We start from the raw sequence: 122,518 nt of genomic DNA, 5'->3' as shown, positions 1-122,518 counted from the left end.
TGGCCACTCAGCAAAGTGAAATGAAGCAGCGTAAATTTAATTAATGGCAGAATCTGGCTCAGTGTCGAGAGAGGGACACAAAGAGAATGAGCATGAAAACAAATTTTTCAGTGAGTTTATTAACCCCAAGGTTAGACACTGGTGCCAAGGTTAGATCCCAGACAATAAACCCCACAGGGCCTTGTCACTGCTCTGGGGCTGGGACACAGTGCTGCTGGGAGCTCTGGGGTGCCCCATGCCTTCCCCAGGCTGACCCTGCTCCAGGTGGTCAGAAGAGCGAGTTAGGGTAAGAAAGGGCTGGTTTTGTTTGGTTTTTAAAGACAGAAATACAACAAAGTGCTTTTCTTGTACACTTTGTTTTGCTTTTTTCGAGGAAACAAAACAAACAAGACTCATCCACAGCTAGGGTAAGTGACTAACTGACTAACTTACTGACTGACTGAATGAATGAATGAATGAATGAATGAAGGCAAACCTGCTACATCCTCCTTGCCATGGAATTTCAGCTCCAGGAACCTCCTGCCTCCTCCCGTAGAGCTGCTTCAGGGAAAGAAAGTGCAATAACTAACATAATTATACAGCAATTACATTGCATCATATAATTCCATGACTTACATAAAGTGATTTCTCGAGTAACATCACAGCTACACAGGCTGTGCTCGTGGGAGAAGGTGCCGGATCCTTTTCCAAGTAGTGTTGCTCATGCTTGGCCAGGCCCTCAGTCCCAGGTAGCATTTTTGGGATGTGGTCCTGCACTGGGGCCTGCATTGGTCTGGCTGTGCTCAGCTCTCCTCACCTCTCCCTCTGCCTGAGAGCTGTAGCAGCCCGAGCCCCTGCTTGGCTCCACTGCACCCCTTGGTGGGGGACGGGGTTGTGATGGAAAAAACCCTGGGAAAAAATCAGGAACTTTTGATTGCACAAGGAAGCAAAAGCATTGTTTTCCTCCTTTATTGAACTTTGGCAAATAATATGTGTGTGTGGGTTTTACATCAATAGCTATAAATAAAACTTTGAAAGCAATGTAATACTTGTCATTGAGATAAAGGACATCTATTGGCACAAATCAGTGAGTAAAAACCCTTTAATGATAAAATAACATTCACTCTTTAGCTACTTATTTGTCTGAAAAACTCAGCTTACACTCAGTTCAACATACCACCTTCCACAAAGTTAAAAAATGACATAAAATGACATAATAAAATAGACCTTAAATTTCATAATACAAGTACCTTGGCAAATTCCAGCCAGCTGGAGCAGCTTGTGCCAGCCCCGCTGTGCCCCTGCCACGGCCTCACATACCCCTTGTTGCCTCTGGACTGAGGAAGGCAGGTGTACTCGGCGCCTGGGTTACAACTGCGTGTCGGTGAGGAGTGGTGGCGTCTGCCAGCAGGGCTCTGCCGGAACATCCCGCTCTGCTTATTGCGGAAGAACGTGGAAAGCTTTCTGGAAGATTAACCACTGTTACAATCATCAACTGTCTTACAAAAACCCCTTTTCAAAGTTCTTGTGTCTGTTACTGTCTTTGGCAGAGAAATCAGGAAAGAAAATAACCCGACTATACTACACAGCTTTCGTTATTATCACAACCTACCGAGTAAGGCCAAATAAAAACGTCTCCTTGCACTAATGAGAGCACATCTCTAATATACCCTTAATGACAGACGATATCAACACTCAGGGGCCTCCTCAGGAGACTGCCCCTGCCCCCTGCCCAGGCCTCCTTTTCCGCGCAGAGTACAGGGTACGGAGCAGTTGGTTTGGCTTTATGTCCAGTACGGTCTGGCATCAGGGGGACATCGGGGCTCCGAAGCTGGACCCGGAGAGAAAACATAACCCATCCTTAAACGGGGGGCTCAGGTGTGAATCTGGACAAATCAAAGGGGGATAAAGCACCTGAACAGACCTGGCCCCAGGGCAGGGGTGGGCAGGGGGCTGCCGGAGTCAGGGCTGCCTGGGGGCAGGAGCAGCACAGGACACAGCCGGAGTGCTCGGATGGACACCCGTCCGCCGGGCCAGGTGACACGCGAGCTGCTGAGCCCAGCTCGGGTGTCCCGCCCGTGCTGGCACAGCAGCTGCGATGGCTGGGCCGGGCAGGAGCGCAGGTGAGGCCAGGGGTGGGCCCTGAGCACCCACCGTGGCCGGTCCTGCTGTGCCCAGGGGCCGCCATAAAGCCAAAGGATCTCCTGACCCTGGGGAAAAACGCACAGCAGCTCCGTGAGGAGCAGGACGTGTACTGCCGGGGGACTGAAGGAATCGAATCGCTGGGAGAAGCTGCCAGCTGGCCAAACTTCTCCTCAAATGGCAATTTCATTGGAATTGAATTTGGGTCAGTTTAACACAGGGACAGACCAGAGATGCTCTGGACACCCGCCCTGAGCAGCGCTGAGCTGCGCGGGGCGAAACGGGGCGTGATTTCACAGCGTCAATGCAAACACAACTGCGCCACGCCACGACTGCGAACAGCTACCGGCCTCCATGCATAAATAAATACCACCAACCCAAAGACCTCGTCCCAAACCCAAAGGAAGAAGTTGCCATTAAGAACCACGATGCATCACACTGCTAAGGGTTTGCCTCATGCATAAACATGGCAGCGCTGATTGGCAGTTGCTAATTATAATACTACACCGTCACACAGGACAATCAGCTCTTCAGACCAAGTAGCACGAATGTAGAAAATAATTTTTTTCTTTTTTTTTTTTTTTTTTTTTTTTCCAACAGAGCAAATGAACACAGATTGTTTCTTCAGCAAAATATGAAACTGTAAACTTTGGGCTCATTCTGCAACTTTTCCCCAGTCCATAATAACAAAAAAGAAGCAATGGGAAGAAAGACTGATGTACATTTTTAAGCGCACCTTCTCCGTCTAGTACAAAAGCACAACCTAAAACATATAAAGCTTCTTCTTCTGTTTTTTTTTTTCTTTTAAATCACAGTTACCAAAAAGAAACAGTGAATAATTTATTACATACGCTATAATAACATTACGCTAAACAGCTATTCTCTATGAGGTATATCTGAGAAAATTCGGTAAGGGATTGCACGGTCTGCGTTGCCAACATGCCCAGTTCGTAATAAAGCTTTGGAACCATGGAGAAAGAGACATCAGGGACGGGGAGGAGGAGGAGGAGGAGGAAAAAGAGGAGGAGAGCCTTTGGTATTATCAGGAGTCTGTTCTTTGCAGGGCTGCATTGCAAAGCACCACAGTACAAAAGCCCACCAGGTACGATTCGGCGGCCCAGTCGAAGCTGAGGTATTCACAGGAAGAATAAAAAAAAGCACAGAGAGGTCTAGACTGGCAAAATCGTTGCTTTGGTTCAAGCAAGGCACTCGTCCCGTGGTAACATCACTCTTTGCAAGTGAAGCAGGAGTCGGGGGGGCCGCAGGGACCCTGCCAGCTCTGGGGACTGTCTGCGTCCGAGGGCACAGGGACCATCGGCTCCCCCCGCCCAGAAGGCATCCTGAGAAGTATTATAGCTTTGTATTGAAGGAACACAGAGACAGAGAGAAAAGCACACTTGTCAAGTCCTACCGTTTCCAACACAGACTTAAACCCCCAAAGAAATACAAAATGAAAGGCAACACTTAATTAGAGCGGAGCGTTTGTGTTGAGCTGTCGGTAACCTCTGTGAATCCAAGGGCACAGGCTCCTCAGGGAAAGGCCCGGGCCCTGCAGCAGCTGTCCCAGCCCGGGCTGGGGCTCTGGGGAGCGAGCAGCGCCCAGGGCTGGATTCGGCTCCTCAGAGCACTGCTTCACTCCCATAAACAGCAGAAAACAGGCTCAAAACCCAACGCCAAAGGGCACCGCTAATTCCCCAACCAAACGACTTGGAAGTAATCACTCAGGAACGTGATGCTAATGGAGCTTAATGTAGCCTCACTTCATTGCTAACTTGAGAAAAGTAATTAATTGATTTTTATCTGAAAACGGCAATTGTAAACAACAACCAAAGGTGAGGAGAGGGAGCAGCTCCTGGATCTGTGCACGAACCCCTCCCCTGCCCGGGGCTCTGCGGCCCCACACCAGCCCTGGGCTCTGCTCAAGCACGAGAATAATAATAATTAGCAATGCTAATTGCTGCTACAAACGCACCCCATAGCGGCCCGGGCAGCGCCTGCAGAGCCGTTCCCCAGGGAATCTGCGGATGGACAAAGCCCGGCGTCACCTCCAGCTCCGCACAACCGCTCCGCCGGCGGGACCTGGAGCGGGAACGGCCCCGCGGCTCCAGGCGGTGTGGCTGGCAGGAAGGAGAAAGGAACACAGAAAAGGGCATCACCAGAACTGGCAGCTTCCGGGGCAGCGTTTCTTTGGGAATCTGGGCTCTGCTGGACGTTTCTGGGTGTAGGAGAGAACAGTGGGAGTTATCAGAGAGCACAAGCAGAATGCAGACCGCACAGAGAAAGAAATCTTTGGTATCTTTGGTATCATCAACACGATTAAAATTACAAATGGAAAAGTCAGTGAGGTAGCCTCTTTGGTTCTCACTAGAAATAGAAAGTTTTTTTTGTTTTTTTTTTTCTTTTTTCCTTTTTTTTTTCCTTTTTCTTTTTTTTTTTTCCACACACAGAAGTTCATTCTTGGAAGCAGCTAGTTTAAGGGTTTCTCTCTTTTTGCTTGGCATGAATTATTTTCCCCCCAGCTTAAGTTTTAAGAAGCCACAAAGTTCAGGCGAAGTATCCCAGTGTCTTTTTTTTTTCCTAATTTTCTGAACGCACAGTTTTAGGTTGAATATTCATTGCTTCTCCTTAAAGTTCGCTCTGCTGTTCTTACAGGAAATCAGATGTAGTGCTTTACAGATAACTCTAATTAAAAAATAAAAACTCTACAAGGGCATCTCTGGGTGACAATTAATAAATTAAATAAATAAGTTATATTATGAAGGCTTCATGTGCCATAATAAAGGTATGTCACACTTTCTAATCAGGAGGGAAGAGATTAACTTAAATAATTTAAACGTTGATAATTAAAAGAAGGAATTAAAACTAGGCTTCTGTTTTATGGAACGAGTTGCTCTTCCCCTGTCCGACAGAACCTGGCTGCTCTACAAAGCAATACCAACTCTGAAGGGTATTTACTAACAGGCTTCACATCCCCGATGCGCTACAACAGTCCTATGGATAAATAAGCAAAGTTACTCCCAAATGAACTCACAAATGGCTGAACTAAATAGATACAAATAGCTAACATCAGAGCCTGACCCCCCCATCCACGTTCAGGCAAAACTCCCACTGAATTCAAAAACTAAACCGAAACACAATGGGATTCAGACTGAACAGCGATCTCAGGACCTGCCCTAAGACTAAATTAAATAAATTACATTGTTGATAGATAATATATTGGGTTAAAACCCACAGGTGTCTGGAAAAAAATAAAACCATTTTAAACTTTGCCTTCTTAAAAAATTTAAATAAAAATTCCCCATAATAAATATAAAGGAGACCAAGTAGAAAGTTTCCCCATCTCACAAAAATACTTGGGAGCTGTGACTAGCGAGGGAAGCGCTGGCCGTGTCCGAAGCCAGCACACTCCTTGCAATCCGGGGTGGTTCCCGTGCCTTCCTTGGGGAGAGGAGAGGAGAGGAGAGGAGAGCCCTGCCCTCCCGCGGGCGGAGCGAGCTTTGCTGGCCGAGTCCTTCGCAGGTCTTTGGGTTCAGCTGTAGGTAAGAGAGATCCACAATAAAGCTTTGCAACCGAAGTCAGTGAGCATATTCTTTGTTCCTGCACGGGACATCCGGCAATATCCAAGGTTTCTTGAAAGTTGAATTCATCTTGGCTGTGCCCAAGGTCGTGACTCCAAGTTCCTGGTCCAGAAGGTGCTGGGATACTCTCTGTACACACGAGTCTTTCACAGCACAATAAATAAAGCAACAAGTTACATTACACAGCTCTATAGATTCATCAATGCAGGGCCTAGAGGTGGAACAACTGTTGGGATTTGGTGTGGCGTGGGCAGAGCAAGCACAGCCTCTGCCCACATGGACGAGTGTCTCCACCACAGTCTTTGGCTCCGACGCTCCTCGTCTGAGGGAGCTGCTACATAAAAGCCTACGGGAGTGGACAGTGAAATGGAAGACGTCACACAGGCCATGAAGAGATGCAGGGATAAAAAATGCAGCAGGATTTTCGGGTGAAGATGGACTGTGACTGTTGACAGGTTTGAGGCCCCAGTCCAGAGAAGCCTCGTGTGTGTTGCTACTCTGTAATGTTGCATAACAAACACTTCCACAATTTGGAGAGAATTTCACTGAGGAGAAATCTGTAAGGAATTCAGTGCCTGATCTAAACTCCCTTTGCTGGGGCTATTGGATGAGCTCTGAGCAGGAGCAAAAAGCCCAGCTCTTTGCTCCCAGGCTTCACCAGAAGCTGTGGGCAGCTCCCCTCCGCGTCTGGGGAAGGTGGGAGGCAGAGCCGTGGCAATCTGGATGTCCCTCAGGCGAGTGTCCCTCAGGTGAGGTGAGCCTCAGTGAGGTGTCCCACGTGCTCAGAGGATGCCTGGGGCTCATTCCCTGCGGGATACAATGCACTTCCCTGCCCTCTCACTGCAGGAAGGGGAGGTAAGGAAGGAGCACTGGGGTTTTCACTGATCCCATGTCATCCCCTGCCACTGCAGATTGCAGGGGGACACTTCCAGCACGAGACAGCTCTCCTGAGGGCAATGCCGAGTTCAAAATGCACCAGGGGCTGGTTTGATGGACACTTAGGTGGGAATGAAAGTGAAATTTCAGCTGGGCCCTGCTCCACAGCCTGCTGGCTCCAAACTCTGCACTCAAATATCTGGCATTTGGGTGAGGAGCCCTCAGGACACATCAACACAGATTGGGACCATTTTTAGCAACTTTATTCCATGTCTGGCTACAAGGATTCTCCAAATCTCTTTGGAATCTGCCAAAGGATCCTTTGATCCCCAGAGCAGGCACATGCTGTCAATTCAGTTGTGAGGATCCTGAATTTGCTTTCCAGAAACTTTTCCTGTCCTGAGCAGATGAGGCTTCTTGGTTTTTTTTCTATTTTGAGTGCAGTCATTGGAAAGTGACAGCAGCAGTTCTGTGAAGCAGTTAAAATGAAGCCCTTGTTTAAAGGCAGAGAGGAGCAAGATGCGCTCCGGCTCTGAGGATAAATTTGGACATATCATGATCTGGATCATCAAGACCTGGACCAAACAATGCTACAAGGCTAATATGTCAGAAGGAAGCCTTGAACTGCCCCACAAACTGCTGAATACTTGGGTTTGGTTCAGGTGGAGGATTGGAGCTGGGCTGTGGTGCTGCTCAGCACTCACAGTGACAGAGATGGGAACACACATATTGCAAGTTTTATCCCTGGGGAGGAGAAAGAAGGGTGGAGGTCACTCCACTGATGTCACACGCAGGAGGGTGGCTGTTCACAGCTCCAGACACACAGGAGACCAACACACAGGTCACAGCCATCCCACAAGTGTTTCCTGGAGGGAGGAGATGCACTGGGGTAGTATCCCAACATCCAGCACTTGGAGTCCATGCAGCTCTCAGAGAGATGCCGTGTGGGGCAGAAACAGGGAAAACACAAATAAACCCACCCTTCTGGTTGCACAAAGACTCACGAGTGGTTACCTGTCCAGAGAACAGTTGGGACTATGTGCATTAGTCGTGCAAGAGGAGAAACAAACTGAAACACAAGTAGTGAGAATCCTCATCTTTGGTATTGTAGCTGTTGAGGTTTTGGTTGCTATGTTCCTTGTTCTTTTGAAAAAACTGCATAGGCACAAATTAAAGACAATCTTCAACTTTAAGATGACTTGAGTTGTCAAATGAAGCAGCAATTGTACTGGCTTTGCTTTGTTCTCATTCTTGTCAACCCTTTCTTTGAGATCTGCTTCCGAAAATGTCCAAGATGTCTGTAGAACACAGTGTGGGACTTGTTTGCTTCCTGACATGCTTCCTTGTTTTTTTTTTAATTTTTATCTTTCAATGGAACAGTTTGTTGCAGAAGAAGTAGGTGCAGAAAACGTTTCTTTGGTTTCGATTAAGTAGTACATAAAAAAGTCTCAAGTGTCTCTGCCGGCCGCCCAGGCCGGTCACCAGCCAGCGGCCGTTGCGCCGCCGCCAGGGCGGCTCCGCTGCACGGAGCTGGAGAGAGGGCTCGGAGCTTGCCAGGCTTCCCCAGCGCCAGCCAACCACCCGCACCAGCGACGACAAAGAGAAATGGCAAGTTATAAACATCTTTGGCTTGCAGAAATCCTGTCTCTTTGGTGTGCTGTGTTCCTGCCGGCTCGGGGAGCTGGCAGGGAAAAGGAACTTAGGGATGAGATAGAGCTAAACGCGGCACATCTGAAATGGTCAGTGGCATCTGAAGGGCTTGTTTCTGTTTCTTTTCCTGCTTGAAAGTACCATAAAATACTGATAAAATGAACAAAAATACACTGAACGCTGAAAAGGTTTCGGTAACAGCCGTTGCCGAGGAGAAACCAGATTCCCAGAAACTAAAAAGGATGTAATAATGCAAATTAATCTAAGTCTTCCAAAACATTGTGTTTGCTCCATGAACTGTAGCACTTCCATCGACCTCCTGAGTGTGCATTAGGTACAAACACAGAGCTTGTGGGGAACTGCCAGCTGTGCTTGAGGCTCGTGCCGTCTCCGCGGTGTTCCCGGGATGTCAGGCTGCAGCTGGCACAGCCGCCCTGGGCAGCCCAGGGCCGGACCGTGGATTAGCTACCGGCTTTGTGCTTGATACTTTGAGCTCAAGAGAACTGAACTTTTCTGATCCAAGAACAAGCTGATTAAATTAAACTAAAAAAACAACCAAAAAAACCTTAAATCTGATTTTTTTCCCCTAAAACACTTAACAAAAAACCGTGCCTGAGTTTAAAAACAGGGTCTTGGGTTTTTAGTATCCGACTTTGTGCTCCGTTGTCTTGTGGCCGCAGGGTGGTGTGGCCAGCACACGGCAGGCGCCGGGCACGGGAGGCTGCCGGGCTGGCAGCGGCTCCCGCCGGCCACGGAAACCCGGGGCTCAGGAGAAACCTGCCTCAAGAACGACTCCCCTACGTTTCAGACCTGCTTCGCCTGTCCTGAGCATAGTAATGTGTGGAGAGAGGTTAATGTGGAGCCTGCGCCTGCTAAGACTGACGAGAAGCCGTAGGAATGTCCTCGGGAACAGCTGGGCTGGGCTTGGTTGCGGGGGGGATTGTGCTTTAGTCTCCAGCGAGGGGCCCTGCTGCGAAGCCGCTCTCTCCGCGCTGTGCCGGCCGTGCCGCGCCCCTCACGCCTTGGTGCAGGTGCTGGGGGCCGAGGAGGAGCCCCCGGAGCTCAGGTCGTCCTGCCACTTCTCCAGGCTGCGCCGGCGGGCGTTCATGAAGAAGTTGCTGACGGTGGTGAGCTCCAGGCCCAGCTGCTGGGAGATGGTGATCTGCATTTCTTTGGAGGGACGCTTGTTCTCCTTGAAGATGGCGAAAAGCGTTCGGCGCTGGAGGTCCGTGAAAACCAGGCGGGATTTCTTCTGGGAGTTGTTCCGCTCTTTGCTGGGCTCTTGCTCTTTGCGTTTGCAGGCTGGGAGGGGGTGGCAGAGACAGAGAGAAAGCGTCAGGGTGGTGCCTACAGACCCCGCCAGCCACCCCGATGGCAGGCACTGTCACATGGCAGGGGCAAGTGTCACCGGCTGAGCCAGCACCACTCTGGCACACGGGACCGGAGGGCTCCCAAAGGAAGCCAGGGGGCTGCAGTGCTTTTACATCCCCAATACCCCTCAACAGCCAGGAATTACAGCTGTACGTAAGTTTTGTCCCTTTAAACAGCCCAAAGCAAACCCCAGTCAAAGCTCCGGTAGCAGCAACTTTGTGTGAGCACCATGGGGAAAAAGCACCATGGGCCTCCTTGGCCTCCCAGGGCAGGCACTGGCTCACCTGGCCCTGCCCTGCTCCTCCCCTGCCGCCTGACTCCTGCAGTGCCACCACCCCAGGGCACCGCTCCCATCGCCCGTCCCCCTTCCCGCGGCATGTCCCGAGGGTGAAGCCAGGCAGAAGCACCCGTCAGAGCTCAGGTCACACAGGGCAGCAGTGCTGGACCATCGCTGAGCGATGCTAATGGATCCTAAAACCCATTCGTATTAATAGCTGCTCTGTATTTATTAGCAGAGAGAGAACAGCAAGTGCTGAAACCAATACCGCTGCCGGAGCACACCCACACTTAAAAATAGCCTGCCCAGGCCGTCTGCACCGGGCACAGAGAGAAAATCCATATGTTGACATGGTTAGGTAATGTGCTGGGACAAAATGAGCCCAGAGAATTGATAAGCGGGCGGGTTTTAAGCAGCCCTGTTAAATAATTCTGCAGGTCTGGAATGTGAAATGAAGCTGGCCCAAAAGTAAAAGTCAGACTGTGGAAATGTCTGTAATTAACCCAGTCAGGGCTGTACCTGTGTGGAACCTGGCTCAGCCACTGTGGCACTGACTGCCTCCTTCTGTGCAGGGACAGGACCTCACAGCATTTCTGCAGGAAACTGGAGTATTTTCTTGGAGTGCCTGACCCTGACCCCTCTCAGCTGCCAAATTCCAGTGGCTGCAGCAGAGCTGCCTCTGGAAGGGAAGTGAAGATCAGACCTCACAATACTCCAAAGCACAAAAGAAGGATGGTCCTGAGAGTCGGGCTGAAACCCAGACAGAGGCTGTGGTGAACATTCCCAGCACAGCCCTCCCGGAGCAGTGGCACCAGCACAGGGCTCCGGCTGGGAGCCACGGCAGCAGGAAGCAGCAGGGATGCTCCCGCCTGGACACACCAGGGGCATCAAGGTGAGCCTGCACCTGTGCCCCAACGGCCAGAATCGCCTCTCCGAGGCCATTATCCCAGAGGCAGCAGGAGGGAAGAATTCGGGCTCTCGGACCGCACCTCTGACACTGCACAGATAACATCCAACCGCCTGTCTGAGCTGAAAATGCACAGATAACATCCAACTGCCTGCCTGAGCTGAAAAAGCACAGATAACATCCAACTGCCTGTCTGAGCTGAAAAAGCTGACGTTAAGCTGGGTTTACTTGGCCACAGGTCCAGAAGCCACGCGGCGATGTCCCCGGTGCTGGGGACATGATGAGCACCAGCATCTTTGCTGCAGCTTCTAATCGGTTCCGGGACACTGGGACGAGTGGAGTGTTTCCTACCATCACTAATTTATGTCCTGAGATACTCTGCGTTTTACAGTTATTGGTATCTGATAATAAATAATGCAGAGGCGTGTGCTTTTTGATGCATTCAGTAAATACTTTCCTCGAACTGTTGAGTTTGCTCTTGAAAAGGCCCCACAAAGGCAAACGCTGCACCTGACGTGCAGCTCTCAGCAGAGAAAAATGGGGTGAGCGCTCTAATAAAATCAAGTGATTTTCCGGGAAGAAAGATAAAGGTTTTAACAGCAGAGGGAAGGGAAGAGACCATCTGGATTCTAAGCACAATTTGATTTATTAGCTGTGGTTAAACCTGAACATACCCTGTGAAAGAAAATGGACAACCAGCAAGAACTGAAAGCCATAACTGTGGAAAAAAATATACATAAAAATATAAAATAAAAGATTTTTCTTCTGCATTGGATTAAAGATGCTCTTCAACAGAAACAATACAGGAATTGCTCAGAATTGGGATCAGTGCTGCCTCCCGTAGTGTGGACTAAAGTGGTGCCCCACGACTTGAAGGGCATTAAGAGAGTGCAGGGACCTGACACTGCACTGTGACACCCCGAGTATCATCATACTGAATTTCCCTACTAATAGCTCATTTGTCTGACTTTCCATTTTCTTCCCCACAAGAGAGGAACCTAGCCAGGCCCAGCATTCCAAACAGCCAGAAATCCTGAGAACTGTCTAGAAGCTCTAGTGCTCAGCTCAATCCCAGCCAGTGAGCCCTCAGGCATGGGGCAGGGATGCTCCAGGGCATCCCACAGCTCCTGCACTTCTCCAGGAGGGAGACAGAGATGAGGACACAAAGGTCACCAGCATCAGAAGGAGGAAGAGGCCCGGGAGGGGTCCCAGGGGCCAGAGCAGTGCCCGAGCAGCCCCGGGAGAAGCGGAGCCACTTGCTGGGATACTGGAAATATCACCACAGCTCCTGTGCCTCTCTGGTTCTGGGTGTTTTAAACCAACAAAAGTGGCTCTGCAGCCACGAAACAAAGAGCAGGTGCTAAGAAGGAGCCGAGCAGAGACCGATATCCCCTTAACCCAGCAGTGTGTCCTCAGTCTCCATTGTTCGAAGGACAGGCCGTGGATACGGATCTCGCCTGTGTGGTTTGTGTGGGTGCAAAGTCACCCAAACCCAGTCATCTGCCTGATGGAACTAAAACTGCTCCTCTATTCCATTTTGGAGAGGACTCAATGTGGGGGAAATGTAATTACTCTGGTAATACTGAACACAATGAAATGACCATCAAAGCATTCTCTAAAGATTTAAAATGTTTTTCTTTTGCTGTGATTCACTTAAAGCAACCCCTTGTATACCCCTGTTACTACAATCTCTTAAAAACTAGGCCTCAGAAATCAATTTGATTACCTCTCTGAATTAAGTATGCACGAATGGGAGCGATTGAGATCAATACAAATTAGGTTAAGTACTCCGCTGTGTACAAAATCATTATGGAACAAGGAGCAATCAGAATGAAGATGCAAATAATCACATTGTCGGGGTGGACAGCCAGTGCTGCTCATCCCAGCTGCTGCACCAAACACACCAAACTCCTAATGTTTGAAACCCTAGGAATGCCCTTGGTGGCATTTAGCCAGAAAACAGATTGGATGTGTAGCACAAAGTTAATTCTGTTCTTCCAGAGAAGATCTGCTTGCTCATCCATTGTAATGGTGAGGCGTTCCCTGTTTGGAGATCCAGGGATTCCTGCAATGCTCCGACAAAGAAGTTGTCAGCCTGGCTGTTTCCAGCCAGGAAGGTGTTCTCTTGGTACCCCCCCTGATTTTTCCCTCTCAACACGAAGGAGAAGAAGGTGTGTGGGAAGCTCTCCAAGGAAGACCTCCTCTGCTCTTCCTTCACCTCCTGCAGCCCAGTGCTGCTTGCCAAAGCTTAATGCCTCGGCACAGGCCCCGTGCTCCCATCCCATTATGAGGGGATGAGAACTGCTGGAAAATCACCGCTGCTCATAAATATGTTCCCTGCTTACTGAGAGATATTTTGGTCTTGGAGACAATTTGCGTTTTGGGAACCTGCCAGCCTCTATCACTTGTCTAATAATTCCTCTGAGCAGCATTTACCAGTGGTTTGAGTCCCTTTTTTCACAATGGAGCAGTTTGATTTTATATCTCAAAACCTCCAAACAACCCCAAAACACTCCAATTTCTTTTTTGATTGCATTTCTCTCTGCCATCAGCAAGTTGTCTGGCTGATGTTATCACCAAAGCCATTTGAGATTAGTCTGTTTGGTATGATTTCTGTGTGCAAACCCCTCTATAAATCAGAGAGCCTTTTATGTAAAAGTCTGCAAGATTGATAGAGCTGGATACATAATCTTTTACCTTGGAAAAAGAGATGTATTATCTGTTCCGTTGGATATAGTGCTTTCCCTGCATATTCATTGCCCAGGTATGATGGGCTTTTTCCAGAGAAGACAGGAGACAAGATGGGAGCCTTAAATACAAACAGATTGCTATCAGAGGGGAGGGAGTGTTCTTCTTCGCTGTGTCTAGTGGGGATAAGATGAGAAGCAAAGGGTTTAAAAGACAAAAAGTGAGATTAAGGCCAGTCATTAAGGGCTTTTTTGTACCTGTAAGCCCTGGAAGAGATAGCTTAGGTAAAAAATCCCCCTCTGGAGATCCTGAAGGAAGGGGCAGACTATCAGGACAAGTGATGTCTGCAGTCCCTTTCAGCCCTGCTTTCTCGCTGAGATCCATTCTCTGCACACCTGCAGAGCCCCGTTTGCACTCTGAAGGCGGCTCCAGGGGAGCTGCTCTGATGAGGAGTCTGCTGCCTTTAGTGCTCGGAGGCTCGGCATAGCCGTGTTGGTACTGCAGGAAGCTTGTCATCTCCCCGTAATGGCTAATTGGAAGGGAAGGAAAAGCTCTTGCAGCTGCTGGATGGCAGCAACATCCAGGACAAGGTTTTGTGAATAACAGCAGGGAGGAGCACCAAGGATGAGCACCCGGGGCCACACTGCAGAGCAAAAGCACTCCTACAGAGTGTGGGAAGAACCGACACCAGTTACTGGAAAAGAATCCTTTTGGCAAAAATGTTCTCCCCTTTGTGCGTTCCTCGCCACTAATAAATTGTGGCAATTTTCAGCTGCAGAGGGATACTTGGGTTTGGGATATTTCAGTTCAAGCAGTGATGGGCAAGAGATACAGGGGAGAAAAAGAGATGCTGGGAGAAAAGAAATCTTACAAGGAAATAGTGAAGAACAGTTTCAGAATGAGTAACACATGATGACCAATCAATTGCTTCTTTTAAAAAGTAGGGGGGGAAATACAGAAATGCATTTAATCTAAAATGTACTCAGAATTAACTTCATCAAATCATCAAGAAACTGATAAAACTCCTTTGCTTTGCAAAACCAGGATTCAGATTTCTGTGTGGCAGAAACGCCTTCAGAAATGATGTGGGACAAAGAGCTGGGGCAGGGTATTCTTTTGGAAAGCTGGTACATGAGAAACATAATTTATCAGCCAGCATCACAATTTACTGCATGGATTGTTCAAACACAACCACTAATCTATAGCTGAAGAGAGCACCAATATTTCAAGCCACTAAGCACCTTTCAAAGAACCTTTACATACCTGTATATTTAGTTCAACGTTAAGAAATAGCTTTATAAATACATAACGTGCCCGATACAGATGTTATCATGCCTTAATTTTTAGCTGGGGATGCAGACAACAAAATAGTCTCAAAACCCAGGGAAGAAACGTTTGGTAGGGCACAAAGAGGCAGAGGATGGGCGGACAACTGTGCACAGCCCACTCCTCACTGCGAGACCCCTCTCCTTGGCCTGGAGCACTTGGGGGGGCAGGGGCTCAGCCCTGGGATGTGCCACTGCCACCGCCCACTCCTGGTACTGCCGCGCACGGCTCGCCGGGCCCGGGCCAGGCAGAGCCCGCGGCCGCCGCCTGCCCCGCGGTCTCGTCTCCTGCTCCCGCCCTGCTCCCTTCCCTCCGTCCCTGCGCTCGTCCCTCTCCGCCGCTCTCCGTGGTACTGACAGGTCAGAGCAGAGCGGGGATCGGGCAGCTCTGCACAAATGAGCCCGCGATGGCGTTTTGGTACCAGAGTGTTTAATCATCAGTAAGGCGATCCGGCACCGCAGAAGGCAAACAGGCGGCGGAGCGCTCTGCTGACCCCGCGGAAATTTAGGGATTGTCGGTCGGGTCCGCCGGGGCTTTCCCGAAACCTTCCCGCGGCGGGAGGGAGGGTCCGGAGCCCCGAGTCCCCCGTCCCGAGGGCAGCCCCGCTCTCCCGGCGAGAAGCGGCAGGAGCGGGGGCCCCAGCCCGTTTCGGGGACGAGGTCCCGCGCTGATGCTGCCGCCGGGGGTGGTTTTGCGGCAAAGGCGTCAGTCCGACCCTCCCAAAGCCCCCGCCGCGCCCCGGGGGCAGCGCGGCGTTCCCGGGAGGGCACTCGCCGCTTCCCCGGCTGCAGCCGCAGCCAGACACGGGCACGGGGACCCCAAAAGGGTGTTCTGTCCCCGGAGCCCCAGAGCGCCCACGGAACTGCCCGTGCACAGCGCGTCCTGCCCGCAACCTTCCCGCACAGAACCCCCCAGCACCGCCCCCTGACAGAGGAGTCCTAAAGGCCCCCAGGAAAAGACAATAAGCACACAAATAATACGATTAAATTAGATTAGGCTAGAATAGGATAGACAATACTATATATCTTCTATAATAAGAAAAAATACTAAGCACACCCACGTTGCTACTGCTCCCACAAGGAGAGAAGGATTTCCCTTCAAGGGCAGCAGATTTGCACCCCACTTGGGAAAAATTTCCAGGGGAATGGGGCAAATAGCTGGTGGGTATTTTTTGTTTTTAAAAACCTGAAATACTTGTGGCTTTTCCCCCGTGCTCAGAGGGATTTAAGCAAGCGAGTAAAGGGGGAGAAGGAAGCACTGAGGCAAAGGGGCCGCATATTCACACGTGGTAATAAAAGGAAATTAAAATAATTGATTTCCTGAAGGGAAAGGTAATTTGCAAAGGTCTTTCCCGCTCCATGGGGAGTCCACGGCCACTCAGCACCTCAGCTCTCTCCAAACTTTACTCCTGGATGCAGAGGCATTCAGGGGGCCTGGTAAAGCAGAGATCCAGAATTATACAGGCATAACTCTGCATGCAGCTGTGATTTCTGATTTTCTGCTCTATATGCAGGGCTCCACGGGGAACCCCCACCCGGGACCAGTGCTGGGAAGGAAAAGCACCAGCCACATTACTGGAAATGAGCCGGCTCAGGTTCCAGATCAATGAAAACTGGGTCCACGCGTTGATGCTCCTGTTGCCAGCATTAATGCTCTTTTAATCTTCTAAACATTATCTACATCGATTTCCCTCTCGATACACGTTTGTTTGTGAAGGCGACATCACCGCGTGCCAGGCAAAAAACTCAAACCCCTTCTGTCCTTCTGACGCCCCTGTCAGACCCCGGCACCTTCATTTGGTGGCAAACAGAGAAAAGCCGGATGCCCGCGGGTGCTGGAAGGGACGAGACGAGTTTGCAGTCGGCGTTAGAGCCGAGCAGGGGATCAGCGTCCCTCTCCCGAAAGGCAGCACAGGCGGGACTGCCCCGCAGCTCGGGAAAGCCCGAGCACTCCCCACGGGGATTCTGGAGACCCCAGGCCGTGGGTGTTTAACCCGCAGCACCTCTGGTTAGAGGTCGGGCAGGGATTAAGGCCATCAATCATCCACGGCTCCTCTTCGCCCTGCTCCGTCGCATCCCAGCCTCTCCCGGCAGCTGCCCCTCGTGCGGGAACTCTCTGTGCCCATTTCCTTACCGCAGAGACCCCCGTGTCCCCTCAGACCCCTCCGGGTATGCCGGCAGAGCGGGCAGCCCTGGGAACAGCCCGCTCTGTGCCTGCCCACTGGGAAACGATCTACCCGCGTCGTGCTCAGCTGAAATAAAAGGGCGGACTCGGTGGCACAGATATCCCAGGATTTTCATCGCTGTCAGAGCAGAGCACCCCGGCCCCTGGCCCCCGCCCCATGCTGCGGTTGGTCCCACGCGTGTCTGCCCGTGCCACAGCCCCCCGTGTCCTTCTGCACCCACGTCCACGGCCGCGTGGTTTCCGGGGAGCGGGAAGGCAGCCCCGGCCGCGCTCCACGGCGGGGCCCGGCCCGCACTCGCGCGGGACCTGCCGGGGGGCGACCTCCGGGCTCCCACCGCGCCGCGGGCGCACCCCTCAGGGCCTCACGGCAGGGACAGCTCTCGCTGGGTCTGTCCCGCTCACCTCCGGTGCGGGCGCTGCCAGGGGGTCGGTACCGGGGGTCGGTCCCGGGGGTCGGTCCCGGGGGTCGGTACCGGGGGTCGCTGCCCGCCGCCCCCCCCGCGGCCCCCGCAGAACAATGGGGGCTGCGGCGCTCCGCGGCCGCGCCAGGGGGCGCCCGCGCGCCCTCCGCGGACAATGCGGCCGGGCCGGGGCCGGGGCCGCGGGGGCTGCGCGGGGTCCGGCCCCCGCCCGCTCCCACCGGCCCCGCCTGTCCCGGGACGCGGGTTCCCCGCCCGGCCCCTCCCGGTGCGCCCGGCAGCTCCGGCGCCCGCAGGAGGGATGCTCACGGGGAGCGCGGTGCGGTGCGGAATGCGCACCTTCAGCACCCGGCCCTGGAGAGCAGCCCCGGCCCCGCCGCCCGGCCGTGGCAGCGGAGCGCGCCCCTCCGCCGGCCCCGAGCCCCGCACAGCCTCACCGGACAGAGCCGGGGTGCGCGGTGTCGGCGCTGCGGGAGGCGGGGACCGGCTAGCTCCGCACAGCCCCGCGGTTCACGGCGGAGCGGGGAAGCGGCCGGGCCGGGCCGGGCCGGGCCGGGCGGGCGGAGGACGCACTGCGGGGCCGTCCGGTCGGCGCTGCGCTCCGAGGGTCGCGCTCCGCTCCCCGCGCGGCACCGGCTTGCACCTACCTGCTAGCCGCAGGGCAGACATCCTCTGGAACTCCGGCTCCTGCAGCCACTTCCACATCCTGCGGAACGTCTCCCGGCCGGACTTGAGTTTACTCCAGGGCTTGGGGTTCCGCAGCAAGTCCGAGAGGGTCCCCTGGGAGCGGCACAGCACACGTTGGGCGAAGATGGCCTGCGGGATGCTGTAGCGCTTCAGCTCCGCCGTGATCCTTTGTGCCACCTCCTTGGTGTTGATCTCCTCCAGCTGCCCCGCGCCGCTCCCCTGCGGGCCGGCGGCGGGGGGCGGCCGCTCCCGGCCGGCGGGCAGCGCGGGGCCGTGCGGCGGCGGCGGCCCGGGGGGCGCGGGGTGGTGCGCGCCGTTCAGGGGCGGCAGCATGGCCGGGGGCGTCCCCAGCCCCCGGGGCAGGTGCTGCTCCCCCCGCGCCAGCATTGCCGCGTGCGCCTCGAAGTTGGGGCTCAGCATCTTGTCGTGGCCAGGCGGCCCGTAGCCGTGCAGGCCCTGCTGGGAGCCAGGGAGCGGGCCCAGCCCGTTGCCCAGCGGCGAGAGGCTCTGCCCCACGGCCGGCACCTCCTTGTAGGGCCCGTAGAGGCTGTTGACGGCCGGCAGCCCGCGCTCGTCCCGCATGAGCGCGAAGCCGCCGCCGGCGCTGCCCGGCAGGCGCTGGTGGTGGTGGTGGTGGTGGTGGGCGTGCGGGTGGGCATGCGGGTGGTGGAACTTGTCGGAGACGGCGGAGATGGGCGGCAGGGGCTGGAGCGGCGTCAGCGTGGTGTAGGTGCCGCTCATGCCCATGCCGGGCGGCGAGGCCTCGCAGGGCACGCTCATGGCGTGGTGCAGCGGGATGGAGAGCTCGGGCCGGTACTCGGCGGCGCCGTCCAGCAGCGAGGCCATGCTGGGCACCATGGCGGGCCGGGCGGCGGGGGGCAGCTCCTGGTGCGGCGGCGGCGGCGGCGGCGGCGGCGGCGGCGGCGGGGGGGGCGGCACTCGGAGCGGCCCCGCGCTGCGGCCGCCGTGGTGAGGGCTGGGGCTGCCCATCATCTCCGGTTCGTGCCCCGCCGCCCCGTGCAGGCTGCCCAGCGGCTCCATCGCCAGCTCGGGGTTCATGGCGCACGCACCCGGTTCCCCGCCCAGGCACCGCCGGCCGCCGCGCCCGCTTCTCATCCGCTCATCGGGGCGGCGGCCGCCGCGGCCCGGGGCCGCCCGCCCCGCGGGCAGCGGCGGCTCAGCCGGGCCCGCCGCGCCGGCCCCGCGCCATGTCCTCGCCTCACCGCCGCCGCCGCCGTCTGCGGGCGGCGGGAGCTGTCCGGGGCCGCCCCGCCCCGGCCGCGCCCGCGGGGCCGGGCTTACGCCGCGGGCGGGCGGCCGTGAGGGCGTGAGGGCGGCGGGGAAGGGCGGGAAAGGCGGGCGCGCGGGAGCATTGGCGGGCTGAGGGGCGGGGGCGGGGCCTCCGTGAGGGGACGTGAGGGGACGGCGCGGCCGTTAAAGACTCCGCCGCCTTTGTAGCGTGCGGGGCCGCCGGGAGCATCCCGGGATCGGCCCGGAACCGGCCTCGGTTAGCGGCCGGGGCTCCTCCCGTGCCGCCGCCACGGGGATCCGCGGTGCTGGCCGCGCGGCGGCCGCACGGCTCTTCTCCCGGCAGGCGACTCCGCAAGCCCCGGTCCCGCAGCCGGCGGCTCCAGGGGCCCCGCTGCACACAGCCGGCCCTGCTGCCTCCTTGTCCGCTGCTGCAAACCAAGGTACAGCGCTGCTCTGTGCTGTTGGTCACTGGCTATTAGTTGCCCCAAGTGCGGCTGAACGGGGGCTGGTTAATAAGGTGTGATGGACGTACCTCACCCGCGGGGGGACGGTGGTCCCAGGAGCCCGCCGTCCCCGTGCCACCCCGCTGGCACATGGCTGCGGGCTCCCGCTCCCGGTGCACACACGGACAGGCGTTCTCCCCTCTTGCCGGGGAAGGGCCGGTTCCCCGGGCCGCCCCTCGGACCCCGCGGCTGGCAGGGGCGGTGCACAGCCCCGCAGGGCGCACGGCGTGGGGCCGGCACCGCGGCTCTGCGGGCAGGGGCAGGGCGGATGGAGGCGGACGGGGACGGGCGGCCGGGAGAGCAGCCGAGCAGGGGCGGGCGCGGTCCCAGTGGGCTCAGGGCCCGAGGGGACAGCATACCCTCGCATGGAGCTGGCAGGAGGCGACTTGCCTGCTGTGGCACAGCCCATGCAGGGCACCCGTGCCAGGGCACTGGGTCGGGCCGTGCCCGCTGCGCGCAGCTGTGCAGTTCACTAGTTCTCCCTGCTCCTTTGATCAGTAGCAGTAAAAGCAGCCGTGTCCTTGAGTTTTGTGTCTTCCTTATCTCGTCCCTGATAACCGTCTCCGTATTTGTGAAAGTCCCACCTCCACTGGGTCTTTCCAGTAACTAAAAGAGGGAACTGGGGAGAAATGTCATCTTTTGGACCCTCGATCATCAGGCCACTCTCCAGAGCACCTGGTATCTCCTAGCAAACAGGTTGTGTATGACAGCACCCAGTTTCCCTACAGATTGGATCCCAAAGGATAATGATCCATTTCTTTCCATGCTGCTATCACAGTGTCTCTGGAGCTCACGGTGTTTTCTGAGCTGCTTTTTGGCACTAATCAGGCGGGTATAAAGTGAAGTTCCCCCAACCCCAGCTACTCCTCCCACTGCCAGCTTGTGGTGAAGAAGGAAAAAGAAAGGAAGACAGAAAAGAAAGCCCTGGCGTGAGGTGCCTTTGTTCAGGGTAACTTATGCGTGAAATCTTTTTGTCCTTCCTAAAGGAAGGCAAAAGTTGCAGTTGATCTGGGGAAAAAAGAGGCGAGTGCAGCGCTCCTGAGATGGAGGTGCCTCTGTGGGCAGGCGGGAGGAGGGTGGGTGGGCAGACCCTGATGGGAATCTGGCGCAGCAGATGTGCTGGTGTCTGTGTCTTCCCTTTTCCTCCCTTTTCCTCCCTTTTCCTCCCTTTTCCTCTTGCCTTGCCTTCTCCTTCTCCAACAAATTCCTCAGGCCTTTGACTTTTCCTTTCCAAACCTGCACCTGACGGCTGCAATCCCTGAGGATGTTTTGTTACACTGTAGTGTCTAATTCTGGTGTCTTTCCAAATTCGCGTCACAATCCTCCTGGGAATCAAGGTGTAAATATCCACGCGTGGTGCAGTTGTACCCGAAGGTCCAATCTGATGGGGCTGTGCCTGCCCTCAGAGGCAGGAGGGTGCTGGGTGTCCTCTGTGACCCAGGCAGGACAAGGTGCAGCCGAGCTGGCAGCTGGGCACGGTGGGCAGGAGCAGTGCCAGGAGCTGCTGCTGCTTCCAGCCCAGCGAGCTTGGGCTGCCCAGCGGGACAGCGTTCCCTGCCTGCATGGCTGCCTTTGCCAGAGGCTTTCCCTCTGCTCTTGGGGGAGGGAGGAGGGGGGTTCTTTGTTAGCCTTCCTTCTCCTGTCTGCCTGCAGCCGGGCCTCCCCGTGCCACAGCCAGGTGCCCTTGCTCCCCACAGAGAGGCAGCAGTGTCCAGGGATGGCGGGGTGGGACAAACCTGGGGGTTGACCTGGCCCAGCTGAGCTTTCTCGCCCAGCATCCTTCTGGTTTGGGCTGTGACTCCCCTGGGAATATGAAATTTAGTTCCTCTCATCTTTTGTTCTCTGGGGTTCGTCTCTGTAGTGTCCTGCAGCAGGTCCACCTGGCACTTGACCCAAACCACGCAGGAAGGGGTGACTCCAGGGTGACACCTCAGTGCAGGACACGGCACAGGCACGGGGAGTTCTCCTCTAAAGAAGCTGTCACCAGCTGGCCAGGGCCTGCAGATGTCATTTTCACCTGCTTGTAAACAAACATTGCAAGTGTTTTCTTTGGCATTTTGAAACTGCTCTCACAAGCCCATTCAGAGGGAGCAGCTTCATCCCCTCAGGACACCTTTCCAGGGATGGAGGCAGAGCTGGACATGGGGTGTGGGGTTCAACCCACGCTGGCCACTGGCACCCTGCAGCCCCAGCACCAATGGCCAGCAGAGCCTTCCTCACATTTACCAGTGCAAGAAGAAGGAAAGGGATTTTCCTATCCCATCCCCATACCCGAACTGGGTTATAGGACTATAAATCCCTGCCTCTCTGCCAGGATGGTCTCAAGGATAAGTATGTGAGCTGTAGTGGGTATTAGTGGTGGGAGGCACACAGACAGCACAAACAGAGGATCTGGCATGGCTCTGCTCCTGTGCCTGCCAGCCTGAGGGACTCTATCCTGGGAGTTCATGTGAACTCCTAAAAACACACGGCAGAATTCCTGCCAGGAGCCGCTGAGGACACTCTGCAGTGCTGGAGCAAGCAGCAGGTCACCTGCAACGAGTAACAGCAGTGGGCTGTAAGATGTTCCTGGGGATGTAATTCACCTTAATGAGCAAATACCCTGAGCCAATCAGTGCCCACATTCCCACACTTTTTATCTCCATGTATTTCACAGGAGTGCAGAATTTGGTCCATCACACCAAGCTTGTTGCACTGAGTAATGAAATATAGGGAGCATTAAGCAACAATTTTGGCAACTCCTCTGGTGAAGTTTTCCAGTAAAACCTATCAGTGGCCCTGAGCAGTTCGGGAAATAATAATAAGGAAGAAGCAGAAGCAGTGGAGTTTTACAGACTCCCAAAGCACAAGAAACCATTTTATTTAAAAACAATGCATTAAATACCAGGTTATGGCACATGAGTCAATGCTGCAGGCACATCACACCACGGGATCACACTGAGAGCTCCTGAGCCCCAGTGCTCACGACGGCGACGCGGCACGGTCACGAGGGGAGCCAGGGCACGAAGGGCTGTGCAGGCACGCTCCAGCCCCAGGCTGGGGACACACACTGCCCGGTCCCGGGCTGGGGACACACACAGCCCGGTCCCAGCCCTCAGGCCAGGTCCCGAGGCTCTCTGTGGCCGTGAGGCTGGAGCAGCTCTGCTTGCAGCGTCCTTCCCACCGCTCACCTGAGAAGTGCCCTGGCCCGTTATGAACGTCAGCCATTGAAAAATAAACAGTGCTTTTAGTATGGCCCTTACTAATGAAACCTTTATTACAATTATGGCGTTTTTTTCTTTTTTTATTTTTTTTATCGAAAACAACTCCATCAGGCATTGAACTGTAGAGCCATTGAAATAAAGACACATTCATTTACAGAAAACCTGCTTTTTCCTATTTGCCTTGGTTTTGCAGCCTCCATTCACAGTTAGTTCTGCTTCACAAACTCTTGCTTTTTGGCTTAGTCTTACAATTAAACCTGGTAGCCAAATGCCTGTTTTCACATGCCTTGCTACCATTCACCGAGGAGATGCAAGCAACAAAAATAGAGACCCAAGATGTATAAAAGACGAGAGGAAACATGTATTCCCAATCCTATGTACACCCCCAGCACCTTGGCACCCATCCTGTTGGCAAAGGGGCTGGAGAGGGGAGGGCAGCCCCCTGCACCTTGTAAATAACAATTAAATAAATAATAAAGAGACTTGCTTATTAATGCAAAGGCATTCCTGCTGGAGAGAGGCAGCCCCAAAGAGCCTCTCCTCCTCAGCCACTGTCTTCTCCATCCCCTGCCATCCTCACCTTTCCCTCAGACCCCACCTGGCAAAACAAAAGCCGTGCACTTTGAGATGGTTTTCCACCTTGCATGAGCTTGGGAGAAAGAATATTGATACTAAGAAGCAATTTACTTCGGGCTGTGCTGTGCCATCGATCACGGGGCAGAACTCCCATTAAAATCAATGATTCTGAAATGTTCAATGTGGGTCTGGAGCATCGATGGGGAGTTTTGCTTTAAAAATCAATGATGTAATATGGCGCTCTGTCAATAATTTTTCTGTATTCCCATTTCCAAATATTTGCAGTCAGTTTTGTGCTTCCTTCTCTGCATTTGGTGCCTCTTTGTGCTTTTGGAAAGTTCTGGTGGTGATGCCAGGGCTGTGCCCAGGGCTGGCAGGGGGTTGTACCCCTCTCCACGACCATGGGAGGTTCCAGAAACTGTATGGAGCACACTGCTCCCTGCTTTCATGCCAATATAATGATAATAGTTCTCATTTCTTTAATTTGCTGATGAGAAATGATGGGTCCCCACAGGAAATTGGCAAAAGGTCTCTTGATAAAAATATCTGGCATTCAGACAAGCCAAGAAGGGTCACTTGGGGTTCAGGGTGACCCTTCTGCCCTGGCAGGCTCTTTGCCATTAGGATTAGGGTTGCTGGGCCCTGCTTTACCATGGACCCCAGTGACCAGCACAGCTGCTGTACGGCTCCATCGGAAACAATATCAGAAATTATTAATTCCTGCGCTTCATTAAAGACCAGTGCAGAGCTCTTCTTTTCCTGTGCAATTTCTAGGCTGGGGATAAACAGTCTGTGTGCTCCAGCACATGAAGAAGGGTCCCTGCAGGCTTTGGTGGGACTGGTGCCGCCCAGCCGCTGCCAGCCCCACAGCTCCCAGAGGCTGTGATCCCACAGCCCTTTCTGGCACTGGGGGGACCCAGTCCTTGCCTGGGGACATGGCACTGGGACATCACCCTGCACCTCTGTGACTCCATGAGCACAGGCACTCGAGCTGGACCCTGATGAGCAAATGTGAGGAGCACAGGACTGGCCAGAGCCCCAGGAACAGTGGCTGGGGCAGCTCTGGACATGGGGCAGCAAGGGTGTGGTTCAAGCCCCATCACAGCCCTAAACAGCCTTTGGAAAATCAAAGCTGGGAAATGTGGGATAATTCAAATGAAGGAGAAAGCCACCAGGTCCTTCTCCACCCAGGGGCATGGGGGAGAACCATCCTGGCTGGGGGAGCCAGTGGAGCTGCGGTGCCACGGTGGGCACCAGGACATGCCTGGGGCTGCTCAGCTTGGGTGTTGTGGTTAAATACTTGCCAGCATACTCATAAGAAACCCAGTCATTTCCCAGGCTCCTTTATCCTGAGACATAATGGCCAACACTTCCCAACTGTAAGCGACCCTATTGTTTGTCCTGTCCCCAAACAGTTGGACTTCCTGTGGTGCCAAGGAAGCATCTGCCCTGTCTGCCTTGGAGTGCTGTTGGTGATGGGAAAATGGGCACACTGCTCCAGCCATCTGACTGGTGAGTTAGAGACATAAATGGGGAAATTTGGTCATGGCATTTCCTCTTCCCTGCACTCCAGCTCTGCTCACTTCCCTGCAAAAACTGGTTTTAAAAATCACAGCACCTGGCTTCCATGTTTGCCCATCCTGCCAGTCCCTGCCCAAGCAGAGGGATGGGGTTTGGGGCTTTCTCACCAAATATGTCTCCAGAGAAGCCTAATTCCATGTATTGTGGTGGTTCAACTTTAAAATCAAATGACACAATAGTATCAGATGGATGGGAATGAGCATGCCTCCATCTGTCTACTCTGGACTAGGATCTGTCCCGAAAGGAATTAAAACATTGAAGTATCCCAAGAGTGATATAAACACCTAGCTAAGGTATGAGCCACTTTGTGACCTTCTTCTTGTTATTCTTTAAAAAATGTAAAATTCAGTAAATACGAAAATACCCAAGCGGTGGAAATCAGGATCCACACTGAGGAACTTGCGTGTGACGATGCGCTGCAATTCCAAGTGGCTTCCTCCATCGGCCACGGCAACGCTGAGCTATTGAGAGCAACAGATACAAAAGAAGCAAAACCTTTCAAAAGTAGCATTTCTAGCTCTAATGGGAAGGAACAATAAAATTATTTAGGGTGTTTAGTAGAATGCTAAAATATGAACAGATATTAAAACATACTGAGTGGCTTATCTAGAAATGCAAAATGTTTCAACTTTGCAGCTGCACAAATCGCATCCACAGAATATGATAAAAGCTTCTGCACCGCTAAATATGCCGAAACCCTTGGATGAGCAGTAGCTAAAAAGCATCTTTAAATTATGGAAAAGATTCTAGGGTGGGTTTGTTGCCTGTTTAGAATTCTATCTGAAGAATGTTTAATTTGGTTTTGGGCACTTTTTTAGACAATTGTTTGGCACTTCAAGATTTAGGTTCTTAGGCACAATGCGACAAGGTGAGCTTGGCCAGTCCTTCACCGTGCATCCTGTAGAGCAGCTGGAACTCTGCAGGCAGCTGGTGGGACTCCTGCCACTTGGTGGTGAACTTGGTTCCCTTCTTGTCATAGTAGTGGTACGGGAGGTCCTCCCGCGTGTTGGGGTCGAAGGCGAAGGGCCAGAAGCCGTACAGGTGGATCTCGTCACATATGGCCGAAGCCAGGGTGTACATGAGGATGCCTGTGCTCAGCCGCTTCGGGGACAGGTGCTTGTTCCGCCAGTACCTGGGAAGACAAGAAGGAGAGTCAGAATCAATCTGCCCAGAAATAACTGAAGGCTGCTCTGAAGCAACCACAATGCTTCAGTGGCTCTGACAAGAAGTGGTCCTGACTAGCCAGACTGTGCCTCCCACATCAGGCATGAGGGGAACAATCAATTAAGAGATGTATTTGTACAAAGAGATGTACATGGCCACTTAAATGCAAGGCAAGCCCACCCACCTGTTAACGTGCTGCATGATATTTCCTGGCCAAGCCAGCTGGACCTTTAGCTGCCCTCTGTGCTCAACAAAGAAGTCAACCAGTGTTCTCGTGACTGTTGCTGATGTGTGGAAGAAAAAGGCAGGGATCCAAAGAATGGCCCCATCGAGCTTTTTCAAACTTAAAAAGAAGTTGTTGCGATCCTGAATGGTCAAGAGGTTGTTGTAATACTTCTCCAGGATGCTGGGGTTGAAGGTGGTAAGGTTGGTTTTCCTTCCAACATCTTTCTGGAAAGCCTCAGTTGGAGCAAAATTGCACCGAAAGACAAAATCCGATTTATCAATTTCCTGCCCACACTGGCTCCCGGTCAGGATTCCGCTGTTGCCGACCACAGCACAGATGTTGTAGTGCTTGTTCAGGATGGGAGACACGTCAGGAAGCAGAGACTTGAAGTTATTGCTGATGGAGAAAACATACTTATGGCTGGAATAATCGTAGTGCATCAGCTGCCCGATCCGAACACTGCTCTTGGTCAGAGAAAAGTTTTTGATGACGTCGACATGCTGAAGGATTTCTTGCCTAAAACAAGAGCAAAATAACAGAAACCATGGAGTTCTAATTCCCTTTTTTTTTGCAGTTGGTTTGTTTTCTGTCTAGACTTATATTTTTCCTTTTTGAATTTAAAGTGTACTGAAGTAGTTTCCTGAGCAACGTGGTGCAATGGCTTTTAAATCAATATAAATAGATGGGAATGAGGGAGCTGGCTCCTCACCTTGAGCTCCACTTGGATTTACCAGCTGGTCCCCATGGATGCCAGCTCAGGCTGTGTCTGTGCCTCTTGGAATAGTGTCAGGATTAAAATATGGGATTGGCTGCTTAGGACAAGGGGTGCAGCTCCCACTACACCCCCCACAGTCCCCCAGCTGCGGGGTGTGCACTGCACCACCCTGTCTGGGCTGTGGCACAGGGTGAGGACAGCTTTCTGCTGGGGCTGTGTGTGCCTTTCATTCCTGGTGCAGCCACAAGGCCAATATTTATATATATATATATATGTTTATGTTTTCATTAACAAGCTTCCAATCACAAAACCAAGCGGCCGTCGCTGTCTCCATCTATGCAAATACAGCTCCTTAATTCATATTTGGACAAGCACAGCAGCACTTTTAGGAGGGTTATTAGGGATACTTACAAAGCAAACAAAACCAATCCTGCTTGGGAATTTCCCTTGCAGGGCATAAAATTAGAAACTGAATAGGACTTTATTTACTTATGTTTATGGAAAACAAACAACCATTCCTCCAGCTCACATCCTCCAATGTCTGAGCAATAATGGAGTCCCACTGGGTGCCCTAATTATGGGTTCTGGCTGACGGACAAGTGCAAAGGCAGCTGCTGAGGCATCAGCTAAAATCAGCAGAGGGGTCGCACAGGAACAAGCTTATGGAGCTGCTGGTGCCAGGGATGGAGTAACACTGAGGGTGGCCACGGTCACACAGCCTGGGAGGTCCTGGGGAAAAGATCGGACTAAGTGCCACCTCTTCTCTGTAGCCCACGGCTCCTGAGGGCAGCGTGTGGCAGCACTGGAAGGGAATTACTTGTCCTGCTGTCCTTGGACAGTGGCCTGAAGGGAGGAGAAAAGCCCAAACCCTGCACTGAGAGGTGCAGCAGCTCCATCCTGCCTGGCCACAGAGCCAGATTCCTTCTCCCCAGGTGGCACATGTGAGCAGAGCCACGAGGCAGTCCCTAAACCAGCAGGCATTTGTCAGGACAAAATTACAGTCCAAGATGGCAGTAGCTGTCTTAAATGGCTGCACGGTTTTATTTTCTTTTATAGAAATGCTAAATATATGTAATCAGCAAATAGATGTATGTATAAGGAGTACAAAGCTCTGTGCCTGCCCCTGCAGCCGGAGCGGAGCTGGAGGCAGGAGCAGCACTGCACTTGCTCAGAACTGCCAGCAGCTGGGAAGTTTCTCTGCGTGTCTTTGGCCTCCATGAACACAGCCTTTCATGGCTGTTACAGGCCGAAGTGTTTCCACTCTTAAACCACAGTTATTTATCCTGGAGTAAGGACAATTCCACTTGCACACCAGGAAACTGGGTCACGTTCTAGTACAATAATGTGTGTTGCAGCCTGGTGTCCTGCTCTGAAATAATCAAATCTTTCGGGACAGCTGCAACTGTCTGGGGAAAAGCTCTGATTCCGCCTTTGTCTCTTGCCGCTGGCAAATTCCTCGCAGCTCAGAGTGCTCAGCAGAGTGCTGCATTCCCTTAACTGCCGGTGGGAAGGGGCACAGCCGGGGCCGTGCCCAGGTGCTTGCTCACCTCTGGTGGGCGAAGGCGCTCCGGTTGAAGACCCACTTGGAGGGCTTGTCCTGCAGCTCTTGGCCCAGGGAGTTGGTGATGGGGACGAACGAGGGGTCCAGGAATTTCAGTGCAAACTGAGACCTGGAGATGGGCACAGACACCAAAACATGCACACGCATGGAGACACATGGAGACACAGAGACAGCCATGTTCACACATGGGGACATCCATGCATACACATGGAGACACAGAGACAGCAACTTACTCACATGGGGACACCTGTGCACACACATGGAGACACCCGTGGACAGACATGGGGACACCTGTGCACACACATGGAGACACCCGTGGACAGACATGGGGACACCTGTGCACACACATGGAGACACCCGTGGACAGACATGGGGACACCCGTGCACAGACATGGGGACACCCGTGCACACACATGGGGACACCCGTGCACAGACATGGAGACACCCGTGCACAGACATGGGGACACCCGTGCACAGACATGGGGACACCCGTGCACACACATGGGGACACCCGTGCACACATATGGAGACACCCACGCACACACATGGGGACACCCACGCACACACATGGGGACACCCACACACACACATGGGGACACCCACACACACACATGGGGACACCCGTGCACACACATGGAGACACCCACGCACACACATGGAGACACCCACGCACACACATGGGGACACCCGTGCACACACATGGAGACACCCACGCACACACATGGAGACACCCGTGCACACATATGGAGACACCCACGCACACACATGGTGACACATGGAGACATCCATGCAGCACACGAGTCCACCCACGCAGACACAGAGATACCCACGCAAGCACACAACACACATGCACACACAGACCACACGCAGACAGCCCACACACCCCACGGGCCCCCACACTGCCCGCACAGACCCGCAGCCCGTTACCGGCCGTGCCCGACCCGTCCCCGCGGCCGCCGCCATCAGCACCACGGAGAGCGGCGGGCGCCGCCGCCGGGGATGCGGCCGCGCCGGTGCCCCCCGCCCGCCTCCCCGCACCCCGGGCCATGCCGTTGCCGCTCCCGGCGCTCTCCGGCCCCGCTCCCCCGTTCCCCTCGCTGCCCGGCCGGCCGGGCCCGGGCCCGCCATGGCGGGCCGCGCCTCACCGGAATCCCGCGTGGAACATGTACATGCGGGGCCCGGCGGCGCCGGCGGCGCGGGGCGCCCCGAAGATGTTGTCCTTCTTGAGCGAGACGTAGCTGATGAGGGACAGGATGAGCAGCGCCACGCTGAGCATGACGAGCCCCAGCACGCTGGCCACCCGCACCATCTTGCAGCTCCGCATGCCGGAGGCGGCCCCGCGGCTGGGCGGGTGCGGGGCGGCCGCGCCGCTACATTGGGGGCGGCGGCGGGGCCGGGGCCGGGCCGGCTCCGCCGCGCTCGCAGGAAAATGGAGGGACGGGGCGGTGAAATGGCAGCCGGGAGCGCCCGCACGGCCCCGCAGGGACCCCCGCTGCCGCGGCAGTCACGGCGGGACGGCCTCGGGCACAGCCCAGCGCCCCCGTGACCCCCGACAGCACCGGCGAGCCCCCGACACCCCCGTGCTTCCCTCCCGATAGGCCCAGCGAGCCCCCGTGAAGGCCCTGTGCCATCCCCCAGCCCCAGCGTGCTCACCAACAGAGCCAGGTTTCCCCTCAACGTCCCCAGTGTGCCCTCAAAAGCCCCAGTGCCACACAGAAAGCCCCAGTGCCCCCCAACAGCCCGGGGGTCTCCGCAGCAGCAGTTCCCTCCCCAGTGTGCCCACCCTGACATCCTCAGTGTTCTCCCAGCAACCCTAAGGTGCCCAGACCACCCTTCCCACTGCCCTGGGGTGCCCAAGTGACCCCCCAAAAGCCTTGTGTGTCCCAGTCTGGCAGCCACAGGGACCCCCCCCGACCCCATGGAGCCCCCAGATATGCATGAAGGCTGAGCACGGCTCAGCCATGGGGGCCTGTGCCTCTGCTGGGGGACCCATGTCTGGGTGGGTGCACAGCATCCCCAGCTCCCATTTCCCTGTGACACCGTAGATCCCAGGTGGCCTATACGGAGCAGTGGGAGCCTGTGCTGGGCAGTGCAGGCTCTGTGCCGGCTCAGAAAACCCCTTGCTCTTTAAAAGCCTGGTGTCTGGAGCACGGGTCACTAAACTGCCCGCTAAACCACAGAGCAAATCCCATGTGAACTCTGAGAGAGCCTTTTGCACTCCCAGGGATGTCTCTCATGAACACGACCCCTGCATGCTGCATCACACTCAGTGTTTCTTCAAACTCCATTTTTCCCCTCACAAAGCCCCCCCCAGCCCACTCTGCCTCCAAGCCCCAGGTTCACTGAAGTGCCTCATAAATAATAGATCCTGTCTTTGTAGCCCCGTCCTTGCTCTGGGCTATTTCCTCCTGCTCTCCATGCACGGAGCTCTCTTTGAAGAGCAGGAACATGAGGAGCTTGCAGGGCTGGGGCTTGCATCAGTGTGGTTCTTCCGCCTGCAGTGGGAGTTCGGCCAGAGTACGGCCTGAGGTCTATATCCGACTGCTGCGGGATGCCTGTGGCTTTGGTGGAGCGAGAGAAAAGGCTGGGAATGCAGGAAATAGCAGTGGTTTGATACAGGACATAGGCATTTTTTTGTGGCTGTCACCTGATGTCTGCTATTGTCCACCCAGTGCATGGTGTCCCCAGCTTCAACATGGTTAGTGTTGTCTCAGTGAAATCCAAGGCTTTCCCGGATAAACCAGCTGCAAACTTTAGCTTTAAATATTTTAGAAATCAGTTCTGTAACATTTAATATTGTCTTCTGTAGTTTCTGACCTTGAGTCTTGGGGGTAGGAATAAACCCCAGAGTGAGACTGTGCAGCCCTGGTGTCACAATCCTGTCCACTATCCTGGCTTTTCTCTTACAGGAGAGTTCACAGCCGCTGGACTGGGAAAGACCATGCAGTTCCAAGCCCCTGCCACAGGCAACTTCCACAGGACCAGGTTGCTCCAATCCCCATCCAACATGGCCAACAAGAGAAGCAGCACTACTGCGGTGTCACCATTTTTGGGGACAGCTCAGCTGGAGCAGCCTGGAGCTGGAGCAGGGACAGTGATGGCACTCTGGTCCTGTGTTTGGACCCGTTTTTCCTCTGATTCTGCCCATGCAAAAGCGATCTGGGAGGACCTTGGGAAGGTGTTTTGCTAAGAAATGTTTAAACCCTGCCGAGTGCTGCAACCTCTCCCCTGACCCTCAGTGAGCCCCAGCCCCACCAACAAGTTGCAGTTGAAACAAAGGCAGTTCTTGCTTCAGATTCTTCAGAGATAGCAATATGTCAGGAGCCCCTGGAGAGGCTGAAAGTAAATGAATCAGTGCTAGAAAGTGAAGGATATCATCCGTGCTGAATGGTGAAAAGGAGTCCTGAACAGTATCTTCATTGATTTTCCTGTAATTGACACAGAGCTCGGCTCGCCGGAGGCTGCGGCAGGAGCGGGGAGGCCCAGGTACCGCTCCCGCCTCAATTAGGCAGCTCAGGGCTGGGGCCAGCTCCAAAGGAGCCAGCGGGTCACAGGGTGCTCTGCAAGCAGCCTTGAGGACAAGGGGAAGTTTGGAAGGACATGTCCCAGGCTGTCAGCAGCTCCCCACCAGTCCTGGCATAGCCCCAGGTGCACCAAGCCCTCAGCTGGTGAGAAACACCGGCCCTAAAGTCAGGAAAATCCAGCAGTGGCAGCGGCAGGAAATCTGGTTAGCTGGGATCGGAGGCTCTCCAAGGAGAAATTGCCTCGTGTGTGAAACCTCTCAGCTGGGCAGTGGGACAGACCCCGCTCTCTGGGCACCCATGGACACCCTGTCCTGGGGCAGAGTCCCCGGGCAGCAGGGGTGGCACTGCAGGAGGGATGGGTTCCATCGAGGAGAAGCATGGCTGCACCACACAAGAGGAACCAGGAGCATCGATCACTTCACAGCCCAGCAGAGGAGCCACCTGTCAGGTTGGGCATGTGCTTAGGAAAGTTTCCCAGTTTTGACTTATTCATGCAAAAGGTACACGGTCTTTATAACAGCACAGGAAACTTGTGCTTTGAAGATTTGCCCCCGCTGAAATCCACTTTTTCCAGGCTATCTTTGCAATTTCCCTCCCTCCTTTGAAGCTGCTGTTTGGGGTCTCCAAGCATAAGGGGGTCTCGGTCTGCCTCACAGCGCTCCAAGTGGTTTTAAAGTCTCTTTAAAAACAGGTGCTTGTCAGCCTGCTGGGGTGTGAAGGTCCATGAATTTATTACCACGAGCCTTCTCCCTCCTCGGCTGCGTTTAGCAGCCGCGGCTGCTGGATTACAGCAGCTCCGCTGGGACTGCAAAGGTATTCCCGGGGAAGGGTGTGAGGAGCGAGCTCCTGCGGCTCCTGGGTCATCCCGCTGGGCTAAGGAACCCTCACATCCCGGCCCTTAAGGCAGTGGGAGCAGCCACGCGGGCAGGAGCCAGCGGCAAACGGGGGGCACAGGGGGACACTGGCGCCCGTGCGTGGGGCCAGACGGGACCCCAGTGAGGGCTGGGCAGGATGCAGCCTGGAACCAGGTGGGATCCCAATGAACCCATGCGCGACCAGGTACGACCGTAGAGGGACCCTGGCAGGAGCCAGGCGGGATCCAGGCGGGACCCGGGCGGAACCCCGGCCGTCCCCCGGCGGGACGTCGTCCGCCTGAGCCCCGCGGTTTCCCTGAGTCACTCCCTGCCCGGAGCGCCGCGTTCCTGCTGATGCAGCGCCGGGGTCACTAAATGCTTTGTTGAACGCCTGCCCGCGTGTGCCTAAGTGCTTTCAGCCTGGGTGGCTGCTGAATCGGGTTTCCTGGGACAATTATTTTGAACATAAGTACCCAAAGTCTGCTCGAGTCCTTTTCTAAGTGCTTACATTATTTTGTTTTAAAAACCTGGCATTGCATCCTTATCCCTGTGGTCGGAGCCATCGTAGAGATGTACTTATTTTAATTATATTTGGAAAAACGCTTGCTGGGCACAACGGGCATGTCTCTTCTCCTGACTCTAAACCGTGCAGCGATTTCTCTCAGCCTGTGAGCTCTCACCCTTCTGGCAGTGCCAGGAGCCCACCAGGCCCCAGGCATGGGATCACATCCCATCAGGAATCTTTGGGAATTCAGTCCCAAGCCTCAGTGGGAAACAGTGAGAATAATCCTGGTGTGCCCATGAGGAGTGATTGGGGTGTGTGTTGCTACCTCTTGCACCCACTGCTGCTCTTAGTGCAGGACCAGGGTTAGTTAAGCCAGGCCTGGCAAGGATGGCAGCTGAAGGAGGTTCCTGGGGGCTCAGGAGAACATGGCTGTCCCTGGAACAGGGAAATTGCCAGTTCCCCAGTTATTATTCACTCCTCATCTAGTTAAACCACCGGGAATTTACTAAAGGCTTCAGGATTTAAGCTCATAATTTCTTTCAATAGTTTATTGCATTTTAAAACCATCCCACCACCTGGTTCGTTGCACTGCACTAATGTCTCCTGTGATAATTGCTTCACCTCCTTCCCAAGGAAGCTGGAGAGATCCCAGAGTGGGGAGCCTGTTCCAGAGTCTCCTCTTTGTAGTGGAGAGAGAGGTGATGAGCCCAGCCGTGTGCCCAGCATGGCAGGGTTGGAGGGCACACGGGGATGCGCGGCACCCCGGGGATGCGCGGCACCCCGGGGATGCGCGGCACTGCAGGGACTCATGGCGCTGCTGCTCGCCCAAGCTGCTGCCATGACCCCCGTGGGCTGGCACACGGCCGGATCCCTCGGGATGTGCCTGCCTGTCTGTGGCAGCCGGCCTCAGCAAGGACGGCCAGCCCACTGTGGAAAATCCTAATGAAAGAGCTAAAGCTGGGAAGAGTGCGGAGCGATTAGTGGTGTGCATGCAGCTGAGCTTCCTGCAGATTACTTGTCTTTAGGCCTAATCCTCCGCGCTGGAAAAAATCCCAAATCTCTTCATTTTTTTATGGAGTGATTATCATAGACTGCGGAATGATTGTGTAAAAATTAATCCTGGGGGATGAGATCAGGTTTGGAGCTGCAGTGTGGTGCTGGCCAGAAGCTGGTAAACAAACCTTTCCTGGAGTGAGGGCATTAAGCTCCAGTGGCTCCCTTGTTTTCCCTGCTCTTTATCCAGAGCTACAGCTGGGTGCAGGAGCAGCGCATCACGGGGTGGCCAGGGATGCCCAGAGGCCCAGGTCCCAAAAGGCTTTCCAGGGCTTCCCTGAGGTGGGAGGGAGACTGTGGAGCAGGCAGGGGGCTTTGGCAGGACAGATGGGGACCCACCAGCAGCGGGACCATGCTGGCACCCCCGGCTCCAGGCGGTCATCCATCCTCAGGGCTCGGGTTCAAGAAGGTGCTTAAGCCTAGCATTAGGAGAGCACGCCATCCCCATCCCGCTGCCAAGTGTGATGGATCTGCAACTATTCTGAAGCCATCCATGAATATTGCATGTGGATCCACTTATTGGAGCCTCGCCTCCCCTGCATGGCTGCCTGGGCCTGGTTTAATGTTGGGCTGTCAGGAAATGCAAGCCAGGGAGGAATAATTGGGGATCAGCCCTTTTGGTGCCAGCAGGCGAAGCTGGGGGGGAGAGTCAGGGAGTGAGCCGGGGGCGCTGCCAGGGATGGGGCTCTGGGATGATTTAAATCCCTGCCTCAGGTGTTTGATCCCTGCAAGCGAACAGCACATGGCTTTGGGGGAGCTGCCTGCTGGCAGAGCCCTGGGCAGGAGCAAAGGGACAGGGATCACTTGCTCAGCCCTGTCTGAAGCCACTGGAGGGAGAGGTGACAGTGACTTGGAGTCCTGCTTGCAAACTTCTGCCGTGTTTCTCAAACCCAAAAGTAGAGCCAGGGCACCCAGCACCTGCTGGTGTGGTGGCAGAGCGCTGCTGGCGTGCACACGGGATGAACAAGGTCAGAACTGCGCGTGGAAAAGCAGCCCGAGAGGGGGCTCTGCAGTGATTCACTCAGTCAGGAGTTGGACATTAGGCCTGGGTTAATTTTATGCATTAATCAACAAGAGAGGGAACGTTTTACTTTTACTGGATGGCCGGCGTCCCTCCCATTTACACCGCACGGCTCCATTGATTTCATTAGGATCTGCCAGGCAGGAATGAGAACGGAACTTGGCCCCCTTAATTAAGACGACTGTTACTAAAGGCAGAATGATGGAAAATAATTAACCCTGTAAAAAAGCCACACGATGCTGAGAAGGAGAAATACATAATTTAGGAATCAGGAGGCCATTATGCAATATTAATTGCAGACAGCATGTCTGAACAGCACGACACACGGTGAGTCGTGCCGCTCCTCACAGAGCTGCTGGAGAGGCCAATTTGGCTCTGATGTCCAACCAAGAGCCCCAAAGTTGCATCTCTGGAAGAAATGTCCTCCATGGTGGTGTCTGGGTGCATTTTGGGGGCCCAGGGTGTGCTCAGGAGAGCCAGCAGGGAGCTGCTGTCTCCACTCCCAGAGCTCCACAAATACACTGCTTCTGCTGGTGGAAGCTCAACCAATTTCATTAATTAAAGTTCTAATTGTGCTAAGAGAGCTTTGACCTCCTAGGAGGACCCTTGCCCTTCTTTGCCAAGAAAATTGGATTATTTCTTCTAGTGCTGATTGTGAGAGCCTTCTCTGCTGCTAAAATATTCTCTGTACTTCCTAATCAAATGACTTTAAAAGGCCAAACACAGAACTTTCAACAGCAATAGCAAACACACCCATTTATTAAAACAGACACAAGAAACAGAAATTCCATAGGCAATTTCTGGAGAAGGCTATAAATGGAAGCAAAGGGAAGGCCCACTTGTCCCTGGTGACACTTTGGGGGTTGGATACTGGGCTGTGAAGCTCCTCTCGGCAGAAAAGGAACCAGAGCAATGCCCTGGAGATTGGGATGTCCGTCACCCCAGGGCTGGGATAGCAGCAGGAACAGCTGGACAATTTCAGGATGAGGACACTGCCACAGCTGCATGGCTCTCTTATTTATTTCACCACAGTGAAACTTCTTTACCCCATTGGTTCCAATAGTCTGCTCTCAGAGGCAACTCCATAATCATGGAAGGGAAAGATGGTGGTGAAAAATCAATTAATGTTCATTTCCTATATCATTGTCATGAATGGCAAAGCCAGTAAGAGCCCTCTTGTTTAACTGTTTTAGGAGAAAATGGTTTTCCAGGGGTCTAGGCTCCCAGCTGCCTCCTGCTCGCAGGGAAATGGTGGAGGTTGTGCGCAGTGCAGGGGTGCACATAAACCAGGAAGAAAATCCTGTGGCTCCAGATCTTTCTCTGTTTTGCCAACACACCAGAACACATTTTATTTTTATTTATCTCTTATATTTTGATATCTCACATTCTTAATTCAGCCTTAGGGTTCTCCTTCTTGGTCCCCATTGCAGAAGAGGCCTAAAGCTGTCTGGACCCAGCAGCAGGTGGAACTGTGATACACAACCATTAAAAAAGTGTCAGCGATAAGTCATGACAATGAACTAACATGGTAATGAGATTGCTTCCAGGAAAACAACTTAGAAATCTCCTCTTCCAGGTCCTCCTGCTGCTGCTGCCATCACGTGCCCAGATGTGTCAGGTCCATCGGGGTGGTGCAGAGTGCGGGCAGGAGGAGGCCCAGCTCCCTCAGGTGTGCACACCTGGGCAGTAGAGCAGACAGGGTCATGCCAAGCTCCCCCAGCAGAGCTCAGCGCTCCCATCAGCAGCACACGCGGCCTCTGTCCTTCAGCCCCCTCTCCTTACACACTAAATCAAGGAATTATTTCCTAACTGACTGTAATTTTATTTTGTAGCTCTCGCTAATGAGCTCTTTGTGTAATGCATCATAAATTACTTACAGCAAGATTTTTCTTTTACTTAGAATGGGTAAAAAATCGGCGTTGGCTCCAGCCTGTGCCCGCTGTGCCCACACCGTACTGGATTTTTCCAGCCAATGCTCAGCTACACTCAAGCCCTAATTTTGCAGATAAACAGCTTCTATTTCATTAAATGAGCTCTGCACAGAATGTTTATCTTAGTTATTTCCAGAAAATTAATTCATAGGGCTTAATCTGTTTAGCATCTGATTAATGGGATTTTTAATCACCCATAATAATGATAATAACAGGCTTAAAGTAATAACCCCGGCAAAGGTGTGTATTTGTCTTTGCTCTGCCCATTGTCCTGACAGCCATCAGTGCCGCACAATAACTCCAGATATTTGGCATTGTTCCTTTCAGATCTATTGATCAGGTGGGAAAACCAGGCCTATTTTGAATCCGTCTCATTTAACAATGTTTGTAAAAGCACCTGTTATCAGAGAGGGAGTTTGGGAGGCAGCGCTGGCAGCTCCTGGAGCCAAACTGCATCCAAACTGCTCCCTGCTGGGACACAAATGCCATTAAGTCCTGTCTCTGATAATTAAACACCTGCTGCATGACACCTAAAATCAGACTTGTTACCAGACATGGCAAGGGGCACAGCAGGGATGTGTTGGAGCAAGGATTTAGTGGGACAGTGACCATGCTGTGGCAGAGACGTTTGGGTCTGAAGTGTTTCATGGCGGGTGTATGAATTCCATTTTTGATCCCAGGGCCACATCCCCCACTGTCAGCCTCGGGGTCCCACCTGGCCGTGAACAGAGCAGCTGAGACAGCTCTCTGCAGATGAGGGCAAGGCTCACCCTCCTCCTGTCGGGATTTATTCCCAACTCCTTTCTGGGCTGCTGCAGAGTGGCAGTGGCTGGCCTTGCAGGCCGCTGTCCTGGCTGGGACACCCTTTGCCTTTTTGAGGGGAGAAACTCCTTTTCTGCCTCGCAGAGACACGAAGATGACTGGTTTTGGCTCTGGCAGGTGAGCAGGAGGTCAGGGCACAGGCTGCAGCACTTCCCTGGGAGGGATCAATACCCAGCCAGCCGTGCTCCCGCTCTGAACAGGGAGGAGCAGGGACAGGCATGTGCTGGGGGAGGCAAAAGGCATCCTCTGCCTCTCCCTGGGCTCCTTCCCTCTCCCTGAAATTGGAAAGAAATGGATCGATCTTTGACTCTTTTCGGGGTGAGGGGAAATTGCAGAATGAAGATTACTTGAAAGAATGAGATGGATGGGAGTAACTGGAGCTCATCCTCCACGGGAGAGGAAAATGCAGCACAAATGATGATGTTAGCCATCCATCCGTGGGTCAGGGCCTTTATTCTGAGGTCCATCATGGGAGGACTGGAGCACGGCACCAGAGTGGGCTCCGCTGGTGCAGGAACATGCGCAGCCATATTAACCCATTGCTCCCAGCTGCACAGCAGGTCCCCCAGTGCTGTGCCCTGCTGGGGCTCCCAGGGGTCCCGGGAAGGAGAGGACATCCACACCGGGCTGTGGTGAGAGGCTTGGAGCAACCTAGGCTAGGGAAAGATGGCCCTGCCCGTGGCAGGGGGTGGCACTGACCCCCTTTTACACTAGGCTTTAAGACCCCTTCCAAATCAAGCCATTCTGGGATTCTGTGGTTTCCCATGCCTGGGAATCCTCCTCCACACCAGAGGCAAAGCCCCGGGGCATCTCCAGGCCCAGAGGTGAGTCACAGCCCTTTCCCCTGCTTTTTCCCATGAGAATTCTCTTTTGCCCACGGGAGGCAGGTCTGTGTATTCCTGACAGAAGCATTCCCAGCCGTGCCACAGACGGGTGTCCCCATCACCGTGTCACTCTCCAGACTCGGAGCTCTTTGAGGCGGTGCTGGGGCCGGGGGATTTCCCGGGGGAGCGAACACCCGTTCCTAGGCGCAGGCCAGATCCTGCCACTGCTCCTGCGGCTCCTGAGGAGGGGAGGGATGAGCTCTCCCTGGCACGGCAGTTATAAATTCCCAGCAGAGCAGGTTCCAGGCTGATTGCCTTTCCTGACGGAGTCTCTCTGTAAATGAGGCTTTTCACAGATGACAGATAGAGCTGCTCCTGCGGAGCATAAATCCTGGCAGCCCAAAGTGCCGCCACAGCCTGTTTAACAGCCTGCTTCCCCCAGCCCCGAGTTCAGCTCCTCGGGATGACACAGCGCTCTGGTGGCAATTCCTCATCAATTAGCCCTGTCGGCACCGCTGGGCCCCGCCGCCGCTCCGCTGAGCCGGGCACTGACCCTGCTCCGAGATAAACTTCCTCCAAGGATGGGCTTCCCTCCACTGCTGCGGGCTGCAAGCCATTCCCCTTGTCTGCCGGCTTCTCCGGGACATCCTCCTCCCCCTCGTCCTCTCTCTCCTTGCAGGCTCTCCCATGTGCCGTTTATCCCTGTTCCTGACCTCTGGAGCAGATGGCACTGCGGGGTCACGGAGCTCCCCGGGATGTTGGGGCTGAGCAGAGGGTCTGTGCTGCAGATTCCAACCAGGGCGCCCATGGCAGGAGCACAGGGGTGCCCCAGTGCAGGAGCTGGCACAGGGATGCTCAGCACAGGGATGTCCCAGTGCAGGAATTGGCACAGGGATGCTCAGCACAGGAATGTCCCAGTGCAGGAATTGGCACAGGGATGCTCAGCACAGGGATGTCCCAGTGCAGGAATTGGCACAGGGATGCTCAGCACAGGGATGTCCCAGTGCAGGAATTGGCACAGGGATGCTCAGCACAGGGATGTCCCAGTGCAGGAATTGGCACAGGGATGCTCAGCACAGGGATGTCCCAGTGCAGGAGCTGGCACAGGGATGCTCAGCACAGGGATGTCCCAGTGCAGGAATTGGCACAGGGATGCTCAGCACAGGGATGTCCCAGTGCAGGAGCTGGCACAGGGATGCTCAGCACAGGGATGTCCCAGTGCAGGAATTGGCACAGGGATGCTCAGCACAGGAATGTCCCAGTGCAGGAATTGGCACAGGGATGCTCAGCACAGGGATGTCCCGGTGCAGGAGCTGGCACAGGGATGCTCAGCACAGGGATGTCCCAGTGCAGGAATTGGCACAGGGATGCTCAGCACAGGGATGTCCCGGTGCAGGAGCTGGCACAGGGATGCTCAGCACAGGGATGTCCCGGTGCAGGAGCTGGCACAGGGATGTTCAGCACAGGGATGTCCCAGTGCAGGAATTGGCACAGGGATGCTCAGCACAGGGATGTCCCGGTGCAGGAATTGGCACAGGGATGCTCAGCACAGGGATGTCCCAGTGCAGGAGCTGGCACAGGGATGCTCAGCACAGGGATGTCCCAGTGCAGGAATTGGCACAGGGATGTCCCAGTGCAGGAGCTGGCGCAGGGATGCTCAGCACAGGGATGTCCCAGTGCAGGAATTGGCACAGGGATGTCCCAGTGCAGGAATTGGCACAGGGATGTCCCAGTGCAGGAATTGGCACAGGGATGTCCCAGTGCAGGAATTGGCACAGGGATGCTCAGCACAGGGATGTTCAGGTGCAGGAGCTGGCACAGGGATGTCCCAGAGCAGGAATTGGCACAGGGATGTCCCAGTGCAGGAGCTGGCGCAGGGATGCTCAGCACAGGGATGTCCCGGTGCAGGAATGCTCCATGCTGTGCCCTGTGCCAGACTCACAGCAGGGAGCACCAGCAGTGCCAGGGAAGGACACAGGGCCCATCCCTGGTGGTATAAAGGCCTGTCACTTCCTGCGATGGACGCAGCTGTGCTGATTTACCCTGTGCCACACAGGCTGGATCAGGAGGCAGCTCCCTGCAGCCTCTCCCTTTAACCACAAACCCCAGCTCAGCTGGAGCCTCTCTCACGCCGATGCCGATCTGGTATGGCACTGCTGAAGCATCATGTGGAGGAATCAGATTTGCCAGGCACCCAGGGTACTTCTTCCTGGAGGAACTCAAAGTTTGCAAAGGAACACAAACATTTAGGCTATCCTGTCCCTTTCCCAAGGCAGCTGTTCCTGTTGGAGAGCCATCGGCATTCCGGCCGAGGCGGGAGCCGCAGCCTGGTGCTCATTACTCTGCTCCCAGATGAACAGTAAGTCTCTGGAACAGTACTTACAGCCTGTAATAATATTACTGCTCGCTCTGCTACATGGTCCCTCAGTCATTTTTTCAATTAAAAAAGGCCCAATGCTCTATTAACCTTTTGCCTGCTCCTCCATCCTTCATCTGCCGGCGGCCAGGATTGCAGCCGTGTGTTAAAGAAGGCATAGATTACTGTAAAGCAGCACCGAGCCCTCTGTCATGGCCACGATGAAGTGTCATTTGTTCATTTAAAAATATGAGCCAGTTTATCAAATTCTCCACCTCTGAACCGGTGCTGCAATCTCTTTGTTACCCGTGCAGGAGGCCGGCGGAGCGAAGCCAGCCGGGATGCCGGGGCTGTGGGCTCGCGGCCGGGGCTGGCAGGGCTCAGCTTCCATGGGGTTTTCCTGGCAGGGTTTACATACGGACCCAGGGAAGGTGCTGCCGCCTGGGGGTGCACCCGGCGTCCCACCACTGCCAAGCATGCTGCCTTTTATTTTATTCCGATTTATTTCTGATTTCCTGCTTTTATTCCTCTCTCAAGGCACCAGCTACTGGCTCTAGCTACAGGGACTTGTTAGACAAGAGCCCCGGATGCTCCAGTTTGATTTCCAGGATCCACAAATAACAGTGTACAACACATTATTTGCTAGAAATTACCTGAAGCTCAGCCCTCTGGAGCTCACTGTGCTGTGCAGAAAAGAGACCCTGTTCCAATCAATATCCTCTCCACAGTCTCTGCCTGTCCACTGGACATTATTTCACTGGGTTTATTTTGCTTACAGTCCCAGCTGCATCAATATAAGAGCTCCAAGTGGTCTGGAGGTGGGTTTTTAGCTCTAACCCTCTCCCTGGCAAGGTTACAGGTCCTGGGAAAAGATGATATCCATAAAAACTGCTTCAGAGTCCAGCAAAAGTGCCTGTCTCTGTCCCAGCAGTGGAGAGAGCACAAGAACAGAGAATTTGCAGCATCATCTCCAGTTTGAGCAGTGTTCACATACATCCCCTTCCCTTCCCAGCGAGGTGTGAAATGGCTCGGATTAGCTGGGAGCCAAACCAGCCAGGGTACATGGGGCTAACTCCACATGAATATTGCTATTGAGCTTTATCCTACAGTGCCACGCTGAATTCATAGATTGCTCATTTGGCAAAGGCCTTGGAATTTCACTCCCTAATCCTACTTGTACCCAAGAGTGTGTGCCTGTGTCAGTGGGGAAGGGCTTGCACAGCTTCCCCCCAGCTCCAGTCTGGGGGCTCTTTCCTTATGGAGCAGCCTCGGGTTGAAGCTGCTTTGTTATTCTGTCATTTTTCCTGCAGAAGTTCCCATATCCAGCTATCAGGGCATTTTCCCCTCTTTCCTTGATGAGCTAAACACGTCAGGTTCTTTCAGCTGGTTGCTGTGCAGTGTCTTTTTGGCTGCAGGTAATTTTTATGGCTATTTTCTGCTCTCTCCCCAGTTTCCAGCATCCTTCCGAGCCCTGAGTACCACAACAGGCTGTAGCACCGCAATATCTGACTGCAAGTGCCCCATGCTGAGGCAGGAGCAGCTCCCCTCCACCCCACCTACATTTACCCAGGGCTTCCATTAGCCCATTTTCCCACAGCAGCTTTTTGGGTATCACGTTCCATTACTTATTTGAGGACAAACACCTAAAAGCTGGATGTTTTCAGAGCTGTTGCTCCCGGAGTGGTCTCCTGTGCGGCGTCCTCCCAGGACATCGCACATGACACTGCATCTCCAGCTGCAGCTTTTACTGGTGCCCCCCCAGCTCCTCCAGCCTCCCCCTGCTCCTCTGCCTGCTGCATTCCTGGAAGCGTTCAGGATGGGGCTTGGAGCAACCTGTTCTAGTGGAAGGTGTCCCTGCCCACGGCACAGGACTGGATTGTCCGTAAGGTCCCTCCCAGCCCAAACCAGCCCCCCCAGCCCTGGGAGGCCCGGCTCCTTTCCTGGGTTGTGCCCCATCTCGCTCGTAATGTCTCTCTCCCCGAGAGTTTATGTGGATTAGCAGGTCCCTTTGCGTTATCCATAAACCTCGCAGATCCCAAAGCACGGCTGTAATGGGGTTGTGCCACCTTTTCCAGGCTGGATGTACCTCCCGTCCCTGAGACAGGCTGCTCCCTGTGCCCGCAGGCTCTCCCTCTCCCAGCCGTGCTGATCTCCCTCCTTTCCCTTCTTGGCCCCCAGATTTATTATTCTACAGTGATTGTGTTGAATTGCATTTGAAATCAATTAGCACAGGTACTCAGAGATGAATGTTCATGCTCTGAAAAAAGGTGATGAAAACATACCATTTAAATAGAAATCAATTTCCCTTTCATGTATATCTTCCTAGCTGCTGCCCGAAATTAATAGTTTTTAGATATTTGTGGGGGAGAGGAGAGGCTCCCCTCGTAAAGCACTTCCCTCTCCTCCTCCTCCTCCTCCTCCTCCTCCTCCTCCTCCTCCTCCTCCCGGCTCCCGAGCTCTCCCACGCCGCTTCCCTCTCCGGCAGAGGGGCTGCTGCGTTCGCCGAGCAGGAACAGCTCGGCGACGAGCGGCTGCAGTTGCCTCCTCCCTGCTCATCTTTTCGGGCCATCATTAGCCACTTCTCCATGGGAAACTCTTTAACTGGAGCACGGATAACCAGCGGGCCGCAGCGCGGGGACCCCAGGCAGTGCCGGATCCTCATCTCGAGCCCGAGCGCCAATTACCCTCCCAGGGAGAAGAAGGCGGGGATCAAGGCACCGTCCCTCCGGAGCAGGGGCAGCGCCGTCCGCCCCCGGCGCTCCCGAGCGCAGGGGAGCCCCCGCACCTCCAGCAGCCCCGGGCACCCCTAAACGGGCTGGGGTCCCACCTTGGGTCAGCTCCGCTGCCACTCGGGCTTCAGGCTGCGGACAAATGCCGGGAAAAATCCCCAGAAACCAAAGCGCCTCTTTGTTCAGGGCAGCTCTGAGTGTGGAGCCTGGGGAGTCGGCTGAGCTGAGGGTGCCTCTGCCAGTGCAGCCTGGGCTTGGTGGCTCCACACACCCTTGCCCTTCCAGCAAGGAAAGATGCCCCTGGAGCTCTGTCCCACTGAAATGCCATGACGTTCCCAAAGCCCAAATAGTGCACGAGCCAGGTAAAAAGAAAAAAAAAAAAAGGCTTTTTTTTGCTAAACTTTCCTGGAAGGTCATGACCACAGGGTCCTTGCCCCGTGCTCCATAGATTCCCTGAAGGAGGAATTTCCCCTGGGCTAAAGCAGCTCTCAATAGCCAGGAGATGACCTTTGATAGGGTGCCCTAAAACTGACCTGTCCCCTCATCCCTGGCTCTTAATGCCAAGAGTCTTCCCAACCCACTTGTCCACAGGGACCAGCACTTTAATGCCATAATCATTTCATTTATTATCTTCTTTAGGCTACAAGATCTAATCCCCAAATTTAGGCAAGCATCTGTCCTCCTCATTTCCCACAAGGCACCAAATTATGGCTCAGCCCCTCTGCTACGCCCTGATCCCTTCGATCTGGTTTTCTATCAGTGTTATTATTAATCTCCTCCTCCAATCATTTTTCCTCACCATCTGTTTTCCAGCAGGACTCCCATGCTTAGGGGAGGACCTTGAGCCCTGGGACTCCCTGGCTCTAATCCTGGCCGTGGCAGCGGGGCTGCGGCCATCCCGAACGAGCTGCTCCCATGACCTCCTTGTCTCCCAGACGGAGCCAGAGTGGAAGTGGGACAGCAGGAAAGCTGAGGTGCTGTGCTTCTGCTGGGGTCTCACAGGGAAATGAAGCGCAAGGGCCAATTAGGTCAATATTTTTAGGAAATGGGGGCAGTTCTCCTAATGGTGGGGCGGTGAAGTGTCCTGGAGAGGCTGTGGGATCTCAGGCTGGAGGTCTGGGCCTGCAGTGGGAGTGGGGCTGATCCAGGTGCTCAGGAGCAAGCCCCGTGCTGGGATTCTTTTCTGTGGGACAAAGCATCTCCAGCTCTGAGCTCTTCCCTGCTCATTGCATTCTCACCACGGAAGAGCTGGAGAATGGATGTTTCCCATCCACTCTGGATGCTCCGGACCCACAGGTTGTGTCTCCAGCACCCTCAGGGCAGCAGCAGCAGCAGCAGCAGCCAGTCATCACTGTCCTGGGACAGAGGCACGTTCCCTGATCCCTGAACTGGGCTGTGCCCATGTGGTTGGGCAGAGATGCCCCAGGGTCCCCTTTCCCTGTGTCAGGACCCCCATCCAGCCTCTGGGAGCAGCTCAGGAGTGCTAAAGGCACAGGGACACCTTGCAGTCAATGCCCTCATTTACATGTTTAATTTTCAGACATTTCTGAACTATGCCTATGAATTCTCTAAGAGAAATCAGGTTGTCAGCTCAGCCCCAGGTTGCACAGGTCAGGAATAAAACCTGTTCACATCCTCTGTGTCTCTGGTCTCCAGGTATTGATCGCCGTCTCCATTTTCCCCACTCTCGGCTTGATTCCTGCCACTGCCTATTTTTGGTTTATGCTTCCTGCCAGCAGATCCTTCTGGAGCTTTTCTCAGGCTCTTGCTTTGCCTCCCACCGGCACTGCAGCATCTCCAGCCCTCCCCAGGCCCTCCTGGCTGGCTCCCCATGGTCCCGGCCCTGCTCCAGCACTGTGCCCATGGAGGGGCTTTGGGAGGTTGGGCTTGGATTTGTAGTTACAGCACATGTTCATATTTTAATCCAGAGATTTCATTCAGCTCCCAGCCAACCCCTCTGCATTGCTAGGATTTGTATCCCCCTCTTATTTTTAGATCTAGATACTTACTAAAAGTATAGATTTTCACCCTTCTCTCGGGCTGGCAATCACTCTGTGTGGGTAGGACTGCAAATCTGAGTTATTAAATCTTTACATATCCAGGACACCATGCTAAAGGCTTATTTGGTGTTCTGTTTGCTTGCAGGGTGTAAATGGAGTCTGAGTTATCCAAATCCCTGTCCTCCACCCCATCCATTTGTTTTGCCATGACTGTGATCTCTTTGATTTCCCAATTTTTCCCTCCCTGTGTTATTTGTTACCTGCTCAGACGAATGCAGGCTGGCAGGCTCAGAAATCAATTCAGCGTCGGAGTTTCAGTCTCAGAAGAGCTGTGTGGGGATGGCTGCCACCTTCCCGGGATGGCCGGTGACAGAAGATAAATCGCCGTGGATTTTTTGCCAATGTGCCATATTTCAAACTCATAATCAGTCCAGCATCACCCTCGGCTTCCCTCAGCATCTCCTTCCCACCGCGGGTGATTTATGGCCCTGGGTAGCGACACCAATTGTACATTTCTAATCCTCTCTTGTATAATTTCTCTTTGCTGCATTTCCTTAATTACCCTCTTCCTGACCTTCCTTTTCCTTCCTCACCCCTTCTTCCAGCTTGCTCCTGGGCTTCCCTGCCCTCGCTGGACTCCTTCATTTATTTACGGTGTGATCGTGGTTTATGAGCCCCCTCAGCCCTGGTGACACGGGATTTTGGGGTGGCGTGTTCCTGAGGCTGGAGCAGAGGTGGGAGCAGCCCCTTGCCAGGCTGGGTTTGGGCCTGGAAAAGCTCCACAGCAAAGGATGTGGGCAAGCTCTCCTTTGGGCTGTTGAAACTACCCCAACATCCCTTCCCCGTGTGTAAAGGACTCTTGGTCCCAGCACTGGCATTTGTCACCTCTGCTGTCAGTAATTCCAACAGCGAAAGCCACGGAGACATCCTGGTTGTTCCCCGTGCAGAAGGTCTGGGACAAAGCACCCCTCTGGTCCCAGTGCTGCAGGGACACAAACCCATGGCCAGGTGCCAGCTCTGGGATCCTGGATCAAGAAGGGCATAGAGGGATTCTAGAATCTCTACAGGCTGGAAAGCCCTCCAAGTTCACTGAGACCAAATGTTCCCCCAGCACTGCCCAGGCCACCACTGACCCACGTCCCCAGGAGCCACATCCCTGAAGCTTTAAATCCCTCCAGGGACAGGGATGCCACTCTGGGCAGTGCTGGCTGGGCTGGGGCCTGAGGGCAGAGGGAAAGCACAACAGTTAACTTTAAGCAATCACTGGAACATCTTCTCCATAATTAATAAATGGGAGATGTTACTGCAGCTAATCAATAAAGTTGTTAGAGGGAATTGATCGCAGGGGGAGCTCTTTTTGTGGGTACAATTTTTCACCTCTGTGGAACAAAGGGCTCCCCGGGGTGCTCTCACTGTGATGGGCATGGGGAGCCCGACCCAAAGAGCCAGCGAGGGAAGAGACAATCAATTAATTAATTAATTAACATGCTGAGAGCCAGCGGAGGGGCCAGAGGCTGGTGGCTGTGCACGTGCCACTCCTGGGGTGACCGGGGGCGCACTCAGTCTGTGCCACTTGTGCCAGCACCGAGCACGACAGTGCCCCTGGAACGCTCATGGCAGGATGTTTTCCCAGCTCCCTCCTGGCTGGGTCAGCTTTTCCATGACAAACCCCAGTGCCAGGCAGGAAACATCCCTCTAGCAGGGGCTTTACAGGGTGATAATGAGCACAAAAAACCCTGGGACTGACGCTTGACATTAAAGGGCTTGCCTTGGGAGATGAAATTTAAAGAGCTTGTTTTGGGTTCTCTACTTGTTTGGGGTTTTTTAAGTGGTTCGTTCCTTTTCCACTGGAGAAGCCGTGTGTGCCCTGGCCTGTTTGGCTCCCGAACAACTCGATCTCGGCTGGTTCTGGCCGAGGCAGGAGCTCGGGGCGCGGGCTCACAGCCGCTCCTGTTCTCATGGGCACCTGCACCCTCACACGGCGGCACAGGGCCGAGCCCGGGGCACGGAAGGAACCCGGGAACGCTCCCGGGACAGGGCAGGGGCCGGCAGGGACAGCTGCGGGCCCCGGGCGGCGGTGGCTGCCCCACGGCGGGGCCCCGAGCAGCGCGGCCGCTCCTCCGCTCCCTTCTCTGCCTCCTGCTCGGGGCACGGCAGCAGGCCGGGCTGTGCAGGCGGCTCTCGGCACAGCATCCCGCTCCCAGCGGGTTCCCCTGCGCCTCTGGGGGCCCGGCGGCAACAGCCCCTGCAGAGCTCCGGCTTTAGGGAACGTGCGTGCCGCGGGGCCGGGCAGGCTTTGCGCTGGGAAGGACGGAGTCCACCCAATTCCAATTCCAGTTCCCAATTCCAGGGACCCTGCCACAGCCCGGGCTGCTACAGCTGGCCTCGAACACTTCCAGGGATAGGACATGGACCAAATCAAGGTGAATATTCTCGGCAGCAAGTGCTTCATGTGCCCCAGGTAGCTGATGCCGAGGCGCGGGGTGAAGCAGGCACAAAGCAGGATGTCCCCGGAGCAGCAGCCGAGCTTTCCGGGCAGCCAGCGCAGCCATTATTGCTTGTAATTAACTCCAGCAAGCAAATCTCCTCTAAATCAATCACAGCCTGACTAATAAATAAACCTTGGCTCAATCACTACCTGTGGAATGTGTAGACAAGGGCGAGTGTCTCTGCTTTACCACTTCCTTGTGCTGGACTGGGGAATCACAGACTGACGGCAGCAGGGACACCGGGACCCGAATGTGATGCATTATTTAAAACTTCAGAGATAATAAAAGTCTGGAGGACACTCGCCCATTAGCTCAGCGTCCCCATTGACATTTCTCCCACTGTATTAGGCGCTGTGTTAATGATTTTATATTCCCTTCTGACTCCCCACTCGTTTTTCTTTGTCTTTTTGTCATTTTAACAGGGTAGTGGGACATGTTCCACGGTGACATCCCAGCGGCCGGAGCCTCCGTGGCCCCTCGGAGCAGAGCACGCACCCTGGTTTGACTCAGCCCCTCTGGACCCCTCAGGTATCACCTCATCATCACACCTGCCTTTGCTAATTCCGGGGCCACGTACCTGAATCTAACGACTAATTCCAGGAATCTGTCACTCCATAATGGGCTGTGCCCCCCGGGATGCGCCAGGCAGGTTGTGCCGGGTCTGGTGCTGAGACGCTGAGCAGGGAGGATCCTGTGAGATGAGAGGGAAGCTGGCTAGAATTCCCTCATTAGCTCATTAACTCACTAATTGTGGGGTATTTGTAAAACCCAGAAATGTCCAGGAAATGGAGGGAAAGGAGGGATTCGCCTCCTTTCCCAGCCAGGAGACTCCGTGGGAGGTGGCACCTGGACCCAAACCCGTGGATCTGCTCCCAGCTCACTGTCAGTGCCCTGGAGGTGCTTCCTCGGGGGAAGGGAGCTGTGTGAACCCGGCACGGGGTGAGAGGCCCAGTGGAGCCGGGCGCTTTTTGCCAGCCAGGGAATGCCATGGCTCAGGTGGCGCAGGGTGGAAGCGCAGAGCAGGGGGCAGGAGCCGCTGGAAGGGACTGTGTCCCCTTCAGACAATGCAGCCTGGACTCATATATTTTTCATCCCAGTTGAGGGTACAGTGTCAGCCGATGACCTTTGTCACACCCCAGTGCTTTCTGGGATGTAAATTAGGGCCTTTTTTTCCCCCATCTGGACAGATAAGACGGACTCTGACTCGCCCGTCTCGGAAGCCGATATTTATTGTGAGCCCACCGCTCCTCTCAGCAGGTGGACAAAGATAATACTGTCATTATGTGCTCAGAAAATGCTTTGTAAAATTTGGTAAAGTCCGCGAGATAACATCTGCCTCGAGGACTGCTCCGCTGTAAACAGGGCTTGGAAAAATAGCACCCACTGCTTCTCCCCGGGAATATCGATTTTTGGTGCTGGAAAGGGTCAAATTCAAATCGGCGGCACAAAGGGCGGCTGCAGCTCCCGCTTTTCACAAAGAACAAAGTGCTGCGGCGGCGGAGGCAGCGCAGGGCCGGGGCCGGCGCCTTTCCCACGGGAGCGGGCAGCTGCTGCCCGCGGGGACCGTCCTGTCCGGCCGGCGTCCCGCCGGGAGCCGCGGGCAGCCGGGCCGGAGGGCTGCGAGGGGCTCGGCCCCGGAACGCCGCGGCCACACCGGGGCCTCGGGCCGGACACGGGGAGCTCCTGGGCTGGGCTGGGCGGAGGAGGAGGAGGGAGCTCTGCCCCGGCGGCTCCTGCGCCTCGCCGGGCAGCCAGCTGGTGACAGCGACATTTCGCTGTGACATCTACAACATTTCGCTGCCTGGCGCCGGAGAGCCAAGCGCTTTCCCTGTCTTTCCGGGTCAGACGAGCGAGGAGTGTGGGCACCAGAGGTGCTGGAACCTCAGGGCGGTGTGCTGTGTCCCCAGTGCGTCCCATCCCCTGGCACCTGCCCTGGGCAGCTCTGCAGTGCCCCAGCACCGCCCCAGCAGGGAACACATGCCAGCCAGCAGCCCAGGCACGCTTCGGGCACCCAGGCGCATCCTAGCAGAGGGACTCGGCATTCCCGTTTCCCACCCTGCAAATCCCAAAGCTCTGCTTGCTGCGTGTAAACCGAGCCCCTGCCTTGCAGCACCACCCCACAGCAGAGGGTCCTGGAGCACTGACAGCGTGGTGTCAGCCGTGGAAATTCACCAGCCGAGTTCTTGTCCCTCAGGAATGCCTTGGACACAGCTCCTGCTCTAACGGGAAGCAAAAGCCTCGGCAGCAGAAAAGAAAATGCAGAAGTGGCAGAGGCGACGGCTGCTGCTGGAAGGAAAGGGTTTTACCCAAGGAGCACGTGGCAGCTCCGAATCCCCTTCATCCTCACTGATATTTTGGCATTATTTATTCATATTCCCCTTGTACAGACCGGGGGCTTGGACAGACGCAATCCATCCGAGAGCACGAAAAAGGAACCTGGGATGCGGGGCCGGGCTGGGAAGGGAGGGAAGGCCGGAGCGGGAGCTTGCACAGCAGGCCCTGAAAGCAGGATGTGGTGTCCAGGGAGGAACTTCCCATGGGCAGGGCAGGGCATCCCCCACGGCACTGCCAGGCCGTAGGACAGCAGGGGAAGTGCCACGGGAGTGGCACCGTGGCAGCCTCCCAGGAGTGCTCGGAGGCTGGGATGTGCCACCACCCTGGAATATCCCACAGCTCCAGAGGGCACAAGCAAAGGAGAAAAGGAGGTTCAGGAGGGACCCTCTGGCTCTCCACAACTCCCTGACAGCAGGGTGGAGCCGGGTGGGTGTCGGGCTCTGCTCCCAGGGAACAGGGACAGGAGGAGAGCTGGAGGAGCACGTGCTGCTCCCCAAGGCGAGGACGTTTGGGCCTCCGCTCCCGGTGGGAAGCAGGCTGGGCCCTGCCTGCAGGTCGGGGAGATGATGCTCTGTGGTTACACACAGGAGGGAGCTGGCATCTTGGAAGGGAAAAAGAAACTTGTTTCCCACTCAATGAAATGTAACTGGAGGCTTTGGAAAAGCCAGTGGGTTTTATGGCTCCATTTATGGTTTTGGGATGGCAGGAGGGCAGGGCTTTGAGAACCAAATCATGCTGGAACCCATTCAGGGGAGAGCCGTTTGTTCAGCACACGGACTGCTTTTGTCGTGTGAGAATTAACACAGCACTCAAACCCCCCATTTTCCAGAGCAAACTGCTCCGTGTGCTGTTTTCCAGGGACGCAGGTGAGTGGCTGGAGCAGACAGGAGGAAGGCAGGGTGACAGGGAGGACACGCTGGGGTGTGCCCCTTCCTGAGTGGGTTTTGGGCCTTTAGGGCACCTGGGCACAGCACTGTGTGACAGGGAGGGCTTCCCTCCCGCTGCGGGTGCACAGCCAGGGAGCTGCTGCACAACGCGCACCTCCGATCCCGAGAGCTGGCCAGCCCAGCTCCATCCTCCACCCCGTGCCACGGCAAGGGCGGCCCTGGTTGTATCCCAGCAGGTGCTGGGTGCTCTGAGGCCTGGCTGCATCCCTCACTCCCTGCGCACACCCTGGATGGATGTGGGAACAGCAGCACCCAGAGAAGGCCCATCTTTCACCTCCAAATCCCCAGCACTGCTGCCACAGAGCCTGCAGAAGGGCTTTAAGCCGTTTCAAAATCCATCTCCCAGCTCATTATTATGCCGAGCAATTTTTCATTCATTGGGAATCTACGGCAGCATTTTAATGTGAGAAGCTCCCTGCTCTGTTTCTCTTCCCCTGAAGAAAAATAGCTTAATTTCTGCAGTTTGATAGATTTTCCTGAGCCTTCAAAAGGTAGAGAAAGACTCTTGAAAATCGGTCGTTGAACTATCCACAGGCATTTTATAATGGCTGTAAATAGGCCTGGACTGAATAGCTCTCCAGGCATCAGCTTGAATGGTGTCCTTGACACTGTTATTATTATCCCCACGGAGAAAAAAAGGGAAAAAAGAAAGGGAAAGAAACTCTGGGAGCCTCTCCACACTGCAGTTGGTGTGTCTCTAGGCTGGAAGAGCTAAATCTCCCCCGCTGGATCTACACTCCCAGAGACATGCACTGGTTTTCACTTCCCAGAATTGTCATAAATTTCATGGAGTTTCCTGCATTAAAAAAATATCTATGAACTCGAGAAATTTTGCAAACTTTGCAGCAAATGAAGTACAAGAAATTTAGGGGAATTTATTTTCTGTCTTTTTGCCCCTTTGCCTATCTAAATCTGTGGTTGCTTTCCATCAGGGAATTACTTTTGTAACTTCCAAGCTGCCGTGTCCCACTGCTCTTTGCTAAGGAGCAGCCTCTGACCCCCAGTTTTGGGGGGTTACTTTCCAGGGTGACCATTTACAGCACCCCAACACATCACCATGGAGCAGCTCGAGAGGTTTCCAAACCCCATTTGGACCCTTCACCACTGCATGTTCCAGCACCTCCACCAAACCTGTCCTTCCCACCTTAGATCCCATGGGATTATGTCACCAGAAACACTGCAGAAAAGCTCGAAGTTAATCAGCAAGAACAATTTTCTCAGCTTAAATAGGGTGCTTTCATTTCTTGAAAGCCACTCTGATTTTTGCAGCCCACTCACAAGGCAAAAATAGCGTGTCCTAGAAATGTCACTGGTGTATAGATTTCTCCATATGGAAACGAGCACAGTGATCGGCCGTGTCTCTCCCGGAGCAACCTCAGAGCCCTCCCCATGGGGTGGTGTTCTGCCAGGCGTGGGCTGTGCTGGAAGCCACAGAATTCCAGGATGGGTTGGGTTGGAAAGGAGCTTAGAGCCCGTCCAGTGCCAGCTCTGCCATGGCAGGGACACCTCCCACTGTCCCAGGTGGCTCCAAGCCCTGTCCAGCCTGGCCTTGGGCACTGCCAGGGAGCCAGGGACAGCCACAGCTGCTCTGGGCAATCCTCAAAGCCAGGAATGTGCTCCTTATTCCCTCCCCTTCCTGTGGGGGCTAAAACAGAATAAATAAATCTGTATTTTACCCCTAGGCCCGCGTTCAAACACGGGAAACAGCTCAGCCTGGGGCTGGACACGGACACACTGCAGGAACAGGGGAGAGCTCGGCAGTGCTGCCTCTGCCCGCCGCTGCTTCATCCGCCGCTGCATCCTCGGGATGCCCCGGGTGCCCGTGTGTGCTCGGGATGCCCCGGGTGCCCGTGTGTGCTCGGGATGCCCCGGATCCCTGTGCGTGCTCGGGACGCCCTGGGTCCCTCTGCGTGCTGCCCTCGGGCCCCCGGCACGTCCCCAGCTGCTCTCTGAGGCTGGTTCCCCCTCCCGGGCCCGGCAGGCGCTTGGCAGCGCAGCCGCCCTTCCCGGCACCGCGGCGCTAATTGCTCGGCTTCGTTAGGGAGCGACAGCCGCGCTCCCTCCGCGCCGCTCCCCGGGGGCTCCTCTGCCGCCTTTCCTGGAAGTGTTTCCTCCCCGGGCCCCTGCAGTTCCGCCTCAATCCATAATTGATGCCAGGGAGGGACCGGAGCTGGGGCGTGGGGTGGAACGGCGGACCACATGCTGTGGCATCCCACCCACGAGCTGCCCGCCCTGCTGGTTGGGGGGCCGTGGGACACGGATGGGGCTCGTTTGGATGGAAACCTGCCCCCCGTGAGCTCGTTATCAGGCATGAGCTTCGGCCCCAGGTGTGCAGGTGCCGTCGCCAGCGCTGGCTCCCCTTCCCAAACTCTCCGGGACACACGGCTGGCAGCCCCCGCTGTCCCAGGGAGGTGGCTCGGGACGGATTTTCAGCCCTGCCAATCTCCTGGCTTGCCGGAAAACTCAAAGTCCCCGACTCAACCTCTACATTTAATGCCCCCAGCCCACCCCGTGGTTACAGAATTCCCAGCTGCGGGCTCGGTGCAGCAATGAGCACTCGGAGGTTTTAAGCCCCGGGTTGTCTCCCTCCTCCCCGGCAGTGCAGGAGAACAGACAGAGCAGGCACGAAATGAATCCCACAAAACCACAGCTGACAGGTTTAAAAATCTATTTTCCTGCAAGGATCTACGGGAAGGACGGGTGATTAATGAAGACTATGAAGAAAAGGTTTTATCCAGCAGATTAATTTCAGCGGGTGTTTAAATCCTTAGCAGAGTTGGACAAGATGCTCCGAGGAGCAGCTGGGGGGGCTCCCTGGGCACCTTCCCAGCAGGGCACGGCATTCCAACCAGCCGTGCTCTGGATCCCAAGGCTCCTTTTCCCCCCCAGCAGGGGCTGCCTGCCCATGTCTCCCTCAGGCACAGCCTTTGGCTGCGGCTACTCCAAGCGGTTTGGGTGGAATAATGCAGTGTTTTACCAAAAACAGGGAGTATCTGTTACCCTCCACGGGTGTTTCCCCTGCGGAGACAGCCAAGGAGAGCAGCAGAAGGAATCTGGTGTAGATGGAGGGTGACCATTTCCAGCCACCATGTTCAGGAGGAATTCATTATCCAAACCTCCAGTTTGGGAGAAAAAGGTATTTAATCTTTCTTAATCCCTCAGGACTCAGACCTCTGACCTGGAACCCTCAACCACCCACATCCCACGGGACAGGACACAGGCACAGAGGGCTGGTGGTTTGCAACCAGCCCTTCCCTGTATGCCAGGAAGTGCTGCTCCCTATATCCCAGGTAGGCTTTGCTGCCAGCTGCCTCTGCAGGTGGGCTCCAGATCCATCCTGGAAGGAGGTGACCTGCAGCCTGCTGAGTTCCTGCACGGTTTGGCTTGGAAAGGACCTTCAAGACCATCCAGTCCCAACCTCCCGCACGCTGGGATACTGGGACAGGCAGGTGTGGAGCTGGAGCTCTCACCATCTCTCTGTAGTTATTCTCACTGTACAGAGAATAGCTCCCAGCAGCTGCCCAGGGAACGCATAAGCTGTCCCTGACAGGCAGTGTGCGGTTCTGAGTCCACGAGTCCCATTTATCCTCCTTCCCAGCCCCCCCATCACGTGTGTGACAGAATTCCATTGGGGAGCTGCTATCCTGTGCTCTGTCCCTGCCCATGGCAGGGGCTGGAAGTGGCTGAGCTTTATGGTCCCTTCCAGCCCAAACCACTCCAAGACTCCAGGATTCTGTACCCCCCCTCCCACAGCGGTGCTCCAGGAGCAGGTGATGGCTCTGGACAACTGAAACCTACAGAAAATTGACACTGAAAGGAGCAATCACAGCAGCGTGGCTGCAGCTCTTCCCATTTCCCCTGGCAAACCTTCCCCCGGGACCGTGTGCGCCTGACCCTAAACCTTCCCCATTTTCCAAGCCAATGCACTTGATGGGAACTCATCTCTGCGCTCCCCACGGCTTCCCTGGCATCCCCGGGGTGGGACACGGCCGCTTTCGGCTTGGCTGAATCCCTGAATCCATTTCACAGAGTGGACTGGGGCTCTGCTCTGATTTGCTCCCCTTCCTTCCAGCTCAGCAGACATCCTCACCTATGGAACACAGGCGGCTCTGTTCTCCTCAGCAAGACAGGGATTTCCCTCCGTCTCCGTGTGGAAAACAGACCTGTGCTGGACAAACACCCAAGGAAAGGGAGGGCCAAGGAAACCCCTCTGGCACCCCAGGACCATCCCACTCCCCACCCTCTCCCTCCTGCCTCTGCCTCCTCCCACGAGGCCACCAGCAGCAGCACCTTCCTGGAATAAAGTGCATTTTAACCCACTTTCTGCCTGAATCCATTGCTTTATACAAAACCCAAATTAAACCTTGCAAGGTGTGCAGATTCCAGCATCACTTCCAAGCTGGAAGCATCGGTTTCCTTTCACTGTGTTGTAAACGGCGAGTAGCTCTGTAGGAGTGAGTAAATGCCTGTTTAAGGTTATTTACATCAATAAATAAATATTTACCCCTTTTTAAGCATCTCCAGTCCTTGCAAACAGGTTTCCAATTTAGAAAAATCAATTAAAATCTGATATTAGAATGCACCAGCCCACGGTGATGTTCCCGGAGATGTCACTCAGCCTCCATTCCAAGCCCCACATCAGCATTCCAAAAGCTCTGCTGCTGAAAGAGCAGAAAGTTTCACCTTTTAATTTTTCATAGCGGATTAATTTTTAATTTTCAGACATCAGAGAGAGGGGGAAGTTCCCCAGGAGCCTCTCCCGCTTCAAAGCGCGCTCCAGGCAACCGCTGGATCGAGTGTCAATTTATCACACCAGAGGCTCCCATCCAGATTTTTCCAGATTTTTTCTTTTTTTTTTTTGTTCAGACAAAAGTATTAATGCTGGTGAAGTTTTCTAAAAGCTGGGAACAGGCTGGACAGCAGCAAAGCCTCTCTTGCAGCCCCCTCAGCTGCCGCTGGAGGAGCAGAAGGGCCCTGGCTGCTCCGTGCGGGTATTTCACTGCCCCGAGCCGGGGCTGCAGCCAGGGAACCCAGCAATGGCTCGTGCGTGGGAACACAGCCAGGGCGAAGGCAGCAGGAAAAACGGCCCCAGCGCACACCGAGAGCAGGAGGGCACGGCTCCGGGTGTGCCCTGGGCTTCCACGGGCCATCACTGCCCTTGAAGGAGAAGGCAGCGAGCAGGGAGCTCCCCCTTTGCGTCTCCCCAGCCGTGGGGCTGGGGGGCAGCAGCAGCCCCTGGCTTGGGAATTCTCCAGTGCTCCGGGACCTTCGGTGCTGGCTGGGTGGAGGCTCCTGTGCCCAGACCCACCCTGAGGTGCCAGGTGTTAAACGCGACTCTGCTTCCCTCCCTCCCTCCCCGTGCTGCCGGAGCATCCCGGCCTTGTCACAACACATCCTCCACTTAGAGCTTGGAAGTGTCTCCCTCCTGGCTCCCAGCTACTGATTTTCCAAGGCTCTGCTCTGCCCTGCAGCTGAAGGAGAGGAGAGGAGAGGCTTCCGCAGGCACTGCCTCTGCCCAGTCCCTCCCTGGATCCCACCTGGCACTGCCGCCCCAGCCTGCAGGGAACAGAGGCTGAACACATCCACACAACTCCCGTGGGGCTTGCATTTGGACGCTGAGCAGGCAGTTCCCGACCTGCTCCGGAGCATGCCATGGCACAGGGGCTTCCTCTGCAGCCAACGGCGGCCGTGTCCCGAAAGCAGTGGACAGCCCAGATTCCAGCCCAGAGACAGTGCAGCACAGCCCTTTACTCACGGCAGTTAACTCCTGTGGCGGAACTCACCCCTGCTCAGGAGCCAGCCCGGCACAGCTGGGGTGCTCACCTGCACGGGGGAGAGCTGCCGAGGGACTGGGGACACGGCAGGGAACCAGGAGCCCTAATACCCTCCCAACCCAAACCATTGCAGGACTCGGCTCGCATTCCAAAGGGAATGGGAGAGGTTTGTTTAAGAGAGGCCGATTCCTGATGACTGGGCCAAGAACCATCAGCAGGAGACCACCGACACCCACGCAAACCGACGCGTTTCAGTCCAGCTTTATTCCACAAGCATATTTACACCAGGAATGTCAATCCACAGAGGGCAGGGAGCGCATTTGTGGAGAAGCAGACACTGGAACCATCACACGGTGACTTCATCACCCCCCGGACACCTCCACACGAGCAGGGACAAGGCCAAACAGCGTCAAGGACACGGAAAGCTCACAGCGGAACAGCGGGATCGGGAACAGCCCCTGGCACAGACCAACCTCCCAGCAGCTTGTGCTCACCGCTCCTCAGGGCCTGAGCCTCCTGCTCTGGAGCCCAATTGGAACAGCACATAGATATGGGGCTTCTGGGCTGCAAACCCCACCTGGGCACTGCACAGACAACCCACAGCACAGTAAAACACATTGATTTTCTCTTTCGGAGCCATGTGGAAAATGAATTCCCTCAGATTTGGGCTCCAAGTACCATTTTTAGCTTAGCAGGTAGCGGCAGCCTCAGGTCCGAGCTCTGCAGCCAAGGAAAAGCTGCACAAACAGAGATATTGAAATAAAAGGATTTGAGAGATTTTTTTCTCCTTCCCATGAGCAGAAACCAGAAAATTTCACACAAAATATTCCACAAAACCAGATATGTAAGAAGGAAACACAGTCACAGCGAGTGTCACACAGGAATATTCCTACTGAAGGAAATATTTCAGTACATCCAGTCAATAATTCATTTTTTCCATAATTTTGATAATTTTTCCATTCAAAATGGCCCCCTTTGTCCTTTATTTAAATAAATACTTGCACTGGTGGCAAAAACCACCTTTCTATATAAATACTGCTTTTTTCCAAGTCTGCCATTTAACAGGATTTTTAAATTATTTATTTACACGTGGACTATCATTTTTCCTTCCGGCCTGGGCACAGCAGCACTTCCAATCCCCTCAGAAAGGAGCCTTCACCCCTTGGGATCAGCACACAGGCCACAGCCCCCAAATTCCAGCCCCCATTCCCAGGCAGGTACCTGGCTCCGGGGGCAGCACCCACCAGCATTCCAGGGTCACCGGGAGCACGTCCATGTAAACACGAGCCTTTGCGGTAAACACTGAGATTCTGGGAGGCTCCGAAGGGAGAAGGGCTCGGGTGACATCCAGCGCGGAGGGGCCGGGCTCAGCCGGCCTCGGGAGGAGCTGCTCCTGATCCTGCTCTGCCGGAGCAGAGGCCCCCGGGCCCTCTTCCTCCTGGATGCACGGAAAAGCTGTCAGAGCCACCAGCCGGCCAGCAAAGACGGGGGGTGAGCCCCTCAGACCCCGGCAGGATTCCCTCAGATCCCGGCAGGATTCCCTCAGATCCCACTGAGCCCCTCAGACCCCGCTGAGCCCCTCAGATCCCAGCAGGATTCCCTCAGACCCCGACTGAGCCCCTCAGACCCCGGCAGGATTCCCTCAGACCCCGGCTGAGCCCCTCAGACCCCACTGAGCCCCTCAGACCCCGGCTGAGCCCCTCAGAGCCCACTGAGCCCCTCAGATCCCAGCAGGATTCCCTCAGACCCCGACTGAGCCCCTCAGACCCCGGCAGGATTCCCTCAGACCCCGGCAGGATTCCCTCAGCTCCCAGCTGAGCCCCTCAGACCCCACTGAGCCCCTCAGACCCCACTGAGCCCCTCAGACCCCGGCTGAGCCCCTCAGACCCCACTGAGCCCCTCAGACCCCGGCTGAGCCCCTCAGAGCCCACTGAGCCCCTCAGATCCCAGCAGGATTCCCTCAGACCCTGGCTGAGCCCCTCAGACCCTGGCAGGATTCCCTCAGACCCCGGCTGAGCCCCTCAGACCCCACTGAGCCCCTCAGACCCTGGCAGGATTCCCTCAGATCCCGGCAGGATTCCCTCAGCTCCCAGCTGAGCCCCTCAGACCCCACTGAGCCCCTCAGACCCCACTGAGCCCCTCAGACCCTGGCAGGATTCCCTCAGACCCCGGCAGGATTCCCTCATACCCCACTGAGCCCCTCAGACCCTGGCAGGATTCCCTCAGACCCTGCCTGAGCCCCTCAGACCCCACTGAGCCCCTCAGACCCTGGCTGAGCCCCTCAGACCCCGGCTGAGCCCCTCAGACCCCACTGAGCCCCTCAGACCCCGGCTGAGCCCCTCAGAGCCCACTGAGCCCCTCAGATCCCAGCAGGATTCCCTCAGACCCTGGCTGAGCCCCTCAGACCCCATTGAGCCCCTCAGACCCTGCCTGAGCCCCTCAGACCCCATTGAGCCCCTCAGACCCTGCCTGAGCCCCTCAGACCCCGGCTGAGCCCCTCAGAGCCCACTGAGCCCCTCAGATCCCAGCAGGATTCCCTCAGACCCTGGCTGAACCCCTCAGACCCTGGCAGGATTCCCTTAGATCCCGGCTGAGCCCCTCAGATCCCGGCTGAGCTCCTCAGAGCCCACTGAGCCCCTCAGATCCCAGCTGAGGCCCTCAGACCCTGGCAGGATTCCCTCAGACCCCAGCAGGATTCCCTCAGATCCCGGCTGAGCCCCTCAGACCCTGGCTGAGCCCCTCAGACCCCACTGAGCCCCTCAGACCCCACTGAGCCCCTCAGACCCCACTGAGCCCCTCAGACCCTGGCAGGATTCCCTCAGATCCCGGCTGAGCCCCTCAGACCCTGGCAGGATTACCTCAGCTCCCAGCTGAGCCCCTCAGACCCCACTGAGCCCCTCAGACTCCACTGAGCCCCTCAGAGCCCAGCAGGATTCCCTCAGACCCCGGCTGAGCCCCTCAGACCCCACTGAGCCCCTCAGACCCCACTGAGCCCCTCAGACCCCACTGGACCCTCCCGGGTTGCCCCCGGGCGATGCCCGGCGCGGTTCCGGTGTGGTTCCGGCGCCCGGCTCACCTAGACCATGAAGCGGTGCTCCTTGCCGTCGTGGGCCATGAGGATGATGTTGCGGTTGGAGGTCCAGATGAGCCGGGCCAGCCGGAGCGCGTTGTGGGAGCCGGGCGACGCCGGCTGCACCGGCGGCACCTGGTAGGTCTTGACGCAGCGCAGCTGGGGCGCGGAGTTGAGCATGCCGATGCTTCCCAGGAGAGAGGTGTTCATCTGCGGGGACAGCCCGGCTCAGCGGCTCCCGGAGGTCAGAGCTCCCGCACCCCGGACGCCGCCGGCAGCGGGGCTCGGGCGCCGCGGGTGCCGCCCAGCAAGAGGCCGCACTGCAGATCAGGGATGGTTTGGGTGGGAAGGGGCCTCGGAGCTCACCCAGTCCTGCCCACCCACCCCCGCGAGGTTCTCCAAGCCCTGCCTAACCTGGCCTTGGACACCTCCAGGGATCTGCCGGGTTCCACTCTTGGGAAAACAGGCTGGGCACTGCTGGTGCCAGCTCCAAACTCTGAACACTGAGACTCCCCAGGCCAGCCCCTCGGGACATCGCTCTCCTTCCCCCCACAGACACACGGCAAGCCTGGGATTTGTCCCCAGGAACCCTGGCAAACCCCGGGCTGTTTCAGTGCTGCTGCCGTGTCCTGAGCCCTGAGCAGTCCCTTGTCCCAGGCACCCTTCTGCCGGCTCTCCCCGGCAGCGGAGCGGTGTCAGGGGTGTAAATCACGGCACCCGGGCCCGGCAGCGTGCGAGCCCCGCTGACATTTTCACAATTTAAATCATCTTGAGTAATAACCCTTTTAGGATGACTAATGTTCCTGATTTTCCTGCATTAATAATCGTGCCAAACAGGACACGGAAGGGAAAAATCACCAGCGCGCGAGGTCACACTTGAGAACTACACGGAGGACACTTAACCCCGCACGCTGGGATGGGAGGGATTGCAAGGATCAGCTCATTCCACACCCCACCATGGGCAGGGTCACCTTCCACTGTCCAGGCTGCTCCAAGCCCCGTCCCGCCGTGCCTCCCCCTGCGCTGGGATCCTCCCGCGCTGGAGCCACTCAGTGTGTGCAATGCGGGGACGGAAGCCCAGGGGAGCTTGCCGCTGGCGTGGCACGCAGCAGGGCAGGGGCGCGTCCTCACCTGCCAGAAGCACAGGTGGCTGTCCGCGTTGGAGTACGTGGCCAGGTACCGGCCGTCGGGGGCAAACGCCACGGCAGTGATGGGCCCTTTGTGGCCATGGATGGTCTGGGAACGGCACAGAACAGCGATGTGGGACACCCAGGAGCTGGCAGCCCCAAAACAAGAGCCCCCCCGGAAATGGCTCCCCAGCGAGCTCCTCTCCCGCAGCAGCACCCCCAGAAAGGATCGCAAACCCAGGTCTGTATTAAATCCAAGATGCCACCCGATCTTCTCCTGGAACATCCCACTCCCTACTGGATCAGCGCTGGCAAAACCCCATTAGCAGAGCTCCTGTGCCCATCCCCGCGTTATTAAAAGCCCTGCTCAGTGTGTGCACCTGGAATGAGCCTGATATATTAAGAACCCATTAAGGTATAATTTATTCCTGGTGGAAAAGGTGAGTGAGCCCCAAATCTCTCTCTTTAATGGGATCCCCACAGTTAATTAGCTGATCCCACGTTTAGCCCCATCCCAGTCTTCAGCACTTAACAAGCATGGAATACTTGTCAATAAAATATGTTTAGGTGAGACAAAGGTAGAAATCAATAGAAGCAGCACACTTGTTGCTCTTTTTACTCCTGGAATACGTTCCAAGAAGTACAAATCCTTCAGGGAATCCGGCTGCTTTGTTATTTAAAGGAAGTGCTTCTCTAATTGATGCTAATCCTTTCCAGCCAGGATTTTTGTGGTCTTAGCTTGTGTTTTCCAGGAGGAAGTGAAGCAAAGATCACCGCTGCTGTTCCAAATACTGCAAGCTACCCCGTGCAGCTGCTCAGCTGTGTGAACACACAGTGGAAACTGGGAAAATCCGTGTGACACCAGTTTGGAAATGTCCTCATCCTGTCCCACAAGGACGGTGGGACTGAATGCAGCTGCTCTGTGCTCCTGGGAGCCTCCTGGCCCGGTGCACCTGCCCCCTGCACCACAGCACACACTCCAGCCATTCCAGCAACCCAGTTCCAAGTGCAGTGCTTGGGAAAGTCTCCACTGAGCTGCAGCGTTCCACGAAGGGTGATGGAAAAACCCACCCACACCGGATCGATTTTAGGTTAATAAATGCAGGGAAATGCACCTTTTAAATTGGAAATGCCCTCCTGGAGACACCCGCTAATACCCGATCCCCTGTGCTAGCTGGCATTTATCATTCCGAATGCCAGGGGTTCCTTCCATAAAGGGGCAAGCCCTGCTGGGCTGGAAAGCAGCAGCGGCCCTGCAGTGCCCAGCTGGGAACCCCCCAGGCAGTGCCAGGGAAGCGCCAGCTCCGAGCTCTGCACAGGACACGAGGCACCCCAGGACGGCACGGGACACCGAGCAGGAGGTGACTGGAACCCTTCCCGGATGAGCCTGGAGCCACGGAGGAGAGCCACGGACAAGGCAGAGGAGCAATGTTCCCTCCCAGAAGAAATCCCAGTTTTGGAAGCAATGGAATGGAAAGCTCTATTAGCCCACACCAGCTTCAGCACCTTTGATCGCTTGATTTCACAAATAAATAAACTGAAGAGAATCCCCTCCTCTGTCATTTCTGTGTTTAGAAAAGGCCTCTGGCCTATGCATTTGAGGTTACACGCAGGAATCCCCTCTTCTCTGAAATTCTGGGATGTGCTTTCCAGTGGCCAGGTTTCCCTGGGAATGCAGGAGTGGACTGCAGGACAAACACCTTTAAAGTGCTGTTTTCAAGAACAGCATCTTTTACTCTGAAATTAATTAAGCCAAGCCACGATTCATTCCAAATGGAATATTAAATCCTTTTCTGCCTTCCACATAAATCAAACTTCGCCAAGGCATCCAGGACTGAAATAAAATCAGCCCTGCACAATCCAATTAATGCTTGGATTGCTGGGATTTTAATTCTGGAAGGACCCGGGACCAAACATTATTGATTCCAGCCCACGCTTAAAAGTAGTTTTTGCTTTGAAATAAACCCTAAATAACTTATGTTTCTCTTTAATCTTCCGGTGCAAATGACCCAGGTTTTAGGTACAAAAATTACATGTATTTCTGAAATGCAGCTCTAAATATTTATGATGAATCCCAAGATTTAATCGATAGAAATGGAATATTTCAGAGTCCCTCCTTATAGACCCAAACATGGTCGTAAAGGAAAAGAAGATAATTAAAGATCCTGTACTGAGGAATTAATTGGGGGACTTTGGGCCAGACTCTGGTACTCAGCAAGAATTCACCTGGGAAAATATGAGTATTTTCCCATCACCCCAAAATCAACTATCAGGTATCCTAAAATCCAGTTACCTGCAACCTCTCCAGTCTGATTTTAGTGTTTGATATCAAACAGCATTTATAGCATCAGTATTTTCCTGTGTTCCCGCACCTTTAAGTGCAGGATTTTTAGCTGTGTGTTAATAATTCGGAATCTTATGCAAAATATTAATAAGTTGGTTGGAATTTAATATTATTTGAGTGCTTAACTGGGCAAACGGAGCTTGTGCTCAGCGATACCTTAATCCTGTTGCCTAATCCTTTGACTATTGTTATGCATTAATTACAGTTGCAATTATTATCCAAGGGGTTTCTTTTGGGATAAAAATTGCCATCGGCGCTCGATCCCGCGTGCTTGGCTCGGGCCGTGGCCGTGGGGTTTCAGGCTGGACCAACAAAGGGCACATTTCCAGGTGGAGCCACTGCTCTGGAACTGTTTTCCAATTCCCTGTGAAGCATCAATTATCTTTATCAAATCCCAGATCTCATCTCAGCCCCTGATCAAGATGGAGCCCCGCCGGAGCAGGACTGCAGTGAGGCCGGGGCCAGGGAAGAGCTGGGAGGGAAGGAAGGGATCAATAGTCATCATGGGATTGCTGCAGCTCAGGGGGTGCTGGGCAAGGTGCACATGGAAGCTCCACCGTCTTTTTGGGAAGCTGCTCGAGTTTAACCTTTGCCTCACCCGAGAGCCGGGGCCGTGCTCAAGGCACGGCGCACACGGGAGCGCTCCGAAGGCCGCAGGAATGGCCGCGGAGCCGTCCCACCGAACGGCCCCGGGGATGGAGCTCAGAACCAGCACTGCCCTGGGCTCCCGGCAGGCTCAGCCCCGGTGGCACTGGGGCCAGGATCTGGCTATTTCATGGCAGGAGCTCCCTGCGCTCCAGGATAAAAGCGGGATGAGGTAAAACACCAGGATAAGCTCATACACGAGCGCCATGGGGCACGCGGCTCCTCCCCAGCTGTGCAGGGCTCACATCTCCTGGGCGGGTGCTGCTCCACACATCACCCACCTGGGCAACCCTGGCACGGAGCCCCGACCTCCCGCCCACCCAGCCAGGAATTCCACGCATCTCAGGAGTTCAAAGAGCCTGCCCACAAAGCCACTGCTGCTCCAGCTGGGAAAGCATGCCACGGATTCCACAGCAAATGTTACAGCTCGTTATTTCCAAAATGATAACGGAGTTTAGCTAGCTCGTGGGGAATTCTCAACTTCAGAATGGAATTCCTGAAATCTCTGTGGGGGAATGGGTGAGTGGGAATATGGAGGGGGAATATGGAGCGGGAATGAGTGAGGGGAAATAGGGAGGAGGAATATGGAGCGGGAATGTGTGAGGGGAATATGGAGGAGCAATGACTGAGGGGGAATATGGAGGAGGAATATGGAGCAGGAACGTGTAGGGGGGAATATATGAGAGGGAATGAGTGAGGGGGTGTTGTAGGGGGAATCTGGAGGGGGAATATGTGAGGAGGAATACGGAGGAGCAATGACTGAGGGGGAATCTGGAGGAGGAATATGGTGCAGGAACGTGTGAGGGAGAATATGGAGCAGGAATGAGTGAGGGGGAATATGGAAGGGGAATATGGAGCAGGAATGAGTGAAGGGGAATATGTGAGAGAGAATATGTGAGAGGGAATATGTGAGAGGGAATATGTGAGGGGGAATATGTGAGGGGGAACATGGAGGGGGAATACGGAAAGCTGGTGGTGCTGTGAGGGACAGAAGCTGAGTGCAGGGCAGGGATGCCCCTTGGCATGGGGGACAAGCCTCTCTCCCAGCTGGCTCCTGGAGGGAAAAGCCCTCGCTGAGGACGAGCTGGCTCCCAGAGGCACAGAGCTCGCAGGCAGTTTATCAGGAGCGTCATGGAGACGGGTGAGAAAGCCGGAGCCATGGGCAGGAGCAGCCCCGGGTCAATAGCTCTGCTGTGGGAATAATCAGCAGCCAGCCCCGGGCTCTCTGGGAGCTGCCAGCAGCTGCAGGACAAATCAATAGCGGCATGGGAAGGGCACTGCCCGGCTCCAGCAACCCACGGAGCCAGCCGCGCCCTGCGCCACGTCGGGACAGCAGCAACACCCAGAGAGGGTTCATAAAGCCATTTCGAGGAGCAGGAGGAGAGAGAACCTGCTTCTGATACGGAGTTACGGAAAAATACATCCAATCTTTGCATTTGGAACAGTCACAATACAATCTACTAACACAGTACATTTTACTGAGGGGAAACCCCACCCTAGATAAATGCTGATTTATTTTGTTAAAAAAGGGGGATTTTTGATATCCATCATCCTATTGATCATTCCAAGTAATTTCTCAGTCAGTTCCTACAACCACCTTTCTTAAAAAATTTAAATTACCTGGAAGGGGAAAAACAAACCCAAAATGCTTTCCAGGATCCCAAAATTCCTCACAGGAAAGGAAATTAAAAACCTGAGCTTTTCTCCAATGACACAACTTTTTCAGCTGCACCATCCTCAAGTTATTCCATGTTTTTGAGCAGCCAGAAGACTCTGCAGTTGTGAGAAATTACGCGTGAAATCGGACTTGGAGGCAGGAATCTATATCCAATAGACGGTGCTGCCCCATAGTAATTTACCTGGAAAATTTCTATATCTCCTGAAAAACAATTAAACCTGAGAAGGACCTGTCCTAATCATCCTGGGAGCCCCTTTGGTCACCCCCAGCTCTGCTTTCCAAGGTTAATGTGGAAGATCATTAAGAAAAGCAAGGAACTGTGAGTATTCCCCAGCACAGAGTAAATAATTCCGAATTTCTGGGGCAAGAACCCCCAGACTGAGGTTTCCCTTACGAGTGGCAGGGACGGAGGCAGCAGGACTCGCTATCCGCGAGCCCCTCACTAAGCTGCCGGTCCCCGGGCTGTGGGCTGTCCGCAGTGCCCAGCGGCCGTGCGCCCCCACTGCCCCCAGGTGTGCTGCAGCCACGCCCAGCCCCTCCTCACCTGGCACTTGCCCGTGCGGATGTCGTAGAGCGCCACCGAGCCGTGGCGCGCTCCCACCGCGATGCGGTGGCTGCGCTCGTAGTAGCTCACCATGTAGAACCTGGGGGCAGCAACACGGGGAAACAAGGTGAGGCTGGCGGGGGAGACTCGCCTGGGACTCCACGGGGCAATTAACTAGGGCCGGAACTGAGAGCTGAGGTGAACATCCGCTCGCTGCCGGTTTAACACCTGGCATTCCACGAGAACAGCTGGCGGCTGGTATGTTACCATGGCATCTGACCAGATTGGCCCATCACACTGATTTACTTGGGAATAGTCTGTGGGATAGCCACCAAGTCCCTGGACGGCCACGGTGTATCCTCCCTGTGCTGGAACACCTCAGCAAAGCTGGAAGTCAAATGGTTAAGTGCCCATCCAACACCCCGCGTGACCGAGGGCATTCATTCCCCGTGAAAGTCAGACAGAAAGGAAGGGAAGTGGAGGGAGAAATAAGCAAACTCATCAATTTTTGATGGGCATAAGGAAAAAGGAATAGGGAAATTCGCCATCACACACTTTCTACTCCAGTAACACCCTTGGGGTAAAGCCTGCAATAGTCCTGAACACCCAGCGTGACCATGTGGCATTTAATGGAATGCCAGCAGCTGCAAAATCCAAGGAATTTCAACACTTTGAAACCCCTGAGACACTAAATCCGAATTGCAAATTCAAATCCTTGGGGATATCACTGTGCCTTATCACAGGGAGAGCAGACCTGTGGAAGTGCCAGCTGCATTCCGAATTAGGTTGGAATTTTGCAGCTAAATTTTCCTCTGCCAAAATCTGCCAGAAATACCTGGAATCAGTCTCAAAAACCATACTGCTGAGCATATTTAGGGCTTCAAACAACCCATCTTTCTGACTTCTCTCCCGGTTCCTGGGGATTCCCAGTGCCATAGCAACTGCTCACACGCAGGTACGAGACACGTCCCGCACTGCAGGACGGCAGCTGGGAAGAAAAGCAGGATGAAACACGGGGAATAGCCAATAAAGAATAAAAGAGAAGGAAGAAAATCCCCAGTGTTTGTGCAGGGAAAGCGGAAAGTGCAGCTCAGCTGCAGCTCTGCATGGGGCAGGGTGTATCCCTCCCCGAGGTGCTGGCTGTCCTTCCCCTCAGCCTGCTCTTCCCGCTCCCTTGATCCAAGGGTTTGGCACACGCGCACACGTTCCAGTACAGACTGAGGAACTGGATATCAAAGGGATTAACAATGGGATGCTGTACCGGTGCTTGCACCCGGAATCTCTCCGGAGACCTCCCCATTTGCTGCGACCTGGTGGCAATTTCCCTCGGGCTCCGCCACGCTGTCGCTGGGCGCTGGATCATTTTTACACTGGCTATAACCAGGAAATATGACCAGCAACTGCAGAGAACTTTAAAATACTGGATGGCTATAAATACACACAGGAATAGGGAGATTGGGCACTAATTCCCATTTATCCTTCCCTTTATGTTCTAAGGAAAGCCACTTAAAGCATCAGGAAGGAGGAAGATCATCTCCATCAGTATCCAACCTGGCAACAGGATAACTGTTCTTTCCGTGAAACTATTCAGTATTTTAATAGGTTATTAAATTAAAATGCAATGGCCGACAGGTGATTATTAGAATTTATCGGTCGGACCAGTTTAAGAGGGTGACTGGGCTATTTAGCTACGTTTAAAGATACTGGAAATGCTCCCATTTTATAAATCACCTTTTACTCTTGGTTGTGTCACCTAAAAGACTGTTTCACTCTTAATGAGGAAATATATCCTGCTGGTGATCCCATCATTTACTTCACAGTATTCCCAGAGGAAGAGCTCACCTGCAGATGGCTGGAAAACATTCCTGAAGACCCTTTTTCTTAACTAAAGATCCTTCCAGGCAGTACATGATGATGTCCATCACCTTGGAAACAAAAATTACCATCAGTTGACAACCTGTGTTTTATGCTGTATAATTAAGGTTCCGAAGGTCATCCCATTCCAAGCCCTGCCATGGGCAGGGACACTTTCCAGCAGATCAGATTGTTCCAAGCTGTGTCCACCCTGGCCTTGACCTTCTTTTGCTTGGGATATTTTCCCCAAGAGCATGATCTATTTAATGCGATTTAAAGTTTAAGAAATTAACTCAAAATAAAGCAAATCCTCTGCACTCCCGAAGCCCACACGAAAAGGAACTCCTGGAGCGCGGTCAGCCTCATCCCTGGCCCCGAGCCCAGCGCAGAGGGCCTCACCTCCACCAGCAGGTCCACGACGTCGGAGGGCATCTTGTCGATGAGGATCTCGATGACGCGCAGGATCTCGCCCTTGGCGCGGGCCAGCGTGCTGGTGTGGATGTTCTGCTGCGACTGCGTGTTGGCCGCCAGCGCCGTGTGCCGGTGCACCTGCAGGAGCGGGGACACGGGCAGCAGCGGGACCCGGGAGCGCTCCGGGATCAGCGAGGCCGGCCTCGAACACAGCACCATCTCCACGGTCACTGCTAAGCCCGTCCCTGAGCTCAGCTCAGCCCAGCTCAGCTCAGCTCAGCTCAGCCCAGCTCAGCCCAGCTCAGCCCAGCCCAGCCCAGCTCAGCCCAGCTCAGCCCAGCCCAGCTCAGCCCAGCTCAGCTCAGCTCAGCTCAGCTCAGCCCAGCTCAGCTCAGCTCAGCTCAGCCCAGCCCAGCTCAGCTCAGCCCGGCTCAGCTCAGCTCAGCCCGTCTCAGCTCACCCCCGGACAGACCACACCCGGTGCACACCGGGCCCCCAGCACCGCCCGGTCCTGCCCACCCTGCGAACGCTCCAAAGCGCAGGAACGGTCTCCAGGGACGCCCCCGGCTGTCCCGGGACAGCGGGCCGCTCACCTCCTTGGCGATGGTGGTGATGAAGGCGGGCGGGCGGGCGGTGGCGATGAGGGACAGCGCGTGGCGAGCCGAGCGCGCCGAGTCGGCCGCCGGGCTCAGGGGCAGCCCCATTGTGATGCTAAACGGCGGCCGCACAAAGGCAGGGACAAAGGAGAGCAGCGTTAGAAATATAGAGTGAAAAGATTAGAACCAGCTTATAATGTCAGTTCAAGGTCACCGGGAGCACTCCGGCAGTTCCAATATAATGGACTCCCAACAAAGAGCAGTGATTAGGAGTCAGGGTGTTCCAGCATCAACCCCAAATCGAATAATTAACCATGAAGATTGAAAACAGTAAGTGCATCTGTCCAAAGTGGGCAAAAGGCCTTGTTAACAAATTATCTGTATGTGCTGAATACATATCACCCCAAGGAGGCCCAGGCGAGCCCAGAGCGTCTTCCCAAGGATTTATGGTTTGGTCTTTTACAGTATTTTAAACACGGCCTGAAAAATCCCCCGGCCAGAGTAATTCTCCTTAATTCAAGGCTTTTACTTGCCGTGACAAGATAAAAGCAAAAAGCAGTAAGGTGGTAAGTGCCCAGCAACTGCAAAAATAAAATTTCTACGTGCCCTGCACATTAGCCAAAAATTCCCCTAGATGCAGAAACATGGACTCACAGGCTGGTTTGGGTTGGAAGGGCTTTAAGGGTCACCTATTCCACTCCACACCACGGGCAGGGACACCTTCCACTCTCCCAGATTGCTCCAAGCCCTGTCCAACCCGGCCTTGAACACTTCCAGGGACAGGGCAGCCACATATATTTGTAGATAACCTGTGGAAGGGGTTCCTCCTTCTCCCCTGTGCCCTCTGATTTTTTTGGAAGAGACTAGCAGGAGTTTATAATCCCAACCAGTTTATTTTCCTTTCCCATCTCTCTCCATCACTGTACAAATGAAAATGTGGAAGTAAATAAAGTCTCTTCCACAAGGTGATGTCCCCACTGGCCTTTCCTTGGAAAACCACATTTAATGTCACTTCCAAGCTCCTGTCCAAGTGTTCCAAGAAAAAGCAATAAGCCAGGGAAGGAGTTATTCCAGCTAACTTTTGGAGGGGGTTGCCAAAGCCAGCAAACCCCGAGTGCCCCTCTGGCACTTTCGAAGGCTCAGTGGCACGCCAGCAGTGTTTTCCCTTACAGGATGCTTGGCAAAGTGTGTGTTTCCCTGGAAAGCAACAGGCCTTTAGTGAATGCCTTGGCCTGGGAGGATGTGACAGGGGAGAGCTCGGGGCCAGCCCTGCGAGGGGACATTCCAGCCAGGACAAAAGCAGCCAGACCATCCTACTGCACCTTCCACCAGGTCAGATTGCTCCAAGGCACGGATAGAAACGTTTGGATTGATCCTAAGGTCATCTGCTAATCTGGCTGTTTCAGAGCAGAACAGGGGGCCCAGAGAGGCTGTGGCTGCCCTGTCCCTGGAATTGTTCCAGGCCAGGCTGGACGGGACTCGGAGCAACCTGGGCAAGTAGAAGGTGTTCCTGACCGTGGCAGGGGGTGCAATGGGATGATCCTTAAAATACCCCACAGCCCAAATCATTCCATGAAAGTCTGTGAGAAACATAGCTTAACTCAGAAAGCAAAAATACAGCCAAAAATGATTCCTATCATCACCCAAGCCAAGGCATCAAAGCCTCAAAATGCTGGGAGAACACTCTTGATCCTCATAACTGAGCAGTTTCCCTTGGCACAGTCTAACCTTTGGGAAGCAGGACGAGCTGGGCAAGCTGAGGAGTTCCAAGCACCTGAGTTTTGCCTAACAGCTCGGATATTCCCTTGATTCAGCAGGGAAAAAAGAAACCCACTCGTTTTCCTGGTCAATAAATGTGATTTCTTCTTTTCTATCTAAAAGCAGAAGCTTGACATAAAAGCTCTTTAATAAAACCTCCGGGAGAGGCACCGGCAGCTGTGTGCCGTTATTGTGTCCACGGCAAATCCGGCACAAAGCGGGAGCTCAGCGGGGCTCCAGCAGGGTGAGATCCACACTTAACCCCTGCACACATTGTTGCTCCATTTCTTTCCATCTCCCTCCATCCTGGATCTGTCAGGAATGTAACAGGCCATTTTCAATCTAAATCTTGTTATGGATTAATAAGCAAACGCTTTCGCGCTTATTATGCAATTTATCATGAGGAAAATTGCGCCAGGCTCCTCAAGGCTCCACGCTGATCCCTTCATTTATTCCCTGCTCTTTGGAGGGAGAGCCAGACTAATCTTCCTGACAGCTAAGGGTGGAATCACACGAGCAAAAGGACTTGCTGAAGAACTGCGGTCACTTGGATCCTGGAAGTCAGGATTTACATAAAGTGGGGCTTAGGAGGGGCTTTGGGAAGGGACAAGGTGGTGGTGCCTCCTGTCACACTACAAGGAATAACTGGAATTCAGACAAAAAACAATGGTAATCCAATTTGTCCACATTTCTCCTGCTAACACAGGGCACGGATTCATTCTGTGTATGTTGAGGAAATTAAAACTTACATAAAATGGGCAAAAGCTACCTTAGAATAATGTCAGAATCCTCAACACTGATGGATGTGGAAACACATTTCTGGGATAAAACAGCCCTGGGCAGCTCCTTATTGCAGGTGCCATTTACATTCTGTGTTTGGCAACAAATATTTCCTGGAATCACGGAATGGTCCGGGTTGAAAGGAACCCTAAGGATGCCACGGGCAGGGGACACCATCCACTAGCCCAGGCTGCTCCACGCTTTGTGCAGCCTGGCCTGGGACACTTCAGGGATGGGGCAGCCGCAGCTCCTCTGGGAATTCCACTCCTCCCCACCCATCCCTTTCCGATATCCACCCACCCCTGCCCTCCACCTCAGGGCTGCCCCTTGCTCGTGTCTCCTGTGCCCCGCTCCTGCCCAGCTGCGGAGCCCAGGGCGTGAGCGGCGCTCGCCCCGGGCCGCGATGCCCGGCGGCGCCCGGCGGGCCGGCCGCGGTACGCACTTGGCCAGCTGCTTCTCGGCGTCGGCGCAGAGCTCCAGCAGCCCCATGAGCACGGCCGAGACGTCCATGTAGGGCTCCCAGACGGTGAAGCCGCGGCCGATGAGGTCGATGGCGGTCCTGCGGATGGTGCTGTGCGCCGGGAGCCGCGCGCTGGGCGGCTGCAGCAGCAGGAACGTCAGCGCCTTGCCTGGCAGGAGGGGACAGCGGGGCGGTCAGGGTGGCTGGCACGCGCCCCGCGGACACCCAGGGCCACCCCCGACACAGCCTTCCACTAGCCCAGCTTGCCCCAGGCCCGTCCGGCCCGCCCTTGGACACCCTCGGTGCCGCTGCTGACTCTCAAACACGGTATTTTCACTGCCTAAGAAATAGCAGTAAATGGATTTTGGGGGGGAAAACAGGAGAAGTGCACATGCCCGAGCACTTCTGAGAAACAGAGCTTAAGAGGGAAGGGTAGAGAAACATCCCAAACAACTTCACCAATCCTGAATCCCGATCCAGGTTCTGCACATTTTGGAAATACTTATTAATACTGCATTTAACAGCCTGCTCTTAAATAAAAGCAATTACACACACAGAAATGGAGGAGGGCTAAACCAAGCAGCGCCTGCCGATAATTTATCATTATCTCTCCATCATTATTTATTACCCCTCAATACTGCTTCTTGTGGTAAAGATAATTGCTGATTTTATCAGGTTTTTCTTGAAGTGTCCTCAACAAGTTGCTTGTTTTGTTTATTAAACAAGCCTCCTGTTGTTTTTAGGGCTGGGAAAAGCCAACAGCGTTTTTCCAGTTGATTCACACCAGCCAACCCCGATCCGTGCGAAACAACCCCCAAAATCCCTCCTTGTCATGCCACGAGGTCGATTTTCTGCCTCAGACGCAGAGCCTTATTGGAAACGTGCCTCCTCGAGCAGTGGTCCAATGAAGCCCTCCTCCTTCCCCCCAGCTCCCTGCTGCTGGCTCCAGCCACAGCAGCACTGCCCCAGAGGCCCGGTGCCCGTGGGCCCCGGCCGGGACATCTTTGTTTAAAGCTCGGCCTGCGCTAAGGCGAAGGAATGGATATTGACAAAAACATCGCGGCGCTAATGAGTCGCTCGTTAGGGCAATAAACATGTCACATTAGAGTCAGCCCCGACGAGGTAATTAGCCCTGGAAGGGCTGGGCACAGCGGGGCTGGAACTCCCCGGGATGATGCGCGTCCCCAGAGCCCGGTGTGCTGCTGCCCATTAATGCTCTCGAGACTAAAATGCAGGTGGGCACGATTGCTCAGGCAGCCCCGGAGCTCAGGGAATGCCATTCCCACTAAAAGGGGAATTAAAACTGAATTTTATTCCAGGTGTTTCATTCTGCACTGGCACATTTGCTCCTTGTATCACTTTATTAACCCAGATGTGCCCAAATGCTAAAGTTTATCACTTATTGTCACTGCACAGAAGCCCCTGGATTCCCAAAATGCCTTTCCCTGCCTTGGAATCCCTCCGAGCACAAGGCTCCAGGCAGCCTTGTTATCCCCAGTTTGCCAATGGATTTTAAAAAATGAAATTATTTGCTCCGGAAAATCAATAGCCCAGGCAGGAATGCGACACTGAGAACTCTGATCAAGATCCAACTAAATCCAAATGATGAACTCCAAGAATAGGATTTAACTTGATTGTGACCCTTTCTAGATGATTTTTTTTCCCTTGATTGTCCACAGAGACAGAAATTTGGAGTGCTGGGTTAAAATTCCATATCCCTTCATCCCTTTCTGCTCCTGGCCCAGCCAATTTTTAGTCTTTTATTTTTATTCCAGATCTGCTCTCAGGTATCAAATCAAGATATTTTCAGGTCTAAATTAAAAATCACTTGTTTTTTGCATAATGATGACCAGATTTTTGGTTTTTTTTGTCCCCAGTTACAATCACCTCCCATCTGGAATCGCTCCAGGGCAGGCTGGGCAAGCTTGGAGCACCCTCGGCTAATGGGAATTATCCTTGCACATGGGATGGGACAGCCACAGCTTCTCTGGGCACCCTCTGCCAGGGCCTCAGCATCCTCGCAGCCAGCAATTCCTTCCCAATATCCCAGCCAAACAACACCCACAATTATCCAGGCAGGGAGATTTCTCTTTCTGTTCAGAAATTTCACCTGCTTCCCCTCCTGCCCACCAGCTGCCAGGAATTTGGGACACCATAAAGGCAGAGGGGTTGGAGTTGGGAACTGAACTGCTGGCTGGCTTGTGGAATCCAGACTCCCGCCAAACTGCATGGATCAGGCAGCATGGAAACCCTGCCATTCCCTTTGGAAGGAGCCCAAGACAGTGGCCCGGAGATCTCAGTAACTCCGTGGCCACGGCGTCACCTGCGGCACAGCCAGAGCTAAAGGGCAAGGAGCTGCTCATTAATAACTGCAGGGATGGCAGCTGCCTGGAAAACCCCCTGGATTATCCATGGAATCCAGCATTTCCACGGCCTGGCCACAGCAGCCCCATTTCCCAGCCCATTAGCTCTGTAAACACAGCATCAGCTGCAGTTCTGGGGGCACGTGGGGCATCTGCAGCCAGCGATTCCTGGGGTGCCATTTCATCAGGGAATAGCTCTGGGAAGGAGCTGTGAGGGCTCCAGGGACTAATGCAGGCAAGGGCACAGCGGGAGTTTCTAGAGAATTCCACCCTCTCCAAAAGGCACACAGTCACAGCTCCATGTCACCGAAGGCAGAGAAATACCCTGCATTTGATGGATTTAAGCTTGCCCGGAGAAGCTGTGCATTCCCCACCCCTGGAAGTCTCCAAGGCCAGCTCCATGTCACTGAAGGCAGAGAAATACCCTGCATTTGATGGATTTAAGCTTGCCCGGAGAAGCTGCGCAAGTCTCCAAGGCCAGGTCGGGCAGGGCTCGGAGCAGCCTGGGGTGGTGGAAGGTGACAAATAACCAAGAACAAAACAGATAAATGCAGTGCAAGTGCTCTGCTTTACCTGGCAGGAGAATAAAGCCCGTCAGAATTCCAGCAGACCGATTCCTTGGCAACCTCCTACCGCCCGTTCCCGCTCCCTCATCTTGCTCTTCCCCACGAAAACTGGAACCAAGCGAGGCAGGAGAGGCCCGGGGGTACTCACACGTGTGCCTGGCCAGGGAATAATTGGATCCCCCGCTGGTGAGGCCGAAGCCCTCGGGGATCTGGCTGGAGCTGCGGGGCCGCGTGAGCAGCTTGGGCGGCTCGATCTCGGCGCCGAACTCGGCGCCGATGACTCCCAGCAGCACGATGGCCGTGGCCTGCTTGCGCCGCTCCTCGTAGGACGTGGACACCTTCTTGGGCTGCGGCAGCCCCGGCAGGCAGCCTGCAGGGGAGAGCCCAGGGCAAGGGGGGTTTAGCAGTGCACACCGCACGCCTGAGCACCAACGGCGCCAGGCGCGCTCCCGTCGCCCGCGGCGTCAGCCGCGGCCTTGGGAACACCGGGATCTGCGGGCACGGAGGTAGTTCCACCCCGGACGAGCCAAATTATCCCTTCAAAAGCTGCCCCGAGCTCATGGGGAAAAAAGCCACCAGCAAACTCCCTCATTTCCAGCTTTGTTTGCCCAGTGATAGAAGATCCTTGGATTTCTGTGTTTATCTAGGGATTTCTGGGTTGCTTTTTGTTCACTTTAAATGGACAAGTTGCAATTTTTATTGTCTTTAAAAGATGGACTTTTTTTCAGGATAAGTTCTTTGCATTATGTATGACATAAAAGCATTTTTGATATAGGATCCATCACCACATCCAGCTTCCTATTAAATTTCAGGATATTTAAATTTTAGGATAACAGTACACACCATTAAACCAAATGGGTATTTTCATACAGTAAAATGGCACCTATGGAATTTTAACAACGGGACAAAACCACAATTACGAATTTGACATAAAAGTGAAATATGTGTTATTAGTTTAACATGGCCCAAGGATTCTGAATTCCACTAAGCAGAGGAGCTTTTTTATTTAGAGTAAAATCCCAAAATCTTTGAAGAAATTATTGGAACGAAACCGCAGTCACTTATTCTGACAAATAAAGTCCACTCTTACCTAGATGTTAATTTCCAGCATCCTGGGAAGTTCCCTAGCATTTGTTCCAAAAAACAGGGAAGTTTGAATCCTTCCCAAGTGCTGTTTGCTGTGGAGTTGGGAGGCATCACCTGACACAGGACGAGGCTCATGGATTAATGATGGGTGGGTTAATGAAGTGCACGGGATGTCTGTGTTAATGACATATGTGGGGAATAATAAGGATAATAAGGAAGTTAACCAAATTTTAGGAGCTGTGGTCAGGCAACCCTGCCAGCCAAAAGAGAGAGAAAAACAAGGGAAAGCTTAACAATGGGAAGGGAGGGAAAAAAGGGGGAAAAATCGATAGCAGCTGCCTTTGGAGGAAGAAGGATGCAAACGGGCTGGAACAAAGCAGGGCAGAACAGTGGGAACTGTCCAAGAGCTGTCTGAGCTCTCTGAGGTCACACGTGCAGTGTCCCACTGATGTCAAAGCCCGCGGCGGCCCCGCAGCCCGCTCCAGGGCCAGCCCGCTCCAGGGGCAGCCCGTTTGTTCCAGGGCCAGCCTGTTCCAGGACCAGCCCGTTTGTTCCAGGGTCAGCCCGTTCCAGGACCAGCCCGTTCCAGGGCCAGCCCGTTTGTTCCAGGGCCAGCCCGTTCCAGGACCAGCCCGTTCCAGGGCCAGCCCGTTGGTTCCAAGGCCAGCCCGTTTGTTCCAGGACCAGCCCGTTTGCTCCAGGGCCAGCCCGTTTGTTCCAGGGCCAGCCCGTTTGCTCCAGGGCCAGCCCGTTTGCTCCAGGACCAGCCCGCTCCAGGGCCAGCCCGTTTGCTCCAGGGCCAGCCCGCTCGTTCCAGGGCCAGCCCGCTCGTTCCAGGGGCTCAGCAGACGGCCGCGGCCGGGCTGGATGGCCCGAGGCCGCTGCAGGATGTCCTACCCGTGCCAGGCCCGGCCCGACGGGCTGGGCGCAGCCCGGGGAGGGCTCTCCCTGCGCGGGAGCGCGGCAGATGCTGGAGCAGGGCCGGCATGCGGATGGATCAATAGCCCAGGGCTGACCCCGGCCCGCGCCGCTCCAGCCGCGGGAAGAAAGGAAAAGCCAACACATGTGCGGCTTCCAGGAGGAAATTATCCACTGCGGGCCTCCCCCCGCAGCCAGGGACTGCAGCAACACCGAGTTAACCCTTACTGCATCCCGCAGGGAGCATCCTTCAGACCGCGGAATGGTTTGGGGTGCAAGGATTTTAAGGATCATCCCATCCTTCCACTAGCACAGGTTGCTCCAGGCACTATCCAGCCTGGCTTTGGACACTTGCAGGGATGGGGAAGCCTCAAGCTCTCTGGGCAACAGAATCTGTACCAAGAGAATTTTCATGTATCAACCTGGAACGGCAAAAAAACCATTCTACTGGAAATCCACAAGCTCCGCCTGGATCTCACCCTCATCCACTCTTTTCCACTGGGAAAGCTCCCAGGCCTGGGTTGGGCACCAGGAGCTGAGCTCCTTCCTGCTGCTCCCCCTGTGCCAAGACATCCCTCTTTGTTAACCCCACAAGGAATTCCAACAGGGACGTGGTGGGAAGGATCCACAGTGTTCCATTAGAATGTGAACAGTTTCATCCTCACAGCTGCCATGAAGGATTTTCTGCCTCAGAAAGAAAACAACCCCCAAAATCCCCCAAACCTGCTGAAACTCCAAGAAATTAAAATCCTAACCAACCAAACCCCTCACATACAGCAAAATCCCGACCATTCCCCTGGAAACCTCGGGATGGGGAAAATCCTGCTTAAACAGAGTAGGATAAAACCTCCTTAATGCTTTAGGTTTTTTTTTTTTTTTAATTACTAGGGGAAGCCCCCAATTAATGGGAATGATTTTCCCCAACTGAGCTGGCAGGCAGAATTTCCTCTGGAACAGCACCTGGAAGAGGAGCCCTTTCATTTGGCCGTGACAATTTGGTATTTTCTCCCCGCGCCGCGTCCCCTTTTAATCACGGCACGGGCTGACACACAGATCCATTTTCCTGACAGGACGCTTGATCACCCTATCACAGGGAGAAAATTAATAACCTCCAATAGGTCTGCGTGCAAAACACAAGCTGCGGCGCCAGGAGGACAAAAACCGTCGGGATTTCAGTTGGAAAAATCCCACTTCGGGCTGATGGCAAAACAAAATAATCCTCGGTATCCCCAAGCACACCCACTGCAAGCACTGCAGCCCAGCGGCGCTGGAAGCAGGGCTGGGGCTGCGGGGGGAACGTGCCCAAATTTCCATGGTTTCCAGGCTGCGCGATCGATGGCTGCCGGAGCCGGGGTCAGGCTGCAGTTAACACTCGGGAGCACGCGGCTCCGAGCTCCCCTTAATTGGCTTTGCACACTTCTGGGGGAAATTAATTTCAGCCCAGCTTACAATAAAAGGATTAGAGCCCGAGTAAGCTCTCCAGGTGGAGCAGGCAGAGGAGTCAGTGGGCGAGGTTCGGGCGGTTTCGGGAGAGGTGCGCTCTGGCTCTGCCAGCAGGTGCACGCTGGGGGCACTCCCCTGCTGCAGGAGCTGGGCGCAGAGCCAGGAGCCCGCCCCGAAACCCAACCTGACCCACCAAATCCGTGCTCTGGACAGCCCCGCAGAATCCCCCGGGGACCCCCACCTCGGGGGTGTAGCTACTCAACACTCCCAGCAGGCTCGGCACTGGGGCTTACTCACGGCACCGCACGTGCATAAAAACCACCTGGAAATACAGAAATACTGGAAAGGGAGACTTCCCGTGGATAAATCATTTGCTCAGCGCACAGAGAGTCTCGAGCACTCCCTCCGAATAAACCAGGAGTGCCGATATGACCTAGGAGCCCCAGTGACAGTGAGCACAAGGAAAACGCAGGCAAAGGGGAGGATATTTTATACGAGCCGTGTCACCCGTGCCCAGCCTCCGCAGCGCTTGGGAGCGCGGCCATTCCCAGATCCACGGCTCCCTCTGCTGGCCCAGCTGACGGGGGGCCCCGGGAGCCCGGCAGGGGAGCGGCAATTCCTGCCGGGAATTCCCCAAGAGGAGTTTGGGGAATTCCTCCCTGACAGCCCGCCCTGTCGTATGCCTGCCATAACAACTCGGTGCCAATTACTCACTTCTAATAAGAAATAGCGCCAACACAATCAGTGCTCCGGAATATCAGGAATTCTAAACTGGGAATTATTTCATGGCAGAGCTCTTTAAGTGCTGGGAGTTGTCATGCATTAGAAATAACAACTTAATTTCTTTATTTGCAGGTGGAAGATGTGCTTTTCCACACATAAAATGAGTATTTTTGCAGCCATTCCCATCTCCTGCAGTTTAGTGGAATTTTCTGCTCCCTTTTATGAGGGAATATTTCACTGTGCTGCAGCATCTGGGAGCACAAAATGGGTGAGGATGCTGCAGCCTTTTCCAGGGAAATAGGCAGAGACAAAATGGATTCTGTGCTGCTCGGATGGGGAATATCAGGCACCTTTCACCCAGGTTTTAAAGCACTGGGCCCATCCATCAAAATTCCCCTCAGAGGGGCACATTTAAGGGATGAGAATCTCAATTTTTAAAAGATCTGTTAATTGTTAACAGGATCTTAATATAAAGAGCCTTTAGAACAATGATCTTTAACACTTAAATAAACTGGATTTGAACTTTAGTGACAACTTCCCAACAGGATAACTTGGAACAAACAGTGATGAGTAAGACTTAATTTGGAGTAGTTACAGCCCAAATTCCAGCCAAAATAAAATAAAAAAAACCCCACACTTTTTGGTACAATAAGGCTTTAAAAAAAAAAAAAAAAAAAAAACTTTCACCAGATTTTTGATGTGCAGAAATGGGATTTTGGAGTGTCAGAGTCCTTGGCAGCAATTTACCGACAAAAATTTCCCCGCAGAATGGACCCACAGATCAAGAAATACCATTTCAAAAGGGAATTAATGGAACTAACTCATCGATTTCTCTTTCAGTAAGGAAGCACAAGGAACTGCACAGTCCAGTTAGGAGCTCTCCTTCCCCTCCACCCCACTCCTGGAGCTGGACAGCCTGAAGGAGTCCCAGCACGTGGTTTAGGGAGCTGAAGGACAAGCCAGGAGCACATTCCTGCCACACACTTCAACACCACAGCTCCAGTGAGATCCCAGCAGGAAAATGCAGGAAACCTGGGAAGTTCCCAGCGCCAGCAGTCCTGCAGCTCAGGAAACCATCCCAGCAGAGCATCCCTGCCCACGTCCCTGAGCCAGCAGGGTAAGACCACAGCAAAGATGGCTCAGCAGAGAGAGCCAGCTTTTCCCACTAAAGAGGAGCTCTGCAGAGCTCCAGGGCCCCAGGGCAGGGAAGCTCCCCTGGAGCAGGCTGGAAGCCTCTGGTGGGGCTGGGACCTTCCCTAACGGATATCCCCAGCGGCAGATGCTGACCCCACGCACGTCCAGCCCCAAAGCCCCCTGGAGCTGAATGGGCCTCACCGGGAGACATCTGCTTCCCTGGCAGCTGCCCAAAGCTTCCCAGCACGGGCTCTGCTGGAAAGGCCCCTTTTCCTGAGCCCACTCCTTTAAAAAGGAAAAAGGAACAGTGTGCCCGGTGAGCTCTGCTCTGCCACGAACAGCTGCCTGCAAACAGCATGAACCCAAATTCTCTGATCCCTTGCACTCGCAGATATCCCTCAGATTCTGAACTCCTGTTAGGGCACCCAAAAACTGCCCTGAAAGCCAAGGTGTCCGTGCTAAACACTGCTAAATGCCGTGTCCCCGCGCTCCCATTCCATTTGCAACGGTACCAGGACCCAGCAGAGGGAGGAGTGCTCTGCATTCCCCCGTTAGCATCTGAAAGGGACCGAGGTCTGGATGACAAACCCTCACTTCTTTTGGAACCGTCACACAACAGTCCGTGGTGTGCTGCATGGGTTCCAGTGAGTGGTCACACAAATTAAAGGCTTTTCCCCCTCTGCCAGTGGGTCTGGGGCACACAGCCTGCCTCTGACAGCTTCTGGGAGGTGCTCAGCTCCAGTGGAGCCTCCTTAAAGGAAAGCCAGCAGGAATTTCGGGTGGGAAGGGGCTGCCAGATGGTGCTGTTTGCTGTGCAGCTCCAGCCCAGCCCGGATTTCCCGGGGCTGGAAAACAGGAGGGACACACTGGGAACAGCACCTGCTGCTCCCCCTCCCTTCCAACCCCTCCCACTCCTCCCTCAAGGAAAAGAAACTGCCAGAGGAGCTGCAGAACTCAGGTCACTAAAAATTCACACTGCTACAACCTCAACAGGAGCAACTGAAATTAAAAGAGCACTTACCATTTGTTACAGAATCTTCTTCTGAAAGAGTTGATTTCTTCAAGTAAACAGTTGTAATATCACACAGAACAAATAATCAATCACTTTGGAATTCATTCTAGGTTGCTTTAGAAATTAATTCATTTTACATTCACCAGAACAAATTGTTTAGGGAACGATCATAAAGAATGACAAACACAGAAAGCCTTTATTTTTGAAGAAGTGTTGGTGGCTGTGGGCAGATTTAAGAGCTCCAAATGCAGTGAACTAGAGACACATGAATTAATAAATTATCTTGGTAACATGAGTGATCTGAATGCTCACCTGCTGCAATGTCATCATCCACCAGGTCGTGCTCCTCCTCCTGGGCTTTGGCTTCTGCTCCCGAGGGATCCGGGCTGGCACTCGCAGTCTGAAGGGCTTCTGTGGTCACTCCAGCTGGAGGAACAACCCAACACCCCAAAATCAGGGATCTGGGGAAAGAATTCCCTGTTTCTGCAGCAGCTAAACTTCATTTCACTCCTTCTCGTCCTGCCTTGCTTTGGGCTCCTTCAACTCCAACCTCGCACAGGATGCTCAACCTCACCTAGAAATTTGATATTTATTTGGCTTTCCAGGGCCAACATGGATTATTCCCCACCCCTGGGAGTGTCCCAGGTCAGTCTGGGCCTGGCCCGGAACAACCTGGTCTGCTGGGAGGTGTCCCTGCCCGCTCCAGCCCAGAGCATTCCAGACAACCATCAAATCCCTTCCACCTGTGCTGCCACACTGCAGATTTTCCCTTCAAAACAAACCACAGTTCACCCAAACTAACAGAATTTTGGGAATATGGGAAGCAGAAGGCTTCACGGGTAGTTTCTGGGCAGAAAGAAGCTAGAATAAAGAATATTTCTTTATCTTTCCTATGCTCCTCCCTCTCCTTCTAGCAGAAAATGAGACTTTACACAAGTCTGTCATATCCCAAATAATTCTTATTCCCTTCAATTCCTCCAGCTCTGGATCCTTAATTACAAGACTTCCAACACCTGCCATAAAAACCTAATCCCAATTTGCTAGTTTTGACCCACTGGAATGGTTTCCAGCCTAACTGAGCTCAGAGAAACACAAACCACATCCTAACATCTTCCATTAAGATTTAATCCCGTGATTAGACACCCCAAAATCAGTTGCTGAATAACAGAGGCCACATTTTTTGGGGGAAAAAAGCTCCTTCTAAGCCCCCTGACATGCTCTCGCTGCAGGAGGATCTGTGCATTCCCTGCAGGCCTGGGACACCTTTGCAGGAGTCCCTTAGGGACAAGCAGTGAGCACTGGGTGGACGAGTGGGAATGTGGGGTTCCCAACCTTGGATGGATGAGTGGGAATGCGGGGATCCCGAGGCCCTTTCCCTGGATGGACGAGTGGGAATGCGGGGTTCCTGAGGCCCTTTCCCTGGATGGACGAGTGGGAATGCGGGGATCCCGAGGCCCTTTCCCTGGATGGACGAGTGGGAATGCGGGGATCCCGAGGCCCTTTCCCTGGATGGACGAGTGGGAATGCGGGGTTCCCGAGGCCCTTTCCCTGGATGGACGAGTGGGAATGCGGGGTTCCTGAGGCCCTTTCCCTGGATGGACGAGTGGGAATGCGGGGATCCCGAGGCCCTTTCCCTGGATGGACGAGTGGGAATGCGGGGTTCCTGAGGCCCTTTCCCTGGATGGACGAGTGGGAATGCGGGGATCCTGAGGCCCTTTCCCTGGATGGACGAGTGGGAATGCGGGGATCCCGAGGCCCTCTCCCCCCGTTTCCCCGGTGAGGGGCAGTGCCAGGGTGCTCCTTACGGGAGATGACGCTGTCCATGTACTGGGGCAGGTAGGGAGCCCAGGTGTCGATGGTCTCCTTGCGGCCCGCCTGCTCGATCCTGCGCAGCTCCGCCAGCAGCAGCGCCTGCGCCGCCTCCCGAACCTGCAGGGAACAGCACAGCTCCCAGGGGTCACAAACCACACGGACAGCAAGGCTCAGTGCCACTCCTCACAGGGTTAAACTGGGCTTTAGCTGGAGAATATTCCAGCAGCAGCACCTGCAGGACACCCAGCCACAGCCAGCACAAACACAGTTCTGGTACCTTCAGTTTTGGCTCCCATGTTTTCCAGATTCTGTGCTGCATTAGTGTGTAACTCTGAACTTCACATAAGAGTTAGCACGTTCCCTTCAGAGTTTAGTCACACAGAACAACCATTTTCCAGCCCCAGAACCAAGGACACTGTTGCAGCGTCAGGCCCAAAAAGTGCAAACAACAGGGAACCGAGGAGAGCAATCTGGGAGGATGGGATGCACAACCTGGAGCTGGAATTGGACAATTAACCTCATTATGGAAATGGACCAAAACTTATAAAAGTGTGAAAACTCGAGACCTGGGGCCCATCTTGGGTGCAGCCACAGCCGGGCTCTTGTACTGCCCGAGGTGGATCCTTTGAGGCCTTCTAATAAATGCCTACTGTATTCTTTAACTGTGCCCAGCCTCTGTTCCAGGCAGCCTCTCTAGGCATCAGCTCCCAGAGGCTCACAGACCACACAAACACAAAGGTTCCATGCCATTCCTGACAGGGTTAAAGTGGCTTTAACCAGAAAATACTCCCGAATCACGAGTAAGGACTGCAAGCTCACTGCTGGAAATGAATCACGTGGGGCTCTCGTGCAAAGGGAGCATTAATCACTCAACACCAGCAGCACCCCCAGAGCAGGAAGGCTGAGCTCACCTCCAGGCAGCGATCCTGCCACCTGTGGGCCAGCATCTCCAGCAGAGGAGGCCGGAACTTCTCCAGCCCCAGCAGGTCCGGGAGCATCACGCAGTGCATGGCAGCCAGCTGGCTCCAGCCTGGGAGGACACAGGGAACGGACACATCTCCAGCTCAGCTACATTCACTTCTGGTCACATTTCATCAGCCGCTTACAGCAAACTCAGAGGAATGACCCCTTCAAGGACCACACAGCGTTTTCTGTCCTCCTCTAAAGTTATGCAAATAGATCCAAGCACAGTTTGCCTGCTACCCTTATTTCCCACCTGAATCCTTCTTTTAGCACACTTCCTACTACATTCCTACTACAGCTCTGCAGTTCTGTGCAGGTAAAACCAGGAGAGAAACACAGAGTTCAAATAACACAGTGTGTAAAAACATTCCACACTCTATTAAATATATGTCCACTGTTATATTCGAATCTCCATCAACACCAAAACTCAGATGTAAGTGGTGTGAAACTTGGTTAAAAGCCAACAGGGAAGCCTACCCCAGGTGCCCCGTGTCCAAAGAAAAATACCCGCAAAAATCAAATAAAAATAACAATGAGAAAGGATTTCAGCTGAAGTAAAGGACAAGTAGAAAAGTGAGGAAGGAATACCTTCGTTGACTAAGAAACTGGAATGGAAAGCAGAAGTGTCAGAGTGCCCAGATTCCGTGCTGGAAGCAGCAGCAGGAGCAACTTGCAGAGGAAAGAAGAAGAAATAAAAGAGAGAAAAAAAGAGGGAAGTGAGGAGAGCAGCAGCAGAAAAACAGGTTAGTATCACTGGAGAGTGGAAAACAAGGGGGGGCTGTGATGATCTTCAACTTAAAAATAACACCAGCTTCAAAATAATATTCAACTCAAAATAATGTCCAACTTAATGAGAATTCCAGGTTTTCCAAGAAGGAAGAGGCAGACATGCAGCTGCAGAGGAACATGGAGACAGCGACAGAAACTGGGATGTTTTGAAAAGACCAAAATACATCAGAATTAAGTGATTTTACATATGTTTTTAGGCAGGTGGCTTTGGTTTGACTTCATGCTTGACTGTGAATTAGAAACCCAGGAATTTTGCTGCTTCTTTCCATGCTTTTCCCATATTTCCACAGATTTGGAAGTTGTACTGTGCAACAACGGCCCCAAAAATAAACCTTATTCACCCTGAGCTGCCTCATCTGTCACTCCAAGATGTCCAGGATGAATTCCTGAGGGCTGGCTGGAATTTAACTTCACTTTAAATGGGGCTCTAGGCAAAAAATGTAACTCTTTACCACAGAAATGCCGAACAGCCTAAAGGAGAAGGACACAAATTCAGGCCTGGAACCCAAAAGAGTACCTGGGACATGTCTTTTGGAAACTCCCACGTCACCAAGCTGTTAAGGCTGGAAAAGACCTGGGAGATGATCGAATCCAACCAGGAGCTGGCCCCACAGTGCCCACCACTCCTGTGTCCAGGGGACATCTGCATGCAACCATTTTTCCAGCACGTGGGAGGCACAGAGTGGCTGCAGTAAATCCCTTCCCACCCCACCTGCACCAGGTGCATCAAAAAAGATGCTTAATTTAGGAAAAACATAAATGATAGCTGCACAAACCCACCCCAGACTGAAACTAAAGCTTCACCCCAGAGTTTTTTGCCTGGCTTTGCTGGAGTTGCTCACTCTGTTCCAACACGAGGAGTTCCAACCAGCCAAGGAGTGATCCTGGCACCGAGCTGGGATCATTCCCACAGAAACACTTTGGGATGAGTCTGTAGAGCCTTTATTTCCAGGCTGCAAAGCCTCCTCAAAGCCAGAATGTTTGGGAGCACTTAACACAGGCAAAAACTCCTTGTCAGGGAATGATGTCATGGCAGAATCAGCATCTTGTACCAGTTCTGGAACAAGTCCTAATCCCCAATAATTTCACGGAGATTAACGTTACATCAGTACCTTGCTTTGTCCTCCCATGCAGTAATTTTATCTCTTGACAACAAGGTGCTAAATTCAGTGTAATGAGCTGCAATAAGAGATCCAAGGGTTGCAGGGGAAGTGGCTTTTACCTTGTTTGATTTGCCCTTGTGCTGCATGGCTGGACATGGGAGGGGGCGGCTTCACCTTGGCCATCTCGGGGGTGCCCGGCCTGGGTGGCCTAAACACGAAATATCCACGGAGAGACACATCAGCTCCAGCCCCAAAGGCCTCGGGAGCCATCCCGTGCTCCACAAGGCAAACCACAGCAAACCCACCGCTGGATTCCAGCGGGGACTGCCACGGCAGCGCTCGCCGTACCTGGTGGGGCCTTTCTTCATGTGGTCCCCGATGAAGGTGGCGTTGGTCATGCTCATCAGCGTGTTGGCCAGGGAGATGACGGACAGCAGGTGCTGCGTGGTGACAGCCCGTGACACCCCGTAGGTGCCCTTCCCCAGGCCCTCCGTCACCGACATCTTCCGGCCCAGCTCCTCCAAGGCCGCCCTGCCCACGGGCTGGTTGTAGCCAGGGAGCATCAGGGACATGTGGCCCCCTCGCGACAGGAGGCCGAAGGACACGGAGCAGTGCGGCTTCAGCATGCCCAGGCGGTCCAGGCAGAGCTCGTCCAGCACCGAGTTCAGGCCCCAGGCGTGCAGGCAGGACATGAAGAGCTTGGCCGTGTCCATGGTTAGATTGTACTCCAACAAAGTCAGCGGTTTGGATTTGCTGGAGCGATACTCCGGGTCGCCGTCTTCTCTCCTCTGCCTCACGGCCTCTTCATCCTCATCCTCATCGTCGAGGAGGTGCTCCTTGATGTTCTCCTTGATGGTCTCCTTGACCTGCTGGAAAAGCACGGCCGCTCGTTTGCCGGTGAGGAAGGAGCCTCCCTTGTCGGAGGCGCCGGAGGCTTTCTGGAGGTTCTCCGGAGACACGAGGGCGGCGCTGGGCCGGGAGGCCTCCTCCGTCAGCAGCTGGATGATCAGCGCCTCCACGTCGAAGAACAGCACGTGGATGTCCGGGTCCGTCAGGTTCGTCTTGATGGCCTGAACCATCAGGGAGTTGTGGGAGTATTTCGGTAAATTCCCCTGGAAAACAAGAGGGCAAACTGAAATTTCCAGTAGGGAAGCTGTGGATGAGCCAAGGTTGAAACACACCCACGAACCACGGAAATTCAATTTACAGGTGTTTATAGATAAATGGAGCTCTCCAGGTGAGACACAAGTTCACACTTCCTCCTCCTGAACCCTGTGAGAGCGTAGTTATATTCCAAACAACAGCAAAACTGTTATCAGGCTTAAAACACATTAAAGATTTCCTATTTGGAGGGTGAGCTATGGAATCAATATATGCCATTGGAGAAGAAGCTGCTCAGATTCACCCGGACCCGCAATTACTGCACCACTTGGTCACTCCCCTTCAGTCCATCTTCTTCCTCCTTCCCTCCCTCCCAAGGGGGAAAAAAGGGAGGAGGCAGGGAATGAAGGTGCTGTGGCAAAAAAGCTGAAGAATGTCAGAAAGGAGACTGGAAACCAGAACACTAACAGAAGCTTTTAAGCATTATTCTCCCTAACGCCTTCATTCCCAGCACCTTCACTGGATGAGGAGCCCACACATAAAACCCTGAAGGTACAAATGCAGCATTCCCAGCTCTGCCTGGATCCAGCAGGAGCAGCAGCAGAAACCCTGAGCAGACATTTTTTTATGGGAACATGCCGGTGGTGCTCTAAGGAATGATCTCAGCACGGGACATTTCTCTCCCAACAGAAGGTGACAGCACAAGGCAAAAGAAGGGGATACATGGGAGAAGCTGGGAGTGGAGCCCTGCTGCTCTCTGTTGGCCACAAGCTGTACAGGGGAGCTCTAGGCCGGATGTTGGGAACAGCTGCTCATGGAACGGGCTGTCCAAACCCAGGGCAGGGGGGGAGTCCCCATCCCTGGGGGGATTCAAGCCCTGTGGATGTGGCACTTGGGGACACTGGTGGGATAGCGGCGGCCTTGGCAGGGCTGGGGAATGCTCGGACTTGATTTTAGAGGGCTTATCCAGCCCAAACCACTGCATGATTCCAGATTCTGTAACTCCGCCTGCACAAAACCAAAGAGCAGGACACACACTGGAGTGCTATCGTGGACAGCGACACAAACTGGGGAAGAACCATGTTTAGGTTTTGGAGAGCTCAGGCCGAGAACCTTCCGGTTACAAGGATGGAAACTTCCCGAATTCCATCTCCTTCTGGAAAGACAGCACGCCCACCTTATCCGAGGCCTCGGAGGCCAGCAGGTTGGTGGCCAGGGTCTGCAGCTTCTGGTGGGCCACGTTCTTGAGGGCGGCCAGGCTGCGGCGGGTCATGGCCTGCTTCAGGTTGACGGCGGGGTGGCTCAGTGCGTCCACGGCCGCCGGCACGGCCTCGTCGCAGGCGCTGAGGATCTCCACGGCCGTGATCCCCATCACGCACCGGTCCAGCGCCCCTGGAACGGGGAGGGGACAGCTCAGCATCCCCAACGGCACGGGGCACAAACACCTGGGTGCGACGCGCAGCCTCCCGCGCTTTAGCAGCTGGGCTCTGAACGAACACTGCTAAAAGGACGGAATTCCCTACGTTTCCGTGAGGTTCGCAGAGCCCCCAGCGTGATTCTGCACCGAACGCCTGGAGCGATTAGCTCCAAACAGAAATGTGCCAAAGCGCTTGAATTCTCCCCTCAGACACAGCTTCGACAGCACTGAGAGCAGATCTGTATTTATGTCCATTAAAAATGGATTAAGCACGGTCTCTGAGCTCACCAGTGTCCATCTGCCAGACGTACACGGAGCCGTCGGAGCACCCCACCACCAGGTAGTCATCGGACGGCCTCCACTTGATCACTTGGATTGGAAACAGGTGGCGGGACGCCAGCATGATGCACTTCTTCTCCCTCAGGCTCAGCAGACCCACGGAGTGATCGCTGGCAACAGAGCAAACACAGTGCTGGACTCTGGCCTAACAAAGGAAAAGAGAGAAAAAGCTTAATCATAATGCAGAGGTGGTACTAAAAACCTTTCCCCCACTGGGCCGAGCAGGGTGACCAAAAGCCTCTTTAACGCACAAAAGTCAGGCACCTACACCAATGCTCAAACTCGCTGAGGTCACGGGGAGCAGAATTCCCTGACCAGAAATTCCCTTTAATCCATCCTTTGCACATCATGAAGAGAAAATGGGTATTAAACTCCATTTTGCTAAGCAAACCCCAGAGTTTTCAATCAATGTCACTTTGCTCCTTAAATTCTATTTATTCAGCTAAGTTTCAAGAGGCAAAATTGTCTCTAAACCCTATTTTTAATAGGTTTAATAAAGCCCCCAATTTCAACCCTTTACAGAATTGAAGCATGGTGGAAGAAACCAGAAATAACAGAAAAATCAAGCTCTTTTTTGTGAAGCTCTTGCAAGAGCTGGGTCGGTGCTACCCCCCCAGCATTCCACGCTGCATTCCCTTTCTCAAGGAGGACTGAGGTGCTGGAAAGGTTATCCTAGAGAACTTACACTGCAGTTTTCTGGTGGAACGAGCAGCTGGGTGATTTCTCCCCCGTGGACACAGAAGATATGTTTCATCTCTCCCGAGAAGATATCCCAGATGATGACGGAGAAATCCACCCCACCGGAGATCAGGTACCTCTGGTCGTAGCGGGAGGACACCTGGTGAGGGTACAGCAAACACGTGACCTTGTTCCGGTGGCCTCGGAGCGTCCGGTGCGGGGGCCAGCCTGGCAAGCGGGAGGACGGGCAAAAGCACAGAAAAAGAGAGGGAAAACAGAAATTCAACAGAACGGTTGACTCCCAAGTGTGTGCTCTGCAGCTCAGACCTATGAAGATGCTATGAAGCTAATGTTACACGGAACCCACACATCCAAGAGCAGCCCAAGCACAACACACGGATCCCACTAGGAACCGTGGCAGGTCTTCCCCATGGAGACTTCTACTGGCACATCAGTACCCAGCTCTGCAGTGCCAGGAACTATTCTGGACAAGGCAGGAGATGCTCCCTTGCCTTACGTCTGCTCCTGCATCTCAGGAGCCCTGCAGAAATACCCAAGTTGGCCTTGCCTGGGTGAACAGCTGAAGGGACTGCCGGCACAGAAGGGTGCAGCAGATTTGTGAATTCCCACCCGTGCATGCCGTACCTCGGCGCAGCGTGTGCTCGCCCTGCAGCAGCTGCACGATGGCGGTCTGCGTGGCCGGCACGATGACGATGCTGCCGTCCTCGCGGCCACACACCAGCCGCCCGTGGGCCGGCATGTAGACGCTGGCCGTGACGCGCAGCGGCTCGCTCGCGTTGGCCACCATGCTGAGCTGGTCGATGATCCCCGCGGGCCGGGGGCTCAGCTGGTCGAAGGCTTCCTGCAGGGATGTGGACGTGGCTGTCTGCAGGCCTGGGAAAGGAGGGGAATACCAGGGCTAAGGTGGGAGCTTTCCAGCGACCGCACCTACTGGGAGGTGCTGGGAGCTGGAATTGGATATTTAAGGCCTCTCCCAGCCCCCTGTGGGATTCTCTACTGGGAATGGAGTCACTTCAAGAATAATGCTAATTAAGGTTTTGAGCATATCTGATCAGATGAAGATAATACAACTCCTGCAAGGAGGTCCCAATTAAACCCCAGCTTCATGATCCGTGGGACAAGCAGCACGGCTTTACCCAGCAAAAGCACGCAGAAAGCACAAAGATCTGGCTATCAGTTAGGTACCTTTGGCACCCTCCTGCTGGTCAAGGGCGTCGGGCACGCTCCAAATGCACAGCCTCCCTGAGGAGTCCCCTTGGATTAACAGCCTGTAGGAAAACTCTCTCTGGCCACAGAAGAAGCGAGTCACTGGAGGACATATCAGGAGCTGTTTGAAAAATAAGGAACAGCCTCAGACCACGCAGCAAGCACGTGCTCAGCCCCCAGCTTCCTTCCTTTCAAAGCAGGACAAAACCTAACAGAGCCCATTACAGAGCTCCACAGAAAGAGATGCACCTGTTTCTCTGCTCTGTCCAACACGCTGTACAGCAAAGGTGGAATCAAGTTCTCCACTGCTTTCCCCACATCCCTGCGGAACGAATCGCTGGCTGGGAGGCAGCTGGGTGTGGGAACAAAGAAAGGAGATAACAAATTTATAGTAATAAAATTCCTTGCATTTAAGGAGTGATTCCTACAGGAGGACGTGGATGTTGCTCCCATCCTCATGCTCTGATGATGTGAGGGCAAGGAAGGAGTTCCCACATGATTTATGTGGCAATATTCAAGACAAAACACTATCTCTACCCTGAACAAACACATCTGCACACCATGAAGATGTCAGAAAGAAAGTGTTTGATTTTACGCTTGTCATTTTTAACCTCTTTGATGCCAAATTTTGAATTAATTTTATAGTTTTATATTTACATGTCTTCCCTCACTAGACCAATATTTCAGTAGTCCTTTAATGAACTCAGTTCAACTCAAATTAATCAGAAATTAAGTAAAGGGAGTGTTTTCCTGTTGAGTACCTGGCTGGTAATTTATAGATGAAGCTTTGTCCATCCTCTGTCCATACAATCACTTTATCAGCTGCCACAAAGTCCCCGCCAGTCCAGGTCTGCTCATTTTCACTGGGCACCGAACACAAGAGGGAATAATCTCCAGCATCAAAGACCTGAGAGGAAACAGGAACAAATCTGCTGTTATTAACCAGTAATTACACATCAAAATGCCCAGGCAGCAGCTGATTTTGGGTTCAGTACCAGAGAATCACGGAACGGTTTGGGGTGTTAGAACCTTAAGGGTCATCTTGCTCCAAACCTGCACCACGGGCAGAGATTTGGATTAAATATCCAGAACCGCGTTAAATATACAGCAGAGGTACACTGAAGGGACTCGGAGCACCTCCATCTGGATGTTTCCACGCAGTTCCATGGAGGCTCCTGAGGGAGAAGCCCAGGGGCTGTGCCTTACCCTCCAGTACTTGGAGCACACGACGAGGAGCGAGCGCTGCGTGAAGGCGCAGAAGGCAATGCTCTGGCAGTTCTCGCAGTAGATGGGTTTGGACTCCTCCTCAAACACGGGCGCGGTGTCCTGAACCAAAGAGAACCAGCTCAACCAACTCCTCCCTGCTCCCACCGCACTCAGCACCGGGCCAGGCCCGCGGCAGACACTGGGGTGCTTCTGCAGGCGCCACGTGGCCGATTTCTGTGCAAAACCCACACCCTCGGAGCAGCTGTTATTCCCTGGCTCCTCCTGAGCAGATCTGCAGGAGCACGTGGTGTCCCCTCTGGGCACTGAAGCCTCCCAGCTTCCCAGCAGCACAGATTAGTGGTGCTGGCCTTGCAGCCAGGCAGGCAGCTGGAGTGAAGCAGATTCCACTCCCATGTCACTCCCTAAGAGAAGGTGATTTTTCCTTAGTTGATAAATGTATTTTACAAGAGGCTTTGGTGAGGAGCTGATTTACCGCAGGTCTGAGACCTGGGGCAAATCTCCTTTAAGACTTTTATTCATTAGTACCCAGGAAACGCCGAAAAACAGGGAGCTGGAGATAATCCCATATAATGAGTACTCCTAAAAACTGCGTGGCCTGCTCTGCAAAATATTAACCCAAATCACTACATGGCGCAAATAAAAAACAGATTTGGAAAAATTGGACATAATCCTACACTTCATTTGGAAATCAGCTCTCTGAGAAGTATTAGGAATTCTGGTGGCAACTCAAATCAGTAAAGGGAAATTCAGTAAAGCAAAGAGGAAAAAGACCTTCAGCAGCAGAATATCAGGAACAGAACCCTCCATCCCACCAGGAAATGCCACTAATCCAGCAGCCTGTGCCTACCTGCATCCGACTGACTTCCGAGGTGATGATCCAGACTTTCAGGATGCCAGTCACGGACACGGCCACGACAGTGTCCTCTGGGAAACACAAAATGAGCCTGAGGCACAAGGAGCTACTCACCTGTGCACATCTGAGCATAAATGAAAACCTGATCCAAGCATTCCTGGAGCATCTGCTTCCCAATGGAATGTTTATTGGTGAAGATGGAACAAGGAATAAATGAAAGGCATTAGCAGGAAACCCTTCACAGCAGAGCCCATTTCCAGTTCTTCCAGCAATTTATTTGTTGTGGGGATAGGAGCTGAGCATTCCCACCCCAGGATTTTGGGAATGCCCAGTTTACAACTGCTGCTGAGCCTTCACTCAAGAGAGAAGTCCTGCGGTCAGGATTTTCTCCTCAGTGTCCCCCAAGCCTCTCAGGAATTCCACACTCCACAACAGGAACACCCCAACACGACACTCGTCTGCCAGAAATTAAAGCCCACCAAATTAACACCAATGAGCAGAACCAACCCAGTCTGTGCTCAGGTGACGCTTCAGCCCGTGCCAGCTGATCCAGCTGCAGCAGGATTCCCAGGGAAGCTGTGGCTGCCCCTGGATCCCTGGCAGTGCCCGAGGCCAGGCTGGCCAGGGCTTGGAGCAGCCTGGGGCAGTGGAAGGGGTCCCTGGGTCGTACTGCACCAAACAGTTCTCCCTGCCACTAGAAATAATCACCTTGTGTCCGGTTGGACCGGATGATGGTCATGGAGCTGATCCAGTCAGGAGAGATCTTGGATATCAGAGAATAAAGAACCTCAAGGCTGGTTGCATCCACGACCAGAATTTCAGGATAATGCCCGTGGCACAGCAGCCTCCCTTCCCGCTGCGTGCCGACTGTGAACTGATAGAACTGCACAGATGGGAACAAACACCAGTCAGAATCCGGGTAGGACAGGGATTCCTTCCTTCTGGGAGCACACCTGGGGTGTGCTTCCCAGACGCATTCTGCTGCCTGCAGAGGACCCTTCCCCATAGCCCTGCCATCGCTCCCAGCGCTCACCTGGATGCCCGTGTGAGCACAGGCCAGCTTGGTGAACTCGATGCACCTCCCGTCGTTCACATCCCACAGGCACATCTCCCTGAAACACAGGGACACCACATGGAAAACAGGCCAGGCTTCCAAGCACTTCAAACCCTTCACACTGGGAGGAACCTCGCTTGAACCATTTATTAGGGATTAGGCCAATTGCATTTGGAGAAACTCAAAACCAACTGGACTTTGCAGTCCTCCTAAATCCACACAACCTCCTGCTCCCTATGAGGATAAATTACAGAACCCGCAGGAGTTCAAATGAGCAGCTATTACCCCCTTTACAGTACTTTTTCATTTAAAACTTCATATTCAAATTTAATCACAACAGAATCTGTGAGGTGCTTTCTACTTTCCGTCAGACAGATAAATTCCTGAGGAAAACATATTTTGGTTTTAAATCCAATGGGAGGAGATTACTTAGCCCTGAAATCAGCCCAAGGTGGAAATTCTAAATTGTGACACATTTTGACAAACCCCCAAATTCCTTAGCTTTTCTGGATAAAAAAATCTCTATCTATTTGGATATCAATTGCACAATAAATCCTTCCTGCTTCTACCACTTAACTCCTGCTCTATGATTAATTTAAAAAAAACAATCAAGAAATAAAATGTATTTGCTGAGGAATTTTTTCTTGGGGGTAAAAATCAAACCAAGTGTTGAATATATGGATAAACTGGGCACAAATTCCCATTACGGCAGTTCTGCACATAATAAACACTTAGAAACTCACCCACTCTCTGATGCACTCACTATATATTGCTTTTCACTGGAAGCTGAGGCCTTGGATAAACAAGTAACTGAGGCTGTATGACCAAAGAGCAGAGCTCTGGGATTGATCTGGGAGCAGGGAAAGAAAACAGGGAGTCAAAAGCACACAAATGACCAGAATACCCATATCCCAGCTGTCTACTTCATGTATTATATATCCATTAATATGTGCACACACGTTTAATTAGCACAGCAGTGCTATCATCTTGGAAGACTTTCTACTTCACACAGGAATGAGAATTTGGGGGGAAAAGCATTCCTCTCAATATTTACAAATCAGGAGCTGAATTTGGCTCAGTTCAATTTAAACTGAGTCTGGCCAAATGAAAGAGATTGTGCTGCACATTACAGAGTTTTCCCCAGTTGAGTTCCTGTATACCCATAAATAAGAGGAGACCTCAGAGCTCCTTCCAGTGCCAAAAGGGGCTCCAAGAGAGCTGGAGAGGGACTTGGGACAGGGAATGGAGTGCCAGGAAAAGGGGGAATGGCTTCCCACTGCCAGATGGGATACTGGGAAGGAACAACATAGTATGAAGCATCTCGACTAGAAAGCAACTGGTTTGGAGCAGCTGCAAGAAAGTGGAATGAGTTAAAAAAGCTTCCTACAGGAGCAGCAAGGAAGGCCAGGAGCCAGAACACCTCTCTGTAGCCCTTGGCAGCGCCATGGGAAGGGCGGAGCAGCCGCCCAAGCAGGGCGCGAGGGAGGACAGGCCGAGGGTGCAGCGGGAAGGTGAACGGCGCGTGCATCACCTGCAGGTCAGCAGCCAGGTCCCAGAGGCAGATCTGCCCGTCGTGGCAGCCGGTGACGATGACAGAGCCATCCACGAGCAGCAGGGAGGACACGCAGTGCGTGGGGGCGCGCCGGCCCCACAGCACGATGGGCAGCACCAGGCTGTTCGCGGCCATGGCCACCGAGCGCCTGCAATTCCAGCAGCGCAGCAACGTCAGACGCAGCCCGCGCTGCTCCCTTCCCTCGTGCTCCCGCCACCTTTTCCCTCACCTTTCTACCATCTTGTCCCCTTCTGTCTCTGCCACTTCGCTCCCTCGCGTTTCCCAAACTTTTCCCCTCATGTTTTTGCCATCTTTTCCCCTCAGGTTCCCCACTCTCTACCCCTCATGTTTCCCACCCTTTTCCCCTCATGTCTCCCACCCTTTTCCCCTCAGGTTTCCCACCCTTTTCCCCTCATGTTTTTGCCATCTTTTCCCCTTCATGTTTCCCACTCTTCCCCTCAGGTTTCCTGCTCTTTTTCCCTCATGTTTTTGCCACCTTTTCCCCTGATGTTTTCTTCTCTTTTCCCCTCATGTTTTTGCCATCTTTTCCCCTCATGTTTCCTGCCCTTTTCCCCTCATGTTTTTGTCATCTTTTCCCCTCATGTTTCCTTCTCTTTTCCCCTCATGTTTTTGCCATCTTTTCCCCTCATGTTTCCCACTCTTCCCCTCATGTTTTTCTCATCTTTCCCCCTCATGTTTCCTTCTTTTTTCCCCTCATGTTTTTGCCATCTTTTCCCCTCAGGTTTCCTGCCTTTTTTACTCATATTTTTGCCATCTTTTCCCCTCATGTTTTTGCCATCTTTTCCCCTCATGTTTTGCCACCTTTTCCCCCTCAGGTTTTTGCCATCTTTTCCCCCTCAGGTTTTTGCCATCTTTTCCCCTCAGGTTTCCCGCCCTTTTCCCCTCAGGTTTTCGCCACCTTTTCCCCTCATGTTTCCCACTCTTCCCCTCAGGTTTCCTGCTCTTTTTCCCTCATGTTTTTGCCACCTTTTCCCCTGATGTTTTCTTCTCTTTCCCCCTCATGTTTTTGTCATCTTTTCCCCCTCATGTTTCCCACTTTTCCCCTCATGTTTCCCACCCTTTTCCCCTCATGTTTCCTGCCCTTATCCCCTCATGTTTGTGCCATCTTTTCCCCTTCATGTTTCCCACTCTTCCCCTCAGGTTTCCTGCTCTTTTTCCCTCATGTTTTTGCCACCTTTTCCCCTGATGTTTTCTTCTCTTTCCCCCTCATGTTTTTGTCATCTTTTCCCCTCATGTTTCCCACTTTTCCCCTCATGTTTCCCACCCTTTTCCCCTCATGTTTCCCACCCTTTTCCCCTCATGTTTCCTGCCCTTGTCCCCTCATGTTTTTGCCATCTTTTCCCCTTCATGTTTCCCACTCTTCCCCTCAGGTTTCCTGCTCTTTTTCCCTCATGTTTTTGCCACCTTTTCCCCTGATGTTTTCTTCTCTTTCCCCCTCATGTTTTTCTCATCTTTTCCCCCTCATGTTTCCCACTTGTCCCCTCATGTTTTTGCCATCTTTTCCCCTCATGTTTCCTGCCCTTTTCCCCTCATGTTTCCTGCCCTCTTCCCCTCATGTTTTTGCCATCTTTTCCCCTCATGTTTTTGCCATCTTTTCCCCTCAAGCTTCCTGCCCTTGTCCCCCCATGTTTGTGCCACCTTTTCCTCTCGTGTTTCCTGCCTTTTCCCCCTCATGTTTCCACCATCTTGTCCCTTCCCGTCTCTGCCATTCTGTCCCCTCACGGTTCCCGCCACGTTCCCCTCACATTTGGGGGATCCCAGGACGCAGCAGATGGGGTGCAGCAGACGGACAGACGGACATGACCCCCCCCAGGTAGGAGCCAATGGTGCTGTTTATTTATATTATGGGGGTGGGGGGGAAGTCTGCAGTCTCCCAAAATCCAAAATATTATCCTTCAAACCAAGAGGGAGGGGAGTAAAAGGTGGGGGACAAAGAGCACATCCCTGTGCACACAAGGATTTTTGCCTAAATGCCTCTTTTTAGAGTAATTTTGAAGTTACATATGTTTTAAGCCCTGAGGCTGCAGCAGTTTTTATACCCCTGATGTTGTTATGCCCCTGCTACACAAACATTCATGCTGGAATACGGAATATCCTGCCTTAGGTGAAATCAACCTGGTATAATCCACTGATAAACTGGATCCTGGCCACTCTCCAGCAGGAAACAGGTCCAGCACTATCTTTACAGCAACATTTCGGATCTTCCGAACGTGTTGACAGAAAAAGCACAGTGGAATTTCAGTTGTCCCCAGGCCAAAACAGTCTCAATGACTGGGAATAGAAACTCAAGTCGTGGCAATAAAACCCACTTGAATTTGCACAAGATTTAAACCCCACAACAACCCTCTGTTTATGGTAGCAACATTCCCAGCTTGCTGAGCACTTCCATGCTTTTAGAACTGAGCTTTTCTTACCGGTGAAAAGGTCGTGTTAAATTAATAACCAAACACTCCTTGCGGATTATCTTGTGGAGGTTTATGCTCTGAACTCACCCCAGCTCAAACCAGAGCTCTGATTTAGAGGAGCATGAACACACCAAAACAGGCAGGATTCGTGGAAGAACAATTTTAAAATATGTGTGTTTTTGTGGGGTTTTTAATAGTTATATACACATTCTTCTACCTTGAGTTTTCACTGGTCTGTAAACCTGTTTCATAGCACTTCAAAGGGAATAAATCTGAATTATGACAGAAAAATAAAGGTCACTCCAACCTGGACACTTCCAGGGATGGGGTATCCACAGCTTCCCTGCACAAGCTGTGCCAGCACCCCAGTCATTCCAATAGAAATCCCTGTCATTTCTTATCCGGGGGAAAACCACAGGAACTGTTACTCCATTTGATGAGTGCTGCCACCCTCTGCGGCCACGGAACTGGAACACGACTGTGTCCCTGGAAAAAAGGGGGAAGGGAGGGAGCAAGGGCAGGGTAATGAATGGCTAAGGATTACACATGGCTCGCGGGAGGCTCCCGACAAGTCAGGGATCAGTTGTGGGGTTTCCACAAAATCCACATCACAAAATCACTAACATCACATCAAATGACCCTTCCCAGCGAAGCAGCTCATTTCTGGCAGCCCACTGGCCCATCTTCATTAACAGCTATTTAATTAAGAGCTCGAATGTAATGATCAGGATCAATAGGGACCAAAAATCCAGTCTTTCTCCACACTGCAAACCACACCTGGCCCTGCAGAGTTAATTGTTATGCAATGCTGGATCAATTGCTCTGTCTGGACCATCACAACACAGAAAGAGAAATTCATTCAGCATTTTAAACAACAGGGTGACAAACAAAGGGCTACAATTAAACCAGGCTTGATTTGCAGGGAAATCATCATAAAAATGGGATAAAAGCAGGAATAAAGTGTCCAGATGCAATAGAACAAAATGTAAATATCAACAACTAGAACAAAAACACTCTCAGCAAACACAAATACCTACTCAATTTCTGTGAGGAAACAAACCAAAAATGACTAAACCAGAGCTGAAAAGCACCTGTGAGCAACACAAAAATCCCTTCCCACTCCTCTGCTGCCCTACTGCTCCCAGTTCAGGGAACAAGTCACAGCGTTCCCGTGTCACCTGGCTGTCAAAAGCAGCTGCATTTTTTAATAAACACAGGAAGTCCCCTACGGGGGCACAGAACTGCTGCTTGAGATCCCGCATTTCACAACTCTGCATTTAAAGCTACTCCTGGACACTTCCAAACCCACGCCACTCTGAATAAAGGGGATTTTCAAAAGGAACACACGGGAGGATATCACAACATACAAGAGCATTAGCACACAACTAACCTAAGAGATTCCAGACTTTCCATGCAGAAAACACATTACCACCCCCCTGACAGTCCCATTTCAAACACAAGTTCTCAGAATATTTCATAGCAAGGCTCTGGGAGAGAGAGGAAAAAGAAAAACTACCTCTTTCCTTCTAGTTTGTGACCATGGCAGCGCAAGGCCTTCATAAAAAACTTCTTTTTCAGGAAAAACCACATTTTCATTCCCCAGGAATTTGGATTCCAGAGCTCAGCCCCAGCAAACACCAAGTGCGGCCCTGCCAGCACCAAAATCCCTTTTTGTCCGAAAACAATCAATAATTCCATTTTTTGCCATCAGTGATGACAAAGTACAGGAGCAAATCGACACTGTCCCGGTGCCAAACGGGCCCAAAAGCAGGCAGGGAATCACTGCCACCAAGTGCCACCTGGCAGCCACTCAGAACTGCCCCAAACCCCCCGTTTCCTGCAGAAAAGGGAACTTGGAAACAGGAAATGGAGATGCCACAAGGACAGCTCTTCCTGTACTCCATGGGGTACGTCTGTCTCGATCCACAAGAGCCAAACCCCTGGTTTTCCTCCCAAAACACAACAAAGCAGACTGTTCTGTTACTCCCTGTACACAGGGATACTCACACGTAGCTATCTCAGCATCCTTGGGTTTATTTAGTGCCTTCCCTTGAGATTTTCTAACCTAAAACCTTGCAAATGATAATAAATAAATAACTCGGAAATCATTCTAATCTTAGACAGGCGGGGAGCACACGTAACAATAAATAGAACAAATGCAGGGGTGTGGAAAAAACACCCTCCCAAAACCAGGACTGTTAAAGTATTCCAACAGAAAGCAACTATTTAAATTAGGAAATGAACAAAAAAGAGAATGTTAAATAACGTGTTAACCTGACAGAATAATCCAGTGACTGTCTGAACTGCTCTGCTTGAAGGTGGGACTTAGGCACACTGAATAATCCCGGATCAATTCCTATTTCAGTAAAGCCACTAAACTGATTTTTCAAGCACAAGGAATTAAATTCTGAACCCAAGACTCAACTAAACCCCTTTTCAAGCTGTCTACCCAGACATCCACCCCGTGGATGCTTACAGCCAGAAAAGGCCCCAAAGAGAGCAAATCCCTGGGAGGAAGGGGTGAAACCAAAGCGAGCCCACCTCGGTTCCACCAGAGCAACTCTCCCCAGACACTTGTGACGGAATTCATCTCAGCATGTGTGTGCACACTCCAATTACCGCCCCAAAATACTAATAAATAGCACCAGGTAGTGTTAAATAGCTCCGCAGAGCCACGAGTGGGCTATTGCTGCACTTTAGAAAGATCTAACGATTTTCAATTGAATGGCAGACTGGACTTCCTAGTTGTTATTTAGGGATGGAGAAAAGGGACCACTGAGGGAGGGAGAGAGGGAGAAGACAACGAGAACACCTTCCCTGGGAATGCAGGAGGCTCCAAACCTAGACAGAGAACACAACACTAATGTGGGACACGAGACCGGCGTTAATGGACACCTTTGGAAGCCACTTGCAGGTTTTCCTGGTGCTTCCTTTGATGGCGCACTGAACCCACAGCAATTTTTCCTGTTTCGAGCTGCCACAAAGGACAGTTATCCAAAGCAGCTGGAGCACTCCAAATCCCATCCCTGGGTGCCAAGAGCACCGCGGCTGGCACGGGGAAGGGAAATAAAACCGGGGAAGGCCGCGAGCTAGCAGGAAAGCGGCATTTAAAAGGCATTTAAGCCCCCAGGAGGATCAATTCCTGTGAGGAGCCTCCCCTTAGGTAAGGCTCCGTTAGCAGCGATGGAAAGCTCCATCCATTAATAACCTGGCGCTGCCTTTGCGGTGACGGAGTTCCAAAGCCAGTCCCGCCCGTCACCAGCGCGGGCCGCTCCCGGTGTCCCGCGATACCGGGGCTCCTTGGGCTCCGGCCCAGCCGAGTCTCGGGTCCCGGAATGCCCGGGTCCCTGCGCTCCCGGTGCCGCAGCCTCCTCAGCGCTCCCGGCGCGGATGCTGCGGGGCCTGCGGAGAGCCGCGGGCTCGCCCTACCCCTCCCGCTGGGAGCGAGCCGTCCTCCCGCCCCGGTCCCCGGTCGCACCTGTCCGGTGCCGGTGCCGGTGCCGGTGCCGGTGCCTGTCCCGGCCCTCACGTGTCCCGGGCGCCGCGGCCCCGCCGCGCTCGGTGCGGCAGCGGCCGGATGACACCGCGTCCCGCGACACTGGCGCAAAGCTCCGGCCGGCGCGCTTGACGGCAGGGGCCGCCGCCGTGGAAACTGCGGGGTGCCGCTGAGGGCGCGTCAGGAGCCGGTGATTACTTGCTTACTTAATTAATAATTAATTAGCGATTACTGCAAGGCTTTTGAATTACAGCAGGCGGGAGCAGGATGCTGGGGATATTCCTGGTGTTTGGTCGGAAAAGCGGGAATGTGAGACCTCTTGAAGCGACACTATTTTGTGTTATAAAGTACGTTGGGAAGTTGTCAGGAATGACGCTGCAAATGCAGTCAGAGAAAGTCATGGGTTTAATTTTGGTTGTACTTTGTAATTGTTACAAGCGCTCATCTTTTATTTTCCCCCTTTTGGCGTCACCGAAAAACGAGTTAATGACGAAACTGGTACTAAGTTTTTATGTTAAACTTTGAGGGCGCGTCTCCCCTCACAGCATCCCTGCGCTTACCCGTTCCCAAGATGGCCGCCGGGGGGCGTCGCGCCCTCACGGCCTGCCCGTTCCCAAGATGGCCGCCGGGGGGCGTCGCGCCCTCACGGCCTGCCCGTTCCCAAGATGGCCGCCGGGGGGCGTCGCGCCCTCACGCGCTGCCCGTTCCCAAGATGGCCGCCGGGGGGCGTCGCCGCCTCACGCGCTGCCCGTTGCCAAGATGGCGGCGGCGGCCGGGCGAGAGCGGAGCGGAGCGGGGCGGCCGCGCCTGCGCCCGTCCCAGCGGTGCATGCCGGGCGTCCTGCCCGCCGTGACGCTGCACATCGCACCCGGCACCGCCACCGGGGCCCGCGGCCATGGCGGGCGTGAAGGTGATCGCCAACGACACCGAGTTCCAGCCCGAGCTGAGCGCCGCCGGCTCCCGCCTGGCCGTGGTGAAGTTCACCATGAGGGGGTGAGTGAGGGCGGGATGCGGCTCCTGCGCGCCCGTCCCGCCTCAGGCTCCCGGGAAGGGCTCCGGCGTTCCCGTGTTTTTATTCGCGGTTCCCCGGCGCGGTTTGCAGCGTGAGGGGCGCTCCGTAACGCGTCAGTGCAGTCTCAGCATCGGCGCCTTTAGAAGTTATGGGATTTTTAACACCGTGTTCCCAGGTCCTGGAATAAATTCCCGTTTTTCCCGCCGAACCCACCGCCCGCGGACCCGCCAGCCCTCAGGCGCTCTGAGGGAGCAGGGGCTGCGCTGGTTTAAAGCCCTCTTATAGGGCAGGAAACCGATGGAAACAAGGCACGAACAACACTAAAAACACCTAAAAACTTGGAAAAACATCTTTTGCCCTATGAAACTGGGCTGGATCCGTATCCCGTTTGCGCAGGATAAGTGGATTATCCCTTTTCCCTCCTCAGCAGGGAGGTGCAGCTGTGGCGACATCGGGATGAATTTGTCACCAAATAAACCTAAACATCTGAATCATTCCCGTTAATCTGTGAAATTAGGGAGAATAGTGATAATCCCGGGGGGTTGGGGGTTCATAGGGCACCTCATTATTTTTCGGCTGCTCCCTCTTAGCTGTGGGGGCTTTTTTGCCAATTTTCTACGTCGGGGTCTTTTGATCCACTTTTCCTTTCTCTTTCTCAGTGAGAAACTCCCTTTACGGGAATTGGTGCAGCTGAGCACTTCCTACACCTTTGCTGACGCAGAATAAGTAAAAAATACACATTTTCATCCAAGGCAATGCCATTAAATCAAAAGAAACCAACTCTGTCCTCCCAGGGCCAAATAAATATGGGAATAGCTGGTTACAGGTGTAAATGAGATTTATTGTGGGAAAAATTTCATGGTCCCTGAAGCTTGGATACAGGTTGACCATTAAATATTTAAGTTATGCGTAAGTATAATTTTTTCCCGTGAGGTAGCATGGACTAATGTTACGCGATTTTTGTTAGTAGTGTTTTTTTTCTGATTTCGCCCTCGTTGGTCACACTTCGTTGAGCAGGACTGTGGTAAAAGTGCTGCAAATAAAGACACTAAATTGCAGATTCCCAGATGTCATCTTGCATTGTATCACCAGCTGGCAGGCAGGTAGAGAGGCTGTTTTTACAGCAGGAAGAGAGGAACTCTCTGGTTCCATTTGGGGCAAGCACTGAAAAAGAAAACAAAAGTGGAACTGAGTGGAAGTGTCGCTTTTCCCACAGGTGCGGCCCTTGCCTGCGGATCGCGCCCGCCTTCAACGCCCTGAGTAACAAATACCCGCAGGCAACGTTCCTGGAGGTGGACGTGCACCAGTGCCAGGTGTGGGCTCCAGGGCCCTCCTGCTGCTGGGAGGGAGAGCAGGGAATGGGAGCTGGGAGAGGCTCCAGCGGTGTCCTGTGCAGGGTGGGCAGGGAGAGCAGGGAATGGGAGCTGGGAGAGGCTCCAGCGGTGTCCTGTGCAGGGTGGGCAGGGAGAGCAGGGAATGGGAGCTGGGAGAGGCTCCAGCGGTGTCCTGTGCAGGGTGGGCAGGGAGAGCAGGGAATGGGAGCTGGGAGAGGCTCCAGCGGTGTCCTGTGCAGGGTGGGCAGGGAGAGCAGGGAATGGGAGCTGGGAGAGGCTCCAGCGGTGTCCTGTCCAGGGTGGGCAGGGAGAGCAGGGAATGGGAGCTGGGAGAGGCTCCAGCGGTGTCCTGTCCAGGGTGGGCAGGGAGAGCAGGGAATGGGAGCTGGGAGAGGCTCCAGCGGTGTCCTGTGCAGGGTGGGCAGGGAGAGCAGGGAATGGGAGCTGGGAGAGGCTCCAGCGGTGTCCTGTGCAGGGTGGGCAGGGAGAGCAGGGAATGGGAGCTGGGAGAGGCTCCAGCGGTGTCCTGTCCAGGGTGGGCAGGGAGAGCAGGGAATGGGAGCTGGGAGAGGCTCCAGCGGTGTCCTGTGCAGGGTGGGCAGGGAGAGCAGGGAATGGGAGCTGGGAGAGGCTCCAGCGGTGTCCTGTCCAGGGTGGGCAGGGAGAGCAGGGAATGGGAGCTGGGAGAGGCTCCAGCGGTGTCCTGTCCAGGGTGGGCAGGGAGAGCAGGGAATGGGAGCTGGGAGAGGCTCCAGCGGTGTCCTGTCCAGGGTGGGCAGGGAGAGCAGGGAATGGGAGCTGGGAGGGAAGGGCTCCAGCGGTGTCCGCGCCTCTCGCTGTGCCTGTTGCGGCGCAGGAGCTGTGCCAGTGACTCTCCCAAGCTGGGAGAACAAGTCCCTCCTTGGAGGAACTGTGCCTGCAGTGCCCGCCGTGCTGCCCTTCCCGTGAGCGGTGTAACAGCGCAGTAATTCGCTGGTTCTCAGCCCCTGCTAAAGTCATGCTTTAGCCGTTGGACACAGCACCAGTGGGCGGCAGAGGCAAAAACCAATCAGTGGATTTACTGGTGGCACCAGCTGGCTGCCAGCGGTGCCGCGGGACTGACCTACAGCACTGAATGGGGACTGATGTCTGCTCCCAGGGCACGGCTGCCACCAACAACATCTCGGCAACGCCCACCTTCCTGTTCTTCCGGAACAAGGTGCGGATCGACCAGTACCAGGGAGCAGATGCCGTGGGCCTGGAAGACAAAATCAAACAGCACCTGGAGAATGATCCCGGCAACAGCGAAGACACAGACATCCCCAAAGGATATGTGAGTATCTCCCCAGAGCTTTACTGGAGTGCTTGAGCAGCTCGGGTGTTAAAAAACCCCCCTTTTCAAATGTCCTTGAAGTCAAAGAACTGCTTTTCAGGCAAAGCTGCCCAAGAAAATCATTTGTCTGGGCTTTTTTTCCCACTGTTTTTAAGAATAAAGGATCTTCCTAGTCATGGAAATGAATTTTGTGTCCCATGCCGTGCTGTCCCAGCTGTGAGCAGCTGTGCTCTCTGTCCCCAGATGGATCTGCTGCCCTTCATCAACAAGGCTGGCTGCGAGTGCCTCAACGAGAGCGACGAGCACGGCTTCGAGAACTGTCTGCGCAAGGACTCCTCCTACCTGGAGTCCGACTGCGACGAGCAGGTGTGCTGCCACAGCTCCAGGGATTGCTGCATTCCCGGGGCTATTCTCCTGCAGGGGGCTGTGCTGCCGCAGCTCCAGGGATTGCTGCATTCCCGGGGATGTTCTCCTGCAGGGAGCTGTGCTGCCGCAGCTCCAGGGATTGCTGCATTCCCGGGGATGTTCTCCTGCAGGGGGCTGTGCTGCCGCAGCTCCAGGGATTGCTGCATTCCCGGGGATGTTCTCCTGCAGGGGGCTGTGCTGCCACAGCTCCAGGGATTGCTGCATTCCCGGGGATGTTCTGCAGGGGGCTGTGCTGCCGCAGCTCCAGGGATTGCTGCATTCCCGGGGATGTTCTCCTGCAGGGAGCTGTGCTGCCGCAGCTCCAGGGATTGCTGCATTCCCGGGGATGTTCTCCTGCAGGGGGCTGTGCTGCCGCAGCTCCAGGGATTGCTGCATTCCCGGGGCTATTCTCCTGCAGGGGGCTGTGCTGCCACAGCTCCAGGGATTGCTGCATTCCCGGGGATGTTCTCCTGCAGGGGGCTGTGCTGCCGCAGCTCCAGGGATTGCTGCATTCCTGGGGATGTTCTGCAGGGAGCTGTGCTGCCGCAGCTCCAGGGATTGCTGCATTCCTGGGGATGTTCTCCTGCAGGGGGCTGTGCTGCCGCAGCTCCAGGGATTGCTGCATTCCTGGGGATGTTCTGCAGGGAGCTGTGCTGCCGCAGCTCCAGGGATTGCTGCATTCCCGGGGATGTTCTCCTGCAGGGAGCTGTGCTGCCGCAGCTCCAGGGATTGCTGCATTCCCGGGGATGTTCTCCTGCAGGGGGCTGTGCTGCCGCAGCTCCAGGGATTGCTGCATTCCTGGGGATGTTCTCCTGCAGGGGGCTGTGCTGCCGCAGCTCCAGGGATTGCTGCATTCCCGGGGATGTTCTGCAGGGGGCTGTGCTGCCGCAGCTCCAGGGATTGCTGCATTCCTGGGGATGTTCTCCTGCAGGAGGGCTCTGCCGGGGCTGGGAGCATGGAGGAAAGCCGGGTACAGGGCTGGGCGTGCCAGTGCTTTCCCCACTGAGCACGGCCAGGCTCAGGAGCGTGCGCGGGGAAGTGAAGGGCCAGAACGTGTGGGATAGGGGAAGTGAGCGCAGCATTTTGTTCCAGAGCTCCCCTGCCCCGCTGTGCTGCGCTTGGTTTCGCGTGAGGACACAGTGAATAACTGTGCTTTCTCTCCTCCACAGCTGCTCATCACCGTCGCTTTTAGTCAGCCTGTCAAGCTTTACTCTATGAAACTTCAGGGGCCAGACAATGGTGAGTGCTGCAGGTGGAAATATTTATTACTGATTGATGGGCAAAGACTACAGTTTGATACACAAATCAGAGTATTTCTTACAGATTGATACACCAAGTATTTCTTATAGACTGATACACACATAGCAGTATTTATTATAGATTGATAGACACGTGGAAATATTTGTTACAGATTGATACACACACAGAAGTATTTGTTATAGATTGATACACACACAGAAGTATTTATTAGAGATTGATACACACGTAGAAATATTTATTATGGATTGATGCAGACATAGAAGTATTTATTATAGATTGATACATAAATTATTTATTGTAGTTTTATACACAAATAGTATTTATAGTAATTTGATATACAAATAGAAATATTTACTATAGGTTGATACACAAATAAAGTATTTACTGTAGTTTGGTAGACAAAGGAAGTGTTTCCTGTAGTTTGATACACAAGGAAAGTGTTTCCTGTGGTTTGATACACAAGAAGAAATGTTTCCTGTAGTTTCATACAGGAGTAGAAATGTTTCCTGTAGTTTGATACACAAGGAAAGCGTTTGCTGTAGTTTGATACACAAATAGAAATGTTTCCTGTAGTTTGATACACAAGGAAAGTGTTTCCTGTGGTTTGATACACAAGCAGAAATGTTTCCTGTAGTTTGATACTCAAGCAGAAATGTTTCCTGCAGTTTGATACACAAGTAGAAATGTTTCTTGTGGTTTGATACACAAAGTGTTTCCTGTGGTTTGATACACAAGCAGAAATGTTTCCTGTAGTTTGATGCACAAGGAAAGCGTTTCCTGCAGTTTGACGCACAAGCAGAAATGTTTCCTGTAGTTTGATGCACAAGGAAAGCGTTTCCTGTCGTTGGATGCACAAGTCGAAGTGTTTCTGGTTTGGTAGCCTGCAGAGGCACACCTGGATGGAGGCGCAGGCCGAGGGGAGGTTCACTGGAAGAGGCCCCATGCCTTTTCCCGTTGTCCAGCTTACATTGCGCAGTGGTGCGCCGTTTCCTGCATTCCCTGCGGCGTGTCCCTCACACGGTTCTCCCTCTCTGTCGTGCCAGGGCAAGGGCCCAAGTACATCAAGATCTTCATCAACCTGCCGCGCTCCATGGACTTCGAGGAGGCGGAGCGCAGCGAGCCCACGCAGGCCCTGGAGCTGGGCCCGGAGGACATCAGGGAGGACGGCATCGTCCAGCTGCGCTACGTGAAATTCCAGAATGTCAACAGTGTCACTGTGAGTCCCTTGTCGCTGCGGAGCACGGGGCATCGCGCAGCCACAGCAGCCCCGAGCCTCGGGCGGGGGCCTGCCCGGGAGCTCCGCAGACGTCAGCGCGCCGATGGGAGCTCACTTTCTAGTCACATCCCAGCGAAGCTGTCACTTCTTAGCTCCTGCGTTGGCTGGGTGTGGGAAGCGGGAGCTGGGGAAAAATCCCACCTGGGGGGCTTTAACAAGCTGCCAGGAAAGCAGCAGAGAAATAATGATTGACATGAAGAGGACAGAGACCTTTGTAATGGGGAAAAAGCTTTCATTTGGTCACTTCACACATCTGGAGCAGCTGATGCTGTAGGTATTAATGCAGGGATGAAATTAAAGTCCTCCTTTTGGCTTTCTCCCTCTGCAGTTGTTCGTCCAGTCCAATCATGGTGGCGAGGAGACGACAAGAATCACGTACTTCACGTTCATTGGCACTCCAGTGCAGGCCACCAACATGAACGACTTCAAACGAGTGAGTCCCTTGCTAACGCCCCTGGGGAGCAGCCCGAGCCTGCTGCGCGCCGGGCTGAGGGAGCACGCCCCTGGGGGGACACAGTTCCACACTCAGGGCACCTGGCGGGGATGTGTACCTTTGGCATGGGTTTTTCTGAGCTTTCCGCAGGGTTTTAATCGTCGGCTTGGTCAAAAGCAAGGGTAAGAACTGAAAACACGAGGGGCTGGCAACTTATACACACCAAAGGCCACATTTTTTTAATAGCTGTGAGATCTACACCTTGATTTTGGGACTCTCTCTTTTGGCAACTTCATTGTAAAAAGTCTTATTTTAAAATAAACCGCTTCAGTATTTATGGTACAAATACCCTCTAATTTCAGAAGATTAAAAGCACTAACACCAATATGGCACCTACTTAATTTTTAGCAGCAAAACTTGATCTTAACTAAACTTAAAACTTAATTTCTCTGCTGCTAATAAGTTAATAAAGGAGTTTAACAGCTTTTGCTGCCCTTCCCTGCCACTCAGGACCATGAAAATTCATTCTGCTGTTCTAAAATACAGATTTTGGAGCTCCCTCATTCTCCCCGGAGTAGAAACATGTGAATTGATGCTTGATCTTTTTTCTTTGGGTTCCTGTGGCTTTTTAAGCTGCATGAGAAGGAGTCTGGACCCAGCAGCCAGGGCTTGGGGGTGGGAAGGAGCAGCTCAGCAATCCTGGAGCAGCAGTGCATTGGGAGCTGCTGTCCTGCCTCAGTCGCACCCTCACGGACAGTCTGTGTAATGATGATATTCCTATTTTCCGTCCTGAACGCGGAGCTGAGCAGAAGGGAAGTGTTCGCGCTGCTGGGAAGGGGACACCAGGGGAAAGCTGTTGCCTGTGTCCTCAGAGAGCAGTGGCAAGAGCCAGAGAGGAGCACTGCCTGGCAGAGGGACACTTGTGTCCCCCTGGAATAAAGAAATCCCTGCTCTCTCCTCACACCTGCTCGCTTGCAGCGCGCTTTGGACACGCTTTGCTGCTGCTTTGGTTCTGGTAACCCTCCTTTTGTTCGTGTTCCAGCTTCGCTCCCCATTCCCAAAGAGCCAAGCAGGCAGAAGAAATTGAAAAGAATAACGGCACTGGTGTGGCCTCACTCTCCTCCCCGTGCTCAGCTCCCACCCCTCCCAAATCCCGCAGCATCGCACCTCCTGACTCATCAGCTCAGCTTTCCCCTCCTCTCCCTGCCCCAGATCCTGCCTTCAGCACTTTGCTTTCCAAATGCTGTCGCGTTTCTCTGCTGCCCTCGCCCCTGTCAGGTGCACCCAGCATCCTGTGTCAGGCCAGGCCGCTTGCGTCCTGTGGAGCTGTGGGAGCAGCTCTGCCAAGGCTTTGCAGTGTCCTGCTGGAAGGGAGGGACACGGGGGTAAGGAGGGGTTCCCTGGGGAGCGTGGCACGGCGTGCGCGTGAGCTGGGATGCTGGAATGCTGGAATGCCCACACCCACCCACGTCCATGTACTGGCTTTTCAGATCATACACATGGGCCGCTTGTCCCTGTCTGCCTCCGACTGGTACAGAACCTTTCTGTTGGTGTTCCATATTGCTCACACCTAATCCTTAATCCTTGGGCTCTGCTTTTCCTTCTTTTCCTCACTTCTGTGCCTGATGCGTGTGAGCTGGTGTGGAACCAGAGCAATTCACAGCAACGCCAAAGTTAACTCTGGCAAAGGCCTCACAAGCTTTTCCTAGCAGCTCCTGTGCCCGGGGGAGCACTCAGCTGGACAGGGGGAATTCCTCCCTGCCCCAGCCTGCCAGGAATGACCCCGGGAAGGAGCACAGAGGGCTTCCGGCAGCTCCGGAGTTCATTCAGCCAGGAATGACCCCGGGAAGGAGCACAGAGGGCTTCCGCAGCTCCGGAGTTCAGGCCTGGCAGGGCTGGGGCTTTGCTCTCTACCAGCTGGAAATCCAGGGATTTCTGGGGGATTTCCGTAGCTTCTCCACTTTCTTAGCAGCTGTATGGTGAGGTCTCATTTTCCCATTCTTTTCCAAAAGAAAAAAAGAACAAAAGGAATTTAGAGGAAAAGAATAGGGGAAATTTGTGGGGGGGAAATGGGAATATCTGGGTGAAAAAAGGGGATTTTTTTGGGAGGGAAAATGTGAGTTTTGGGGAGAAAAGTGAATTTTGGGGAGGAGAAAAAGGAGTTTAGTGGGGAGGAATGTTTCTGGCAGCTGAGTTGCTCCTGGAGCGTGCCGGGTGTGGGGCTGGCCTGAGCTGAAGCTGTGCTGCTGTTCCCGCAGGCCCGGCTGTGCGCGCTGCCCTGAGCCCGGCCGGGCCTTTCCCCGCCCGGAGCCCGCGGTGCCCCGGGTCTGTCCCGGGGCTCCGGCCGGCGCGGCCCCGCCGCTTCACCGCTGCTCTTTCCTCTTGCAGGTAGTGGGCAAGAAGGGAGAGAGCCACTAGAGCAGAGGCGCCGCGAGGCCCGTCCCGCTCCGGGTCCCACGTTCTCTCCATTCCCGGATGATTGCCTGGCCAGGGCCGGGCACTGTCCCTTGGATTTGCTGCCATTCCCAATAAACCATTGCTTTCCGCTGGAGCGTGGTCCTGGTCTCCTCCTCCTGCTGCTCCTGCTGGATTTGTAAATAAAACTCCTGACTTTTGCCAAGCTGGATTTTATTATTGCAGGAATCGAGGCTCGTGTGTTCCGCTGAGCGCGCCAGCCCCGCTGAGAGTTTCAGATGTCCAGTGCAAGTAAGGTTGGAGTTCCTTTGCTCTTAATCCCACAAACACAGCCAGGATTTCAGCTGATAATCCACAGACACAGCCAGGATTTCAGTGTTAATGCACAGACACAACCAGGATTTTATGATAATCCACAAACACAACCAGGATTTTATCTGATAATGCACAGACACAACCAGGATTTTATCTGATAATCCACAGACACAGCCAGGATTTTATGATAATCCACAAACACAACCAGGATTTTATCTGATAATGCACAGACACAACCAGGATTTTATCTGATAATCCACAGACACAGCCAGGATTTCAGTGTTAATGCACAGACACAGCCAGGATTTTATGATAATCCATAAGCACAGCCAGGATTTTATCTGATAATCCATAAACACAGCCAGGATTTTATCTGATAATCCATAAACACAGCCAGGATTTTAGCTGATAATCCACAGACACAGCCAGGATTTCAGTGTTAATGCACAGACACAGCCAGGATTTCAGTGTTAATGCACAGACACAGCCAGGATTTTATGATAATCCATAAGCACAGCCAGGATTTTATCTGATAATCCACAGACACAGCCAGGATTTCAGCTGATAATGCACAGACACAGCCAGGATTTTATCTGATAATGCACAGACACAGCCAGGATTTTATGATAATCCATAAACACAACCAGGATTTCAGCTGATAATCCACAGACACAGCCAGGATTTCAGTGTTAATGCACAGACACAGCCAGGATTTCAGCTGATAATGCACAGACACAACCAGGATTTTATGATAATCCATAAGCACAGCCAGGATTTCAGCTGATAATCCACAGACACAGCCAGGATTTTATCTGATAATCCACAAACACAGCCAGGATTTTATGATAATGCACAGACACAGCCAGGATTTCATCTGTTAATGCACAGACACAGCCAGGATTTCATCTGTTAATGCACAGACACAGCCAGGATTAGTTAACTGATAATTAACGCTAATTATTTACTAATTATTCTACTAGGAACCACGTTCAAATGGATAACTAAAACCAATTATCAATTAATAATTAATTAACAGTTAATTAATTAACAATTAATAATTAATTATTAATTGACAATTAATTATTAATTAATTATTAATTAATCAATAGTTTCTTAATTAATAATTATTAATTAATAATTAATAGTTAACTGATAACTAACGCGAATTATTAATAATTAATTAGTAGTTAATTAATTAATAATGATTAATTAGTAATCAATTAGTAGTTAATCGATTAATAATCATTAGTTACTAATTCGTTAGTAGTTAGCCGACGACCCAGCGCGGCGCAGTGAGGCCGGTGCTGGACCCCCATTAACGGGCGTGGTCACGGCCGGTGTCCTGACGAAGGAGTCGTTAAGTCCTGCCTCGCTAACGAATGCGGTCGATGGCCGCGGTCACTCCTCCGTCGGGAATTGTTAATTAATTGTTAATTAATTGTTCGCCATCACGGGCTCCCCCACTGCACAGATATTGATCAGGGAATCAGTAAAACGCAATTAGCCAGGCACGAGGTATTCATAATCAATAACTGCTAATCATTACTCATTACAAAAATATAACAAATCATTAATGCCACACTGGTTATCCATTAATAATTAATAATAAATTAACGACACAGATGTATCCGATGATTAATTAATAATTAATTCTATATTATTAATTATTAATAATACATTAATAACTATTATTCCATAATCTATATTCAATACTTAATCAATAATTAATTGATGACCCATAATTAAAACTTAATTAATGATTATTTAGTACTATTGATTAAGAAGTGATCGATAATCAACAATTAATTTAATGATCACTGAGTCTCTGTTCACATAATTGCCTTCTTAATTGACCCCTCGCCTCATTACCTAATTACCGATTCTTAATTGCCCATTCATTAATGCAGGCCTGCGTTAAATGCTAATTACCCCTTAATATTTCTAGCTAATTATTAAATAATTAATTCCTCATTTAAATATTCCCTAATTACACCACATAGGCGCAATAAATTATTAATTATTTAATTACATAATTGAGTCACTGATGAGCTTCCTAATTAATAATGGTCTATTATCTAAATAATTGTTGAGTTAACCAATTATCTTATTCATTAATTATCTGATAGCTAATTAATTGCCTAATTATCTGATTATCCAAATATACACTTAATTATCGAATTTATTACCTCATTAGCCTATTAGCTAATTATGTAAATAACTTATCATTTAATTTTCTCATTATCCAATCAGCTAATTAATTAATTATCTAATTAATCATCCCATAATTCCATTAGCTAATTATTTAATAAATAATAAACTAATTACCCAATTAATTAGCTAATTACCTGATTATCTAATTATCCAATTAGCTTATCATGTAATTATCTAATTATCTCATCGTCCAATCATCTCATTAATTAATTATCCAATTAGCTCATAATATAATTAATTATGTAATCATCCCATTATCCAATTAGTTGTCTAATTAATAATTATCTAATTATCCGATAATCTAATTACTTATCTAATTGATTATCTCATTACTAATTAATGTATTATTTAATTATCTCTTTATTCCATTAGCTCATTCTTCATCTCATTAATAATCAGCTGATTATGCAATTATCCAATTAGCTAATAATTATCCAATTAATTATCTAATAATATAATTAAGTTATAACTACTTAGCTAAAAATCTAATTAATTATCCAATGAATTATCTAATTGGCTAATTAGCCAATTAGCAAAATAATAACGATCAAATGAGCTAATTAACCAATTATGTAATTATCTAGTTAATTAATTATCTAATTATCTAATTACCCAATTAGGTAATTAATTATGTAATTAAGTAATTATTTAATTAACTCATTATCCAATTACCTAATTATGTATTGACGTCATTACCTAATTATCTCATTATGCAAATATAGATTTAATTACCTAATTATATGATAAGCTCATTATCCAATTATTTACTTAATTAAATAATTACATAATTATTTAATTGTCTCATACCTAATTAATTAATTATCTAATTAATAATTATCTAAAATATCTAATTAGCCAATTATCTAATTAATTGAGATCTAATTATTTAATTATCTGAATAATTATCCAATTAATTATCTAAATGACTCATTAGTTATCTAATTAGAAGTAATCCTTTTCTAATGAGCTTATTAATTACCTAATTATCCAATTCGCAAATTAATTCTCCGATTATGTAATCAAGCAATTAGTTAATTATCTCTTCATCCGTTTTCCTAATTAAATAATTTTATAATTATCAAAATTTTTTAATAATCTCATTATACAATTAGTTAATTAATTCATTATCAAATTATGCAGGTAATTGTTTAATTATTTAATTATCCAATAAGCTAATTATCTAATTATCTAGTGATGTAATTAACTAATTATCTAATTATGTAATTAACCAATTGTGTAATTATTTTGATGTAATTAGCTGATGATTAGAACAGCAATTTATCTAATTACTCAATCATTAATTATGTAATTTACACAGCTTCCAATTAGCTGATTAATTGCTTAATTAATGATTATCTAACTATACAATTACCCAATTATCTAATTAAGAATCTAATTAATTATCTAATTAACTTATTATGTAATTATCTCATTATTCCATTAGTTAATTAGTTATCTAATCAATAATCATATTATAGAACATCCAATTAGCTATTAATTATCTGTTTATGTAATTAAGTAATTATTTAATTATCCCATTATCCTCTTATCTAATTAATTTGCTAATGATCAAATTATTTAATTATCTCATTAACCAATTAGCTAATTAATGATTTCTTTATGTAATAAAGTAATTAATTATATTATTATCTAATTAATTAGCTAATTACAGAATTATTTAATTATATCATTATCCAGTTAACTAATAAAATTGCTAATTAATTATTATCTGATTAGCTTATTAACAATATAATTAATTAGCTAATTAATTATTTGCTTTGCTCAGTACTAATTACCTAGCGAGCTAATGCTCTAATTAGCCAATTATCCAATTAATTATCTAGCTTATTAGAGTAATCTTCTAATTAATATTTTCCTAATTATCCAATTATCTAAATAATTAATTAGCTAATTATCTAATTGGCTAATAAATAATTATCCAATTATCTCATTATCTGGTACGCTAATTAATAATTATTCAATAATGATCTAATTGTATTATTATCTCTTTAATTGGCTAATAATTATTCAATATAGAATTAATTAGTGAACCAATTAATTTATTAGCTAATCATCTAATTAATTGCTTATCCAATTAGCGAAGCTGCTAATGAAATAATTATATATTTAGCTAAGCTAATTAGCTGATCGAGGTATCTAATTACTTAATTGGATTGATGGCTACTGCTTATGCAATTATCTAATTAATATGTAATTATCTAATTAATTATCCAATTATCTGATTAATTACCTGATCGGCTAATTAGCTAGTTATTTCTATTTAATTAGATTGTTATCTTATATCGGTATATAATTATCTAATTAGATTGGTAGCTAATCGTTACCTAATTACCTAATTAATTACCTTATTATTGATCATTTAATTACTTCATTGCCGAATTAAATGCTTTGTTAATTACCAAATTAATGTATGCGCTTGTTACCTAATTAACTCATTATCTTGCCATGTAATTATTTATCTAATTATTAGCTAATTAATTGGTTCCCTAATTAATTTCATTAATGAATTAAGCCTTATCATTAATTCCCCAATAATTATAAAATTCATTTTTACCTGGCAAATGACGCTTAATTACCGAGGTAATTATTGGATATTAATTATTAATATAGGTAATTAATGGCGTAGCTATTATTAATTAATTATCACTTAATTGTTAATTACATTTCCTCGGTTACATAATTAATATGTTACAAATAATTTTGCAATTAATTACTTGCTGAATTAATGACATCATTAATAATTAGATGCTTAATGACCTAATTCATTATTACCTAATTAATAATTTATTCATAAAGAGTCGTGTAATTAATTAATTAATATGTCATTAATAATGGGCTAATTATTAATTAATCATTCAATAATTAGGATACCTACCTAATCAATGATTTATTAATCAATATTTGTGTAATTAATAATTAATTATAACATAATGAACAATTAGTTAGTCGTTAATTAGATAATTAATTAATAATAATCATCACGTGCCAAATGGTACTTATTAGTATCTGGCAATAAATACTAATTAATTATTAATTAATAATGTTGTTTAATTGTTTCTTACTGAACAATTTTTATTAATCTCAGTAATTCGTATCATTTGAAGTAATAAATTTTAATTACTAATTCTAATTAATAATTAATAATTAATTATTTAATATGACATTTATTAATTATATTTTTAGTATGCATTTTATTAAAATTTTTTATTTTAAAATTATAGGTAGTCATTTAATAATAAAGAATTGGACCTTGATAATTACTTAATTAATAATTAATTTTGTTATTGGTTATATATGGCTATATAAATTATTATTTACTGTTATCAAGTTGTTATTATTAATTAGTAATTATCTATAACTTACTGGAAGTTGCTGATAATAACCTAATTGTTTATTGTTAATCTTTTCGTGGACCCCAATCTCTATTGTGCCTGACTGTCATTAAGTCCCTATTGTCGGACATTTCGTTATTAATTAATCATTAATCATTAATCATTAATCATTAATCATGCTGATGAGTTTCCCGGCGCTGCTCTCCCGCCGCCGCTGCTGTTGCTGCTCTCGGCCACCAGATGGCGCTGCCGGCCCGCCCGCCGCCGGGGCCGCCGCACGGCCGGCACCGGGACACCAGGGGACAGCAAGGGACAGGGACAGCCAGGGACAGGGACAACTTCACCCAGGGACAGGGACAGCCAGGGACAGGGACAGCAAGAGACAGGGACACCAAGGGACCGGGACACCAAGGGACAGGGACACCCAGGGACAGGGACAGCAAGGGACAGGGACAGCCAGGGACAGGGACACCCAGGGACAGGGACACCAAGGGACAGGGACAGCAAGGGACAGGGACACCAAGGGACAGGGACAGTGTCACCTGCACCCAGGGACAGGGGACAGGGGACAGGGACACCTGCACCCAGGGACAGGGGACAAGGGACAGGGACACCTGCACCCAGGGACAGGGACAGGGACAACTTCACCAAGGGACAGGGACACCAAGGGACCGGGACAGCAAGGGACAGGGACAGCAAGGGACAGGGACAGCAAGGGACAGGGACACCCAGGGACCGGGACACCCAGGGACAGGGACACCAAGGGACATGGGACAGGGGATAGGGACACCAAGGGACAGGGGACAGTGTCACCTGCACCCAGGGACAGGGGACAGGGACAGTGTCACCTGCACCCAGGGACAGGGGACAGGGGACAGGGACACATGCACCCAGGGACGGGACAGGGACACCTCCCCAGGGACAGGGGACAGGGACACCTGCACCCAGGGACAGGGGACAGGGACACCTGCACCCAGGGACAGGGGACAGGGACACCTGCACCCAGGGACACCTCCCCAGGGACAGGGAACAGGGACACCTCACCGGGGACAGGGGACAGGGACACCTTCGCCAAGGGACACGGGACACCTCCCCAGGGACCCGCATTTGTGTCACCTCCCCAGGGACATGTGTTTGTGTCACCTCCCCCAGAACACACCTGGGGACACAGGACACGCAGTTGTGTCACCCTCCCAGGACACACTTGGGGACAGGGACACTCAGGGGTGTCACCCCCATGACACTCAGTGGTGTCACCCCCAGGACACGCAGGGTGTCACCCCCAGGACACTCAGTGGTGTCACCCCCAGGACACGCAGGGTGTCACCCCCAGGACACGCAGGGTGTCACCCCCAGGACACTCAGGGTGTCACCCCCAGGACACGCAGGGTGTCACCCCCATGACACTCAGGGTGTCACCCCCAGGACACGCAGGGTGTCACCCCCATGACACTCAGTGGTGTCACCCCCAGGACACGCAGGGTGTCACCCCCAGGACACTCAGTGGTGTCACCCCCAGGACACGCAGGGTGTCACCCCCAGGACACGCAGGGTGTCACCCCCAGGACACGCAGGGTGTCACCCCCAGGACACTCAGTGGTGTCACCCCCAGGACACGCAGGGTGTCACCCCCAGGACACTCAGTGGTGTCACCCCCAGGACACACAGGGTGTCACCCCCAGGACACTCAGTGGTGTCACCCCAGGACACGCAGGGTGTCACCCCCTTCTGGGGTCCCTTAGGGCAGGGTGGCCCTGCACACGAGTGGCTGCGCCACAGTTGCCCCACCAAGGACACAAAGAGGGTCCGGGCATGGACACCAGGGCAGCCCCGGTGACCACGCGTGCCCGATGTCACAGCCCGGGTGTGGCACCGCCAGGTGACCCCGCGACAGGTGACACCGTGACAGGTGACCCCATGACAGGTGACCCCGTGACAGGTGACCCCGTGACAGGTGACACCGTGACAGGTGACCCCATGACAGGTGACACCGTGGCAGGTGACCCTGTGACAGGTGACCCTGTGATGGGTGACACCGTGACAGGTGACACCGTGACAGGTGACACCATGGCAGGTGACCCTGTGACAGGTGACACCATGGCAGGTGACACCGCGACAGGTGACACCATGGCAGGTGACACCATGACAGGTGACACCATGACAGGTGACACCATGGCAGGTGACACCGTGACAGGTGACCCCGTGACAGGTGACACCGTGGCAGGTGACACCGCGACAGGTGACACCGTGACAGGTGACACCATGGCAGGTGACCCTGTGACAGGTGACCCCATGACAGGTGACACCGTGGCAGGTGACACCATGGCAGGTGACCCCGCGACAGGTGACACCATGGCAGGTGACCCTGTGACAGGTGACACCGTGACAGGTGACACCATGGCAGGTGACACCGTGGCAGGTGACCCCGTGACAGGTGACCCCGTGACAGGTGACCCCATGACAGGTGACACTGTGGCAGGTGACACCGCGACAGGTGACACCATGACAGGTGACACCGCGACAGGTGACACCATGAGAGGTGACCCCGTGACAGGTGACCCCGTGACAGGTGACACCGTGACAGGTGACCCCGTGACAGGTGACACCATGGCAGGTGACACCGTGACAGGTGACCCCGTGACAGGTGACCCCGTGGCAGGTGACACCGTGACAGGTGACCCCGCGACAGGTGACACCATGGCAGGTGACCCTGTGACAGGTGACACCGTGACAGGTGACACCATGGCAGGTGACACCGTGGCAGGTGACCCCGTGACAGGTGACCCCGTGGCAGGTGACACCGTGACAGGTGACCCCGCGACAGGTGACACCATGACAGGTGACACCGTGACAGGTGACCCCGTGGCAGGTGACCTGGTGGGTTTCTGTGGGCTCTACGTCCCCAAGGCGCGAGGGGGACAGTTGTGGGATCATGGATCACACCCCAAAAGGCTCCGTGTCCTGCAGAATGACACAGGTGACCCCGTGACAGGTGACCCTGTGACAGGTGACACCGTGACAGGTGACCCCGTGACAGGTGACACCGTGACAGGTGACCCCGTGGCCGGTGACCCGGTGGGTTTCTGTGGGCTCTACGTCCCCAAGGCGCGCGGGGGACAGTTGTGGGATCATGGATCACACCCCAAAAGGCTCCGTGTCCTGCAGAATGACACTTCAGTCACCAACGGGGTGCACAGTGATCCCCGCTCTTTCCTGCAGTCCCCAATTCCCACTCCTTCCATGCTGCGCTCCGATCCCTTCTGTGCTTACCTGAGGGTGGGCAGAGCCCCAGGGGCTCCTGGAGCTGCTCCCTGAGCCAGGAAAACCGTCACGGTTCCGGGCATGGATGAAATGCCCCAAAGTCTCCATCCCAGGGCTGAAACCCTGGGCAGTTTTGAAATGTTTTATTGACTATTTCTATTTTTATTCGTATCAAGATTAGCTCGCAAAATAACTCACACGGACAAGGGAAAGGGCAAGGGCAAGGGAAGGGAAAAGGGAAGGGGAAAGGAAGTTGGAGGTGGTTTCTCAGTTTATTGTATTTTAATGTCAGTGGGAAAAGGGAGAAAAACGATGGCACCTGGTGAAATTCCCCCATTTCCGACCACCGGAACGGCAGGGTTTTACACCTCCCGGGCGCTCCAAGGGGAGTCAAGGTGCTCCTAGCTCTGCTCAGAGCATGGAATGACTCCACTTGTTCGTGGACAACCATGTGCTCTCCCAGGCTGATTTTCCTGGGGGAAAAGGCCTTTTAGAGGAATTAGCAAGGCATTGTTTCCTGATGCCAGGGAAATTTGAAACGTCCAGACAGAAACAGGCTGCATTTCTTCCACACCCCCAGGTAAGTGTGAGCCAGCTGCCCAGCCCCAGCCCAGCTGCCAGACCAGCCATCCCCCCGTGTTTTCTTGGACATAAAATCTTCCGGGCACAGGATTGTTTGTAGCTCCTGAGGCATGAATTGAAAGCCATTTTTCTACAGGAATGTCTCTAATTCCTGGGAAGGCTGGGGAGCAGAGGGAAGGGCTGGCGGGTTCTAATTTGGGGTGTTTTAGGCCTGGCTTAGGTGCTGCTGGCTGCTGCCCCCAGGGCTCAGCCCTGAGGACGCGGGGTCGCAGCCGGAGCGGGACGGGGCGACAGCCGCTCCCGGGAGAGCTGCCCGCAGCGGCGGGGCCGGCCCGGGCTGTCAGCTGCGGCTCCGGGAGCGGGCTCGGCCCGCAGTTTTCCTGCAGTAATTAGTCTCTCTGTGAGTTTTTAGGCGCCGTGTCATGTTGTGAAGGCAACATGTTCGACAGCGGTACCTGCCGGGGGAGGACCCGCGGCAGCCGCATTTTTCATGGCAGACAGCGGAAAAATGGGATGCGAAACGCGGCAGCGGCGGGGGGCACGGCGGCTTTCGGCGACAAGGAGGAGCCCAGCCGGCTGGCGAGTGCCGCACCGGGCCTGCTGCCGCTCCCTCGGCTCCCCGGGGCCGAGGTTTCCCCGCTGGAATCCCCTCCAGCAAAGAGGGCACCCGAGCGCTGGGCACGGGCGAGGAAGGGGCTGCCCGGCCTGAGGGAGCTCGCCCCGCGGGGAGGGACGGGAGCACGCCCAGTGCGGAGTCGTTCCGCGTGCTGGGA

The 122,518-nt window shown here is 52.9% G+C and overlaps 4 protein-coding genes across 6 annotated transcripts; 1 reads left to right on the top strand and 3 right to left on the bottom strand.

Annotated features, from left to right (window-relative positions):
* Positions 1–9,218: 9,218 nt before the first annotated feature.
* On the bottom strand, positions 9,219–19,339 carry LOC137467504 (one cut domain family member 2-like). The gene is made up of 2 exons (XM_068178977.1): positions 18,045–19,339; positions 9,219–9,527 (listed from the first exon to the last, which is right to left on the bottom strand). Exons 1-2 carry the CDS (start codon positions 19,198–19,200, stop codon positions 9,241–9,243), a joined length of 1,443 nt encoding a protein of 480 aa, XP_068035078.1. The 5' UTR covers positions 19,201–19,339; the 3' UTR covers positions 9,219–9,240.
* Positions 19,340–25,902: 6,563 nt separating this feature from the next.
* On the bottom strand, positions 25,903–30,258 carry LOC137467501 (alpha-N-acetylneuraminate alpha-2,8-sialyltransferase ST8SIA3). Its single transcript, XM_068178973.1, has 4 exons — positions 30,010–30,258; positions 28,851–28,973; positions 26,547–27,104; positions 25,903–26,330 (listed from the first exon to the last, which is right to left on the bottom strand). The coding sequence occupies exons 1-4, from the start codon at positions 30,186–30,188 to the stop codon at positions 26,048–26,050; spliced, it is 1,143 nt and encodes a 380-aa protein (XP_068035074.1). The 5' UTR covers positions 30,189–30,258; the 3' UTR covers positions 25,903–26,047.
* Positions 30,259–58,706: 28,448 nt separating this feature from the next.
* Positions 58,707–102,673, bottom strand: LOC137467515 (WD repeat-containing protein 7). Of its 2 annotated transcripts, XM_068178992.1 has the most exons (29): positions 102,559–102,673; positions 96,634–96,802; positions 95,846–95,952; positions 95,082–95,160; positions 94,757–94,931; positions 94,043–94,119; positions 93,175–93,294; positions 92,730–92,875; positions 92,218–92,320; positions 91,948–92,089; positions 91,387–91,635; positions 90,749–90,969; positions 90,013–90,208; positions 89,485–89,699; positions 87,555–88,318; positions 87,326–87,414; positions 85,903–85,983; positions 85,263–85,381; positions 84,345–84,468; positions 82,852–82,965; positions 76,372–76,593; positions 73,277–73,463; positions 70,294–70,411; positions 69,689–69,838; positions 69,278–69,360; positions 67,436–67,535; positions 62,229–62,333; positions 61,104–61,307; positions 58,707–58,764 (listed from the first exon to the last, which is right to left on the bottom strand). In XM_068178992.1, the coding sequence occupies exons 2-28, from the start codon at positions 96,787–96,789 to the stop codon at positions 61,104–61,106; spliced, it is 4,446 nt and encodes a 1,481-aa protein (XP_068035093.1). In that variant the 5' UTR covers positions 96,790–96,802; positions 102,559–102,673; the 3' UTR covers positions 58,707–58,764. The 2 variants fall into 2 exon arrangements, with proteins under 2 accessions (XP_068035093.1, XP_068035094.1); XM_068178993.1 differs by lacking the exon at positions 85,903–85,983 and having other exon boundaries at positions 102,559–102,672.
* Positions 102,674–103,399: 726 nt separating this feature from the next.
* On the top strand, positions 103,400–112,157 carry LOC137467516 (thioredoxin-like protein 1). 2 transcript variants are annotated; one of them, XM_068178994.1, is made up of 8 exons: positions 103,400–103,569; positions 104,805–104,901; positions 106,061–106,234; positions 106,478–106,600; positions 107,809–107,878; positions 108,943–109,115; positions 109,504–109,608; positions 111,997–112,157. In XM_068178994.1, the coding sequence occupies exons 1-8, from the start codon at positions 103,472–103,474 to the stop codon at positions 112,024–112,026; spliced, it is 870 nt and encodes a 289-aa protein (XP_068035095.1). In that variant the 5' UTR covers positions 103,400–103,471; the 3' UTR covers positions 112,027–112,157. The 2 variants fall into 2 exon arrangements, with proteins under 2 accessions (XP_068035095.1, XP_068035096.1); XM_068178995.1 differs by having other exon boundaries at positions 109,504–109,612; positions 112,001–112,091.
* The last annotated feature ends 10,361 nt before the right edge of the window (positions 112,158–122,518 follow it).

The sequence above is a fragment of the Anomalospiza imberbis genome, unplaced genomic scaffold, assembly GCF_031753505.1.
Source record: "Anomalospiza imberbis isolate Cuckoo-Finch-1a 21T00152 unplaced genomic scaffold, ASM3175350v1 scaffold_66, whole genome shotgun sequence".
NCBI classification, from domain to species: domain Eukaryota; kingdom Metazoa; phylum Chordata; class Aves; order Passeriformes; family Viduidae; genus Anomalospiza; species Anomalospiza imberbis.
This window is presented reverse-complemented; position numbering and strand designations above follow the sequence as displayed.

Excerpts from the sequence above, each read along its gene's own strand:
- LOC137467504 (XM_068178977.1), bottom strand. The coding sequence starts at position 19,200 with ATGAGAAGCGGGCGCGGCGGCCGGCGGTGCCTGGGCGGGGAACCGGGT. Across the intron at positions 9,528-18,044 it reads GTCTGCCCTGCGGCTAGCAG|CCTGCAAACGCAAAGAGCAA; the intron begins GTAGGTGCAAGC and ends ACCCCCTCCCAG.
- LOC137467501 (XM_068178973.1), bottom strand. The coding sequence starts at position 30,188 with ATGCGGAGCTGCAAGATGGTGCGGGTGGCCAGCGTGCTGGGGCTCGTC. Across the intron at positions 27,105-28,850 it reads AGCGCCTTCGCCCACCAGAG|GCAAGAAATCCTTCAGCATG; the intron begins GTGAGCAAGCAC and ends CTCTTGTTTTAG. Across the intron at positions 26,331-26,546 it reads ATCATGCAGCACGTTAACAG|GTACTGGCGGAACAAGCACC; the intron begins GTGGGTGGGCTT and ends TTGTCTTCCCAG.
- LOC137467515 (XM_068178992.1), bottom strand. The coding sequence starts at position 96,789 with ATGGCCGCGAACAGCCTGGTGCTGCCCATCGTGCTGTGGGGCCGGCGC. Across the intron at positions 88,319-89,484 it reads CCTCCGAGGCCTCGGATAAG|GGGAATTTACCGAAATACTC; the intron begins GTGGGCGTGCTG and ends CTTGTTTTCCAG. Across the intron at positions 69,839-70,293 it reads TCACCACCATCGCCAAGGAG|GTGCACCGGCACACGGCGCT; the intron begins GTGAGCGGCCCG and ends CCGCTCCTGCAG.
- LOC137467516 (XM_068178994.1), top strand. The coding sequence starts at position 103,472 with ATGGCGGGCGTGAAGGTGATCGCCAACGACACCGAGTTCCAGCCCGAG. Across the intron at positions 104,902-106,060 it reads TGGACGTGCACCAGTGCCAG|GGCACGGCTGCCACCAACAA; the intron begins GTGTGGGCTCCA and ends GTCTGCTCCCAG. Across the intron at positions 109,609-111,996 it reads ACATGAACGACTTCAAACGA|GTAGTGGGCAAGAAGGGAGA; the intron begins GTGAGTCCCTTG and ends TTCCTCTTGCAG.